Source organism: Sphaerodactylus townsendi, linkage group LG02, assembly GCF_021028975.2.
Source record: "Sphaerodactylus townsendi isolate TG3544 linkage group LG02, MPM_Stown_v2.3, whole genome shotgun sequence".
In the NCBI taxonomy this organism is placed as follows: domain Eukaryota; kingdom Metazoa; phylum Chordata; class Lepidosauria; order Squamata; family Sphaerodactylidae; genus Sphaerodactylus; species Sphaerodactylus townsendi.
In genome coordinates this window covers 177,820,604-177,963,505 of record NC_059426.1, presented here as the reverse complement: position 1 = coordinate 177,963,505, position 142,902 = coordinate 177,820,604, and the positions used below count along the sequence as shown (strand labels likewise).

The 142,902-nt window shown below is 49.3% G+C and overlaps 1 protein-coding gene across 6 annotated transcripts; it reads left to right on the top strand.

Moving 5' to 3' along the window:
* The first annotated feature begins 27,660 nt into the window (after positions 1-27,660).
* TRIM9 (tripartite motif containing 9) lies at positions 27,661-127,806 on the top strand. Of its 6 annotated transcripts, none has more exons than XM_048486117.1 (13): positions 27,661-28,577; positions 73,066-73,161; positions 73,408-73,530; positions 98,726-98,836; positions 102,612-102,765; positions 105,775-105,920; positions 108,235-108,373; positions 111,136-111,324; positions 114,452-114,487; positions 117,170-117,193; positions 121,106-121,409; positions 124,175-124,337; positions 127,230-127,806. In XM_048486117.1, exons 1-13 carry the CDS (start codon positions 27,747-27,749, stop codon positions 127,290-127,292), a joined length of 2,379 nt encoding a protein of 792 aa, XP_048342074.1. In that variant the 5' UTR covers positions 27,661-27,746; the 3' UTR covers positions 127,293-127,806. The 6 variants fall into 6 exon arrangements, with proteins under 6 accessions (XP_048342074.1, XP_048342073.1, XP_048342075.1 ...); XM_048486116.1 differs by having other exon boundaries at positions 105,763-105,920; XM_048486118.1 differs by lacking the exon at positions 114,452-114,487 and having other exon boundaries at positions 105,763-105,920.
* Positions 127,807-142,902: the final 15,096 nt, after the last annotated feature.

Below are 142,902 nucleotides of genomic sequence, written 5' to 3'. Positions count from 1 at the left end.
TGCCGTGAGCATGTCCCAGGGGTACCGTGTCAACACTACCGCCTCCCCCCTCATTTTGTGGTGTCTCCCACCGGCGCCAGCAAGGACATGGAGCTGGCCCATAGGGCAGGGCCTGCCACAAGGTCAGCAGCCACCCCCACCCCCAGTGCTTCCCTTCACCCTGGGAGGGGAAGGTGGGGTGTGTGGCAAGCAGGGGTAATGGGAGGGGAAGGTGGAGGGTGGCGGCAGGGGTACCGTGAGATATGAAGAGTGAGGTCAAGGGTACCCTGACCTCCAAAAGGTTGGGAACACTGCTTTGGAGGATGGACTCTCTGACATCGTACCCTAAGTCCCGCCCTTTCCCAAGCCATGTCCTCCTCAGACTCCACCCCTACATTTCCAGGTAGTTCCCTGCCTGCAGCTGATAGCCCTACCTGTGGCCCTTTCCGCACGGACCAATAAACATGGGTTAAGGACGGTAAAAAACCCATTTTGGTGGGAAACTTTGCAAAAATCCCACCCCTAAAGCGAGTCTGCCCCGTGTTATTTCTCCCAAACTGGGTTTTTCGAGGATTTATTTATTTATTTAATTTCTAAGTTTTATATACCGCCCTACCCCCGAAGGGCTCTGGGCGGTGAACAACATAATGTTAAAACATATACAATTAAAAACCATTAAAATAAACACAGCGGTGAATATAATGAAACAGCGTCAGCAATAAAACCCTTATTAAAACCCTCCCATAAGAACATAAGAACATAAGAACAAGCCAGCTGGATCAGACCAGAGTCCATCTAGTCCAGCTCTCTGCTACTCGCAGTGGCCCACCAGGTGCCTTTGGGAGCTCACATGCAGGATGTGAAAGCAAGGGCCTTCTGCTGCTGCTGCTGCTCCTGAGCACCTTGTCTGCTAAGGCATTTGCAATCTAAGGAGGATCAAGATTGGTAGCCATAGATCGACTTCTCCTCCATAAACCTGTCCAAGCCCTTTTTAAAGCTATCCAGGTTAGTGGCCATCACCACCTCCTGTGACAGCATGTTCCAAACACCAATCACACGTCGCGTGAAGAAGTGTTTCCTTTTGTTGGTCCTAATTCTTCCCCCCAGCATTTTCAATGCATGCCCCCGGTTCTAGTATTGTGAGAAAGAGAGAAAAATTTCTCTCTGTCAACATTTTCTACCCCATGCATAATTTTACAGACTTCAATCATATCCCCCCTCAGCCGTCTCCTCTCCAAACTAAAGAGTCCCAAACGCTGCAGCCTCTCCTCATAGGGAAGGTGCTCCAGTCCCTCAATCATCCTCATTGCTCTTCTGTGCACTTTTTCTATCTCCTCAATATCCTTTTTGAGATGTGGCGACCAGAACTGAACACAGGACTCCAAGTGTGGTCGCACCACTGCTTTATATAAGGGCATGACAATCCTTGCAGTTTTATTATCAATGCCTTTCCTAATTATCCCCAGCATAGAGTTTGCCTTTTTCACCATTAAAATAAACACAGCGGTGAATATAATAAAACGGCGTCAGCAATAAAACTCTTATTAAAACCCTCCCAAAGAGGGGAGAAGGAAAAATGGGTCCCATAGATAGTAAAGGCCAAGGGACCCCAAGCACAGGAGAATAAAGGGGCACTGTATCAGCGGCTGGACACTCCAAAACCGCGTGGAACAACTCCGTCTTACGGGCCCTGCGGGACTCACCAAGATCCCGCAGGGCCCGAACTATCCGTGAGTCTTTTTAAAAATCCCAGGTTGCAGCCGCTTGCGAGCAAACAACCGGGCAGTTATTGGATGTTCCTGAAGTTCCCACTTGGGTTGGCTTTTCAGTCTACCTCACCCCACATCCTTCATTGTGCTAGGGATGATGAGGAGATCCCTTGCTCTTGGCGGAGAAGTAACAGGCATCTCAGTTGTACCCAAAGACGTTGCTAAGGATGCTAATTACGTTGCAAGAGAAGCCGTGCTGGTTTCCTGATGCATTTCGAGGCACCCCGCAGTTCAGCTGAGCCGGTCCCGTTTGTTCGGCACAACATTTATTTGTCGAAAGCAGATTTTAAGTTTGAACGTGGGACTCTCTTCAGGCCGGCTGTGCAGGAACGCCAGCTCCTTCGAGGGGCAGCCACACTAGTGGCCATGTGTAATAGAAATTGCGCTGTTCGCCAGGGGCGTACCTGACAGGGGAACGTGGGGTGTCGCATGTCCCCAGGTGCCACCCAGAGGTGGGATCCAGCAGGTTCTCACAGGTTCCCGAGAGTAGGTTACTCATTATTTGTGTGTGCCGAGAGGGGGTGACTAATTGGTGATTTTGCCACATGATTTTTGCCTTAGTTATGCCCCTCCTCTCAGCAGTAGCGCGCAGAACTTGAAGCAGTCTAGCAGGAGGTGCACGGGCGTGCGTGGCAGCCTGCACTTGCATGCATTCCTTTCCCACCCAAGGACCGGCGCAGCGGCTGCGTCCTTGCCACAGCCCTGCCCAGGAATGCCCCGCCCCAGGAATGCCTGGCCACGCCCCTGTCGTGCCCCGCCCAGCCCCATTGGTGCTACGCCACAGTTTGAATCCCACCACCATGGGAACCAGTTCCTAAAATTTTTGGATCCCACCACTAGTGCCACCCATCTGATCATGTGGGGGCCCCCGCAAAATTGCCCCCCCACCAAAGCCGCAGCCCCCCTGAACGAGGCAGGGAGGTGCCAGCAGCCAGAGGGCAAGCTGTGGGCCAGGCCAGGAGCCTGCCGTGGGCCTGCCGGGCGTCCCTCGGCCTGGCCCCACCAGAGGAAGAAGATGAGGGAAGACGAGGTAGGGAAGAGGCCGTAAAAAGAGACCCCCGCAAAAATAAGGTCTTGCCCCAGGCGTCATTTTCTATCTGTATGCTTCTGTCTGTTCCTAAGCATCAAAATCACCAGGCAGTGGTCTTATTCCATCCAGTTCGTAGCTGGCACCTCCAATCATGGCCAAGTGCACCCATCATGCTATTGATATCGGAGTCAGAAGTGATTTTATTCTATTTCTGGTCTTGTTTTAAATAAAGATGGAACAATGTTTTATTTCTGTATTAGATAGGTAGGAACACACTGTATTATTTATTTATTTATTTATTTATTTATTTATTTATTTATTCATACATACATACATACATACATACATACATACATACATACATACATACATACATACATACATACATACATACATACATACATACATACATACTTTGGGCTTTTATACCGCCCCGTCCCCAAAGGGCTCTGAGCGGTGTACAGCATATAATAAAATACAATCATAACTAGATAGAAAGTAGGACTTATAGCTATCTTTTGTATTTACGTCTGCATGGAACCTCCTTGGCTCAAGGCAGGAATCCACCCCTGCTCCACCTGGGCATGTCCCTTTCATTTGCTAAAACCCTGAATGGACGTTGACAAAAGGGACCCCGGAAGAAGAGCCTCCATCTGCCTAATCCCACCAGCAGGCAGATAAGGGTGCCGTCGTCGTTAGGTTTCGTTTCCTGACTCCAAGCACCCAAAGGACTCTTTTGTGTTCTTCCCGCCAGTGCCTACGTCATCGCCTCGCCCTGCCTCTGCCGCAAAATTCAAGAAGGGACTGCCCACCGGACTCTAATTGGTTCCTATGTACTTGTAGATGTATGATTGGTTGTCATGTATTCTGCGAAAGAATGGTTGTAGGCTGTCCCGTATTCTTCCGGCCTCCCGGCGGGAGAAAACATATTTAAGATGTTGTAAAGCTGCTGTGGTGCGGAGGTGCCGACACGTAGGTTGGCATCTCAATAAAACCTTTTTATTATTTCATTATACTCGCTGTGTCGGGTCCTGTTTCTGTTCCCCTGCACTGCCGAGAGCTGGGTGGTCTGGAGTTATTAAAAGTTGCCAGGCAGCGCGGTAACGCTATGGGAGCAGGGCCATCCAGCCTGTAGATCAGGCAGAGAGTTTCCTAAGCCAAATGGGATGGCATGTGTGTGGAGTAGCATTCCAGATCTGGGTTGGGAATTTCCTGGGGATCCGGGTGCAGGGCCTAGGGAGGTTGGGTTTGAGAAGGGCGGAGAAGTCGATCGATGGCTACCAATCTTGATCCTCCTTGATCTCAGATTGCAAATGGCTTAGCAGACCAGGTGCTCGGGAGCAGCAGCAGCAGCAGCAGCAGCAGGCCATTGCTTTCACCATTTGCACGTGAGCTCCCAAAGGCACCTGGTGGGCCACTGCGAGTAGCAGAGTGCTGGACTAGATGGACTCTAGTCTGATCCAGCAGGCTCGTTCCTATGTTCTTATGTTCTTAAGGGGGGAGGGGAGGGGGGTGCAATGGTGCCATTGAGCCCGCCCTCCAAAGCATCCATTTGCTACGGGGTAACTGATCTCTGTTGTCCGGAGATTCGTTGCCATTGCTGGAAATTCCCAGGCCGCGCCTGGAGGCTGGCAACCCTAGCTTGCTGAATGAAAACCAGCAGTCCCTTCCTTGGGGCGAGGTGGCTGGGAAGACCCCTCCCCCTTCCATTCAGGGCCACCCTCTGCTTCGTTGTGCGGCGCTTTCGCTGGGTTTCCGTCAGGTTTTGCTCCGGGGAGAAGCTGACACGGTGGCCAGACTCGATAGAGGTTGCCATGGCAGCAGAGGGGCCGCCAGAGGCTTTGGAGAGCAATTGGGGGGGGGGGCTGGGGGGGGGGCAGCCTGTAAACTCAGCCAGTTGCCAAGGTGAAGTCTGTGGCCGATCCTCTCTCCACCAGGTTGGCTTTCCTCGCGTCTGCCGGGCGTGGATCTGCCTGCTGCAATGAAGACTATGGCTGTGCCCGGAAAGGGGGCGCATTTCCTGAGAACAGGCGAGGTTTCCTTGCTCAGCAGAGTTCCCGGGATCCCTGAGCAAGAAACTGCCTTTCAGCTAGAGTTGCCAACCTCCGAAGGAGCCTGGAATTGCTACTCTCCCGGAATTATAGCTCCTCACCAACCTACGGAGATCGCCTGGTGCCCCCTCACCACCGGATGAACCTGCTTAGCGTCCCAGATGCAGAGGTGGAGCGCTCATGGGGACACGTGGGGTCACATGTCCCCGGGCGCGTGCCAGCTGGACATGTGGGGGGGCCCACACACCCCTCCCCGGCCTGCCCTGCCAGGTTGTTCCTTCAGGTGTTGCCCTGGGCGTCATCCCCCCCACTACGCCCAGTGGTGGGATCCAAAAATTTTAGTAACAGGTTCCCATGGTGGTGGGATTCAAACTGTGGCGTAGCACCAACGGGGCTGAGCTGGGCACGATGGGGGCGTGGCCGGGCATTCCTGGGGCTGGGCATTCCTGGGCGGGGCTGCGCCGCTGCGCCGGTCCTTGGGCGGGAAACGAATGCACACAGGCGCAGGCTGCCACGGTGCACCTCCTGCTAGACTGCTTCAAGTTCTGCACGCTACTGCTGAGAGGAGGGGCGTAACTAAGGCAAAAATCACGTGGCAAAATCACCCATTAGTAACCCCCTCTCGGCACACGCAAATAATTAGTAACCTACTCTCGGGAACCTGTGAGAACCTGCTGGATCCCACCTCTGACTACGCCTCTGTATTCCAGGTGTTTCCAAAAGATTCCAGGTGTTTCCAAAGAGGTGTGCGTGCACATGAAAGCTCATGCCAGAAAGGTGGATTCCGCACAGTGTATTGATCACGAGTTGCCGTCGTTGTAAAGGAACCCATTTTCCTTTTTCCCGTTTGCATGTGTGCCGTTTACGCATTCAGGAAGCGATTCGAGCCCAGGGGAACCATCCAGGTTGCTTTTGGGCCTTTGCACAGAAACGTTTCTCTTTGTAAAACATTTTTTGTTCCACACACGCATAACTGCAAAGGCATACCGAAACGAACCCTCGCAGCCATGCCAATCGTCCCACAATCCGATTGGCTGCACCTCTGTAACTTTGCATGGTCAACACACAAAATTTATTAAAAAGGAGAGAAAGGGCCTGTCTTGCAGGAAGCAATGTGTCATGTAGATCTATGAGTGGGATGGCGGTTGTCAGGACTGCAACCAACAGCATGCCGACCGGCTCCCGCCTTTTCCCACAAAGAGCGGGAAATCAAACTGGGAAGCTTCATCCCCCCGGAGCTTCAGGACCAATGAGAGGCCAGGAGCTGGGGGAGGGGAAAAGCTGATTGGTTGCTGCCTGTTCTTGTAAATAGAATAAATGCTGGAACTGAGGACAAGAATCCTCAGTTCCAGCACCCTGTAGTTAGGGCGACATCATTCAATAAAGTTCCTTTTAAAAAGTTAGTATGTTCATACTTGCTGCCATGGGGAGAAGACATACTTGGGGGACTTGTAAAATGGTGGGCAGGCAGAATCTGTGAGACTGAAGTCCCAAAATAACGAAGCTGTAGTTTTCAAACTGTAGACTTCATTCGGTGACCAAAGCATAACGAAGCGTAGACGATTCTGCGGGACAAAGCGGGGGCTAGATCTTTAATCCCTGATGCCCTAGAGTCTAGACCCCCCGCCGGGCCCAAGGCGCCATGGCGTCGGCATAGCAACAAAGAGAAGAACACAAAAGACAGGAACTACTTCACACCTGGGAGGATGGTCGCCCGGCCAGACCATCATAGTTTTTACCTCCAAACGTTTTATTTACGACCTCAAAATGTTTTATTTGGATGCTGTTCCCAAGCGATCTTTTCTGAAAACAGCTATCAGGAACCAATTCTTTTGCAGAACCATTTTAAATTGCGGTGCAGAGGTATTTAAAATTGCTGTGCGGAGGTTTCCTACTGCTGTTCCTGGACTTCCTTCCATTTTCTTGCTGACGCTGATTGTCCCACACCTGTATTTCTGCCATGTTTTTAATTTGGGAGGGGGCTGTGTCTATGTAACTATGAAGACACGACCATCTTCAGAGGTGTATCACAGAGAGAAGTCTGTTACGCACTGTGTCCAGGTAACACACTTCTCTCTGGGATACACCTCTGAAGATGCCAAATGCAGGCGAAACATTATTTATTCATTCATTCATTCATTCATTCATTCATTCATTCATTCATTCATTCATTCATTCATTCATTCATTCATTCATTCATTCATTCATTCATTCATTATATTTATATACCGCCCTCCCCAAAGGCTCAGGGATCAAGATCTACCAGACCACAGCCACACAGCCCGGAAAACCCACCAGAACCAGTAACTCTTCACATGCCAGGGATAAGATCTGTTCAGCAGGGTTCCTGTTAAAATATTTTCTTGCCCACACCTTCAGTCGCACAGTGAAGTTCCTCGCATGGCGGTGCAGCTAGATTTGAGTCCAGAAGCACACTGGAGACCAACAAGGTTTTATCAACGTGGCTACCATCCCAAACTTGTGTGGTGGTAGCCTCGCTTTGAATCTGAATCGCCAACAAGATCTCCAGTGGCCAACAGGAAGCCACCTGTCTCCAGGGCCAGAGCAAGGGGGAACGGCACCCAGGGCACGTGTGTGCCTTGCGCCCCTGCACCAGGGCTCTCTCAGTGCGTTGCATACCCCCCTGTCCCCTTGGCACTACGCCACTGCCTGTCTCCATCCACTTCCTAAAAATCACTTGGCAGGTGTCACGAAAAGTGTAAGCAGGTACCACGGTGCCCACGGGCACCATGTTGAGGATCCCTGCAATAGAAGATTTAAGAGGACTGTGAATCAACTATACTATAGCACAGTGGTGGCGAACCTATGGCACTCCAGATGTTCATGGACTACAATTCCCATCAATCCCTGCCAGCATGGCCAATGGGATTGTAGTCCATGGGAATTGTAGTCCATGAACATCTGATGGGAATTGTAGTCCATGATGGGAATTGTAGTCCATGAACTGATGGGAATTGTAGTCCATGAACATCTGGAGTGCCATAGGTTCGCCACCCCGGCTATAGCAAATGCCAGATGATGTGTATGATTGAGAGCCTGGTCAAGAACTGCTTACCCAGAGATCACACTCTGTTAATGAACTACGGCCAAGGCTGTCGGAGGGCCACAGTTAGATATCAAGACGGGCCCCTCCAACGTCAAAGGAAGAACGCCGAGATTCACCATTTAAGGGCGCGCTTTTTATTTTTAGCTTAATTTCGTTGTCATGGCAGCGGCAAAATTTCAGCGCTAGGAGACGAGATAAAAGTAACTCTCTCTTATGGTTCGCCTCTTACTCATCGCATCCTAAAAACCTCCCTGCAAAACAGATTGTACACAAGAATTAGGCAGAACACAGCCAGTACTCCCCCACCTACAGATAAGCACTCTGACCCACTTTTCTGTTCTTCGTTGCATTTAGCCTTCTTTTGCCAGAATTTGAGGCCCGGGGGGGTTGCTCTGTCAGCAGCTGGGACGCCGGGTGGGAGTACTGAATTGGATTCATGGTTCTGGTTCTTACCTTCAGAGCCCTAAATCAGGGGTGTCCAACTCTGGCGCTTCAGATGTTCATGGACTACAATTCCCAATTGGCCATGCCAGCAGGGGCTGATGGGCGTTGTAGTCCATGAACATCTGAAGCACCAGAGTTGGAGGCCTCTGCCCTAAATGGTCTGGGGCCATCGTCTCTATGGGACCGCCTCTCCAAAGACAATCCGAAAGGCTGCTCCGTCGGCAAAGAACAACTTACTGGAGATCCGTGGCCCAAGAGAGATCTGGCGGGTCTCAATAGGGCCCCTGGTCGGAACCTGGCGGAACACTTTGGCAGATGAGACCTGGGCCCAGTGGGACTCAGTCCAGTTCTGCTGGGCCTTTAAGATGAAGCTGTTCCACCAGGCTTACGGTTGGGGCAGCAACAGTAAAAATCAACAACTTCCTCCAGTCTTTGAGCCTTTCCCCACTTACCTCTTTTTGGTTGCCAAAGGGCGTCTACCCTGCGTTTGTTGCACTCCGCAGCTTTTGAGCACGGAGAAATTGTTCCCCACTTCATTTTGCTATTCACGAAATAAAGCGGGGTCAGAATTGCAGCATTCCCCAAGAGCACGTGTCCCGCCACGGCAATCGCGGCCAGCAGAGGGTGGGTCTCTATTTTGCTTGGCTGGCACGTGTACACGTCATCGACACGCGGCAATCGCGGCCAGCGGAGGGCGGGTCTCTATTTTGATTGGCTGGCACATGTACACGTGTACACATGTACACATCATCGACACGTGTACTTGTGTACACGTCATCAAAACGTTTCATTTTCCACCAATCATGTTCCTGGCAACCCAGTTTTCGCTTTAAAAGCCAAGCCCGCGCACTCAGCGGCACTCTGCCGTGAATGGCTGGTGCAAAGCTGTGGAGCTCAAGCAGTAAAAGCAATGTTGGAATGTCGCCCTGTGCACACGTCTCAACTTCCTTAAAAAATGGAGAAGCCTGTTGCCTGATTGGTCGGAAGGCTGCACGTCACAGAGAATCAACTTCGCGCAAACATGCCGAAGTTTCCCACCACCCCGTGGCAAGCGCGGCGTTTTGAGAAAAGTTGCTGTTTTAAGAGGAGCTAATTTGGCGCGCGCTAAGGAGGTGGGAGAGCAGCAGATTCGGGGCGGCTGCGCTGTGGCCGCTGGTGCGGTGGGGAGCGCGGAGGATCCCTGGGTCTTTTCACGAGGTTAGCCCACAGCATATGGTGAGTGGGGAAAGGCCCTTTGACCCCTTCCACACATGCAGAATAATGCACTTTCAATCCACTTTCAATGCACTTTGAAGCTGGATTTTACTGTGCGGAATAGCAAAATCCACTTTCAAACAATTGTGAAAGTGGATTGACAGTGCATTATTCTGCATGTGCAGAAGAGGCTCTAGCCATCCTCGTACATATTCCCTCTCCCCTCACTGTCATAGGTGCAATCCACACAGCACAAATATAACGTCTTTGGGACGTTAAAAAAAAGCAGAAGAACTTTGCACAGCTATCTCCCCCCAAATGAGTTCAGCATGTTTTATTCCTCTCAACCTGGGTTTTTCAAAAATCCTAGCGATCTTTCCCCCGCAACCTGGGTTGAAGACGATTACTTCCTGCTGGGCCAGCACAAGCAGGCATGGAATACTTTGCTCCTCCTGTTCAAACCTCTTACTTTAGTTTCTGCTGCTTGGGCCTGCCATTTTGTGTGCTCCATGGAGATTCCGTAGAATCCTAGAGTTGGAAGAGACCCCCCAAAGGCCATCAAGTCCAACCCCCTGCCATGCAGGAACACACAATCAGAGCACTCCTGACAGGTGGCCATCCAGCCTCTGTTTCAAAACCTCCAAAGAAGGAGACTCCACCACATTCCAAGGTAGAGCATTCCACTGTCGAACAGCCCTGACAGAAAGTTCTTCCTAATGTTTAGGTGGAATGTCTTTTCCTTCACCTCGAACCCACTACTCCTGGTCCTAGGCTTCCTCTGCTTTAAATTCATTCATTTGCTATCTCACTGAAAAAAAGTAAATTAATACAGTTTTTTGAGCCCAGCGATCCTGTCCAAACATCAGTTTTTCTTCTTTGTTTTGTTTTGAGGGGGATGTCTGCAAAGCTACGGTAACACATATATGTGCATATTGAAACTTCTTTAACTGTATCACAGACATCCCCCTCAAAACAAAAAAAAGGATATACGACACATGCACGGGATTGCTGAGCTACACAAACTTTATTCATCTACTTTTGACAGCAAAATAGCAAACAGATGAAATGACAGAAGAGGAAACCTCTGTGGGGAATCTTCATGGATAATCTGCTGCAGCACACAACATTGCGAGTACCATTGTGAAACTGACAAGAGCACCGTGCAACAGACAGGAAAAAAGGTCCGTTTTGGCTGGCAATGCTGTGGGAACCAAAAAATGCCAAAATGGATCTTTTCATGATGTCCTAAAGACATAATGTCCTGAGCCCTTTGGGGGAGGGCGGTATAAAAGTGGAATGAATAAATAAATAAAAATAAATTATATTTATGCTGTGCGGAGTCCACCATAGTGACGTATGGAATTTTAATTTTGTCTGTTTAAGGGTGGTAAAGTTCTTATTTTAATTTGAATGGATTGTATTTATTTTTTTAAAAGATGTATTATTTTTTTTGAAAGCCTGTAAGGTTAAGGGCAGCATACACATATAATGAAAAGAAAGAAAGAAAGAAAGAGAGAGAGAGAGAGAGAGAGAGAGAGAGAGAGAGAGAGAGAGAGAGAGAGAGAGAAAGAAAGAAAGAAAGAAAGAAAGAAAGAAAGAAAGAAAGAAAGAAAGAAAGAAAGAAAGAAAGAAAGAAAGAAAGAAAGAAAGGTTCCCGAGAGTAGGTTACTAATTACTTGTGTGTGCTGAGAGGGGGTTACTAATTGGTGATTTTGCCAAGTGATTTTTGCCTTAGTTACGCCCCTCCTCTCAGCAGTAGCGCGCAGAACTTGAAGCAGTCTAGCAGGAGGTGCACTAGTGTGCGTGGCAGCCTGCGCCTGCGTGCGTTCATTTCCCGCCCAAGGACCGGCGCAGTGGCTGCGTCCTTGCTACAGCCCCACCCAGGAATGCCCCACCCCCAGAATGCCCGGCCAAGTCCCCGTCATGCCCCACCCAGCCCCATTGGCGCTACGCCACAGTTTGAATCCCACCACCATGGGAACCTGTTACTAAAATGTTTGGATCCCACCACTGGCTCCACTCCCAAAACCTAGTTTGGTCATCACTCAGGGGAGCATTTTGATTACTTTTCTTTTCTTTGAGTATCATCAGGGGTGACCACCAGGGGCGTACCTAGGCAAGCTGGCGCCCGGGGACAAAACCTGAGTTTGGTGCCCCCCCCTCCACCCGGAGTATGGGCGGCCACCCTCCCCCACCATGAACAAACAATGATTTTTTGTACCAGCTCACAAAACACCTCCCATTCCCAGCAAAACATATATGGCTCTCTCTCCACCAACTCTTCCTAATTTCCTAATCACAACAACCCTATGAGGTAGGTTGATAGCCTGAGAAACAACTCCAGGCCAGTGCAAGTCGGTATTAAGCATGTAAATCTCTCACAAATCACCCCCAGCAAAACATTTACCAAACAAATGTCAGCATCATCTCTCACAAAACACCTCCAGTGGAATCCACCCCCAAACAGCATCACTTTCAATGGTGTTTAAACTAGGGAGCTCAGATTCTTCCTTTAAATCTATCTTAAAGGGAGAATCTGGGGTCCCCGGTTAAAACAACATTGAAAGTGATGCTGTTTGGGGGTGGATTCTCCCCCACCCTGAAACAGCATCACTTTTGAGGGAGATTAAGATGAAACAAATACCATATTCAGCTGGAATCTGGGCAAATTTGGGCACATTCGGACAACAATTGTCCAATTCTGTCCTGCCCAAATATGACCACTCAATATGATGACTGACCACTCAAACACTCTTCTAGCCACGAGTTTTTCTCCTGCCCCTTTACTGATTTGACTCATCTTGATTCCTTTTCCCCCCTGAGAGGACCATTTTTCCACACAGGCATTCCAGCTCCGAAAGCAACTGATTGTGGTGCTTCCACCGTTCTCTGAGCAGCTTTTACAAAAGATTCTAAAAGCACACCCCGTGTGGGAGAGGTATTGAACTGGCTCCCGCTGCTAAAGAAGAACATTGGAATTGCAGGGAGGGGTGGCAATTAATTCTGGCATGGCGGATAGTGGTAGGGGGGTGGGACCTCAGTTCACCCCGTTCACATGACTCCTTCACGTGAGGAAAGCCAGTGTGGTGTAGTGGTTCAGAGCAGGTGCACTCTAATCTGGAGAACCGGGTTTGATTCCCTGCTGTCTTCTTCTCCTTCTTCTCCTTCTCCTTCTCCTTCTTCTTCTTCTTCTTCTTCTTCTTCTTCTTCTTCTTCTTCTTCTTCTTCTTCTTCTTCTTCTTCTTCTTCTGCTTCTTCTTCTTCTTCTGCTTCTGCTTCTGCTTCTGCTTCTGCTTCTGCTTCTGCTTCCTCTTCTTCCTCTTCCTCCTCTTCTTCCTTTTCTTCCTCCTCCTCCTCTTCTTCCTCTTCTTCTTCCTCTTCCTCTTCCTCATTCATTCATTCATTCATTCATTCATTCATTCATTCATTCATTCATTCATGCATATATATCTTATGGCTACCAATCTTGATCCTCTTTGATCTCAGATTGCAAATGCCTTAACAGACCAGGTGCTCGGGAGCAGCAGCAGCAGCAGAAGGCCATTGCTTTCACATCCTGCACGTGAGCTCTCAAAGGTACCTGGTGGGCCACTGCGAGTAGAAGAGAGCTGGACTAGATGGACTCTGGGTCTGATCCAGCAGACTCCTTCTTATGTTCTTATGAGCAGCAGCAGCAGCAGCAGCAGCAGAAGGCCATTGCTTTCACATCCTGCTTGTGAGCTCCCAAAGGCACCTGGTGGGCCACTGCGAGTAGCAGAGAGTTGGACTAGATGGACTCTGGTCTGATCCAGCAGGCTTGTTCTTATGTAGGAGAGGGTACCAGAAGACTGAACTTGGAAAGTCTAGTGCCAGAGAGCCAGGCTGACTTTTGCTTTTCCATGACTTGGCCTTCCTGGTCAGTTAAATTTACCAACATCAAGTTTCTGAATATTTGGCAGGCAAAACCTAGGGATTATGAGTTGTGGGGGGGAGGACCTCATTGTAGGGTTGACAACTTCCAGGCAGGGCCTGGAGATCTCCCAGGATTAGAACTGATCTCCAGGCAACAGAGATTGGTTCCCTTGGAGAAAATGGCTGCTATAGGAGGTGGGTTCTTTGACATTATATCTGTAAGGTTGCAGTTCAACCTTGGAAAGTTCCTGCTGGAGTTTCTGGCAGAACGCCCGGGAAGGGGAGTCTTTACTGTTGCGATTATCTTGCTTTCGCTCGCTTGTCTGTGTGAAACTGTCTGTGTGAAACTCTGTGTGAGAACCTGAATAGCTTATCTTCTTCTGGCGGGAGCTTGTCTGAAACCCGTATAAGCGGCTGTTTGAGATTTGGGGGTTAGTTCTCGCATTGCCTGTATCCGACTAAGAATGCCAGCTCAATAAAGAACTTAGCACGGTTGTTTTTGACTGGACTTTACTCGTTCGTTACAATATCCCACTGAAGTTCTTCCTCTTCCCCAACTATTTCCTCCTGAGGCTCCGCCCCCTCAAGCCCCCAGATTGTATATTGCAGGGGTCTGCAACCTGTGGCTCTCCAGATTTCATGGACTACAAATCCCATCAGGGAATTGTAGTCCATGAAATCTGCAAATGGGAATTGTAGTCCATGAAATCTGGAGAGCCACAGGTTGCAAACCCCTGGTACATTGTAACTGTACTGTGTTTATATTTGTGTTGTATTTTCTATATTTATTGTGAATCCAGGTTGGAAACCACTCTGAGACTGTGGTAGCAGAGAGACCCGTATAAAAATTGACTAATTAAATGAGTAGGTAAGTTATGAGATAGATTCAGGTATATAGATGTATTCGTCCCATAGGAGCAGCAGTGGCGTAGGAGGTTAAGAGCTCGTGTATCTAATCTGGAGGAACCGGGTTTGATTCCCAGCTCTGCCGCCTGAGCTGTGGAGGCTTATCTGGGGAAATCAGATTAGCCTGGGCACTCCCACACACACCAGCTGGGTGACCTTGGGCTAGTCACAGCTTTCTGGAGCTCTCTCAGCCCCACCCACCTTACAGGGTGTTTGTTGTGAGGGGGGGAAGGGCAAGGAGATTGTCAGCCCCTTTGAGTCTCCTGCAGGAGAGAAAGGGGGGGGATATAAATCCAAACTCTTATTCTCTTCGTTTAAAGCAGCAGAAAGAAAGTTTTGAGTCCAGCCGCACCTATAAGACCAACAAAGTTTTATTCTTGGCAGAAACTTTCGTGGGCGTGCGTACTTCTTCAGATACCAAGATATGACTCACAAACCCCTTCCATTTCTCTGCCCTCAACGGACATCTCGTGAGGCAGGTGGGGCTGAGAGAGTTCTGAGAGAACTGTGACTGGCCCAAGGTCACCAGGAGGCTTCACTTGGAAGTATAGCCTACAGTTCACACCCCTTTGCCAAATCATCTTTCCGAGCCATTTTCCTATAGTATGGCCTCATTTACCTGTGAAAAACCCCCCCACCAAAATAATTCAGTGTTGCTGGGGTATTGTGGTTTTTCAGGAATGATGAAGATGCCAGCCACAGATGCAGGCGAAACGTCAGGAGAAAATGCCACTGGAACACGGCCACACAACCAGAGGTGGGATCCAGCAGGTTCTCACAGGTTCCCGAGAGTAGGCCACTAATTATTTGTGTGTGCCGAGAGGGGGTGACTAATGGGTGATTTTGCCACGTGATTTTGGCCTTAGTTACGCCCCTCCTCTCAGCAGTAGCGCGCAGAACTTGAAGCAATCTAGCAGGTGTGCGTGGCAGCCTGCGCCTGCGTGCATTCGTTTCCCGCCCAAGGACTGGAGCAGTGGCTGCGTCCTTGCCACAGCCCCGCCCAGGAATGCCCCACCCCCCGGAATGCCCGGTCACGCCCCCCGTCGTGCCCCGCCCATCCACATTGGCGCTACGCCACAGTTTGAATCCCACTATCATGGGAACCTGTTACTAACATTTTTGGATCCCACCACTGCAAGAGAGGCAGTCCTGAAGTCATGGGGAACGAAAGCCGTGAATGGCTTTGTATGTACCTTGAGCTGAGTCCAGGAACCGGTGCCATGTTATTGCACGTATCCCCATTGCCTTCGCTGCATTGTCTTCTGCGGTGGCGATCCACTTTCCGACATGGGTAAATAAATAAATACAACCCACATCTCAAGCTCATTGGAAAAGGTGGAAGGTGAGAAGGAGCATAAAGGCAGAGCTCAGCAGTTTTGGAATAATCGGCCAGGCAGAAATAGCCAGGTCCCTGACAGCTGAGAGAGAGAGAGAGAGAGAGAGAGAGAGAGAGAGAGAGAGAGAGAGAGAGGCAATGAGTCCTTTGCGCAATCTAGCTGCTTGAATGCATTATCCAGGAGGCCCTGTTTTAATTACTGCTTGATTCAAATTAGGAGTCGTTTCAAGGAAAGGTGTTGGAGCATTTCCAAGAAAGTGGTCGGCGCTTCGAAAATTAATTAGCACTCCTGGAGCCTTTGACCTCTTTCATGTGTCTCAACACAATGTAAACTGGGAAGACCTGGGCATGACTCTCAGCTCTGTTCATGTTTTAGGAAAGAAAAAGATAACTGGGGGTGGGGGGGTGACAGATGTTTATTAAGCTGTGAATGGTGCAGACAGGGGGGAGGGACTTTTGCCAAACTGGTGCTGTTCGTTGGGGCCTAACTCAGGGGTGTCCAGCTCTGGCGCTTCGGATGTCCATGGACTACAATTCCCATCAGCCCCTGCTGCCATGCCCAATTGGCCATGCCAGCAGGGGCTGATTGGAATTGTAGGCCACGGACATCTGAAGCGCCAGAGTTGGACACCCTTGGCCTAACAAAACATCGCTTGCTGTTCACATTGTGTCTCTAAGGATACCAGGCACAAGCAGTGGTGGGATCCAAAAATCCCATGGTGGTGGGATTCAAACTGTGGCGTAGCGCCAATGGGGCTGGGCAGGGCACGACGGGGCATGGCTGGGCATTCCGGGGGCGGGGCATTGCTGGGCGGGGCTGTGGCAAGGACGCAGCCGCTGCGCTGGTCCTTGGGCGGGAAATGAATGCACGCAGGCGCAGGCTGCCACGCATGCCGGTGCACCTCCTGCTAGACTGCTTCCAGTTCTGCGCGCTACTGCTGAGAGGAGGGGCAAAAATCACGTGGCAAAATCACCAATTATTAACCCCCTCTTGGTACACACAAATAATTAGTAACCTGCTCTCAGGAACCTGTGAGAACCTGCTGGCTCCCACCTCTGAGTTTAGGTCAGGGTAATGGTGCAGGAAGAACCTTAAAATCCCTCCCACCCCATAGTCCTAATCCAAATTAATAATGGCGTAGGAGGCTAAGAGCTCGTGTATCTAATCTGAAGGAACCGGCTTTGATTCCCCGCTCTGCCGCCTGAGCTGTGGAGGCTTATCTGGGGGATTCAGATTAGCCTGTGCACTCCCACACACGCCAGCTGGGTGACCTTGGGCTAGTCACAGCTTCTCAGAGCTCTCTCAGCCCCACCTACCTCACAGGGTGCTTGTTGTGAGGAGGGAAGGGCAAGGAGATTGTCAGCCCCTTTGAGTCTCCTGCAGGAGAGAAAGGGGGGATATAAATCCAAACTCTTCTTCTTCTTCTACATGCTGGGGAACTGAACTCCTGACAGGAAGTTTGCATAAGACATATGATCAAAAGTTCCCATGGCAAACTTGGCCATTTGTACACTTGTGGACTCCTTTGCGTTGAGAGTACATGAGTTTGGAGTTGGATTCTTGGTCATGCACACATTTCCCTCCTCGCAAATGTAACCCCCATGCCCAGAATGGGTTGGCCCAGAATGGGTTGACCCAGTAAGGGGGTGGAGACTCGGAGCAGCAGAAAGGCTGAAAGAGCTCTTTGCAGAAGACAAGGGTACCAGACTCGGACCTTGATTTCTATAAGCCCTTAACACCTTGTTAAGGTAATTGCAATATTGTTGGGAACTACTGGGAAGGTAGTTGTTGTTTTTGCTATGTTGTAAATGTTGGAGTTTATTGTTTCAGGGTTTTCTTTTGTGGTTGTAATGGGTGAGAGTTCTCCTGGAGACCTTCATCATGTTGCAACCTGTTCATCAAGCCCTTGGAGTCTTCAGGAGCCAACCCACTTGCAAAGAAGAATTGGACTTGGCAATATCAGTAGACTGTAAATAGAAGGACTTGAAATGCAACCTGAACAGGACCTTGAATTGTAACGTTAAATGTTGATGTTTTAAAAGTGTTAATTGTAAAGAAAAGTAAACCATTTTGTTGTTTAAAAATTGTTGTTGCAACTCATTCCAAGTACTGCCCCACAGAACCCACAAGCTGAGGTTACACAAACTCACCGTGCCTCAGATCAGAGAATCTCTGTGGTTCCTGAAACCTCTGAAGGCATGACTTTTCCTCTGGCTTCACAAGGAAAGTGAAGGGTGACAACATGCGCTTGGTATTCTTGCCCGTCTCCACTTTCCCCTGCCCACTGAACAGCAGTTCCTCCCATTTTTCAGACCAGCAATGAAAAGAAACTGGAAAAGTTTCCCCCTGACTTCTTGGGGCAGGCCATTCCAAAAGGTAAAGGCCACAACGGGGAAGACGAGTGTTTGGGCAGATGTAGATTTTGCCCCTGCGCAGGCCCTGCTCAAATAAGGAAAGCTGTTGTAGCAGGACGTAGGGTGAGAGCCTTGGATGAGAGGAGCCGTCCCATAATAAATTAAGAGGACTCATGATTTGCCTTATCAGATTTCAAAGCAGCTGAGACAGATTCATTGTAGTTAATCACAGAATCATAGAGCTGGAAGAGACCAGAAGGGCCATTCAGTCCAACCCCCTGCCATGCAGGAATGTAACCCCCATGCTCAGAATGGGTTGACCCAGTAAGGGGTGGAGACTCAAAGCAGCAAGAGGCTGCAGAGCTCAAGTAGTTTGGAGGAGACGAGGCTACCAGACTCGGACCTTGGTTTGTATAAGCCCTTAACACCTTGTTAAGGTAATTGCAATGTTGTTGGGAACTACTGGGAAGGGAGTTGTTTATTTTTGCTATGTTGTAAATGTTGGAGTTTATTGTTTCAGGGTTTCTTTTTATGGTTGTAATGGGTGAGAGTTCTCCTGGAAACCTTCCTCATGTTGAATCCTGTTCACCATCCCTTGGAGTCTTCAGGAGCCAACCCACTTGCAAAGAAGAATTAAACTTGGCAATATCAGAAGACTCTAACTAGAAGGACTTGAAATGAAACCTGAACAGGACCTTGAAGTGTGATGGTAAATGTTGATGTTATATGTTATATGTTAAGAAAGTAAACCATTTTGTTTTTAAAATTTGTTGTTGCAAACTTATTCCAAGTTCTGCCCCACAGAACCCACAGGTAGAGGTTACAGGAACACACAATCAAAACACTCCCGACATATATTCATCCAGCCTCTGTTTAAAAACCTCCAAAGAAGGAGACTCCACCACGTTCTGAGGCAGAGAATTCCACTGTCCAACAGCCCTGTCATTCAGAAAGTTCTTCCTCAAGTTTAAGTGGAATCTCTTTTCCTGCACCTTCAATCCATTACTCCGTGTCTGAGACTCTGAGGCAGCAGAAAACAAGATTGCTCCCTCGTTGACATGACATCCCTTCAAATATTTAAACATAGCTATCATGTCCCCTTTTAATGTTCGCTTCTTCAGACTAAACATCCCCAGCTCCCTAAACCTCTTTTCGTAGGGCATGGATTCCAGACCTTTGACCATTGTGGTTGCCCTCCTCTGGACCCATTCCAGCTTGTCGATATCATAAGAACATAAGAACATAAGAAGGAGTCTGCTGGATCAGACCAGAGTCCATCTAGTCCAGCTCTCTGCTACTCGCAGTGGCCCACCAGGTGCCTTTGGGAGCTCACCTGCAGGAGGTGAAAGCAATGGCCTTCTGCTGCTGCTGCTGCTCCCGAGCACCTGGTCTGCTAAGGCATTTGCAACCTGAGATCAAGGAGGATCAAGATTGGTAGCCAGAGATCGACTTCTCCTCCATAAATCTGTCCAAGCCCCTTTTTAAAGCTCTCCAGGTTAGTGGCCATCACCACCTCCTGTGGCAGCATATTCCAAACACCAATCACAAGTTGTGTGAAGAAGTGTTTCCTTTGATTAGTCCTAATTCTTCCCCCCAGCATTTTCAATGGATGCCCCCTGGTTCCAGTATTGTGAGAAAGAGAGAAAAATTTCTCTCTGTCGACATTTTCTACCCCATGCATAATTTTATAGACTTCAATCCTATCCCCCCTCAGCCATCTCCTCTTCAAACTAAAGAGCCCCAAACGCTGCAGCCTCAACTCATAAGGAAGGTGCACCAGTCCTTCAATCATCCTCGTTGCCCTTCTCTGCATAATCAGGGGCAGTCTATCTTTCATTGGGGAACACCAGCCTATGGCCTGTTTATGAACTTCCTATCAGATGCCCTTTGGCTGGCCAGCACTGAAAGAACCTTGAATCTGAGCAAAGCTTAACGTGGTTCAGCCAGGTAATTTCTGTGAATTTATGGGGAAGATCTAGCCCTGGGGGGAGCGTTTAGCCAAAGAATGACTTGGCAGGAGGCTGCCATTCTGAGTCATGCTTCTTTCGAAAGCTTTCCAGCAGCTGAGTCACGCGTCCTGGCGAGGAAGCCCGGCAAGAACGGAAACCGGAGAGGGCACTTCGTTTGACACTCGCCGGGTTTTCTGCAGATGCTCTGCTCCATCCCGCAGCCAACACGGATTCCAGGGCCAGCCCACACGTGGAGGAAATGGACACGTGCTCTGGTTGCTAGGGATGTAGCCAGCAGACACGCTGCCAGCCGCTGGGGGGCTCTTGGGCCGCCGCATCACAGGCTCCGCCGGGCTGGGGGAGGAATCAAGATAGTTTGCTGTTGCTAAGCAGTTGCAATTTGCAAGAGTCAGGCAATCTGCTGCTCGCAACCACACAGTTCACATCCCGCTTTCTTTTCGGAGGCGGCCGTTCCTTCCACTGCTTGAGTATCCTTGCGAGAAGCCCGCATTGTGTCTGGTTTCTTTGATACTGTCACATGCTGGTCTCTTTGATACTGTCACACGCTAAAATAAGACATCCCCTGAAAATAAGACGTAGCGCATCTTTGGGAGCAAAAATGAATATAAGACACTGTCTTATTTTCAGGGAAACATGGGCATTATCACATGCCAGTAATTTTGCTCCAATTCTTTGCTTCTCTAGTAGGCATCCTTGCAATGACCTCCCATGTTGAGGGCTCTGGAACCATCGCTGCCTTTGCAAGACAAGCATATCTCAAAGGTGGTACTCCCGTGTTTGTTCTGCTAGAATGCCTGAGGTTTGCAGCACTTTCTGGTTGAAAAGGCTCTGCAGATGCTCCATGTGTGCTGTCCATGGTGCTGTTGTTTTCAGGCGCTTCAAGTGCAATGTGGATAGATCAGTGACGGCGAACCTTTTTGAGACCGAGTGCCCAAATTGCAACCCAAAACCCACGTATTTATCGCGAAGTGCCAACATGGCAACTTAACCTGAATACTGAGGCTTTAGTTTAGAAAAAACGGGTGGCTCCGAGGCATGTGTTACTCGGGAGTAAGCTTAGTGGTAGTTGGTGGCTTTGCTTTGAAGCAACCATGCAACTCTTCCAACTGGTGAATCACGACCCTTGGAGGGTTAACTCAGAAGCAAGCCCCATTGCCAGCAACCGAGCTTACTCCTAGGTAAATGATTGTGCTTTAGTTCTTCACATGAAAATCAGTGGGGTTTAACAGCGCTTAACAGGGTTACCTACACTGCTTCCCCAAAACTAGGTCTTAAGTTTAATGCTAATAATCGAGCTCAGTGGCCCAGGCCAGCCTAGATGTGTGTGTATGGGAGGGACTCTGTTTGCACGTGCCCACAGAAAGGGCTCTGAGTGCCACCCCTGGCACCCGTGCCTTTCGCCACCACTGGGATAGATAATGTGGATAGATAAACCCATCCAGTGGGGCTTTGTTAATTCAGGCACCTTCTGACTACCTCAGAAAACATAGGAAAAGGCAGGCATGCTCTCTTGCTGGGCCCGGTCTTTCCAGCATGGGGTAGTGGTTAAGAGCATGTGGGTTCTAATCTGGAGAACCGGGTTTGATTCCCCACTCCTCCACCTGAGTGGCAGAGGCTTATCTGGTGAACCAGATGTGTTTCCACACTCCTACATTCCTGCTGGGTGACCTTGGGCCAGTCACAGTTCTCTCAGAACTCTCTCAGCCCCACCGACCTCAAGCTGGAACAGGTCCAGAGGAGGGCAACCAAAATGGTAAAAGGTCTGGAATCCATGCCCTACATGGAAGAGAGATTTAGGGAGCTGGGGATGTTTAGTTTGGTGAAGAGAAGGTTAAGAGGTGACATGATAGCCATGTTTAGATCTTTGAAGGGTTGTCATGTTGGTGAGGGAGCAAGCTTGTTTTCTGTTGCTCCAGAGACTAGGACCAGTAGTCATGGGTTCAAGGTGAAGGAAAAGAGATTCCACCTAAACCTCAGGAAGAACTTCCTGACCATCAGGGCTATTCAACAGTGGAATGCACTACCTCGGAGGGTGGTGGAGTCTCCTCCTTCGGAGGGTTTTAAACAGAGGCAGGTTGGCCATTTGTCAAGGGTGCTATGATTGTGTTGCTGCATAGCTGGGGGTTGGACTGGATGGCCCTTGGGGTCTCTTCCAACTCTACGATTCTATGGAGGTCAATTTCAGGGGATCTCTAGGTCCCACCTGGATATATTTCATTCAAAATAGAGGGGCCTAAGAAGGCATTATGAGGTTAACCAATACCGGATGTTAACTAGCCCCCCCTTTTGTGTTTATTTTGAAGCAATGACTCATATATGAAGTATTATTCTGCACATGATTGCATTTACTTCAATGTTAATTGTAAGCGTACTTTGTACGTAATTGTACTTGTAGCCCCCATGCCCAGAATGGGTTGACCCAGTAAGGGGGTGGAGACTCAGAGCAGCAGAAAGGCTGAAAGAGCTCTTTGCAGAAGACAAGGGTACCAGACTCGGACCTTGATTTCTATAAGCCCTTAACACCTTGTTAAGGTAATTGCAATATTGTTGGGAACTACTGGGAAGGTAGTTGTTGTTTTTGCTATGTTGTAAATGTTGGAGTTTATTGTTTCAGGGTTTTCTTTTGTGGTTGTAATGGGTGAGAGTTCTCCTGGAGACCTTCATCATGTTGCAACCTGTTCATCAAGCCCTTGGAGTCTTCAGGAGCCAGCCAACTTGCAAAGAAGAATTTGGACTTGGCAACATCAGTAGACTGTAAATAGAAGGACTTGAAATGCAACCTGAACAGGACCTTGAATTGTAACGTTAAATGTTGATGTTATATGTAAAGAAAAGTAAACCATTTTGTTGTTTAAAAATTGTTGTTGCAACTCATTCCAAGTACTGCCCCACAGAACCCACAGTTAGAGGTTACATACTCACTTCAATACAAAGCGTAAATGTATAAAGTTGTGAAAAGTACATCATATAAACCATTGGTTATGAAATTGTTTATCGTACATTGTGGATAAAATTACCCACGTTGTTCGTGCACAGGTGTCAAACTCGTGGCCCTCCAGATGTTATGGACGACAGTTCCCATAACATCTGGAGGGCCACGAGTTTGACACCAATGGAAGCCATCGGATACAAATTGATATTGTTGCCATACTCACCTGGAGATTGGCAACTCGTAAGCCAGAGCCTGCTTTTGCAGCCTGGTGTTTACAAGGATCACAGAAACTTTAGATGTAGAAGAGAAGAAGAGAAGAGTTTGGATTTATATCCCCCCTTTCTCTCCTGCAGGAGACTCAAAGGGGCTGACAATCTCCTTGCCCTTCCCCCCTCACAACAAACACCCTGTGAGGTAGGTGGGGCTGAGAGAGCTCCGAGAAGCTGTGACTAGCCCAAGGTCACCCAGCTGGCGTGTGTGGGAGTGTACAGGCTAATCTGAATTCCCCAGATAAGCCTCCACAACTCAAGCGGCAGAGCTGGGAATCAAACCCGGTTCCTGCAGATCAGAGTGCACCTGCTCTTAGCCACTGCTCTTAGCCACTACTGCTCCTTATATGTAGCTCCATATCTTGGCTTCTTATTGTGGATCTGTCTGGCCTCCCAGTGCCCTTGCATTTAAACATGCACCAAAGTAGCGAGTGCAAAAATCTATCGATTCCTGAGATGTGTGCAAGTTCTGCAGGGCCGGGCCTGCACAAAACCGGAGCCGAGGAGCCAGGCGAGCTCTCGAGTCTCTTCGAGTGTTTCACCCCCACCGTGGCTCTGCGAAGAAGACTCCAGCAACCAGGAAAGCAATTATTGCAGCTATTTTGGCTCCCTGAGAACGACGGTAATGCTCCTCGGGGTGACGTCAAACTCGAGCAAGGAGGGAAAGTATCTCTTCTATAACCCGGTGCTTTCTCTGGCTGAGCTATAAAGGGCTGAGGGGCTGCATCAGATGGGGAGGAAATGGCAGGATGAATAGGAACACGGTGATTGTGCAAGCAGCAGCGTCACTCTCCCTGTTTCGAAATGCTCCACCTGTCTCTCCTTATTTGCATGCTAAACGGAGCACATGAGTCCCTCCATTTTTCACCCTGCCAGGGTGGTTCCTCGGAGATGGAGAAATGGGAGAGGGGCCACTTAGCCGAGGGGAGCCGGGCACGGTGGGGGAGACGCGGCACGGGCAAGACAAACAAGCCCCCGCAGGCAGCTGTCAGGGGACCTCGGAAATTTATCCGGGAGAAACCTGCAGCTAACTTGGGCAGAAAGGCTCGCTCCCCCGGTTGAATGGGATTCGTAAGCGTATGCGCAGTTAAAGGAAAGTTGGGGTGGGGTGGGGGAGCCAAAATCCTGAAACGGAGAGGGGCCCAGCAACATGTGGGGCAGACAGCCAGGAGAGGAGACAGAGATGCCAACCTCCAGGCGGGGCCTGGGGATGCCCTGGGATTGCAGCTGGTCTCCAAATTAGAGAAGTCAGTTTCTGTGCAGAAAATGACTGCTTTGGAGGGTGGGCTTTATGGCGCTGTGTCCAGCCGTAGTCCACGCCCTCCCCAAAGCTCCAACCCCAAATAGAAGAAGAAGAAGAGTTTGGATTTCTATCCCCGCTTTCTCTCCTGCATGAGACTCAAAGGGGCTGACAATCTCCTTGCCCTCCCCCCCTCACAACAAACACCCTGTGAGGTGGGTGGGGCTGAGAGAGCTCCGAGAAGCTGTGACTAGCCCAAGGTCACCCAGCTGGCGTGTGTGGGAGTGCCCAGGCTAATCTAGTTCACCAGATAAGCCTCCACAGCTCAAGTGGGGAATCAAAACCCACTTCTCCAGATTAGAGTGCACCTTGCTCTTAACCACTACATCACACTGGAGAAGAAGAGAAGAAGAAGAGTTTGTATTTATATCCCCCCTTTCTCTCCTGCAGGAGACTCAAAGGGGCTGGCAATCTCCTTGCCCTTCCCCCCTCACAACAAACACCCTGTGAGGTGGGTGGGGCTGAGAGAGCTCCGAAGAGCTGTGACTAGCCCAAGGTCACCCAGCTGGCGTGTGTGGGAGCGCACAGGCTGATCTGAGTTCCCCAGATCAGCCTCCACAGCTCAGGCGGCAGAGCTGGGAATCAAACCCGGTTCCTCCAGATTAGATACACGAGCTCTTCACCTCCTACGCCACTGCTGCTCCTGCAGCAGGCTTCTGTTGGCTAAGGTAAGTGGGGTGCGGGGTGTTGCCCTGGACACCATTTCCCCCCCTACATCTCTGACCATACCTTCCCATCTCCCTCCCAATGGCTGTGGGGGTAACCCCAAGAGGACAAAATGTCAGAGGCTTATAAGCAATGCTAAAACTGGATCACAGAAATCAGAAAAGAATGCAATAACAAGTTAACGTTTGCAATAAACAGCGACATAAACGGCCCGAATCTCGTTATAAACGCACCCGCCTGAATAATTCCATTTTACTACAGAGCTCCTTGTGGCTCCGCAGGGTCTACTGAGAAGGAATCAAACCCGGTTCTCCAGACTACAGCCCTCCGCTCGTGTGGAGGAGTGGGGAATCGAACCCGGTTCTCCAGATTAGAATCTGCCACTCGTGTGGAGAACTGAACCTGGTTCTTCAGATTAGAGCCTGCCGCCCTTGACCACTGCACCACACTGCCTCTCTCTTTTGAGCAAACACAGGTCTATGAATGCATAAGAGGAGGTGGTGATGGCCACTAACCTAGATAGCTTTAAAAAACCTGGATAGCTTTAAAAAGGATTGGACAGATTTATGGAGGAGAAGTCGATCTCTGGCTACCAATCTTGATCCTCCTTGAGCTGAGATTGCAAATGCCTTAGCAGACCAGGTACTCGGGAGCAGCAGCTGCAGAAGGCCCTTGCTTTCACATCCTGCACGTGAGCTCCCAAAGGCACCTGGTGGGCCACTGCGAGTAGCAGAGAGCTGGACTAGATGGACTCTGGTCTGATCCAGCAGACTCCTTCTTATGTCCTTATGAGCAGCAGCAGCAGGCCCTTGCTTTCACATTCTGCACGTGAGCTCCCAAAGGCACCTGGTGGGCCACTGCGAGTAGCAGAGAGCTGGACTAGATGGACTCTGGTCTGATCCAGCAGACTCCTTCTTATGTCCTTATGAGCAGCAGCAGCAGGCCCTTGCTTTCACATTCTGCACGTGAGCTCCCAAAGGCACCTGGTGGGCCACTGTGAGTAGCAGAGAGCTGGACTAGATGGACTCTAGTCTGATCCAGCTGGCTGGTTCTTATGTCCTTATGAGCAGCAGCAGCAGGCCCTTGCTTTCACCTCCTGCAGGTGAGCTCCCAAAGGCACCTGGTGGGCCACTGCGAGTAGCAGAGCGCTGGACTAGATGGACTCTGGTCTGATCCAGCAGACTCCTTCTTATGTCCTGCGAGGCAGCAGGCCCTTGCTTTCACATTCTGCACGTGAGCTCCCAAAGGCACCTGGTGGGCCACTGCGAGTAGCAGAGAGCTGGACTAGATGGACTCTGGTCTGATCCAGCAGACTCCTTCTTATGTCCTTATGAGCAGCAGCAGCAGGCCCTTGCTTTCACATTCTGCACGTGAGCTCCCAAAGGCACCTGGTGGGCCACTGTGAGTAGCAGAGCGCTGGACTAGATGGACTCTGGTCTGATCCAGCAGGCTAGCTCTTATGTTCTTATGTTCTTAAGAGAGTCCCGTGGTATACATCCACCGCACCCAGGGCAAAACGTCTGAATAAGACGAGGAGAGCGGCAAGATGAACACCTGTGGAAGGAAGCCAAGACACCGACGTCTCTTCCTTAACACCATAAATTTTAGGAGAGGGGGAGGAGGGAAATTTTCACAGTTTGATGGAACACATTCGCCTGTTAAATGAACAAAGTCAAAAACACCGAAAGCTGTGAACTAGAAAGCCAGCAGGATAGTAGGGGGTATCTACATATCTGCAAAGTGTCAGGGTGTGCTTATTTCCCTGAGATGCATAGGAAGGGACCTCAATGGTTACCTAGTCCACCCCCTGCAAAACATAGAGAATCCACAACTACCTCCCCTCCCCCACTCCCAAGTGACCCCTGTCTCCAGTGGCTCTACGTCCAGAGGTGGGCACATGCTCAGGGCCCTATGCTCCAACCTCTTTCCCTGGTTCTCTGAAGGCCGATATTTCATAGAATCAGAGTTGGAAGAGACTCCAAAGGCCATCCAGTCCAACCCCCTGCCATGCAGGAACACGCAAACCTGGGCAAATTAAGAGGGGCAGAGAGGTGTGCGGGGTGGAGGGCAGTTGGGATGAAAATTGTAAGCCCACTTTCCCATCCCAACCCCCTCCCCCGAACAGTCACGAGTTTCTCCCGCCCGCGGTTGGCATCCGCAGCCCCCAAGCAAAGTCGCCGTCGACTCCCCGCCTCAGCAACTCGCTCCTGGCGCCTTAGAGCAGGAGGCGTGGCCCGGAGCTGCCAGGCGGCCAATCCCGGGCCGGCGGACGCCCCTGGGTCCAATGGCCGCGCAGCCCGTGCGAGCCGAGCGGCCAATGAGAAGGGCCGGGGGCGGGGCGAGAGGGGCCCTGGCTCCTTTGAGCGGGAGGCGCGGCCCAGAGCCGCCAGACGGCCAATCCCGAGCCAGCGGACGCCCCCCGGCCCAATGGGACGCTCCGGGGGCGGGGCGAGGGGCGCGTCGGGAGCGCAGCGGCGGCGAGGCGCCCAGTGCGGGCCGGGAGCGCCTGGCAAGCGGTCGTCGCTGTCCGCGGTGCTGAAAACGCCTCCCCGAGTTCGAGCCCCGCCGCCGCCGCCGCCGCCGCCCGATGGACGAGATGGAGGAGGAGCTGAAGTGCCCCGTGTGCGGCTCATTCTTCCGGGAGCCGCTGATCCTGCCCTGCTCGCACAACCTGTGCCTGGCCTGCGCGCGCCACATCCTGGTGCAGACCCCCGACGGCGACTCCCCGCAGAGCCGGCGCGCCTCGGGCTCGGCCGACTACGACTACCTGGACCTGGACAAGCTGAGCCTGTACAGCGAGGCCGACAGCGGCTACGGCTCCTACGGCGGCTTCGCCAGCGCGCCCGCCACCCCCTGCCAGAAGTCCCCCAACGGCGTGCGCGTCTTCCCCCCCGCCGCGCCGCCGCCGCCCCCTCCCCCGCCGCCGGCGCCGTCCCCGGCCACGCTGGCCCCGGGCGCCCGCCACGCCTGCCTGACCTGCCCGCTGTGCCACCGCAGCCTGGTGCTGGACGAGCGCGGCCTGCGCGGCTTCCCGCGCAACCGGGTGCTGGAGGGGGTCATCGAGCGCTACCGGCAGGGCCCGGCGGCCGCGCTGCGCTGCCAGCTGTGCGAGAAGGCGCCCCGCGAGGCCACGGCCATGTGCGAGCAGTGCGACGTCTTCTACTGCGAGGCCTGCCGCCTGCGCTGCCACCCGCCCCGCGGCCCCCTGGCCAAGCACCGCCTGCTGCCCCCCGCCCAGGGCCGCCTCGGCCGCCGCCTCAGCCCCCGCAAGGTGGCCACCTGCACCGACCACGAGCTCGAGAACCACAGCATGTACTGCGTGCCCTGCAAGAGCCCCGTCTGCTACCAGTGCCTGGAGGAGGGCAAGCACGCCAGCCACGAGGTCAAGGCCCTCGGCGCCATGTGGAAGCTGCACAAGGTACGGGGCGCCGCAGGGGCGTATCTGCCACGGGGCAAGGGGTGGCACATGCCCTGGGCGCACGCCATCTAATCACCGGGGGGGGGGGCGCACAGCGGGAGAGGGTCCGCTTGGCAGGCAGGGATGGCACCCTAGTTCAGTGGTGGCGAACCTATGGCATGGGTGCCCTCTCTGTGGGCATGCGCAGAGTCCCCCCCAACACACATCTAGGCTGGCCTGGGCCGCTGGGCTTGATTATTAGCATTAAACCTAAGACCTCGTTTTGGAGAGGCAGGGTAGGGAACCCTGTTAAGCGCTGTTAAACCCCATTGATTTTCATGCGAAGAACTAAAGCGCGATCCTTTACCTGGGAGTAAGCTCGGTTGCTGGCAATGGGGCTTGCTTCTGAGTTAACCCTCCTAGGGTCGTGATTCACCCGTTGGAAGAGTTGCACGGTTGCTTCAAAGCAAAGCCACCGACTACCACCAAGCTTACTCCCGAGTGACGTGTGCCTCGGAGCCAACCGGTTTTTCTATACTAAAACCTCAGTATTCAGGTTAAATTGCCGTGTTGGCACTTTGCGATAAATAAGTGGGTTTTGGGTTGCAGTTTGGGCACTCGGCCTCGAAAAGGTTCACTGGGATATATTGTTGGGTGCCCTGACTAGGGAAATAGATATAAATATTTTAAGTGACATATTGTCGAAGGCTTTCATGGCTGCAATCACTAGGGGGTTGTGGGGTTTCCAGGTTGTATGGCCGTATTCCAGTAGCATTTTCTTCTGACGTTTTGCCTGCTTCTGTGGCTGGCATCTCAGCTGGCATCTTAGCTGACCGTTTTTTCTAAACTAAAACCTCAGTATTCAGGTTAAATTGCTGTGTTGGCGCTTTGCGATAAATAAGTGGGTTTGGGGTTGCAATTTGGGCACTCGGTCTCGAAAAGGTGCACCATCACTGCCCTAGTTGGTTGAGATGCATTCCTAACTCCATGTAATGGCTACGGAACATACGGACGGTGATTCCGTCTGGGTGGCTGAGATGCCTTCCTGGCCGTGTAACCACTTCTAGCTATATGTACTTCGCCTGCTATATGTGACCTCTGCTGTAATGGAAACGTTCTTGCCTTGATCTTTGTGCTATGGCTTCACAGGCTTGGAGGATAACTCGGCTCACCCCTAACACTGTCTACTCCCCTGGGAAACAGGATCCTGATCCTTGAATCCGTAAGGTTCAGTCCCCGGCGTCTCCAGTTAAAAGGGATAAAGTCGTGTGGGAGCCACGGAGCGGGGCTGTGGCTCAGTGGGGGAATGTCCGCTTGGCATGGTTCAGTCCCCGGCATTCCCAGTTAAGGAGATAGGATATGGTGTGAAGGACCTCAGCCCTGAGTCCCTGGAGAGCCACAGAGAGGGGCAGAGCGGAAGGTCTCAGGTTCTATCCCCAGCATCACCTGTTAAAAGGGCTACGGGAGGGGGAGGGGGCCCGGCATCTGGACATGGCCCACCCACCCTAGTGGAGAGAGGGAGGGGAGGGGGAGGGGTGGCATGCAAGGAGGGAGGGAGGGGGAGGGCTATGGCCCAGGTCACGGGGGAGTCATGGACGGGGGCTATGGCTTAGTGGGAGAGCATCCACGGCATCAACCCCCAGCATCACCGCTTAAAAGGGCTTAAAAGGAGCAGCAGTGGCGTAGGAGGTTAAGAGCTCGTGCATCTAATCTGGAGGAACCGGGTTTGATTCCCAGCTCTGCCGCCTGAGCCGAGGAGGCTTATCTGGTGAACCAGATTAGCTTGTGCACTCCAACACATGCCAGCTGGGTGACCTTGGGCTAGTCACAGTTCTTCGGAGCTCTCTCAGCCCCACCTACCTCACAAGGTGTCTTTTGTGGGGGGGAACGGAAAGGAGCTTGTAAGCCACCTTGAGTTTCCTTACAGGTGTTTGGAATATGCTGCCACAGGAGGTGGTGATGGCCACTAACCTGGATAGCTTTAAAAGGGGCTTGGACAGATTGATGGAGGAGAAGTCGATCTGTGGCTACCAATCTTGATCCTCCTTGATCTGAGGTTGCAAATGCCTTAGCAGACCAGGTGCTCAGGAGCAGCAGCAGCAGGCCATTGCTTTCACCTCCTGCATGTGAGCTCCCAAAGGCACCTGTTGGGCCACTGCGAGTAGCAGAGAGCTGGACTAGATGGACTCTGGTCTGATCCAGCTGGCTTGTTCTTATGTTCTTATGATTTAGTAGAAGGCGGATCCAGGTGTTTATGTGTTTGCTCCCCCCCTCCCTCTTAGTTGCCCTTTTTTAGGGAAGGCAGATTTTTCAGCCCAAGGACCTGCTTTTGACAGGTGCCGATGCTGGAAACATCGTCCAATAGGGAGCCTTCCAAAACAAGGGCTGAGAGCCCTCCCCTGTGGCCCTCTGCCAATTCTTCATGGCTGGGCCCTTCTAGTTTTTCTGCCTCCTTCCCCTAGGGTCTGTGAGTCTCCTTTCCCCAGTTTTATTCTCACAACAGCCCTGCAGGTAGGACTGCCAGGTCCCCGTTGGCTGCTGGTGGGCGGTAGGGCTGCCAGATGAAGAAGAAGAAGAAGAGTTTTGGATTTATACCCCCCTTTCTCTCCTGCAGGAGACTCAAAGGGGCTGACAATCTCCTTGCCCTTCCCCCCTCACAACAAACACCCTGTGAGGTGGGTGGGGCGGAGAGAGCTCCGAGAAGCTGTGACTAGCCCAAGGTCACCCAGCTGGCGTGTGTGGGAGTGCACAGGCTAATCTGAATTCCCCAGGTAAGCCTCCACAGCTCAGGCGGCAGAGTGGGGAATCAAACCCGGTTCCTCCAGATTAGATGCACGAGCTCTTAACCTCCTACGCCACTCCAGGTTGGGAATCCCTGGAGATTTGGGGGGCGGAGCTTGGAGAGGGAGGGGCCGCAGACCCCGCCCTCCAGCAGAGCTGATCTCTGTAGTCTGGGGATGGGCTATAATTGCAGGGGATCCCCAGGCCTCGCCTGGAGATTGGCATCCCTCCCAGCAAGGTCGGTTAGGCTGACAGAGGAGGACTGGCCTAGTAAGCTGAGCGGCAGCCTGTGGATTCAAACCCAGATCTCCCAGTTGCTACTGACCCTCTGACCACTACACAGCGCTGCCTCCTTTGTTTATCTGCCCCGCTTTTCTCCCCCGTGGAGACCCAAAGCTGCTGATGACATCGTTCCATTCTCGTTTATATCCCCACAATGACCCTGTGAGGTAGGTCAAACTGAGAGCGTATGACTGGGCCACGATCTCTCAATCAGCTCCTGGGGGGATTTGAACCGGGTCTCCCCAGTTCCCCCGATCCTGGCCTGACGCCCTGTCGTTTCTCGGGTGCTTCGACCTCTTCTCTGACACTGCAGGCTGTTGGGTGGAATCTGTGGGGAAATTAAGCGGCCGAAGGGCCAGAAAGAAAGCCCCGTTCCGTTTCCTTCAGGCACCCCTCCGTCTGTCGGCTGACTCTCGAGTTGCTCCCCAGTATCTTGCCCTGATCCGCCAAGCCACCCCTGCCTTCCTCTCCTTTTTACATTGCTCATCAATCTGTTCAATCAAAAGCCAGCGTGGTGTAAGGTTGAGAGCAGGTGCATTCTAATCTGGAGAACTGGGTTTGATTCCCCGCTCTGCCACTTGAGCTGTGGAAGCTTATTGGGGGAACCAGATTAACCCGTGCACTCCCACACATTCCAGTTGGGTGTCCTAGGGTAGTCACAGTTCTTCGGAGCTCTCTCAGCCCCACCTACCTCACAGGGTGTTTGTTGTGAGTGGCGGGGGGGGGGGGAGGGAAAGGAGATTTTCCGCCCTTTTGAGTCACCTCACAGGAAAGGTGGGATATAAATCCAACTCTACTTCTTCTTCCTCTTCTTCTTCTTCCTCTTCTTCTCCCTCTTCTTTTTCTTCCTCTTCTTCTTCCTCGTCTTTTTCTTCTTCTTCTTCCTCTTTTCCTTCTCCCTCTCCCTTTTCCTCCTCGTCTTCTTCCTCGTCTTCTTCCTCTTCTTCTTCCTCTTCCTCTTCTTCTTCTTCTTCCTCTTCTTCTTCCTCTTCTTCCTCTTCCTCTTCTTCTTCTCCTCCTCCTCCTCCGTTTCGTTCCTGCCTCTCTGTACAGAGCCGCCCTTCCTCAAAGCTCTCCCCGGGTCTCCTTTGGGACGGAGCCAGCCGCCTGACCTGTTCCCTGCTGCTTTTCTTACTGTAGTATCGAATCCCAGAGCGGCCTGCAAGGAGCATTTCCCTCCCTCCCCTGGCCTCCCCTCCCCTCTCCTTTCTTGGCAGAGGTTCAGGTGTTTGCACCAAGCTTCCCGCAGTAGCAAGCGGCGCGGCGCTGGCGTGAGCTCGATGCCGGGAAATGAATGGGCATAAACCGGGTTGCTGCATGTCCAGGCCAACCTTGCGTGACCCGAACGCTGGATGTCTGCCTGCACAGAATTGGGCTGTCTCGTGTGTGTGCGTCTTGCTTCCCAAGTGGGCAGTGCTGGAGGGGGGAAAGGAGTGAGGATGTGAAATTGGGGGGGGGGTGTACAGGGGATACAGGCTGGCTGGGCGTCCGGACTCATGTTCAGTTAGGAAGGTCAACACAGGCTTACGGAGTGAGAAAAACCCTTAGCCAGCCTGGTGTAGCGGTTAAGAGCAGGTGCACTCTAATCTGGAGAACCCGGTTTGATTCCCTGCTCTGCCACTTGAGCTGTGGAGGCTGATCCGGTGGACCAGGTTATCTTGTGAATTCCCACACAGGCCAGCTGGGTGACCTTGGGCTAGTCACAGTTCTGTGGAGCTCTCTCAGCCCCACCCACCTCACAGGGTGTTTGTTGTGGGTCCCCACCTACAAAGAAAGGGAGATTGTAAGCCCCTTTGCGTCTCCTTACAGGAGAGAAGGGGGGGGGATATCAATCCAGACTCTTCTACTTCAAATTCTCAACAGTGGCTGATGGGCATTCCCCTCTGGGGAAGAGGCGGCCTATAAATCTAAAATATAAATAAAAAATAAAAATAAATAAAAGTGCTGTAAAGTCCCAGCTGACTTATGGCAACCCCTTTGGGTTTTTGAGGGAAAAGAAATTTGCAGGTATCTGGTTGTTGTTGCTTGCCTCCGCCAGGTTCTCTCAACCTCCCTGCACCAACCAGACTCTTGTGTGCAGAAAGTGGTTTATTGCACAGCACTGCAGTATCCAGCCACCAGCAATCGTTTGCTGGAACTAAGTTTCAACAGAGCGTTTCTGGGTTAATACCCTTTCCCCTCTAACCCCGTCCCTTGGGATCCCAGCAGAATGAAGTTACTAGCGGTATTCTCAGGCAAAGCAGAGTCTTCAAGGATAAGGCAGGTGCAGCCCAGCTACAGGGTGAGAAAGTTATTTTGCACCTGGAATAAAAAGAAAAACAAGTCGGGGTTCCTTATGCCGCCTTCTTCTGGCCCACTCCCAAATTGGGCACCTCAATTCGAGAAGGATATTGACAAGCTGGAATGGGTCCAGAGGAGGGCAACCAAAGTGGTAAAATCAGAGGTGGGATCCAGCAGGTTCTCAGGTTTCCGAGAGTAGGTTACTAATTATTTGTGTGTGCCAAGAGGGGGTTACTAATGGGTGATTTTGCCACATGATTTTTGCCTTAGTGACGCCCCTCCTCTCAGCAGTAGCGCGCAGAACTTGAAGCAGTCTAGCAGGAGTTGTGTGGCAGCCTGCGCCTGCGTGCATTCGTTTCCCATCTCTGCTTTGGAGCCTTTGAGTAAAAACCAGACACTCTACAAACTGGGAAACCAACAGTAAGATATACAAGAGCCAGCGTGGCGTAGTGGTTAAGAGCAGGTGCACTCTGTTCTGGAGAACCGGGTTTGATTCCCCGCTCTGCCACTTGAGCCGTGGAGGCTTATCTGGTGAACCAGATTAGCTTGTGCACTCCAACACCTGCCAGCTGGGTGACCTTGGGCTAGTCCCAGTTCTTCGGAGCTCTTTCATCCCCACCCACCTCACAGGGTGTCTGTTGTGGGGAGAGGAAGGGAAAGGAGCTTGTCAGCCACCTTGAGTCTCCTTACAGGAGAGAAAGGGGGGATACAGATCCAAACTCTTCTTCTTCTTCTACAAGGAGGTACAGTACAACTGTACAAAACAAAGATAGGCCACGGTGCCTCGACCGCTTAAATAAATATCTCAGAATGACGTTCAAGCGGAGGGCTGGGTTTTGTCATCCTCTTGCCAAAGCCCACGCCACCGTCCCCCTCCCCTCCCGCCCCAGAGCCGGCTGTGCGGAGGCGACCCCTTCTCCAAGGTAACTGGGGCAGAGAAGAGACAGCGACGTGGGCGGATGGCTCCTTGTCCCCAGCCTTGACAGCAGGCAGAATCTGAGCATCGCCCAACGCAGAGGCGCGCACATGGAGAGAGTCGAGCGCGCCTCCCCCAGCACCCTCCCCGGGCAGTCTGAGAGGCGGGTGAGGGTTTCTGAGCCGCCCCGCGGCATTTTTGTCTCCGAAGAAGAGGCGAGGGTTCACAGAGATGTGACATATGGCGGATTTCCAAAGCTGGGAAATCTGGATTTAGGAGGTTTTGGTGTGCAAATGTGGATTTGGGCGTTTGGTCCTCTTCTTCCCCATAGTTGCCGCTGTGGCTAGAATTCTAGCCGGTCTGTCTGTCTGTCTTTTCACCTTTGGTTCAAAGAGCTCAGGGCAGCCTACCTGGCCAGCGTGGTGTAGTGGTTAAGAGCAGGTGGATTTTCATCTGGAGAACCAGGTTTGATTCACCACTCCTCCTCCACCTGAGCGACAGAGGCTTATCTGGTGAACCGGATTTGTTTCCCCGCTCCTCCATTTTTGCTGAGTGACCTTGGGCCAGTCACAGTTCTCTCAGAACTCTCACAGCCCTACCTGCCTCACAAGGTGTCTGTTGTGGGGAGAGGAAGGGAAAGGAGCTTGTAAGCCACCTTGAGTCTCCTTACAGGGGAGAAAGGTGGGTTATAAATCTAAACTTTTCCTCCTCTTCCTCTTCTTCTTCCTCTTCTTCTTCTTCTTCAACAGTAGAAGGGGGCTGGATGGGGTAGCTCTTGTCCTTCCCTTCTTCCTCAGACAATCCAAACTCCTCCTCCTCTTCTTCTTTTCCTGCTCCTCCTCCTCCTTCCCCTCTCTGCCTGTATTTTTGTCCTCACAACAACCCTGCGAGGTACTGTATTGTTGAAGGGTTTCACAGCCAGAATCGACTGGCTGTCGTGGTCTTACCGTGACACGCCTTTGAAGATGCCAAATGTGGATGTGGGCAAAAGGTGGGGAGCAGAAACGACCAGACCACGGCCCCGCAGCCCAGAAAACCCACAGCGGCCCCCTGCGAGGTAGGCTAGACTGAAATAGGGATCGGCTCACAGTCAGCCAGGTTGCTTCGCTGATGACGGACGGCTGTCACTGGTTCAATGTAGCGCTCGGCAAAGCCCTGCCTCATCTCATTGGCAAGGTGGGTCATAACAGGGGATAAGATAACTGTCCTACTTGACGGAGCAGCTATAAGGATTACCGAGATGGCAGGAATACAGCTCTACACATTATTAGTGGCTTCAGGGCTTTAGCTGAAATCGAACCGAATGTGCCTTGGGCGACCTGTTCTGTGCGGGGGACGGAGATGGGACTCATCTGGCCAATTGGACTTTCGTCCCCAGGGGCAAATGAAAGGGTCCTCCTTCCGTCTCACAAGCCGCGTCCAGTGGAACAAATCAATAACAGGTCAAAGATGATTTATTGCAGCACAAGCGCCCACCCCCTTAACCTTATACTTTTCCAGTCCTGCGCATGTTTACTTCCTAGTCATTCGGCGAGGTTTCTTTCCAGGGAATGAGGCAGTCCATGGTTTGGAGGCACGGCAGATTCTTCCTTTCTATCTTTTCTGAGCAGCAGTGGCCTAGTGGTTAAGAGCAGATGTATTCTAGTCTGGAGGAACCGGGTTTGATTCCCCGCTCTGCCACCTGAGCTGTGGAGGCTTATCTGGTGAACAAGATTAGCTTGTGTACTCCCACACACACCAGCTGGGCGACCTTGGGCTAGTCACAGTTCTTCGGAGCTCTCTCAGCCCCACCTACCTCACAGGGTGTTTGTTGGGGTAGGGGGGAAGGGAAAGGAGATTGTAAGCCCCTTTGAGTCTCCTTACAGGAGAGAAAGTGGGGATATAAATCCAAACTACTCTTCTTCTTCTTCTTCTTCTTCTTCTTCTTCTTCTTCTTCTTCTTCTTCTTCTTCTTCTTCTTCTTCTTCTTCTTCTTCTTCTTCTTCTTCTTCTTCTTCGTCTTCGTCTTCGTCTTCTTCTTCATCATCATCTTCTTCTTCTTCTTCTTCTTCTTCTTCTTCTTCTTCTTCTTCTTCTTCTTCTTCCTAGTAGAGATCTGGGGAAGAGTTTCCCCAGCTTAACGGCGTTAACATAAAAGCAATTATGCCGGCCTTTTGAAATACGTTTTAATACGCCTTTCAGATAAACGTTAATGACCTTCGGAGATGCTGTGATGCTCCTCACTCTCAGGAACATCAGTCATAGCTATGTAGAAATCGATGCTTCAATGGACAGGTAGTTGCTAGTGAGGAAAAAGCACGTTACAGAGGCAAGCGGTTAACCCCTCGCTCTTTTAGACAGCTGTTTGCGTGTGATCCATGGCTGGCGTTATGGGATGGGGGGCGGGGAGAGCTGGGCTTGTAACCAAGCAACACATGCCTGGGTGCTTTGATTTGTATACTACATCTCTGCTAATGGCTGTGTCTTCCTTTAGCTTCAGGAGGCGCCCCCCCCCCCCCAAGGGTATTTCACACACTGTACCCCTTCCCCTGGGCAGAGAAAGCCCTGTTCCTTGGCCGGATGACAGGCCACCACCCGATATTTTGGAACCTAGTGCGATGTTGGGGTTAGGGTGTTGGAATTGAAGCTGGGAGACCTGGGTTCGAATGCACGGTCTGCCCCGGGAGCTCACGGGGGGGGGGGGGGCTTGGGCCGTTCGCACGCTCTCAGCCTAACCTACCTCCTTGGGTTGTTTAGAGGACAAAATGAAGGAGAGGAGGAAATTGGATTTATACCCCCCCACTTTCTTTCCTGTAAGGAGACTCAAAGGGGCTTACAAGCAGCAGTGGCTAAGAGCAGGTACACTCTTATCTGGAGGAACCAGGTTTGATTCCCAGCTCTGCTGCCTGAGCTGTGGAGGCTTATCTGGGGAATTCAGATTAGCCTGCACGCTCCCACACACGCTAGCTGGGTGACCTTGGGCTAGTCACAGCTTCTCAGAGCTCTCTCAGCCCCACCCACCTCACAGGGTGTTTGTTGCGAGGGGGGAAGGGCAAGGAGATTGTAAGCCCCTTTGAGTCTCCTGCAGGAGAGAAAGGGGGGATATAAATCCAAAACTCTTCTTCTTCTTCTTTCCCTTCCTCTCCCCACAACAGACCCCTTGTGAGATGGGTGGGGCTGAGAGAGCTCTGAGAAGCTGTGACTAGCCCAAGGTCACCCCACTGGCATGTGTTGGAGTGCACAAGCTAATCTGGTTCCCCAGATAAGCCTCCACAGCTCAAGTGGCAGAGCGGGGAATCAAACCCAGTTTTCCAGATTAGAGTGCACCTGCTCTTAACCACTACACCACGCTGACATGACAGAGCTCCAATTCCACTTCATACCCCGTCTCCCAGGTTTTCGAATCCTTTGCTTCTGTTGCTCGTCCGGCTGCCCTCAGGTGTGCTGTTCTTTTGCAAGAAAGCTAGGCTGGAACAGCAACTCGTGCTGAGATGCGGCAGGCAGCCCCTCTGATTCTAGATCCTTCAACTGCCACTAGATGTGGCATTGGAACTCATGATGAGTCGGGGCAGAGTTATCCACCTGCAGTGCCGGGTGGTTGAGAAGAGGCAAGGCCAAAGCAGTCAATCATGCAGAGAAGCAACGAGCAGCCTCCACTGAGCCTGGCCGCTTTGGATCTACCAATTATTTATTGCGTTTAGTTCTAGAGGCCGTTCTCTGTCACACACAGGTCAGGAGTCACACACTCTCATCCCACAGCACAACTGGAAAGTGAACGGAGCGTATCTCGTGTGGGCATTGCTGAACCCCGGGCTTTTCTCTTGACCCCTGATGCCATTCCGATTTGCCCGCCAAGCAGGGAAGGCGGAAAAGGTTCCAGATAGACACCCGCCTCGGAGGCCTGCTATCCCCGCATCGAGGTTCCTCGGGGTTTTGTCGACCTCATTTGTCAGCTCCTTTAGCCTGCTTTCCCCCTGTGGGAAAAGTCAGCGGCCTGTTTGCTTTGGCTCCGGAGAATGTTTGCCGCAAAGTCGGGGCAGCTGGAATCAAAGCCCTGCGCATCTGCCAAGAAGAGAAAGTCCTTTCCCGGTGGGGGGGGGGGGGAGAGCTTTTGACTCGCCCCTCCCTGGTGCTTTGCTCGCATCTGGTGCAGGCCTGTGATTCCCACAACTTCCTGTGGCTCTTTTCTTGTTAAAACGACGGGCTGTCCTCTAGGAATTTACACTCAAGCAATAACGTTGTTTGGCGGCTACGCTGCATGTTTCAAAGGTCGCTGATTTGCAGCCGTTACAATTGCCCTATAAAGGAGACTGGTATTTGGATGTTGTGGGTTTTCCAGGTTGTATGGTCGTGTTCCAGTAGCATTTTCTCCTGACGTTTTGCCTGCATCTGTGGCTGGCATCGTCATAAGAACACAAGAACTAGCCTGCTGGATCAGACCAGAGTCCATCTAGTCCAGCACTCTGCTACTCGCAGTGGCCCACCAGGTGCCTTTGGGAGCTCACAGGCAGGATGTGAAAGCAATGGCCTTCTGCTGCTGCTGCTGCTCCCGAGCACCTGGTCTGCTAAGGCATTTGCAATCTGAGATCAAGGAGGATCAAGATTGGGAGCCATAGATGGACTTCTCCTCCATAAATCTGTCCAAGCCCCTTTTAAAGCTACCCAGGTGAGTGGCCATCACCACCTCCTGTGGCAGCATATTCCAAACACCAATCACACGTTGCGTGAAGAAGTGTTTCCTTTTATTAGTCCTCATTCTTCCCCCAAGCATTTTCAGTGTATGCCCCCTGGTTCTAGTATTGTGAGAAAGAGAGGAAAAATTTCTCTCTGTCAACATTTTCTACCCCAGGCATAATTTTGTAGACTTCAATCATATCCCCCCTCAGCCGCCTCCTCTCCAAACTAAAGAGTCCCAAACGCTGCAGCCTCTCCTCATAAGGAAGGTGCTCCAGTCCCTCAATCACCCTCGTTGCCCTTCTCTGCACTTTTCCTATCTCTTCGATATCCTTTGGGAGATGTGGCCGACCAGAGACCTGAGCACACAGGACCTCCAAGCACGATCTGCACGATTCGGCTACAACTATATAAGGGCATGACAATCCTTGCAGTTTTATTATCAACTCCTTTCCTAATTATCCCCAGCATAGAGTTTGCCTTTTTCACAGCAAATAAAGTCAGAGGATCATATTAATTCATCAGAGGATCATATTAATTTTGAGGCTGGCACTAATGTTGTCATATCTGGGACGGACAAAAGGATATAGTTCTCTAGGCAACGAGTGGTTAAAATAGGGAATTGGCTACCAGTGAGTTCACGGATGGTCACCGGCACAGAGGTTTCAAAAGTGGATTTGACTGGTTCATGGAGGAGAGGTCTTGGAGACTGCTAGCCATGGTGACTAAGGAGAACCTCCACAGTCAGAGGCAGTCAGTCTCTGAACCTTAGTGACAGGAGGCAACATCAGGGGAAGGCTGAGGCCTCTCTGCCCTGTTGTTGGACCTCCGGAGGAACTGGTTGGCCACTGTGTGAGACAGGATGCTGGACTAGATGGACCTTTACTGGTCGCATCCAGTAGGTCTCTTTTGATGTTCTAATGGGGGTCTTGACCTCTCTGCCCTGTTGTTGGTCCTCCGGAGGAACTGGTTGGCCACTGTGTGAGACAGGATGCTGGACTAGATTGACCTTTACTGGTCCCATCCAGTAGATCTCTTTTGATGTTCTAATGGAGGTCTTGGCCTCTCTGCCCTGTTGTTGGACCTCCAGAGGAACTGGGTTGGGTCCACCAAAGTGGCTGGAACCAGGATGCTGGACTAGATGGACCTTTACTGATCTCATCCAGTAGGTCTCTTTTGATGTTCTAATGGAGGTCTTGGCCTCTCTGCCCTGTTGTTGGACCTCCAGAGGAACTGGTTGGCCACTGTGTGAGACAGGATGCTGGACTAGATGGACCTTTACTGGTCTCATCCAGTAGGTCTCTTTTGATGTTCTAATGGAGGTCTTGACCTCTCTGCCCTGTTGTTGGACCTCCAGAGGAACTGGTTGGCCACTTTGTGAGACAGTATGCTGGACTGCATGGACCGCTGATGTTCTACTGGAGTTCTTGGCCTCTATTCCCTGTTGTGGGCCTTCCAGAGGAACTGGTTCCCCACTGTGTGACACAAGATGCTGGACCAGATGGACCTTCGCTGGTCTCTTTTAATGTTCTAATGGAGGTCTTGACCACTCTGCCCTGTTGTTGGACCTCCAGAGGAACTTGTTGGCCACTGTGTGAGACTAGAGTAGTAGTAGTAGTAGTAGTAGTAGTAGTAGTAGTAGTAGTAGTTTGAATTTGTATCCCCCTTTCTCTTCTGCAAGGACATTCAAAGGAGCTTACAATCTTCTTTCCCTTCCCCCTCCCACAGTAAACACCCTGTGAGGTGGGTGGGACTGAGAGAGTTCCAAAGAGTTGTGACTAGCCCAAGGTCCCTCAGCTGGCATGTGTTGGAGTGCACAAGCTAATCTGGTTCACCAGATAAGCCTCCATAGTTCAAGTGGCAGAGCAGGGAATCAAATCCGGTTCTCCAGATTAGAGTGCACCTAACCCTAACCCTAACCACTACACCACGCTGACCGATGATAGCAGGAAATTCCAGAGAACTAGGAAAGGTAATTAAAATGCTTTCATTGATTTGCACTGGCCTGCTAGTGCATACTGGAAAACACATGTTCAAAACCTCAGTAGCATCGTTTAAGGAAAGTTTAAAGAAAGCGACACTAATCGAAAAGAAAAGGCAATAGAGTCTGAACCAGCTGCTACACCAGTGATGGCGAACCTATGGAACGGGTGCCAGAGGTGGCACTCAGAGCCCTCTCTGTGGGCATGCGCAAACAGAGTTCGTCATGTGGGGGGTGGATGGTTTCACAACCCCCCCCCCACACACACATCTAGGTTGGCCTGGGCCACTGAGCATGATACGTGTGCACCGCGGTGAGCAGGGAGGACTCGGCTGGTGGGCCTGGTGCCTGTGCTCCAGGTGGCTGCTGCCCGGGGGGGGGGGACAGAGGAGGCAGAGATGCTAGAGGGGCACAGAGCGGTACATGTGGGACTTGCTGGACGCTAGAGCAGGCTGGCCCCTACTCGAGCGGGTGGGACAGAGGAAGAGGGAGCCAACTGTTTTTTTTTCTAAACTAAAACCTCAGCATTCAGGTTACATTGCCGGGTTGGCCCTTTGCGATAAATAAGTGGGGTTTGCGTTGCAATTTGGGCACTCGGTCTCAAAAAGGTTCGCCATCACTGAGCTACACCATCGTGGCCAGCCACGATCAATTCCCCACAAAGCCAGTATATCTTTTACAACCTGATCGTCTGACAGAAAACCGCATCGGAAGAAATCGATGCTGAAAGCTCTCTAGCAATCTCAGCCACAAATCTATTGACTGGTTCGTCATCCGTGATAAGCAGTCTTCAGGAGTGGACATCTGCCCGACGCTCACGCGCGGATGCTGCCTTTTGCTCTTCCATCCCTGCAGGTTGGTCTGTTATGAACAACAAGAGGGCGCTGAGAAGTGACGGGGCAGAAGAGATCAGGGGGAGAAAAATCCTTCCCTCTCCTGGAAGGTACCCAGGACAGAATGCCTGGAACGGTGCCCCCAACTCAAGGTCAGGCACTTTGCTTGAAGCAAAACATTGGGGGCCCCATTCCAGGCTAGGAGCAGCAGTGACGTAGTGGTTAAGAGCAGGTGCACTCTAATCTGGGGAACCGGGTTTGATTCCCCACTCTGCCACTTGAGCTGTGGAGGCTTACCTGGGGAACCAGATGTGTTTCCACACTCCTACATTCCTGCTGGGTGACCTTGGGCTAGTCACAGTTCTCTCAGGACTCTCTCAGCCCCACCCAGCTCACAGGGTGTTTGTTGTGGCGGGGGAAGGGAAAGAAGATTGTCAGTCCCTTTGAGTCTCCTACTGGAGAGAAAGGGGGATATAAATCCAAACTCTTCTTCAAGGAAAGGGAAGGGATGTTGCAGAGGCCACAAGGACTAAGCAGGCAACGGGGGCAGGTTGCAGCAATTGGCCTTTCCATATTTCTATCTGATCCAGTATGGGCCAGTGGCCGCCATATATAAACTTACGAAGCTCCCTTGTACTGAAACAGATTCTCGGTCCATCAAAATCAGTATTGTCCTTGTTCTTCCACATGAAGCCTGCTGGGTGACCAAGGGCTAATCACAGTTTTCTCCAAACTCTCTCAGCCCCCCCTCCTTACAAGGTGTGAGGAGAGGAAAGGAAAAGAACTTGTAGGCCACAAGTCTCCTCAAAGGTAGAGAAAAGTGGGGTATAAATCCAAACTCTTCTTCTTCTTCTTCTTCTTCTTCTTCTTCTTCTTCTTCTTCTTCTTCTTCTTCTTCTTCTTCTTCTTCTTCTTCTTCTTCTTCTTCTTCTTCTTCTTCTTCTTCTTCTTCTTCTTCTTGCCTTCGGTAGCTGCTGCTGGCATAACACGAGGATCTACCCTTCTATACTGTCTTCCCAAAGTGGGGAATCGAGCCCGGTTCTCCAGATTAGACTCCGCCGCTCTTAACCATTACACCACACTACCTCTATGAAGTTAAGTTAGCAGCTTCAAAATGGGGGCCTGGCATTCCCCCCAGAATTACAACTGTCCTCCAGACTATAGAGACCATGTTCCTTGGAAGAAGGGCCAGTTTCTGAGGGCAGACTCTACGGCATCCCCCGCTGAGCTCCCTTTCCACCCCGACCCCCCCCCCCGTCTTTTCCAGCATTGCCCCCAAATCTCAAGGAATTTCCCACCCTGTAGTTGGCAAACCCCCAACACCTCTTTTGGTGCCCAGGAGCAGCTGGGGACCCCTTTCCCTCCTGCATTCCAGAATTCCCCCTCGCTTCTTAGCGTTGCTTTCCGGCAGAACGTTCACAGTCTAGACTGTCTGCGCAAAACAAGTCAAGTTTCCGTCACCGTTATCAGTGGGACGTGATCATCGGACGGCCTCCCGACTCAGAGGCGGAAAGATGTTGAATTTCCATACGCTCCGCCAAGAAAAGAATCCATCCAGAATACAAAAGTCCCCCGGATGCGGCACCTGTGATGGATGGAGCAGAGAACTGGAAAGAGAAATTACAGCCTCTGGAGTTCTGTTATGCTCCCGCTTTTCAGCCGAATTTTCCCATTGTTTTCACAAACACTGGGGAGCGTTTTGGATTTGCACTGTGCAGATATCCAAGTGTTCTTGCTTTGGTGGCTGTTCAGCAGCGTCTGCAAGTTTCCACCTTCTCTTGGGCACGGCGGGGCCAGCCGGAACTCTTTCTGCTGTGCGGCCGTGTCGTGCTGCCGCTTCAAATGTACCTTTCCCCTCCCAAGAATCAGTGTATTTATTTATTATTTTGATGTAATTCGTTAGTTTTATATCCTGCCCCGTCCCCGAAGGGCTCCGGGCGGGTGACAACGTTTTATAAAAACAACCTACAACTTTAAAATATAAATCCCAATTTAAAACGTTTAAAACCAATTAATAAATTATTGCAATAACGAGGTGAATAGATGATACAAATTATTTTTATTTATTTATTTATTTATTTATTTATTTATTTATTTATTTATTTATTTATTTATTTATTTATTGGTTTTGTATACCGCCCTACCCCCGAAGGGCTCTGGGCGGTGCACAACATAATTTCCTCATACAGCATATACAAACAAAACCCCATTAAAATTAAATTAAAATTAATCCATCCCACCGTTTCCCCACCTCCTTCCCCCTCTGTTCCCAGGCGCCACTGATCTGGTCACGTGGGGGGCGCAAAATCCGCCCCCCACATGACCAAGAAGACGGGAAGGCAGCAGGAAGTTCCGCTGCCTTGTTGTCTTCTGGCGCCCTCAGCCCCACCCATGTCGACATCGACATGGGCGGGGCCAAGGAAGTCAGAAGACTCCCCCCCCAAGCCTTGCTCCTGGCTGCTGGCTTCCCCCAAGCCCCGCCCCCTCCCAGCTACTGGCTCTGAGCAGGCAGCCGGCAGTCCCTTCTGCCCTCCCCTCTGGCCCCACCCCCAAGCTTATAAAAGCAAAGGCCCCAGCATTGAGCCTTCCAGTTGCTTCTGTTCTTCCCAGAGGGGAGGGCAGAAGGGACTGATGGCTGCTGGCTCGGAGGCGGCAGCTGGGAGGGGGCCCCTGGCATAGCGGGGTGGTGGTGGTCGGTGCCCGGACTGTATGTCTCCAGGCACCATTTTCCCCCGGTACGTCTCTGGTACATCCAAATGGTGAAGTCGCAGCTTGGACAATGAAACCACGCACTGTATCAGACCACTGGCTGAGCATTGTGGGCTCTGGCTGGTAACAGGTTTCCCAGCCAATTCCAGCTTGGGAAATTGTTGGAGGTATTGAGGTGGCGCCTCTGGAGGGCAGGATTTGCGGAGCGGACGGGCCTCAGGGCTAGTGTCCTCCCTCCAAAAAAGCCATTTCCTCCCGAGGAACTGGTATTTGTCATCTGGAGATCAGTTGTGATTCCCGGAGAGCTCCAGGTCCCATCTGGAGGCTGGCAACTCTGTACTGGTACCTGGTACTTGAGTACGGGACCCCATTCATGTCAAGGACTTGCCCTTAGAATCATAGAGTTGGAGGAGACCCCAAGGGGCCATCCAGTCCAGCCCCCTGCCATGCAGGAACACACAATCAAAGCACGCCCAACATATGTCCATCCAGCCTCTATGCCCTGTTGTTGGTCCTCCAGAGGAGACAGGATGCTGGGCTAGAGGGATACTCACTGGTCTGATCCAGCAGCAGGGCTCTTCTGACGTTCCCATGCTCTTGAGCTGAGCTGGCAGCTGAAACGGGAACTTCCAGATGTTGACCTATTAGACGCTCATGCAGAGAGGATTGTGTGAGTGTGAGTGTTAATTACTGCAAATTACCTCTCCGAGTCATCCCCTCCCCGGCTCCAACTCTCCAGAGATGTTGAAGATTTTTTTTAAAAAAGACAGCTTGATTAAATCATCTCACAACCCAGTCTGGAAACAAGAAAATGAAGGCAACATTCTAGCTTATGATGAGAGAGAGAGAGAGGGAGAGAGAGAGAGGAAGAGACAGGGAGAGAGAAAGGAAAAGAGGGAGAGAGAGGGAGAGAGAGGGAGAGAGGGAGGGAGAGGGAGAGAGGGGGGAGAGAGAAGGAGAGAAAGAGAGAGGGAGAGAGAGAAAGGGAGAGAGGGAGGGGGAGAGGGGGAGAGAGTGAGGGAGAGAGGGGGGAGAGAGAGAGGGAGAGAGAGAGAAAGGGAGGGAGGGAGGGAGAGAGAGAGGGGGAGAGAGAGTGAGGGAGAGAGAGAGGGGAGTGAGGGAGAGAGAGGGGAGTGAGGGAAAGAGGGGGAGAGAGAGAGAGGGGGAGAGGGAGGGAGGGGAGGGAGAGGGGGAGAGAGGGAGAGGGGGGAGAGGGAGAGAGAGAGAGGAGAGAGAGAGACTTTGTTATCTGAGAGAGAATTCCAGCATTTTGGGAGACGTTCCGTAACAAGCCAAATCACACTCCTGTTCCGAGGAGACGGTGCCAGGGTAAAGTACAACCTGTTAATGCGCAGACGGCCTCCTAGGAGAGCATCCTGAGCCAGACAGAAAGCGATGCTCCGCTGCAGAAGGGCCATGCACTTGCCACAGGGGCTGGCAATACAGCAGTAAGATACTCCTGCAGGCAAAAGACTTCGAATCCGGTTGATTCCCAGGTAGTGTCCTGTCCTGGGTAAATATTTTGACAGCTCAGCTGATGAGACTGCCCAGAGAGGGAATTCCTGTGTGGTGTCAAATCTCGCAGCTGGGACTCTTTTTGTGGTGCTGCAACTATTCTCCATGCTGTTTGCTGAAGGTTTCCTGGCACATGAGTAGTCCCTCCACACCCTCATCCAGGTCAGTTATAAAAAAATATGGAGAAGTACTGGGCCCAGAACCAAGCTCTGTGGCACCCCAATGGATACCTCCCTCCATTAAGAACATAAGAACATAAGAACATAAGAACAAGCCAGCTGGATCAGACCAGAGTCCATCTAGTCCAGCTCTCTGCTACTCGCAGTGGCCCACCAGGTGCCTTTGGGAGCTCACCTGCAGGAGATGAAAGCAATGGCCTTCTGCTGCTGCTGCTGCTCCTGAGCACCTGGTCTGCCAAGGCATTTGCAATCTCAGATCAAAGGGGATCAAGATTGGTAGCCAGAGATCGACTTCTCCTCCATAAATCTGTCCAAGCCCTTTTTGAAGCTATCCAGGTGAGTGGCCATCACCACCTGCAACATTGCAACCAAATGCCGCTGACTACTACTTTTTGAGTGCCGTTCTCCAACCAGTTCTCTAACCATCTAACTAAGAGTCCAGTCCACAAACCTGTAGTTTACTAGCATCACGGGGAACCCTGTCAAAGGCTTTACTGAAATCCAGGTAAACATCGACATCGTTCCCTTGATCCAGGAAGGTCATCAGTCGATTAAAGAAGAAGAAGAAGAGTTTGGATTTATATCCCCCCTTTCTCTCCTGCAGGAGACTCAAAGGGGCTGACAATCTCCTTGCCCTTCCCCCCTCACAACAAACACCCTGCGAAGTGGGTGGGGCTGAGAGAGCTCCGAGAAGCTGTGACTAGCCCAAGGTCGCCCAGCTGGCGTGTGTGGGAGTGCCCAGGCTAATCTGAATTCCCCAGAGAAGCCTCCACAGCTCAGGCGGCAGAGCTGGGAATCAAACCTGGTTCCTCCAGATTAGATACATGAGCTCTTAACCTCCTGTCAGGATCCGTTGGGCACAAATCTGTGCTGACTTCTCTGGATCACCAAGTTGTTCTTCAGATGTTTATAAGTGGATCCCTTTAAGATCTGCTCCAGTATCTTCCCTGAGGCGGAGGTCAAGCCGGCCAGCCTTTCGTGTCCTGGGTTGTCCCTTCTCCATTTTCCATTGAGTCTATTCCAGTAGTTAAAATGCAAACCTTTACCTTCTAGCAGCAGAATTACCAGATACAGCTTTTTTTGGGCTACACCAGGGGTCTGCAACCTGTGGCTCTCCAGATGTGCATGGACCACAATTCCCATCAGCCCCTGCCAGCATGGCCAATTGGGGGTCAGCCCCTGCTCATGGAAATTGTAGTCCATGCACATCTGGAGAGCCACTGGGCTACACTTTATCCGGCTGCGAAGGACCATGAGGTGTGTTTGGCATTTCTCATGCCCAAATTATGCATGCTGTATTTTTAGAAATGTCCGGCAAAAGGGCAGCCTGACATTTTTTCACCGTGGGTAGGGTTTTAATGTGTGCAAAAGGGTCCAGGGAATATCCAAACATTATAGACACGTAAAATGATGTAAAAGTATACTTACTAATGAACGGTTGATAGAGGTCAGCATAATTTATTCTGTCGTTTTTAAAAAGTTGTTGATTGTGTACAGATCTCTAAAGAAAAAAAAATGTTTATATTATATGGGGGGCTGTATTTAAGTAAATACTGTAATTACTGTAATTACTGTATTTAAGTAAATACTTTAATACTGTAAAAAGTATTTAATACTTTTTGTGCCCCCTTCATCAGTAGATCTGGCCCTGTTTCTAGGATTCTGTGTTGGGTTATTAAAGATTTATTCGCTCACGATTTCTGAAGTGTGAACTAACAGGGTGGAATCGGAGCCAGGTTGCTTTGTTTATGCTGTCTGACTCCATTGGCTGTGAACCAGGGAGCGAAGACGAGAGGGAAACAGACATCCCGATAGCCTGCAGCCAACCCTCACAAATGCCCTCCTCAAAACATCTGGTGAACAAGAAAGCCAGGATAAAAGCATAAAAGGGAGAGGGGGGATTCTCTTGTTCATAGCAGCTAACTACCAGACTAAGGAAAATGGTTTGAACCAGCCAGCAAACCTTGACACAAAGTGGCAGTTGTGGCAAGTATTGACTAATGATGAGCATGTGTGTGTGAATTTGTGCGTTTGTTTCTAGGCTGCCCTTCCCCATGTGTGCTCAGGGTGGCTTCCAGCACTGCAATCGATACAATAAGTCGATACAGTCCAATAAATTAACCCTTTAGACAATCAACAAAATCATATTTAGAAGAAGAAGAAGAAGAAGAGTTTGGATTTATATCCCCCCTTTCTCTCCTGCAGGAGACTCAAAGGGGCTGACAATCTCCTTGTAAGGAATTTCATAGAAGCAGAAATAAAAGGCTTTTGGAGTAAAAGTCCATTTATTAAGACATCTTAGAAAGCTCAGAGTACCTGCGCCAGTGCTTGGGGTCTTCCCGCCAGAAGCACAGGTTATAACACCATTCACCCCATCCCATAGCTTCCCATGGGAACCCATTATTCTTCATCTCCTTGAGATAAAGTCTCCTTGATGCATCTGCTTCATGGACTGTGGAGATACACTCAAAGGGTTACTTCACCATCAACACCATTAGATCCCTTACACTCTACCTCCCTAAAGAAGACCCACTTCCCAGGGTTTATGTCACGGAAAAGTGGCGGTGGAAAGCTTAAATAGGGTGGGGCTTCAATATTACTAGGAATAAACCATTGATTATACAGGAGGAATATCCCACCCAAGAGACCAAATATTGCAAAAGCGTTTGCGATTAAAGCGAAAGAGTCCAGGATAAGCGTCCAATTTGAGTGCTTGTGGCCATCAATAATAGTGGTGAGGGAGCCTCTCCAGTGCGTGCCGAAACATGGAGGCCAGGGAGCCTCCTTGAGCAAGCTGGAATGGAAGACAGGATGGATATTTACTACTAAGAGTTAGAGCCAGAAATCTAGGGCAAGTGACATCGTGTTAATCACTTTAGTAATCTGAAAGATTCCACAAATCTCTTGCCAAGCTTGGAATATTTATTACACGTCTGAGATTTTTTGTAGATAAATACCCAGAACCCTGCATAGGAAAATCCAGTGTTTTATCCATACAGTTTTGGAGTCCTTTGCTTGTTGTAAAAAATGAGTCTGGACTGGCTTCTACATCCCTGACCAGGGATGAAATCCATTGTTAGCAGAAATTCTGGGGGGTCCAAAGGCTGCTACTTGGTGGTTGTAATAGCGGCGGAAGGGCTGACCAGACACAATTTCAAAGGGGTTTTCTTTGTACTACTATGAACTGCATTGTTGTAGAAGTACTCCATAAGCAGGAGATAAGCTACTTCCATTGTCTTGGTGGTAGTTGGTGCTTAACAACGTAAATACTACTCTAGAGTTTCTATTACGTCGCCGTCACTTTGAGCGTGGTAAGAGTGACGGCAATGACCCCAACAACCCAAAAGCTTTCCAGAACTTTGAGATGAGTTGGGGGCAGCGGTGGAAAAGCCACTTATGAGGCCGGAGATAGAGCGATAAACATATTGAATAAACAACCGTTACCAACTTAGAATGGAGGATGGAAGCACATGGGATAAAATGGGCTTGCCCAGAGAATGGGTCCACCACCACCCATAAAAGAGCAGTGTTTACCATGACTTCCGGGCAGTCTGCCAATAAAGTCCATAGAATGACTTCCCAAGGAAGCGGAGGGCTACGAGGAGAGGTTTCAACAGTCCCATGGGGAGCTTACCGGAATGGTCTTGGCTTCTGCATAAACCGAGCAGCCTTTAATGTATGCCTCCCAATATGCTGCGCATTGCAGCGCCACCAGAACTACCGGAGGAGCTAAAATGCAGAGTTTTCAAAACCAAAATGTCTCCAGCCGAGAGGCGGGCATGGTATCAAAACCTCAGAACCTGCTTGCGGAGCCTTGCAACATTCCCCATCCATAAACTCCATTCTCAAAAAAAAGCGCAATTGGGAGTCTCTCCTTGACGCTGGAGGCTCATGCAGCCCGCCTCCCTCAATTCCACTTGGGAAGGAGAGCGAGACTAGGAGCAGGGGTGGAGGAGGCCGGGCGTTGAGGTCGGGTGACAACCAACCCCAGCTGGGAGGGTAAGAACAGTCGTGGAATGTCAGGCAGCCCACCCCTCTCCCGGGCAGGCCAGCGTCAGCCAGTTTGTTGGTTTTCCCAGGAAAAAATGAACTGTAAAGAAAGCGAGAAAAGAAATGTTAGCAAAGTTGTTTTGCAGGAACGCATCTTGAGGGGGGGGTGGAAAGAGGCTGCCAGGTTTTACCAATCCATACATTAAAACTTGAGAAGAGGTGCCCAGCCCTCCAGCTAATGGCAGCCAAAGTGGAGAGTGCTGCTGATGGCCTTGATCTCACTTGTCTCCCCCCTGTCCAGTTAGGTTGTACCAGAAATTTTTAGACAAATAAGCCTGCGGGACAGTCCACCATCTTTATTTTTTTTTTCTGCAACAGGGCTGCCCCATGCTTTGTCCGAAGCGTCCCACGTGAACCTGGCAGGAGATCGGGTCAGGGTGCTTTGGGATAGGTTGATTGAGTAGCATGAATTTTAATAGTTGAAAGGCTGTTTGACATTTCTCAGACCAACCAGAAAGGGGAGGACCCCAGACTTGGTTAGTGGATCTCTTTACCTTTAGTCGCGATAAGGAGTCTGTGAGAGGAGAGTCAGTTCAACAAATTAGGTGCCGTCGCGATAGAAATTAGCAAAACCAAAGAAGCGACTGGAGTTCTTCTGCGGTTGGTGGGAGCGAGCCATTGGAGGGACTGCATCAATTTTAGCAGGATCCATTTTAAGCCCTGGTGAGATCCAGTAGCAAATAGTCCAATGGAGGTCTGACAACATTTGGAGAGTTTGGCAAAGAGGACGTAAACAAAGCGTTTCCAATACCTCTGAATAACATTTCGCTCTTCTATGAGTTTGTAGGTAAAATTAAAGCGTCATCTAAGTATACAACAACTCCTTTGTACAGTAAATCATGGAGAAACCGTTATTAAGAATATAAAAGCTCCGGGGCCCCGCCAACCCGAAGGCATTATTAAATAAACTGTCCAAACTTTGTGTTAAGCGTCCAGGTGTTTGCATGCTTCAACAATTTGACTCTGTAGTAAGCTTCTCTCAAGTCCAATTTAGTAAAATCGTCCTTTGCGGAGTGCATCTAAAGGTCCTTGATCAAAGGCAAAGGATATTTTATTGGACAGGGGCCGCGTGAGAGACCTCGATAATCTGTACAAAGCCGTAGAAGACCCATCTTTCTTTTTTGACAAACAAAGCGGGAGCAGCGTGTCATGTGTGTGTTTGGTAGCCCGCCCGTATGAACCCTTGAGCAAGGTTCTTGTCCTAAGAGAGCCGCGGAGTTCACTTCTCCTCATTGAGACTCATCGTTAGATTCTACCCCTTGGGTAGTTGTGCCCCTAGTTTGTATGACAATTTACAGTCCGAGTGATGTCTGTGGGGTGGCAACTGATACTTCCTGCTCCCTGAAAAAAACTCTGGCTAGATCACTTGATAGCAGGTGGGATACCAATAGAATGGGGTAATCACTGGGGAAAGCCAGGGATGGGGATGTGTCAGAAGGAGGCGTTGGGTTTCTTCCCAATTCAGCTGTGTTCACCTTGGGGAGGTCAGTGAATTCTAGGATGCTGCTCCAAATGAATTTTTGGTTCGTAACAATAACCAAGGCATACCCAAGACTATGGAGTGTTTGGCCACTGGCGTAAAATAAAACTAATTTTCTCCCAATGGTGGTATAGCGGAGGGAGCGGCTGTGTTTTTTGTACCAGAGCCGGTCCCTTATACGTTCCGAGGGCTACCATTTGGAGTGGTATGGGCTTAGCCAGGGGCTGATTCCAGACCTGTAAGCCCTCTGCCATACAGGGTGCCATTAAGCAGTGGGAACAGCGGAATCCTGGGAGCCGAGGCTATAATGCGAGGTGTGTTTAGCCCGGGTTGGCCAGAAATGCCAGACAGTAATGGGAATGCCTTCCTCCACAGCGATCGGAGTCGGGCCCATGTCCATGGGGGGGCTGAAGAGGCTGAAACAGCTGCTTCCCCCTCCTCTGGAGTGCATGGGTAACTGCTTTAGGCAGACCAGTGGGAGGCATTGACCTCACGTGGTGGTTTGGGGCCGGTCGTGAACTGGAAGCGGTTGGTTTTGTTTCTTGGGACGGTTAGGCTGACTGGATGACCCTGGCCCCTCCATGAAATGAACCTGAAATCCCAATTGACTGGCGTTCAAGAATTAGTTTGGTGAAGGCTGACTGGAAGCGATATTGGACCTGATGGTACAGGCAGGCTGACCTCCTTAATGACATATTCAAGCGAAGAGGCATACACTTGGGACTAACTGTGGATCCAATCGGCAATGAGTACGAGGAACCGAATTAAAACTACCGTTTCAGTAGCTTACCGTCCACAGCATCTGAAATTATTAGCATTTCATGCGTTCAGGCCACTCAGGAGAGTCCGACAGCTTCGCCCTTGCGGAAATTCCACGAACAAAATCTGCAAGCAGGCGGTTGCTGCTGGATGGTTTGATAGTGCGGGATAGCTTCATTCAGTAGCCTGGATCTTGGCCGCTCTTAAGGCTTGGAGAATCACGGGCGCAATGCGAGGATCCTCATCCTGCAAATCCAAATAATAGTCGCGAACCAATTCGATACTGCCCATCAGGACTGAGCCGATGTCCCGATATTTTAACAGACCGGTATAAATCATCATAGTCCCTCAAGTGGGCATTGAGTTACCAAGAGATAAAGAGTAGGAAGTTTAGGCGGTCCCATCAAAGCGAACAGGTATGGAGGCGATAGTAGCCCGTTCGTGATACTTGGCCTGCTGGGGAGGTGGTTGCCTTGGGTTGAAGCAGGTTGGGCAGGCAGCTGTTATGCAGAGCGAATGGTGGCCCGGTGCAGCTGGCGTTTTGATGCTTAGGACCAGATGCGACCCCCCTAGCACCGGCATGATCCAGTAGCCAACAGCATAGACAACAGGGCTTCCCGGTCTGCTACTCACTGGATTTCCCTCCAACACAAGCCAGATCCCTGCCTTGCGAGCCAATGCCATCCCACCAGTGCGCATACAAGAAACAGCTTTTCGTTCCAATTTGTAGTTACCGTCCAGGACATGGGCTTCAGGTAAAACTCACTTTAGATGGCGAACCTGAAGTAACTTTCGCGTTACCGTTGTAGAAATCCAGTCTGGAATGTTGGGACTTATCATGGACTGACGATTCTGGGCATATTTAGCCGTTGGAAGTGGCGTCTTTGTGCGGTCCAACTGAGCCTGAACTGCTAGCGTTGCCGGTCCCTCTACAGGTTTTGGCGCTCTGCCTGCAACTGTGCCCGTTCCTCACTCCCATAGCTGGCGTTCCGCGGTTCCATGCCGCTTGGAAGTCTCGCGAGTGAGCCCACCTCCTGATCCCAGTCCTCTCTTGATGGGAGAGAAACCGGTCAGCTGGGAAGACTGAGCTTTGCCAGGACTCGTCGTCTAGGCCAGGGCATGAGTACAGCGTAACCGCCCGTATGCGGTGGCTCCCGAGGCACCTCAGGAGTGTGATCGCTAGCCCGGGATTAGGGGGGGTGATCCGATTGAAGTGTGGATACCCCTCCCAATTCCAGGTGTCCGGTGTCCTTTGGGCCGGGCCCCAGTGCTGTGCTGCGGTGGTTCTCTGGGAACATCACCAAAATACGAGTCCAGAGTCGTTCAATGGATTCCCTGGGTTGCCAGCGTGAAAGGTGGTCAAACCCGCGTCTCCTCCAGCGACGGAAGGAGTTTGCATCTGGGGTTTGTAATCCCACCTTGAGAGCGGGTAGAAATCAGATCCACAGGCTCGATCCATGGGCTGCTGGCTTGACCTCACAGCAGGTGGCAGAATTGCGTCGTCCGTCCCTAAGTTATGGAGTAAAGGAACTGATGCTGTCCCGAGGAGGCGGGAAAGAGAAACCTGGCGGGCCCGTTCCTGCTGGTTCCACTCCAGATCAGAAGGAAGGTGGAACCCTCTTTGAAATTTCACCGCACCTTCCGCAGAGTAAAATTCAACCCTCTCCATACAAAGACAAGGGGTCCTCCCACAGAATAGATGAATTAGGATTCCACCACAATGTCTTAAGAATTCCATAGAAGCAGAAATAAAGGCTTTGGGTAAAAGTCCATTTTATTAGAACATCTTAGAAAGCTCAAATTACGCAGTGGAGATAAGCACTTCCGCCAGAAGCACAGGTTATAACACCATTCACCCCATCCCCCCTTCCTGCTTCCCATGGGAACCGTGTCTTCATCTCCCGCGCAGAGATAAAGTCTCCGCCGATGCATCTGGCCCATCGCCCGGGCTGTGGAATGCACTCAAGGTTACTTCACCATCAACACCATTGAATCCCTTACACTCCTTGCCCTTCCCCCCCTCACAACAAACACCCTGTGAGGTAGGTGGGGCTGAGAGAGCTCCGAGAAGCTGTGACTAGCCCAAGGTCACCCAGCTGGCATGTGTGGGAGTGCCCAGGCTAATCTGAATTCCCCAGATAAGCCTCCACAGCTCAGGCGGCAGAGCTGGGAATCATACCCGGTTCCTCCAGATTAGATACACGGGCTCTTAACCTCTTACGCCACTTAACGTTTTACTTTATTTTGGGCTTAAATCCCACTCTATTGCAGCTGAATAACAATTAAAACCCAACATAGAATATGAAATTTAATCTTTTTTGGCACAAGTAAAATTCCATGTTAAGTTTTCAACAGAGTTGGGGGTGGGGTGGGAAGATCCTGTTACCGCGCTGCTCAGGATAACACTTTCCGTCCCAGAGGTATCCCGCTCTCGGCAGCGCCCAGGAACCCAAGCAAGACCCGACAAGGCTCGGATAAATAAAAGTGATTTATTGAGATGCTGACCTAAGTGTCAGCACCTCCCTTCCGCACAACAACTGCGCTGCCTAGCAGCCTTACAACATCTTAAGTACCCTTTCTCCCGTCGGGAGCTCGGGAGACTCAAAGACAGCCCACCACCATTCATTAACAGAATTCAAAACAACCAATCATTCATTTGCAACACTGCAGGAACCAATCAGAGTCCGATAAGCATTCCCCTTCTTGAGTTTGGCCAGAGTAGGGCGAAGGCGATGGCGATCCACTGGGCGGGGAAAACCTACAAAAGGTTTTCCCAGATGTCCAGGGGTCAGGGAAGCAGAGGGGTGACAGCGAGAGCTTCCCTATATCTGCCTAGCTGGCGGGATTAGGCAGAGGCGAGGCGCTTCGACTGAGGTCTTCACTTTGTCAGCGTGCATCCAGGAACCGCTGTACGTGAATAGGGGATCTGTGCTGGAGGTGGAAGCGGGGATGGCTCTCTGCCTTCGCGGGCTAAGGAGGTTCCAGTACAGTCACCAAATACAAGGAATACTTACAAACCTTATTTTACTATCTAATACAGGTAATTTCTATCTAGCTAGCACAGAGGGAACAGGACAGCTTTTAAACTCCCTAATTGAGGAACCCACAGTCCAGAAGTGGAGAGGAATTTCACTTCTAGCTCCGCTATCATTTCCCCCCTTTCTGGGCTTTCATGCCATGGCAATCATGGCATGGATGCCCAGACAATTGCATAACCTGGGAATACGGGGGAGGGGGCCCTGGATGTGCTGAGTGATCAGTGAATTGCAAGGAGCACGATAGGAACTCCCTACATGAACAGCAGCCCGGGGAATATTGGGACCTTTAAGAACATTTCATACATATACAAAACAGATCATCAAAAACACACCCGTAAATCAGGGAAACCATACACCTGGACCCAACTTGCAAAGAAACAAAGGGGTAGTCCAGGCACTTTTCGAAATGTCAACAATGGGGGCAGGTTTCAATTTAGTAGGCGGAGGCATTAAGATTCTTCCCAGCAACTGGAGGGACCCGGAGAGCTGAGTTATGGCAGGCAACGGAGTCCAGGCCGATTGGGGATTTGGTGGAACGGGAGGCAGAAATGCCGGGCACCAGGAGAGGGTCTTGACACGAGGATCAGCAATGGAAAGCAGGTGTCCATTTAGAAACTGCAACCAGGATCCTAACACGAAGGCTGACAGATTGGTGGTATCACAGTTCGGCATTGGAAATAGCCCCTTAAGCGCATGCACACACTGCGCTTCAGTCCAGGGAATCTGGCAGAGCGGAATCTATAGAATCTCGGCATTCCCGCGCAAAAAAGCCGACTTCGGGGAGCTCTGGGGCTGACTGGCCACCACGAAAATGATGAATGAAGGTTTAGAGCGTCAATGGAGGCAGCTCCCCTTTGTTGCACTTCTGGGCCGGGGTGGCTGTCAGCTTAGGAGTAATGGAGTGGGACCGTGGGACCATGGCACCACTCTTCACATCTCGGCAATGAAGTAGGTCAATGGCATCTTTCACCAGGCTCTTCATCACCAAAAGCAAACAGCACTGATCCTCAGCCGCAACCCTTTGAAGCGTCTCTCAATGCAAAACGGGAGACCACAGTAGCGGGGTTTCACACATACCAGAGAGTTAGCACAGGTCTCAATTTTCCCCATATCTTCACGGCAGTCTTCCGGGTCAAATACTGTCAGAACTCTAGATCAGATTCCAGTGAACTGGGCCGCCAAAGATTTACAATTTGCAAGGAATGTAAAGCGCCTGGGTACCTCCTATGTAACTTGTTGAACGACCTCTGCGTGGGGAAACACTAGACATTCGATACATCAACTTTAAGCAGAAACATACAATTTACACTCTGGCAAGGGGAGAAGGCGTAAAGGCATCTTATAATGATAGAGAGAGAGAAATGTTTAGGGTACATTGCAGTTGTGCTTGCCATATTGTGAAGGGGTCTCGGAGCAGATGGAGCCACATGTGAGGGAATGCCCTCGCTTACACAAAAGCGAGTTACTTTCATATTAGGAGAGTTTAGGTTTAAAACCACGGGGCACTGAAAAAATAGGGCACACAAAACAGGACCAAAATATGCTGGCCAAAAATGTGAAGAGGACACCTGATCACCTGGATGGCAGAATGGGTCTAGCACTGGCGTGCGCCTTCCAAATGTCACGAACAAAAACATGCACCCAAGCAAAAGAAGTAACATATGAATGGGCTCTGTCCCCCCTTTGTTCCTAATGGCACCCTGAAACAGACCTCTCGTTCCCAACAGGCGGCTTTCAGTGGCAGCAGTGCCAATACTCCTAGTGCATTGTGGATTTGTAGAACTCCGTTCAGATTTGTTCAGCCTAAATGCGCCTGAAAAAGGAGGCTCTACTCCTGGAGCTGGAGGCTGGGGTACCGGGCTTGGAAAAATCCAAACATGTTTTAGCCCTGGGGTCTGTTTCTACTCCCGGAGGAACAGCTGCCACTTGGTCCCTTGTTTAAAGGATTAACTGAGGTTCAGAAACTAAAACTCTGCACATGCTCTATGCGGCCGTAATTACTATTAACAGCTAGCACTTCTGAAACTCAACATACCCACGCATAACCAAAAGTACCTCACTTGAGACCCCAGGTTGTGCATGCTAACAACAGGGAAAAAATTGACTGGTTGACTGACTGGTTGGATCTGAGATATTGCATCCACATTTAAATGTGGTGGGGACTCTCTCACCCCTCTGGGAAGCTGATATCTCAAGAGAGACAACCCTACAAAAAGGCCCAAGAACAAGAAGCCTGAACCACGTACTGCAAAACATCCAAAAACCCGAAAGAACATAAAGGGAGCAATGCTGAAGTGAAAGGGCAGAGGAGACAGAAAGGAGGCAGGCAGCAAGACCACTCACTGCTTTTGCACACAGTCCACTTGAGGAGCTGGAAGCCGGCCCAAACCGTGAAGGAGAAAAAGAAGGGCTGCCGCCCGGGCCTGGCAGAACATTAGGGCTCGAAGTTTGCCTCACATAAGGGGAACAGTAGTGAGGCCCGAATAGCAGGCAACATCCCACCACGATAGAATCCACCTGCCTGGAGGCCCGATGCAGGAGATCGTGACTGCAGGCGGGGAGGGGCTGATAACGCAAAAAGCACCTTCCATTTCCAGAGTCTAGCAGTAGGGAATGACTCATACAGAGAACGGAAGAGAAATTATTCAGAGTCAGAAAGGGGAGTACAACCCAAAAAAAAGGGAGACTGGAGCAATACTTCATAGCAAGAGGGAGAACTCAAAAGAGGGAGGCCACATGAGCTGGCTGGCCTTTGAGACAGGGGAGTGAGGGGGACAAAACGTGGAACCAATGGAATACTTCCACCAGTGGCCATCACTCCTGCCGTGCACTCCGTAGCCAAAAATGGGACTCGGGAACAAAGGACAGAGGAGGGAGCCCCTGTGGTCCTAAGCATGGAGATGGAGATCCCTGCATACAACAGTTATCAGGGGAGACAGGGCCATCAAGAGGCAGCCGGGGAGGGATGGGACCCGAGAGAGTCAAAAACGGGCACAGAAAAATTCCACACATGCTCAGAGGCCACAACCCGACCTGCATCGATCATGCAAGGAGCAACAGTCGCCCCTCGCACTCCAAAGAAGCCGGGGTCTGCGAAAAGGGGAGGAACACTCCATTAAAATTCCCAAACGCAAAAGGTGATCGGGGGTAGGCCACAAGCCACAGCACACCTTTCGAGCCAGGGAACATTGCTTTTGCCGCACTGGGTAGGCATCTGGTTTCAAAACAGAAGCATATGGACAGGGGGGGGCAGCCGCGGGAGAGCATGAATAATATTTTGATTGTCCGATACTGGCGGATCCACAGCCTGCAGGCTGGCCCGAGGACTCCCAGAACAGGGGCAGCCCTAGCAGCACATTTCTGCGCCAATGAGGTGGCGCTGGTGGCAATAGCTACATTGGTCCCCTATCTAAAGGGAAGGGCATTCTGCCAGGGGCTGAGAGTGAGGTGGACTGCGGGAGAGTCCCCTGGTAACTGAGGCTCCTGCCAAAATCCCGATTCCCACCACAGTGGCTCTCAGTGCTCCACCAGCCTCCTGCAGAGATTTCTGAATCTGATCTAGGGCTGAATTGCCATCGGGCAGTATGGGAGGCGGTCTTGGAGTACATTCCCATAATGTGGCCAAACCCGACCCCCAGGGTCCCGATTAGTGCTCACAGCTGCCTGCAAGGCTCCCACCTGCTACTAGTGGCGGTGGCGATTCTCTTTTGCCTTCTCCCCTTGCATCCTGCGCAACCTCCCTCCCTCTCAGAAGTACACATTATGGCCAGCAGTCTTAAGGAGATCTGCTGGAGTCCCGCTAAGGGTATTGTCCAAGGGATCCTGTTCAACTTCTTCCTGATATCTGGGAGTGCTTCCTCCAATAAACACACTATTAAGTAGGGGGGCGTTGGGCAGGATCTGTGGAGGTCTTCTACCACGTGTCCATTTCGCGGCATTAGGAACCCGGGGATGCGTTCCATAAAAAGCTGGCCCGGGTGACTCATCCCTTGTTCCTGAACTAGCTGGTGGAGCTTGAAAGATCATGGCGTGGGGCGCCATTACCGAACCCGAACTTAGCGAAATTATGAAAGCGCCGATAATTCCCCAAGCTTATCTCGGTCTGCCTCCAAGTTAACATTCCACCCTGGTTCTGCATCGGGAAACACCTAGGACCAAGCGTGGCGAGGGTTTGCCCCTTCCTGGTGATCATCTACATACTGGGTGGCTTCTATCTTTGCTGCTTGCATAACTAGGACCCTTTCCTCCCCAGTCAGAAGAAGTCCTCAGCTTAATTGCTGGATATTAGCATAAGTGGGCAGAGTGAGTAGCGAATGATAGACTCTCCACCAGCTGGGTGCATAGCCAAAGGATCGGAAGTTGTATCTGGAAGGGACCTCTCTTTCCAATTATATACAAAATCTAGAGGCAGTAAAAGGGGCCATTGAACGTTACAGAGGGAAGCGAGGTTCGCCGTTTAAGGGGGTATCTCCCATTTGAGTCACCTGGGATGGGATACATGCCCGCCCGAGCACTATATCTGGGCATTGGGCTCGAATTCTGACCTGAAGAGAAGGCGGTTGGGAGGGGCGTGCATCCCTAGACGAGAGCAGTGGCATGCATTCTCCGAGCCTGGTAGACTAGGGTGGAGGCCCGAAGGAGAGACGGCAGGAGTCTCCTACTGGAGTTCCATCGAGGGAAGCACTCCAACTGTAGGGACAATGCTTTTAGCGTTGGGGAACTCCTAAGGGCAGACTGCATGTTCTGCTTTACCCAGTGAGGCCACATCATCCTAGCATCTGAGTTAAGTGTGTGTGTGCTGTCTCTCTGGGAGTCAAAGGAGGAGAGCTTTTGAGGGTTCCTTCCCTAGCTGGGGAGGAGGTGTAGTCCCCCCCCTCTAGGGGAAGGTGAGGAAGTACTAGAATTGCACATCGGCTATGGGACCCGGGGAAGGGGGTCCATCTCCAGCTGGAGGAGGGCAGGCGGACTGACCAGAAACTAATGAATCCCGTTACTATGGCTGGCCCGAGAGGGCTGAGGCCATGCTTGCGGAGACAGGAGAAAATCCAGCAAATTGTCTGGGGAGGGGGCAGAATATCCAAAGGGGTGGCTCCTGAGAAGCTATAGACTCTCCGTGGACTCCTGGCTTCCACCACTAGCATAATCTTAGTTCCCTGAATGCAGGAATAATTTTTAGGATTTCTATATATTTCCATAAAAGTTCCTATCTAATGTTTTGGCCTGCTTCTTCAATCCGGTACTCCTTTCCAAAGCCTGATAAAGATTCTGGAGGATGGGCCAACTAAAGGAACCTGTTGCCACCCAAGAACCAGCCCGACAAATTATAATTGACCCATTCTCCCCTGCACCCAAGACTCAAACTTCTTCCTTGACCACAGGGGGGGCTTTGCGTCGAGCCTGTCCCAGTTATACAAGACACAGAAGCCAGTGGGGTAGATTCAGGCCAGAGACTAGGGAACCTCCCATTTCTTAGATCCACAGACTCCCATTTACTGCCCACAAAGCTGAGGCACAACTCTACTCATTCAGAGCACTGCGCTCTCTGACTTGGAGGCTTCCACGTTCCAGTCCTTCCTGGGACAAAAACCCATTCCCTGATTCCTGGAGCCCTAAGGACACGTTGGGTTTTAAACCTGGCCTGGGTTCTTTCTTGTCCCTTTTGGACCAACCCCTTAGCAATGCAGAGGGCCCTCCGTTCCTTCTTTATGGCTATACCTAAATTCTTTCCCTCCCTCTCTCTCTCTCTCTCTGGGATCTTCCGTCCCTTCCCCTTCCGAAGATCCGTCTCACCCTGTCCCTGCAGAGGGACTACAACCTCGAGCAAAGCGAGGTTCTCGATCTCAAACAGCTGCCCGTTCTTGAGAAACTGCGCTCCGCCCTGTCGGGTCGAGTTCCCGCCGAGAGCAATACCGGTTCCCCAGTAGGTTCAGACAATCGGCACGAGCCCCCAACTGTTACAGCTGCTCAGGATAACACTTTCCGTCCCAGAGGTATCCCGCTCACCGGCGAAGCGCCTTCAGGAACCCAAGCAAGACCCGACAAGGCTCGGATAAATAAAAGTGATTTATTGAGATGCTGACCTAAGTGTCAGCACCTCCCTTCCGCACAACAACTGCGCTGCCTAGCAGCCTTACAACATCTTAAGTACCCTTTCTCCCGTCGGGAGCTCGGGAGACTCAAAGACAGCCCACCACCATTCATTAACAGAATTCAAAACAACCAATCATTCATTTGCAACATGCAGGAACCAATCAGAGTCCGATAAGCATTCCCTTCTTGAGTTTCGCGCCAGAGTAGGGCGAGGCGATGACGTGTCCACTGGCGGGAAAACACAAAAGGTTTCCCCAGGTGTCCGGGGTCAGGAAGCAGAGGGTGATGACGAGAGCTTCCTTATCTGCCTGCTGACGGGATTAGGCAGGGCGAGGCGCTTCGACTGAGGTCTTCCTTTGTCCGCGTGCATCAGGAACGTGAATAGGATGTGCCCAGGTGGAGCGGGGATGGCTCTCTGCCTTGGGCTAAGGAGGTTCCATACAGTCACAAATACAAAGACACTTACAAACCTTATTTTACTATCTAATACAGGTAATTTCTATCTAGCTAGCACAGAGAACAGGACAGCTTTTAAACCCTAATTCGAACACAGTCCAGAAGTGGAGGAATTTCACTTCTGGCTCCGCTATCAATCCCTCCCCTTAGAACCTATCTATTCAATAAAAAAAGGGGGGAGGGCAGAAAAGGGAAGGCGAAGGGGGGCAGGATGGTAAAAGAAGAAGAGTTTGAATTTATACCCCACCTTTCTCTCCTGTAAGGAGTCTCAAAGGGGCTGACAAGCTCCTTTCCCTTCCTCTCCCCACAACAGACATCCTGTGAGGTAGGTGGGGCTGAGAGAGTTCCGAAAAACTGTGATTAGCACAAGGTCACCCAGCAGGAATGTGTAGGAGTGGGGAAACAAATCTGGTTGACCAAATAAGCCTCTGCCACTCAGGTAGTGGAGTGGGGAATCAAACCCGGGGAATCTGGAGAGCCAGCGTGGTGTAGTGGTTAAGAGCAGGTGCACTCTAATCTAATACCATGCAGCAGTGGCGTAGGAGGTTACGCGCTCATGTATCTAATCTGGAGGAACCGGATTTGATTCCCCGCTCTGCCGTCTGAGCTGTGGAGGCTTATCTGGGGAATTCAGATTAGCCTGGGCACTCCCACACACACCGGCTGGGTGACCTTGGGCTAGTCACAGCTTCTCGGAGCTCTCTCAGCCCCACCCACCTCACAGGGTGTTTGTTGTGAGGGGGGAAGGGCAAGGAGATTGTCAGCCCCTTTGAGTCTCCTGCAGGAGAGAAAGGGGGGATATAAATCCAAACTCTTCGTCGCCTTCTTCTTGCGCTGGTTTGCAAGGCATGATCCTCCTCCTCCTCCTCCTCCTCCTCCTCCTCCTCCTCCTCCTCCTTCTTCTTCTCTGCCACTTGAGCTGTGGAGGCTTATCTGGTGAACTAGAGTAGCTTGTACACTCCAACTAGAGTAGCTTGTACACAGATGCCAGCTGGGTGTCCTTGGGCAAGTCACAGTTCTTTGAAGCTCTCTCAGCCTTACTCACCTCATAGGATGTTTGTTGTGGGAGGGAGGGAAGGGAAAGGAGTTTGTAGGCCCCATTGAGTCTCCTTACAGGAGAGGAAGGGGGGATTTAAATCCAAACTCCTCCTCCTCCTCCTCCTCTTCTTCTTGGTCATCTGGAGCTCCAGGTGCCGCCGGGAGGTTGGCAACTCTACCTATGGGGTTGCCACGGCAAGCCAAGGGTTCAGAGTCAGGCTTGCCCACAACAGAAACCTCCGCCTTGGCATGCGCCCTCTCTCAAGGGACACACGTGCAGGGCAAACCGTTCCGTTCCTCTCCGGGGCAAAACGGGGCGCCCAGATTTCTACCCTCTCTTTCCTTGAGCCGCTGAAGCCGTTGCTGTCCTCCCTTCTGGCTAGACTAATCCCTCCGTAGCTTGCCCACTGCGTCCCTTCCTGCCTCCCCACCCCCTTCACTCTCTCCCTGCCCGGTGGTGGTTTTTCTCTGCTCCACTAATCTCATTTCTCCCCGAAGCAGGGCTGGGCACCCAGGCACAAAAGCGGGCCGGCTAATTGCAAATGGGGGCAGCCGGCCTCCTCCCCGAGTCCTCCCTCCCTTGCGCAAGGTCATCCCAGAGCAGGGCTGCTTTCGAAGAGGCCCCAAGAGCTGGAATCCCTTAATGGCTTGGCAGAAGCCCAGAAGGGGGGGGGGGGCTTAGGAAGATGCCTTCACATTTAGAAAAAAAGGAATAGCGCTACAACAAGCCGTTTTTGTCTGCCTCCAAAGCCGGGGCCGGAGCCCACCCACCCTGCTTGGCAGCTGTCTGAAAACACCTCTAATCCCCTTATGGCCCTCAGCATTTGAACTAAAACTGCTTGGTGGCGGTGGTGGTGGTGGTGGTGGTAGTAGTAGGAGAAGGAGAAGGAGAAGGAGGAGGAGAAGAAGGAGAAGAAGAAGAAGAAGAAGAAGAAGAGGAGGAGGAGGAGGAGGAGGAGTTTGGATTTATACCCCACCCCTTTCTCTCCTGTAAGGAGACTCAAGGTGGCTTCCAAGCTCCTTTCCCTTCCCCTCCCCACAACAGACACCTGGTGAGGCGGGTGGGGCTGAGAGAGTTCTGAGAGGACTGTGACTAGCCCAAGGTCACCTAGCAGGAATGTAGGAGTGCAGAAACACATCTGGTTCGCCAGATAAGCCTCTGCCGCTCAGGTGGAGGAGTGAGGAATCAAACCCGGTTCTCCAGATTAGAATCCGCCTGCTCTTAACCACTTCTCCATGCTGCCTCTCTGAAGGTGTTCGAGATGCCTTTCCTGCAAACTATTTGTATGTCCAGGAAGGGAAAGGAGCTTATAGGCCACCTTGAGTCTCCTTACAGGAGAGAAAGGGGGGATATAAATCCAAGCAACTCCTCCCCCTCCTCCTCCTCCTCCTCCTCTTCTTCTTGTTCTTGTTCTTCTTGTTCTTCTTCTTCTTGTTGTTGTTCTTCTTTTTCTTCTTGTTCTTCTTGTTCTTCTTGTTCTTCTTGTTGTTCTTGTTCTTGTTCTTGTTCTTGTTCTTGTTCTTGTTCTTGTTCTTCTTCTTCTTCTTCTTCTTCTTCTTCTTCTTCTTCTTCTTCTTCTTCTTCTTCTTCTTCTTCTTCTAGTTACCATGAGCATGTTTGCACCAAACGTCGTTCAGTTCCACCTTCAGTATCAATAAGGATTGGTCTTTAAATGTCTCTGGGACTCATTCGCCTGCCCTACTGGGAGGTGAGTCGGGTGCTGCTATCTCCAAATCATTGAAGCCAGCCTGTTCAGGCCTCGTTGCTTTTGGTAGATCTTAGCCCCGTAGCTTCCTGATCCCCCCCTTTGTTTTCCATGTTGCTTGTGGGGAGGGGGCTGTGGGGGGGGGGGACAGCCCATCCGAGTGATGTCATTGCCAGCAGCGAGCCATACCTTGATTAGCAATGGGCTCTAATAATGGGGTTGCAGTAAATTAGCCAAGAAAGAAATGGCAAAGGATGGCATTAAATCTTCAGCTGAGGCAACAGGGAGGTTATTTTCCAGCCCATTAAGCTGTGTTTCCCCCCCTCCGGACAATAGCTCCAAGTGGAGACAAAGAGGGGGGAAGAAAAGGGAATCACATGAATTTCCAGTCACCCAACTGACCGTCTCCATTCCACCTCCAAATACTGTCTGATTCCGTTTCTTACAAGCCAAGAAGTAGAAGACGAAGAAGAAGAGTTTGGATTTATATCCCCCCCTTTCTCTCCTGCAGGAGACTCAAAGGGGCTGACAATCTCCTTGCCCTTCCCCCCTCACAACAAACACCCTGTGAGGTAGGTGGGGCTGAGAGAGCTCCGAGAAGCTGTGACTCGCCCAAGGTCACCCAGCTGGCGTGTGTGGGAGTGCCCAGGCTAATCTGAATTCCCCAGATAAGCCTCCACAACTCAAGCGGCCGAGCGGGGAATCAAACCCAGTTCCTCCAGATCAGAGCACACCTGCTCTTAGCCGCTGCTCTTAACCACTGCGCCACTGCTGCTCCAGGAGACGGGTGGGTAAAATTGTATTGATGGAAGATTTCCAGGAGACCGGTGGGTAAAATTGTATTGATGGAACCGACAAAGGCTAGGAGAACATTTGCAAATTGGTAGAGTTACACTGGAGTCGATTTTGCGGGGGGGAAGCTACGGAATCTTCATCATTAAGCAAAGCTTGGAATCAGAATTGCGGGGCTCATGCCAAGATCTGCCCAGCTGAGCATCTTGTTTTTAGTGGTGGTCAGCCAGAGATGTCCCAGCCAACTCACAAGCATCAGTGGTCTTCCCCCGCTGCTCGGTCCTAGTTCTTTGTATTCAAAGGTAGAGTGCCTCTGTTCATGGAGATTCCATTTAGTTATCTCTTTTGTGAATGAGAGCCAGCGGGGTGCAGTGGTTAAGAGCAGGTGCACTCTAACCTGGAGAACTGGGTTTGATTCCCCGCTCTGCCACTTGAACTGCGGAGGCTTGTCTGGTGAACCAGATTAGCTTGTGCACTCCAACACATGCCAACTGGGTGACCGTGGGCATGAAGGAGATTGCAAGCCCCTTTGAGTCTCCTTGCAGGAGAGAAAGGGGGATATAAATCCAAACTCTTCTTCTCCTCGTCTCCTTTAAACCCATCAAAGCCGGTGGTGATCGCTGCTTCCTGAGGCTGAGCGTTCTGCAAGATTGTCGATGGACTGGGCAGAGAAGTACTTTATTTTTATTTTATTTTTTCTTCTTCTCTTCCCTGCCTAAAGATGATCTATAAAATTAATGTGCTACGTCCAAAACAATATAAGATTCACAAACACGCGTGGCACATCGGCGCTGGCTCAAGCAATTTATATTACCTGTTAGTTTCTTGTAAAGTGTGCCAAATTGTTGGCTATTAGACTTATCAAACTATTATATCTCCACAACACATATATATCTCCACTTTAAATCCAATTCATGCAACAATTTATTACAACCTTCTCTCAAGTCCATAATCATGTATTTGTTAAACCAACAATGTCCATAATCTTGTAAATATTATAGCGTCAATGTCACCCGTTGTGACTGTAATGCAAGTTCATGACAATTAATGAAAATCCTGAATTGGTGGCTTGAATTACTTATAAACACTGTCCCAATTCAAGGGCAGTCAAATTTCTCATCCTTTTCAGTTGTGTATATTTCAATCCACTCCGTTGTACTTCCCAAACGCTTTGCGCTGATTATCGCATTTTCTTCTGTCTTTAATAACTTTTATTACTTCTCACATTTATGCGTATGTGCCAGCACATTGCCTCTGACTTAGGCCGATTATACAATGCTTCGGGGCAGAGATTTCTGCACTGATGTGCTCTGTGTTATCGGAGATCCCGAAAGCCCCGTGGTTAGTGAGAGTGGTGAAACCCTAATGTTTTCCCTTGCTTTGGAGCAGGGGTCTTCAAACTGTGGCCCTCCAGAGGTTCAAACTGTGGCCCTCCAGAGGTTCATGAACTACAATTCCCATCAGCCCTGCCACTTAGCCATGCTGGCAGGGGCTGATGGGAATTGTAGTCCATGAACATCTGGAGGGCCATAGTTTGAAGACCCCTGCTTTGGAGTTTCCTCTTCTTCTGGTCATCCCCACCCCCACCCCCCGCCCAGGCATTTCCGTAGGATCTACAGCTGACTTTTGCGAAAAACCCAGACATTTCAATACACCCGAAAATTGTCGATGTAAAACAGAAATATCGATGCAGCATAGAAATATCAATATAAAAATTCCAAGGGCTTTAAAAACAAAACCTTGTCATGAGCGGGAGCGACGTGGAAGTGGGGGCAGGCAAGCTGTGTGGCTGGCAGTGGGGAGAAACCGCTATGATCCATTGTGCGATGGAGCACCTGAGAAGAAGAAGAAGAAGAAGAAGAAGAAGAAGAAGAAGAAGAAGAAGAAGAAGAAGAAGAAGAAGAAGAAGAAGAGGAGGAGTTTGGATTTATATCCCCCCTTTCTCTCCTGCAGGAGACTCAAAGGGGGTTGCAATCTCCTTGCCCTTCCCCCCTCACAACAAACACCCTGGGAGGTGGGTGGGGCTGAGAGAGCTCCGAGAAGCTGTGACTAGCCCAAGGTCACCCAGCTGGCGTGTGTGGGAGTGTACAGGCTAACCTGAATTCCCCAGATAAGCCTCCACAGCTCAGGCGGCAGAGCTGGGAATCAAACCCGGTTCCTCCAGATTAGATACATGAGCTCTTAACCTCCTACGCCACTGGTGCTCCATGGGAAAACGCCCCATGTTTAAATGGCCTTATGGTGGGCCTGTGTTAGGTCTTGGGCTGTGAATCAATAAACAAACTCTGTATTATTGATCAGCAGCATTTATTGGCAAAACGCACCCAGCTTGTTAAAGACAGTTCTGGCGAACTTGGCTTTTGCTACCCCCTTTATTCAGAAGTTTGTCCCCCCTCCCGTTTTCCAAAAGAATATGAGAAAGAATTATTTCAGAGCCAAGGTGTCCCAAGGTCAGCAACAGATAAAGCCACCTGGCCTCCGGCCCCCACAGGGGAAATATCCCATTTCCCGTGAGAGCAGAAGTATCAGGGGTAACCTAGTTATCTATTCAGCGTGAGAAGCCATAAAGTGAAGATCAAGGAAACAGTGTCCCAGTACAGCAGTGGTAACATATAGCAGGCTGGTTACCTATATTTTGTAGCGATTACATCGAGTTGGGAATGCATCTCAATCAACTAGGTGCAATTCTTGGCAGCCTGTGAGTTAAAATTTAGCTGCCTTTCCGCTGTGCTTTCCCCTCACACGAAGGAGCTCCAAATGTCTTCTCACGCTGTCATAAGTGCTCCTTTCTGTGCTGTCTCTGGTTCTGCAAAATCAGAGGGCCAGAAAGGTTCTGAGCCCTCAATACATGACATTATGACCCCGGGTGCCCTAATCTTCTGCCAAAGAGCTTAGGGCAACCTCATTATGTCAGACCCCTTAACCAGAGGTGGGATCCAGCAGGTTCTCACCAGTTCCCGAGAGGGGGTTACTAATTATTTGTGTGTGCCGAGAGGGGGTTACTAATTGGGTCTGCTTTTCCGTTAGAAATTCCACTAGGTCCAAAAATCATAAAGTCCTGTTGTTTCCTATATGGCTGGTTTGCGAAGGTAGAAAACGGGATAATTCTTCCTGCTGGGCTGTTTTAAAAACATGTTTTAGAAATATGGTCAAGTTCCTTGTTTAAGGAAAGTATTTTCTCCTGATTGGGGCTGCCAGCCACTGATGCAGGCGAAACGTCAGGAGAAAATGCTACTGGAACACGGCCATACAACCCGGAAAAACCCACGACACCCTAATACGCAGTGGCGTAGGAGGTTAAGAGCTCATGTATCTAATCTGGAGGAACCGGGTTTGATTCCCCGCTCTGCTGCCTGAGCTGTGGAGGCTTATCTGGGGAATTCAGATTAGCCTGTGCACTCCCACACACGCCAGCTGGGTGACCTTGGGCTAGTCACAGCTTCTCGGAGCTCTCTCAGCCCCACCTACCTCACAGGGTGTTTGTTGTGAGGGGGGAAGGGCAAGGAGATTGTCAGCCCCTTTGAGTCTCCTGCAGGAGAGAAAGGGGGGATATAAATCCAAACTCTTCTTCTTCTTCTTCTTGATGGACTGAAGGCAGTTTAGGGAGGGGCTGTGGCTCAGCCTCAGAGCCTTTGTTTGCAGTGCAGAATGTCCCCAACCCCGGTTCGATACCTGGTACCTCCCGTCGAAAGGACCAGGTAGCAAGAGATGTGAAAGAGACACCAGAAGTAAACAAGACTGACTCTAGTGGGCCAAAAGGTCTGATTTGGTATCAGGCGTCTTTGGGCACGATCCTGTATTCAGCTGGGCACGATCGTGTGCTTTGAGGGAGGAGAAACATTCATCTGCGCTGCCCCTTTGCTCCGACGAGATCGAAGATATAGAAAAAGTGCAGAGAAGGGCAACGAGGATGATTGAGGGACTGGAGCACCTTCCTTATGAGGAGAGGCTGCAGCGTTTGGGACTCTTTAGTTTGGAGAGGAGACGTCTGAGGGGGGATAGGATTGAAGTCTATCAAATTATGCAGGGGGTAGAAAATGTTGACAGAGAGACATTTCTCTCTCTTTCTCACAATACTAGAACCAGGGGGCATACATTGAAAATGCTGGGGGGAAGAATTAGGACTAATAAAAGGAAACACTTCTTCACGCAACGTGTGATTTGTGTTTGGAATATGCTGCCGCAGGAGGTGGTGATGGCCACTAACCTGGATAGCTTTAAAAGGGGCTTGGACAGATTTATAAGAACATAAGAACATAAGAACTAGCCTGCTGGATCAGACCAGAGTCCATCTAGTCCAGCTCTCTGCTACTCGCAGCGGCCCACCAGGTGCCTTTGGGAGCTCACATGCAGGATGTGAAAGCAATGGCCTTCTGCGGCTGTTGCTCCCGAGCACCTGGACTGCTGAGGCATTTGCAATCTCAGATCAAAGAGGATCAAGATTGGTAGCCATGAATCAACTTCTCCTCCATAAATCTCCATAAATTTATGGAGGAGAAGTCGATTTATGGCTACCAATCTTGATCCTCCTTGATCTGAGATTGCAAATGCCTAACAGGCTTCAGATGCTCGGGAGCAACTTTGCTTCTTTAGCTGCTTTGTTTTAACAGAAGGCCATTGCTTTCAACTGCACTCTGACTGCGACAGATGGGCCACTGCCAGTCAGCAGAGAGATGCTGAACTAGGTGGACTAGTCTGATCTATGAGCTCGATTCTTATGTTCTTATGATGTGACATTTCATTCGGTTGATTTAGTTCAGACTGGAAGCGGTTGTCTGTGACCAAAGAATTCCTTTGGAGGGACTCTGTCTCCATGGAGGCGGGACGGGATGAAGGATATGGAGTGGAAGAGCAGGCCGGGGCTTTCCCGGCCAGGACAGCCCAAGACAGCCCAATTGATTGACTCGAGCTAATAGCTTCTGCTTGTCTGTTTACCTCCCGTTCTCCAGCATCAATCTTGCATCCTGTCACCCCAAGCCGCTCCATCGGCATCGAGGCACCTTGGGAATTAGATGGATGGAGCGAACCGTCTCATTTGTGCACGCTTTGCGTAACTGTAAGAATAATGGCAAAAACGTGCGTTGGGGCCAAATATCCATTGAATTGCAAAGGACAATAGCGCGCAGGTCTTTATATTTGCATTGGTATGGATGATATCACACATGAATACAATTATTAATGCTGACAAAAAGCATAAATAATACAAGACCAATCTATATGGTGCTTTTGTGAGCCATAGTCAAAAATATGCCTTTAAAAAAGTATAGACAACACAACAATCAGTCTGTGTGGTGGTTATATTAGCAAGAATAAGGTGTCAGGGTGGTTTTTCCCTGATAAAAACCTGCCCAGATGACATATAAGCACCACATAGACCAGTGATGGCGAACCTTTTTGAGACCGAGTGACCAAATTGCAACCTAAAACCCGCTTATTTTTCGCAAAGGGCCAACACAGCAATGTAACCCAAATGCTGAGGTTTTAGTTTAGAAAAAACGGTTGGCTCCGAGCCATGCGTTACTTGGGAGTAATCTTGGTGGTAGTCGGTGGCTTTGTTTTGAAGCAATCGTGCAACTCTTCCAATGGGTGAATCACAACCCTAGGAAGGTTTACTCAGAAGCAAGCCTCATTGCCAGCAACCGAGCTTACTCCCAGGTAAAGGATTGCACTTTAGTTCTTCGCATGAAAATCAGTGGGGTTGAACAGCGCTTAACAGGGCTACCTACACTGCTTCCCCAAAACGAGGTCTTAGGTTTAATGCTAATAATTGAGCCCAGCAACCCAGGCAAGCCTACGTGTGTGTGCGGGGGGGATGACTCTGTTTGCGCGTGCCCACAGAGAGGGCTCTGAGTGCCACCTCTGGCACCTGAGCCATAGGTTCGCCACCACTGACATAGACTGATTATTGGGTTCTCTATCCTTTTTGAAAGCATATTTTGCTGATAGAAACAATTTTGGTTGTATGGTCAAAGGCTTTCATGGCCGGAATCACTCGGGTGTTGTGGGTTTTCTGGGTTGTTTAGCAATTGTGTAGTTCACATAAGCATCATATAGATGGTCTTGTATTTATACTTTTGTAAGCGTTAATTGCTGATGAAGCTAATTTTATTAATGGATAACGACATATTCATTCTGTTGCAAATATTTTTTAAAAACCACTTACGTACATTGTCCCTTGCAATTCAATGGATATTTAGCCTCAACACAGATGTTATTCTTACATATATACCTTCTTGCCTTTTTTAATTTTCATCATTACTCTGCATAACTCTGCATAAAGTGAGAAGATCATCATGCTTGAGCTCTTCAAGAACTCTTGGGTGAATGCAATCTGGGCCAGGGGATTTGGTAGCATTTAGTTTATCAATGGCTGCCAGAACTTCTTCCTTGTCTACCACTACCCTGTTTCCCCGAATATAAGACATCCCCAAAAAATAAGACATAGTAGAGGTTTTGCTGAGGTGCAAAATATAAGGCATCCCCCGAAAGTAAGACATAGCAAAGTTTTTGTTTGGAAGCATGCCTGACGAACAGAACACAGAAAAATAGGACATCCCCTGAAAATAAGATATAGCACATCTTTGGGAGCAAAATTTAATATAAGACACTGTCTTATATTCGGGGAAACACGGTATCTTTGCTAGTTCCTCGGATTCGCCTCCTAAGAAGCTTGGTGCAGATGCAGGAATTTTCCTCACCTCCTCTTGGGTAAAAACAGATGCAAAGAATTCATTCAGCTTCTCTTCAATCTCCCTGTCATCCTTTAGCACACCTTTTGTTCCTTCGACATCTAATGGGCCTACCTCTTCCCTAGCTGGCTTCCTACTTTTGATGTACTTGAAGAACTGTTCTTACGTTCTTGGTGGTCTCCCCATCCAGGGCTGACTCTGACAAGAGTTCACTGAGACTGTGCAGAGCGCGTTGGCCTCCAGGTGAGGACACTAACCCTCTTCTTTCCTTCCTCCCCACAGAGCCAGCTGTCGCAGGCACTGAATGGATTGTCAGACAGAGCAAAGGAAGCCAAGGAGTTCCTCGTTCAGCTCCGAAACATGGTGCAGCAAATTCAGGTAGTGTATGTCACCACTAGTATCTATACAACTTTGCTCTCTATAGTATCCTCTAAATCGAGGGATGTAATTGTACCTCTCTCTTCTGCATGGGTTAGACCTCCCCTCTAATATCGTGTTCATTGCAGGGGGTTGGACTTGACGGCCCTTGAGGTCTCTTCCAACTATATGAGTCTATGATTCCCAACTGAGACTGTGTGTCAGGAGAGTCCCGCCGCTTGACTGACAGGTGGTTTTGCCCAACAGGAGAACAGCGTGGAGTTTGAGGCCTGCCTGGTTGCCCAGTGCGACGCGCTGATCGATGCTCTCAACCGGAGGAAAGCCCAGCTGTTGACACGGGTCAACAAGGAACACGAACACAAGCTCAAGGTGAGTCTGGGATGGCTCTGATTGGCCGTGGGGGAATCGAGACAGGGGAAGGGACTATGGGGCTTCTTTTGAAAAGAGGGAGCAGCTTCTCTGCTTACAGTTGCACAAGGTACTAGGTGGGGGGTCTCCAGCCAGGGATGCTGGTGGAAGGACCCCAGTGCCTCACCCTTCAAGCCCCTTGCGAGTAGCAGGAACTGGTGGCTTTTTCTCTGCAGCGCCGCCATTACAAGTGGTCAGATGGTGGTATTGCAGGAAGCAGCGTAGCCGGGATCAGGTGACCCAGGGAGCTAACGAAGCAGCCATCTTGGTTCCTCATTATTAGAGACTTCATTTTGTCCATGCTCTTTATTTACATTGTGGTATTTAAGGGGCGGAGCCTGGGATGGGTGAGATTTGGGAAGGCGGGGACCTCAGCAAGGCAGAGTGCCGTAGACCCCGCCCTCCAAAGCAGCGTTTTCTCCAGGGGAGCTGATCTCGGCCATGTGGAGATCAGTCGTAAAAGCGAGAGATCTCCAAGTGCCACCAGAAGTCCACCATACTCAAAACAATTGCGGGGCGGGTGCACTGAGTAAATACAACCAATCCACTTTTATACCCTAAGGGCTAACACGCTTGTCCTAAGACAGCGGTGCATTTTACACCTTTATGATGACAATTCTTGTGTTTGCATGCGTGCAAAAGCGCTCCTTGAATCTCCAATCTAAATAATCCTTCCTGCTTATGTAACCTCAACTTGTGGGTTCTGTGGGGCAGAACTTGGAATGAGTTTGCAACAACAAATTTAGAAAAAACAAAATGGTTTACTTTCTTAACATATAACATCAAACATCAACATTTAACGTCACACTTCAAGGTCCTGTTCAGGTTTGCATTTTCAAGTCCTTATATTTACCGTCTACTGATATTGCCAAGTCCAATTCTTCTTTGCAAGTGGGTTGGCTCCTGAAGACTCCAAGGGCTGGGTGAACAGGATTCAACATGAGGAAGGTTTCCAGGAGAACTCTCACCCATTACAACCACAAAAAGAACCCTTAAACAAGGTGTTAAGGGCTTATTCAAACCAAGGTCCGAGTCTGGTAGCCTTGTCTCCTCCAAACTACATGAGCTCTGCAGCCTCTTGCTGCTTTGAGTCTCCACCCCTTACTGGGTCAACCCATTCTGAGCATGGGGGTTACACTTACAAAATGCACTCGCGTTTAACAACAATATGTGCAATACAAGTATAAACTAAATGCAAATAGTCAATCGTTAAACCTCAATCATAGGGTGTTTCCCCGCTCATCCCGATCCCCCCTGAGAGCAGCGCGCGGCATCCCTGGTGCACGCCAGGGCGTCCCCACAACCCCGCACTCTGCGCAGGATCATCAAAAGGTGCCGTTTTCTCCAGCGCCAGGGATGCAGTGCGCTGAGGGGGCGCGACAGCGGCAGCGTCGGGGCGGCTGTGCTGTTGCCGCCCCTGTCGTGGGGAGTGCCCCGGGACCCCGCACTACTTGAGGAGAGTAGCGCGGGGCTTAAGGTAAGTGGGGAAAGGCCCATATTTGGGTTTGGGCACCTCAATCGTAACTTGTAACGACGAGAGATCTCCTGGTGCCTCCTGGCCGTTGGCAACCCAGGGGTAGCTTGACCATTTGGTCGGTCTGCCAAGCCTGTCTGTTGGCTCCAGTCTCTGCACACACCTGAGCATCCCGTTGCCCAATGCCATATCACAAGCGTTGCTCAACACTGATTCTGCAGAAACTGGGAACGGTTCCCTTGTTTTGAAAGACAACGTCCAGCTTTCCACTTGACCGGTTCCAGCTGCTTTGTTTTGATGGGTTGTAGAATTTTTTCCCCTTAATTGTCACGGCACAATGCCCTCTTTGCTTTTCAGTTTTTGCCGGACAGGATCTCTTGTGGGGTAAATCAATACCTTATTCCCCCTGGGGGAAAGAATCTGTAGCAGTTTTTGGGGGGCGGGGGCGGGGTGCTTACAAGCCACGCCCTTTGAGGTTTATTATTTCTTTATTGTTTTGTCGAAGGCTTTCATGGCCGGAATCACTGGGGTGTTGTGGGTTTTCCGGGTTGTATGACCGTGTTCCAGTAGCATTTTCTCCTGACGTTTCAGAAGATCCTCTGAAGATGCCAGTCACAGATGCAGGCGCAACGTCAGGAGAAGACACTACCGGAACACGGCCATACAGCCCGAAAAACCCACAACACCCGATTTATTGTTTGTTTGTTCACAACACAAGCCTTTATTGGCATACAAAACAGGACAAAGTTTTAAAACAAAACAAGGTTAAGAAGTGCAGTTAAAACTACTAATTTCCAGTACAAAATTTGCAACCGTTTCACAAAAGAGCATATCAGAGCTGTTCAGGAGATTGGGGATCTTATCACACTCATGCCACTGAGAACATTGCAAGAAAATGGAATTCATGTATTTCATGCGTATCTTATTGTATTTAGGGCATAGAAACAGAGAAATTGTTTGTTTATTTTATTCAGTTTACTATCCCTCCCTTTCCCGGCTCAGGCCGGGCTAACAGCCTTCACGTGAGAATCTCCGATATAATTCCATAAAACATTGAAACGCAGCCCTTAAAAACATAATTAGCAACTTTCTTCAATGCCATTTAAACATCCTAAATCCTGCGGCGCCAGTAATATATTTTAAAAATAGATGTTTATCACCCAAGGAGCTTCGCTCTCCCCTCTCAATAATAATCTAAACTGTAATAATAAGAAGGCTAGAAGAGAAGTGTCCCTAGCGGGCAAACTCGAGGGGAATTCACGGCATTCCTGGGCTACCTTTCTGGACCAAACCCCCAGTTCTTCCCTCCGGTCTGGACCAGATGGTCCAGAGAATACCTTGCTGGAGGGTCCCCCTGCTCCCCCTAACCTCACCAGTGGGGGAGGGGAAAGGGACACCCCCCACCACAGAATGCAGGAATGATATGAGCACCGAGGTGGATTAGGCTTTAGCAGGCCCCACAAAGGATGCAGGCGGGGAAGGCTGACTATCGCTATGGTGACTGTTGCCATAGAAACACCCGTGGATGGATGGATGGAGAAGGGGCGGCCTCGTGCGCACGGGACCACTAACCAGTCGGCCGAAGGGAGAGGATTTGAGGGGGGGAGGGTAGACTGCCAGCAGGGTTCCCAACGTCCAGGAAGGGCCTAGAGATCCCGCTGAATTATAGCTGGTTTCCAGATGAGAGAGACGGGTTTCCCTAGAGAGAACGGCTGCTTTATTTATTTATTAAATTTATATCCTGCCCTCTCCGACCAAGGCTGGTTCAAGAGCCCTCTGGGGGAGGGCGCTTTATAAATATAGTAAATAAATAAAATAAAAAGAGGAGGGGTTTTGCGCACTGTATCTCAAGTAGGTCTCTCCTGAAAACTTTTCCCCCTTCAGGTCCTCACCCCAAGTCAGAGCTGGGAACCATGGCACTGCCTTCTGAATAGTGTTGCCAACTTCCAGGGGCCGCCTGGAGGCCCCTGCTATTACGATTGATCTCCGGGTGACAGAGATCAGCCCCCCCCCCTGAAGAAAATGGCTGCTTTGGAAGGTGGACTCGATGGCATCAGATCTTCTGAGGTCCCCCCGCCCTGCCCCCCAACCCCCTCCTCAGGCTGCAACTCCCAAACCTCAAGGAATTTTCCAAGCCAGAAGTGGCGACCTTAGGAGAGGAAGAGAAGAAAAGTTTGGATTTATATCCCCCCTTCCTCTCCTGTAACGAGGCTTATGATCTCCTTCCCCTCTTCCCCACAACGAACACCCTGTGAGGTAGGTGGGGCTGAGAGAGCTCCGAAGAACTGTGACTAGCCCAAGGTCACCCAGCTGGTGTGTGTTGGATGCACAAGCTAATGCGGTTCCCCAGATAAGCCTCTGCAGCTCAAGTGGCAGAGCGGGGAATCAAACCCGGTTCTCCAGATTAGAGTGCACCTACTCTTAACCACTACACCTTGCTGGCTCTCTTAGCTGCCAGAGATAGAGCGGATTCTGATTAGAGTTGACAGGTCCGTACCACACACACCCCGGCCACTAGCAAGGGATGGGGGGGGGGTGTAGGGTTGCCAAATCCAGACTGGAGAAATCCAGGAGATTTGGGGATGGAGCCTGGGGCGGACAGAGCCCTCCAAATCATCTGTTTTCTCCCAGATAACAAATATCTGTAGCCTGGAGATGAGTTTGAATCCCAGGGGATCCTCAGGTCCCAGCTAATCCCTAATCAGGGGTCTGCAACCTGCGGCTCTCCAGATGTTCATGGACTACAAATCCCATCAGCCCCTGCCAGCATGGCCAATTGGGTGGCCAGTTGGCCATGCTGGCAGGGGCTGATGGGAATTGTAGTCCATGAACACCTGGAGAGCCGCAGGTTGCAGACCCCTGCGCCTAGTTCATGATCCCTTTTCGTGGGCGGTTGTGGCTGTGGAGGAGAACTCACTGAAGGGAAACTTTTGGTCCACAAGGAGGGAGGATTGAAGAAGAAGAAGAAGAAGAAGAAGAAGAAGAAGAAGAAGAAGAAGAAGAAGAAGAAGAAGAAGAGGAGGAGGAGTAGTAGTTTGGATTTATATCCCCCCTTTCTCTCCTGCAGGAGACTCAAAGGGGCTGACAATCTCCTTGCCCTTCCCCCCTCACAACAAACACCCTGTGAGGTAGGTGGGGCTGAGAGAGCTCCGAGAAACTGTGACTAGCCCAAGGACACCCAGCTGGCATGTGTGGGAGTGCACAGGCTAATTTGAATTCCCCAGATAAGCCTCCACAGCTCAGGCGGCAGAGCTGGGAATCAAACCCGGTTCCTCCAGATTAGATACACGAGCTCTTCACCTCCCACGCCACTGCTGCACCTCCGCAAACCCAGCAGAGAGGAGGCTTGGAGCCAGAGGCCTTCCCCTCGGATGGCAAAAGGCGGTGAGCCAGGAAATGTTTTCTGGTCCAGTTAAGCTGAATGCGTTTGTGCCTCCTCAGCAGAAATTTAACTCCACCCCCGTCCCCTCTGTGAGGTTTCCCTGCTGGCCTCCTTTCTCTGCAGGCATGGAAGCGTCTGCTTTCCAAAAACTTCCTTGTCCTTCAGTCGGAACCAGTGAGGTCTAGCGGTTAAGAGCGGGGGACTTTGGGACTCCTCACAGTTGAGAAAAGTGGGATATAAGTCCAAATTCTTCCTTTTCTTCTTCAGCCACCACCGGTGTTTGGTTTATTCTGCCTCTCGCCCCTCTTTCCCAGCGCATTTTTAAAATTATCTGTCCTCTCACCTGTACCTGGACTTCCTCTGGGTGTGTGAAGTCCAGGTACAGGTGAGAAGAGGCATCCATTTTTGTAGCTGCACCCACAGTCGCTCCTAGCTTCGGGTTGGGAAATCGACATTTCCAGTGGTGGGATCCAAACATTTTAGTAACAGGTTCCCATGGCGGTGGGATTCAAACTGTGGCGTAGCGCCAATGGGGCTGGGCGGGGCATTCCGGGGGGCGTGGCCGGGCATTCTGGGGGCGGGGCATTCCTGGGCGGGGCTGTGGCAAGGACGCAGCCGCTGCACCGGTCCTTGGGCAGGAAACGAATGCACGCAGGCGCAGGCTGCCACGCACGCCGGTGCCCCTCCTGCTAGACTGCTTCAAGTTCTGCACACTACTGCTGAGAGGAGGGGCGTAACTAAGGCAAAAATCACGTGGCAAAATCACCAATGAGTAACCCCCTCTCGGCACACACAAATAATTAGTAACCTACTCTCGGGAACCTGTGAGAACCTGCTGGATCCCACCTCTGGATATTTCCCTGGACATTTGGGGGGTCGGCCCTGAGGATGCTAGAATGGTGAGCTCTGTGAATTCTACCCTGTCCACACAACCAGCTTGGCACCAGCATGGGGTACTAGTTAAGAGCAGGTGCACTCTAATCTGGAGAACCGGGCTTGATTCTCCTCTCAGCCACTTGAGCTGTGGAGTCTTATCTGGTGAACCAGATTAGCTTGTGCACTCCAACACATGCCAGCTGGGTGATCTTGGGCTAGTCGCAGTTCTTCAGAGCTCTCTCAGCCCCACCCACCTCACAGGGTGTTTGTTGAGTGGGGGGTGGGGGAAGACAAAAGAGATTGGAAGCCCCTTTGAGTCTTCTTACAGGAAAGAAAGGGGGGAATATAAAGCCAAACTCCTCTTCTCTTCTTCTTTCTTACATACCCAGCAAGCTTAAGCAATGCATAAAACGTTTCTTGTAAACAAAGATACAGTACAAACGTCCATACTGGAAATCCAGTCTACATCCTGGCCCCAAAAAGCAGTTGAAAATCAATGATCTAAACTACAGTTTAAAACTACGTGCCAATAAAACGGAGAACGAAAGGCACTGTGACTGTGGCGCTGCTCGAAAATACAAATCAGGTGGAATTGCAGAGGAGTGAGAGCAAATCGATACAGTTGGAGCGCTACAATTAAACCGTTGTTAATAATTCACAACGCCGAACAAGAAAATCAACAAGTGGCAAATTTTAAAAAGCCCCGTTAAATCAACCCTGTGGGGGTAAGGGACAATCAAAGCATCCATTTTTAACAGGATTTCGTGTTTTCTTTTATTATTTTGATTCAGTTTTTTAACTTGTCCTTTCAAATCAAAGTCCAAAACATACAGGCCCGTGGTGGCAAACCTTTGGCACTCCAGATGTTATGGACTACAATTCCCATCAGCCCCTGCCGGCATGCCAATTGGCCATTCTGGCAGGGGCTGATGGGAATTGTAGTCCATAACATCTGGAGTGCCAAAGGTTCGCCACCACTGATATACGCTGATTCTGCACAGGCAACACTAAAGGGTTAAATGACCCCATGTTGCTTGTTCCTCCATTTGCATGGCCGGGGCAAGGACCAGCTGGAATCGCTGGTATTCTAGCGGCAGGAAGAGACATGGTTTGCACGGGGAATGCTGTGTTTCCCTGCGAACCACGTACCCAAGAATCACCCACTTACTGCTGCAGCGTGGTGGCTCCCCAGAGAATCCATTCCCATGGTGGTCGCCTGGGGAATCCACCATAACCGCGGACGGAAGCAGGTTGGGAATAGAACACTTCCTGCTTGCCGTAGTTTGCAAAGGCAAGCAGGAAGTGACTGAAACCCAGGTTGAAGGGAAAAAAGGAAGAAATTGGCATCAGTGGGATTTGTTAGGTCTTGAACCTTGAAGCAATAAACAGATTCTGTGTTGGGGTGCTGTGTGGTTTCCGGGCTGTATGGCTGTGTTCTAGCAGCGTTCTCTCCTGATGTTTCGCCTGCATCTGTGGCTGGCATCTTCAGAGGATCTGATAGTTGGAAAGGAAAGCAAGTGGAGTATATATACCTGTGAGTAAAGGTCAATAGGTGAGGGCATCTGAATAGGAGTGGCCTGGCAAGTGAGTAACAATGAAGAGTAGCATGTGAGTAACAATGGAGATAGTAAGGTCAATAGGTGAGGCATCTGAATAGAACTAGTCTGGCCTTTATTCCCTGTGATTGTCTATAGTCATCCTGTGCCTGTGTGGAGCTGATTAGTCACTGTCTTGACTCTAGAGTTTTTCAAAACTGGCAGCCAAATTCTGTTCATTTTCATGGTTTCTTCCTTCCTGTTGAAATCGTCCATGTGCTTGTGGATTTCAATGGCTTCTCTATGTAGTCTGACATAGTGGTTGTCAGAGTGGTCCAGAATTTCTGTGTTTTCAAATAATATTCTGTGTCCAGAATATTGGTAGACCTGGGATTTGTGTGTGTGCGTGTGCAATTTCAGTGTTTGCCCTGGGGGCCATTTTCTGTAGATATGCCCAGTGGTGGGATCCAAAAATTTTAATAACAGGTTCCAACGGTGGTGGGATTCAAACAGTGGTGCCGCCGCACACACGCACCTCCAGTCCCTATTGGGCAGGGAGGTTGCTTTAGTAACCCCTTCTCGGCACTCTGGAAAAATTAGTAACCACTTCTCTAGAACTGGTTGGATCCCACCTCTGGATATGCCCCTGCCTGTAAGGTAGGCCAGGCCAGGCTGAGAGTTTGTGAGAGACCCAAGTTCACCTCGTGACCTTCCATGGTAGAACTGGGGATTCAAAACCAGGTCACCTGGGGTCCTCGCCTGCCAGTCTATCCCCTATACCCCCCTGGCCCTCTGTAACATCTAGTAGAGCGTGTCTCGGTAATCTAACGGGGATCAGATCAGGGGCCGGATGAGGCTTTTGGAGGAACATCTGGGGCTGGTTTATCGGCCGAAGCTGATAAATCCCTCAAGCTGTTTTCCTGCCCTTGGGAGCAATAATCTGCCCCCCATCCCTGTTCTTAGCGTATCCAGTCCCTGAGACATTTCAGCAGAAGGCAATAGCCTCCGGGGACATCTTAGGTCTGCCGGAGAGAGGCCTTCCCTTGCGTGGAAGGTTTGGGTCATCCTATTCCGTCAAGCTCTAAAAGTAAGAAGAAGCAACGGGCTTGCGCTCGGCCAGGCTCACAGCTGTGCTTGGGATTTCGGTCGTACGTGGATTGCCTGCCTCTCTTTCGGGCTTGGGAGGAGCCGCAGCTGATGAGCCAAACACTTTGTGACGGCTGCTAATTAGAGCCAATTTGGGAAGTCCTTGTGGCGCTCGAAGGCGGGAAAGGAGTTGGGGAATCCACAGGACGGGGATATTTTGCAGGCTTCCCGCCAGCTCTGTATAATCTCCCGATCGGAATTCCTGCCGCCAGCCCTGTCCCGGGCACTTCTAGGGTTGCCAGCCTCCAGGTGATTCCAGGAGATCTCCCAGAATTCCTTCTCCTCTGCAGGCTACAGAGATCAGGCCCCCTGGAGAAAATGGCGGCTTTGGAAAGGGAATTCCAAAGTGGGTGATTTGGGGAGTGGACTCGGTGGCTCTGTTCCTCCCCAGGTTTCACCTCCCCAAATGTCCAGGAGTTTCCCAACCTGGGTCTGGCAACCTACCCAGAGGTGGGATCCAGCAGGTTCTCACAGGTTCCCGAGAGTAGGTGCCTAATTATTGGTGTGTGCCGAGAGGGGGTTACTCATTGGTGATTTTGCCCCGTGATTTTTGCCTTAGCTACGCCCCTCCTCTCAGCAGTAGCGCGCAGAACTGGAAGCAGTCTAGCAGGAGGTGCACCGGTGTGCGTGGCAGCCTGCGCCTGCGTGCATTCGTTTCCCACCCAAGGACTGGCACAGGAATGCCCGCCCAGGAATGCCTTGCCCCCAGAATGCCCAGCCATGCCCCCGTCGTGCCCCGCCCAGCCCCATTGGCGCTATGCCACAGTTTGAATCCCACCACCATGGGAACCTGTTACGAAAATTTTTGGATCCCAGCACTGAACATACCCCCTCATCCCCTACCAGTGGCTATTGTCCTGACATACTGCATCTGGGCAAGGTTTGCCAGTTGCACAGTGGCAGATAGGAAGATACTCCATAGCGTGATTACTACTGCCCAGAGAATAATTGGATGCCTTCTCCCCTCTTTGGAAGAACTCTATATTTCCCGCTGCCTAAAGAAAGTTCAGAATATTCCGAAAGACCCGTCTCACCCTGCATACTCTTTTTTTTTTTGAGATATTACCATCTGGCAGATGATATAGGATCATAAAAACAAGGACAACTAGGCGCAGAGACAGCTTCTACTCTAGAGCTGTGGCTACGCTAAACTCCGTGGTGTCGCGTTGACGGGGCTGTGGCTGTGTAGAGATGGTTGGAAGGGGGATTGTGGGTTTGATTCCCCAGTGAGGACTGCAGAAATGTGCATCCGAGGATGTTTGTATTTTCATTGTGTGTGAACAATGACATTAAAGTTTATCTTATCTTATCTTAAAGTTTATCTTATCATTGGGGACCTGGGACCCTATGAAGAAGGAGGGGGAGGAGGAGGACGACAACTTTGGATTTATACCCCACTTTTCCCTCCTGTAAGGAGACTCGAGGTGGCTTACAAACTCCTTTCCCTTCCCCTCCCCACAACAGACACCTTGTGAGGCAGGTGGGGCTGAGGGAGTTCCGAGAGAACTGTGACTAGCTTAAGGTCACCCAGCAGGAGTGTAGGAGTGGGGAAACAAATCCAGTTCACCAGATAAGAGTCCGCCGCTCATTAAGAGGAGTGGGGAATCACACCCGGTTCTCTTAACTGCTTCAACACACTGGTCTGCCCCTCTCTGGGGGGCAGTCTACACAGGATTTTTGTTTAGTGGTGTTGCACAAGTGTTAGAACATAAGAACATAAGAACTAGCCTGCTGGATCAGCATCTAGTCCAGCTCTCTGCTACTCGCAGTGGCCCACCAGGTGCCTTTGGGAGCTCACCTGCAGGAGGTGAAAGCAATGGCCTTCTGCTGCTGCTGCTGCTCCCGAGCACCTGGTCTGCTAAGACATTTGCAATCTCAGATCAAAGAGGATCAAGATTGGGAGCCATAGATTGACTTCTCCTCCATAAATCTGTCCAAGCCCCTTTTAAAGCTCTCCAGGTTAGTGGCCATCACCACCTCCTGTGGCAGCATATTCCAAACACCAATCACACTTTGGGTGAAGAAGTGTTTCCTTTTATTAGTCCTAATTCTTCCCCCCAGCATTTTCAATGAATGCCCCCTGGTTCTAGTATTGTGAGAAAGAGAGAAAAAGTTCTCTCTGTCAACATTTTCTACCCCATGCATAATTTTATAGACTTCAATCCTATCCCCCCTCAGACGTCTCCTCTCCAAACTAAAGAGTCCCAAACGCTGCAGCCTCTCCTCATAAGGAAGGTGCTCCAATCCTTCAATCATCCTCGTTGCCCTTCTCTGCACTTCTCTGTACCCTGTGGATCCCCACCCCATCAAGAGACCGTGGGTGAGTTCAAGAGTAGAGGTGTAAAACAGCGTCATTGCTTAAGCAAGGGAATTTGTACAAAGGACTGGCGTTCCAACCACGCAAGAGGTTAAACCTTTTATAGGAACAGCTTTCCAGACACTAAATACTGTGTCTCCTTCTAATTGGTTACACACGGAATCGTCGTTTTCGTGACTGGTTCCTACAGATTATGCAGCCGAGGCCCTTTCCTTTGAGACGACATTAATAATTCAGTTGGTTTGCGGCAATTTCTCCGTAGTTATCTATGAGTTTGTTACTATGAGACATTCGTCTACCCAATTATCCCTTTATAATTTATCTTTTAGCCATTGGCCTTACATGCTCACTCGTCTACCTAGATTTACAGGGTACTTTGGATACTTTTGACACGGTTCTAAAAGAAAACACAAGGCGTTCCAGGACCACGTCGGGTCATATTCTGGAAGCTCTACCTTACCTCTCGCCTCTTAAATCTGTTATTGGGCCAGGACTTTAGAGTTTAACAACTGATGTAAACCCTAGACGCGTCAACTGTTGAAATCAGCCTCCTTGATCTTACAATAGCAGGCATAGAGAGCAAGGGGCCATCCTAGTTAAGAAGACACAAAGTTGTCCGTGACTGCTAAACAATCTCTTTTAACCTGCAATGCCAGGTGCAAAAGCTATTCCTCCCTTTGGAATTGTCCTTTATTATCTTTAAAACAAGCAAATTCCTATGAAGTTTAAGAACATAAGAACTAGCCTGCTGGATCAGACCAGAGTCCATCTAGTCCAGCACTCTGCTACTCGCAGTGGCCCACCAGGTGCCTTTGGGAGCTCACATGTAGGATGTGAAAGCAATGGCCTTCTGCTGCTGCTGCTCCCGAGCACCTGGTCTGCTAAGGCATTTGCAATCTGAGATCAAGGAGGATCAAGATTGGGAGCCATAGATCGACTTCTCCTCCATAAATCTGTCCAAGCCCCTTTTAAAGCTATCCAGGTGAGTGGCCATCACCACCTCCTGCGGCAGCATATTCCAAACACCAATCACACGTTGCGTGAAGAAGTGTTTCCTTTGATTAGTCCTAATTCTTCCCCCCAGCATTTTCAATGTATGCCCTGGTTCTAGTATTGTGAGAAAGAGAGAAAAATGTCTCTCTGTCAACATTTTCTACCCCATGCATAATTTTATAGACTTCAATCATATCCCCCCTCAGACGTCTCCTCTCCAAACTAAAGAGTCCCAAACGCTGCAGCCTCTCCTCATAAGGAAGGCGCTCCAGTCCCTCAATCATCCTCGTTGCCCTTCTCTGCACTTTTTCTATCTCTTTGATATCCTTTTTGAGATGTGGCGACCAGAACTGAACACAGTACTCCAAGTTCGGTCGCACCACTGCTTTATATAAGGGCATGACAATCATTGCAGTTTTATTATCAATTCCTTTCCTAATGATCCCCAGCATAGAGTTTGCCTTTTTCACAGCTGCCATGCATTGAGTTGACATTCCCATGGAACTATCAACTAAGACGCCCAAATCCCTTTCCTGGTCTGTGACTGATAGCACTGACCCCTGTAGCATGTATGTGAAGTTTTGATTTTTTGCCCCTATGTGCATCACTTTACATTTTGCTACATTGAACTGCATTTGCCATTTCCTAGCCCACTCACCTAATTTATCAAGGTCCACTTGGAGCTCTTCGCAATCCTTTGCGGTTCTCACCACCCTACATAATTTGGTATCATCTGCAAACTTGGTCACCACGCTACCCACCCCTACTTCCAGGTCATTTATGAATAGGTTAAAGAGCACTGGTCCCAAAACGGATCCTTGGGGGACACCACTCCATACATCTCTCCATTGTGAGAATTTCCCATTTACACCCACTCTTTGCTTCCTGTTTCTCAACCAGTTTTTAATCCATAGGAGGACTTCCCCTTCCTTGATTGCTGAGTTTTCTCAATAGTCTCTGGTGAGGAACTTTGTCAAAAGCCTTTTGGAAATCCAAGTAGACAATGTCCACTGGTTCCCCCTTATCCACATGCCTGTTTACACCCTCAAATAACTCTAGTAAGTTTGTAAGGCAGGATTTGCCTTGGCAAAAGCCATGCTGACTCTTTCTCAGCAGGTCTTGCTTTTCTATATGTTTTATAATTTTATCTTTAATGATAGATTCTACTAATTTACCAGGAACAGATGTCAAACTGACTGGCCTGTAATTTCCCGGGTCCCCCCTAGATCCTTTCTTAAAGATTGGTGTGACATTGGCCATCTTCCAGTCTTCAGGGATGGAGCCTGATTTCAGGGATAAGTTGCATATTAAAGTGAGAAGATCAGCAATTTCATGCTTGAGTTCTTTAAGAACTCTTGGGTGAATGCAATCTGGGCCAGGGGATTTGGTAGCATTTAGTTTATCAATGGCTGCCAGAACTTCTTCCTTGTCTACCACTATCTTCGCTAGTTCCTCGGATTCACCTCCTAAGAAGCTTGGTTCAGGTGCAGGAATTTTCCTCACCTCCTCTTGGGTGAAGACAGATGCAAAGAATTCATTCAGCTTCTCTGCAATCTCCCTGTCATCTTTTAGCACACCCTTTGTTCCTTTGTCATCTAACGGGCCTACCGCTTCCCTTGCTGGCTTCCTTTATCTTTTTCTTTTCTTTTTAAATTAACAGTTTATTGAAAGGTTAAAATTGATTCAATAGAATCGCTTCTTACAACATCTTAGCATTTCCCAAAAAAGATAGCAAGAAGTGAAGAGTAAAAGCAATGAAAGAAAGTGAAGACAGAGAAGAAATGAAAACAGCTACGAATGCATCCTACAGATTGTTATCGCAGATCATATATAGCACCTTATACCCCTTCTCTTATTATTAGTTTAAAAGAAAAAGAAAAGAAAAAAAAGAGACAACAATAATACATAAATACAAATGTAGACCTAACTACATCCTTCTAACATCTTTTCTTTGCTTTTTAAAAGTGTTTTAATGAAATTTGAACGCTGGGTATGTGTTGTATAGGACTAGAGACCCACATCTCTCAAGCACCTTTAGGGTTAGATCATTAACTATTGAATAATATTAAAATCATTGGAGGATTTCATATTGATTTGACCACGAAGAACACGTCAGCCTGGTTACGTTTGGATTTTTTTGTAGTGGATAGATCAGTGATGGCGAACCTTTTCGAGACCGAGTGCCCAAATTGAAACCCAAAACCCACTTATTTATCGCAAAGTGCCAACATGGCAATTTAACCTGAATACTGAGGTTTTAGTTCAGAAAAAACAGTTGGCTCCAAGGCGTGTGTTACTCAGGAGTAAGGTTGGTGGTAGTCGGTGGCTTTGCTTTGAAGCAACTGTGCAGCTCTTCCAACGGGGGAATCACGACCCTAGGAGAGTTTACTCAGAAGCAAGCCCCATTGCCAGCAACCGAGCTTACTCCCAGGTAAAGGATTACGCTTTAGTTCTTCACATGAAAATCAGTGGGGTTTAACAGCACTTAACATGGTTACCTACACTACTTCCCCAAAACTAGGTCTTAGGTTTAATGCTAATAATCAAGCCCAGCTGTCCAGCTGTCCAGGCCAGCCTAGATGTGGGGGGGACACTCTGTGCATGCCCACAGAGAGGGCTCTGTGTGCCACCTCTGGCATTTGTGCCATAGCTTCGCCACCACTGGGATAGATACTTTGCAAGCACTTTTGCTGAGCCACAATTCCGCTGTCCGTGAACGTATTAGGAAAGCTTTCTGCACCCCCCCCCTTGCCGCAACGCCTTAGCCAGGAGCCCCGGAGTGGGAGATCAAAGATAAGGGGGGGACCGTCCTTTATCTTCTTATCGTCTTTCCAGCTTAAGCTGAGATTCCTGTTCTCCCCAGATAATGAAATTGCTGGCCGCTCTGCCCAGAGTTGACACTCTCTGGATATTAGCGAAGGATCCACCATCTGCCGCGCTAGGCCCCTTCTCTATAAATCACAGCCGGCGACTGCTCTGACTCCGGCACATGAAGGAAACAGCCCCGTCCAGGACACAGGAAGGTCGTGATCCTGGCCTAGACAGGCGGGACTCTAACCGAGATCAACTCCAGATTTTTGCTGAGCCTGATGCCGCCGCCCCTCGTTCTTAGAGGTATAACAGACAAGAATAAAACTGCAAGGATTGTCATGCCCTTATATAAAGCCGTGGTGCGACCGCACTTGGAGTCCAGTGTTCAGTTCTGGTCGCCGCATCTCAAAAAGGATATCGAAGAGATAGAAAAAGTGCAGAGAAGGGCAACGAGGATGATTGAAAAACTGCACGTGAACCGAGATACCTCCTAGGAGAGATGGTCTTTATTTCCCTCCTTGCTTCCTGATCAGGCAAACCCTTTCTGTCCGCTTCCAACCCTCTCTTTCAGCTCCCGCTCACTGCTATCTCTGCAGTCCCATCGCTGATAGTTCCTCTGCCCAGACCTCTTCACCCACCCCCCCACCCCTCATGGAGGTTTCAATTCCGATCAGCGCTTGGACAGATTTATGGAGGAGAAGTCGATTCATGGCTACCAATCTTGATCCTCTTTGATCTGAGATTGCAAATGCCTTGGCAGACCAGGTGATCGGGAGCAACAGCCGCAGAAGGCCCTTGCTTTCACCTCCTGCCTGTGAGCTCCCAAAGGCACCTGGTGGGCCACTGCGAGTAGCAGAGAGCTGGACTAGATGGACTCTGGTCTGATCCAGCAGGCTCGTTCTTATGTTCTTAAGGCCATTGCTTTCACCTCCTGCCTGTGAGCTCCCAAAGGCACCTGGTGGGCCACTGCGAGTAGCAGAGAGCTGGACTAGATGGACTCTGGTCTGATCCAGCTGGCTTGTTCTTATGTTCTTAAGGCCATTGCTTTCACCTCCTGCCTGTGAGCTCCCTAAGGCACCTGGTGGGCCACTGCGAGTAGCAGAGAGCTGGATTAGATGGACTCTGGTCTGATCCAGCTGGCTTGTTCTTATGTTCTTAAGGCCATTGCTTTCACCTCCTGCCTGTGAGCTCCCAAAGGCACCTGGTGGGCCACTGCGAGTAGCAGAGAGCTGGACTAGATGGACTCTGGTCTGATCCAGCTGGCTTGTTCTTATGTTCTTAAGGCCATTGCTTTCACCTCCTGCCTGTGAGCTCCCAAAGGCACCTGGTGGGCCACTGCGAGTAGCAGAGAGCTGGACTAGATGGACTCTGGTCTGATCCAGCTGGCTTGTTCTTATGTTCTTATAAAAAACTAAAAACTGCACTTGACCTTAAAACTCCCAATTTCGTCTCCATCGAGTGCGAACAGTAAAAAATTTCACTTGGTCTTCAACCACAAACTTAAAATTTGAAACTTAATAACCATTACTGATAATTAAAATATTTTTCTCTGTTCTTATAATAAAAACCCACTAATCTTCAGAACTACTAAGCATTGTTTTAGCTTTTTCCGTTTTATGCAAGTAATCCATCAATGGTTCCCAAGTGTCCGAAAAACTGACTAAACTCTTTTCTTTGAGTAATGAAGTGAGTTAGTTTAGTTTATTCAATTTATATCCCGCCCTCCCCTGAAGGGCTCAGGGTGGCGCACAACAATAGTAGAAGTAACAATATCAATATCAGCAATATCAATACTAGCAAACATCAACAAGCATCACAATATATAAGAAAAATTCATAGACATGGGGAATCAAGTCTGCAAAATAACAAATCACAATATTGTTCATTACAAAGTATACCATCACACAAAAATTATCAATAACGTGTCACATTAGCATATAACGTAACAGTATCAGTTACAATACAGTTACAATATAAAGAGTTACAATACAGTATCAGTTACAATACAAACAGTTACAATACATACAGTATCCCTTAGAGAGGCAGCCTATGTTAATTTTTTCATCATTCAAATATCAAACAGTTCACACGTTGCATTCAGGCTGTAAACATCGACAGAAATTTGTATTTTTCAATGAACTCATATCAATTGTAAGTATCACAATACATAAACCCCATAAGGTTGTCATCAATATATACTATCCTAACAATTAAATTGGACTATCTCATTTAGCATATCCATACCAAAGTTTTCTCTTCAAACTGTCAATTCCGTCAAATTTCATGATATTACAAATCATCAACTCATTCAAAAATTCTTGTAGTAGAAAAGCCACTTCATTTTTTCAGTGAAATCAACGAAGAAATGCTTCGCGCGTACCCAGCGTTTTCGGAGCATCCAGTGTTATAGTTCATTGTTCATTGTAATATACAATTTTTTCACCATTGACGCATGTATGCCATTGTGATATGGTACAATCTAAATTTTTAAAATCAGCCTCCAAGTTCCAAAATGTGTCTCTAGTGGCGTAGGAGGTGAAGAGCTCGTGTATCTAATCTGGAGGAACCGGGTTTGATTCCCAGCTCTGCCGCCTGAGCTGTGGAGGCTTATCTGGGGAATTCAGATTAGCCTATGCACTCCAGCGCACACTAGCTGGGTGACCTTGGGATAGTCACAGCTTCTCGGAGCTCTCTCAGCCCCACCCACCTGACAGGGTGTTTGTTGTGTGTGGGGGGGGAAAGGCAAGGAGATTGTAAGCCCCTTTGAGTCTCCTGCAGGAGAGAAAGGGGGGATATACATCCAAACTCTTCTTCTTCTCTTCTACTTTGTGACTGGAGACAGGCTTCAGGGGAGCAGAGGCTAGAGTCTGGGTGGCCATCCTTAATTACAGGCTCAGATTATTATTTTTTCTCCCAATTGGCCTTGCCCCGCTGTGGATGAATGATGATTTCAATCCACGTGGAAAATTTCACCCTTGGGATTTGATCCACAACTGTTATTCAGCATGGGTTATGAACAGGCCAAATAGGCCATTAAACAGCGAGTGCCTGACTGAGCACCAATTGGGCCTAGCCAGATCTTTAGCTTTTATCACCAGTGATTCTAAAACGTACATTACCTTTCCTATGACATACCTAACTAAACTTGGGCCATTTCCACATAGCACAAATATGCCGGGTTGCAACCGGTATCTTGCAAACTGGGTCTATTTTATCCCAGTTTCTCCCTCTGCACGCCCACCTGTTTCTTTCCAGGAGCCGAGTTAGGACCAGGAGGTAATACTCCAGTTTGTTCCACACGAGCCTGGATCTTTCGTGTTTATGTAACCTCTATCTGTGGGTTCTGTGGGGCAGAACTTGGAATGAGTTTGCAACAACAAATTAAAAAACAAAACAAAATGGTTTACTTTCTTAACATATAACATCAACATTTAACATCACACTTCAAGGTCCTGTCCAGGTTGCATTTTCAAGTCCTTATATTTACAGTCTACTGATACTGCCAAGTCCAATTCTTCTTTGCAAGTGAGTTGGCTCCTGAAGACTCCAAGGGCTTGGTGAACAGGATTCAACACGATGAAGGTTTCCAGGAGAACTCTCACCCATTACAAACATAAAAAACCCTGAAACAATAAACTCCAACATTTACAACATAGCAAAAATAAACAACTACCTTCCCAGTAGTTCCCAACAACATTGCAGGTACCTTAACAAGGTGTTAAGGGCTTATACCAGGGGTATGGAACCTGCGGCTCTCCAGATGTTCAGGAACTACAATTCCCATCAGCCCCTACCAGCATGGCCAATTGGCCATGCTGACAGAGGCTGATGGGAATTGTAGTTCCTGAACATCTGGAGAGCCGCAAGTTCCCTACTCCTGGCTTATACAAACCAAGGTCCGAGTCTGGTAGCCTTGTCTCCTCCAAACTACATGAGCTCTGCAGCCTTCTGCTGCTTTGAGTCTCCGCCCCTTTCTGGGTTAACCCATTCTGAGCATGGGGGTTACATTTACACCACAAGTGTACCCCTGCATGCGCAAACCCAGAGCGGCGAGGCGGGAAAAATAAAACGTTTCTGGTCCCGGGGTGTTCGCACAGCAGCGCGGTCACCCCGAGATGTTTGAAAAGAATTGCCAATTTGACAGTTTTTGAAAATCCTGGGATAAGGGAAATATCGCAGTGCAACACTGGGGCAGGCCCGCTTTAGCACCGGAAACCGTGTGGAAAACTTGCACGAACCGGGATATTTCACTTGGCTATCCTGGGATATTTGAACTGTGCGGAAACGTCCTTGAAATACCTAAACGTCGGAGATCTTTTTACTCCGGCCCAATGCAAAGCCTACTCTTCATCTGTTCATGAAGGCAGAAACAAAAATATTCCTGTATTGCCGAAAGCTTTCACAGCCGGAATCACTGGGGTGCTGTGTGGTTTCCGGGCTGTATGGCCGTGTTCTAGCAGCATTCTCTCCTGACGTTTCGCCTGCATCTGTGGCTGGCATCTTCAGAGGATCTGATAGTAGGAATGGAAAGCAAGTGGAGTATATATACCTGTTGGAGTGTCCAGGGTGGGTGAAGAAACATTGTCTGTGAGTAACAAAGAAGACAGCCAAGTCAATAGTTGAGGACAACTGAATAGAAGTATGAGTAACAATGAAGTCTATAGCATGGGAGTAACAATGAAGATAGCAAGGTCACTGGTGGGAGCATCTGAATAGAAGTATCCTGGCCTTTGTTTCCTTTGTCTATAGTCATCCTATGTTTGTGTGGAGCTGATTGGTCACTGTCTTGACTCTAGTATTTTTCAACACTGGCAGCCAAGTTCTGTTCATTTTCATGGTTTCTTCCTTTCTGTTGAAATTGTCCATGTGCTTGTGGATTTCAGTGGTTTCTCTGTGTAGTCTAACGTAGTGGTTGTCAGAGTGGTCCAGAATTTCTGTGTTTTCAAATAATATTCTATGTCCAGGTTAGTTTATCATGTGTTCTGCTATTGCTGATTTTTCTGGCTGAAATAGCATATTCTGGCTGTCTTCTTTGTTACTCACAGACAATGTTTCTTCACCCACCCTGGACACCCCAATAGGTATATATACTCCACTTGCTTTCTCAACATCAGATCCTCTGAAGATGCCAGCCACAGATGCAGGCGAAACGTCAGGAGAGAATGCTGCTAGAACACGGCCATACAGCCCGGAAACCACACAGCACCCCAAAAAGATTCCTGTCAGGAGAGACAATGTAAATCGGGACATATAGAAATGATAGAACAAGTGCTTCTCCTGTGTCAGTACTATAAAAATCTATACACTGGCCGTATTTTGCTGCTGCTATGTAAAGTACCAGATCCAACAGGACAACTTTATACTTCTGTGCTGGTATCTGGAAAATATTTTATATCAGAAGTTCATTCAACAGGAGGCAGAGGAGAATTTCGGAGGAGAGAATTCTCTTTTTTTAAAACATTTTTTTATTTCTTTAATCACAGTGTACAATAAACAAAGAAGAAATACAAAAAAAGATACAATTTCAGGTTATGTTTACATAATTGAAGGCATATAAAACATTAAAGAAAATTATATAAAAACATAAAGAAAGAAAAAAAATAAAAATAAAGAAGAATAGTGTATTAAAGTGGACTTCCAGCTAGTAAAACATATGATACACAATCTAATATCAAAGATACATTAGTACATCTCAAGTTTCTGATTATATTTCATTTTAAGTTATAATTACATTAATGCTACCCTATTAGCTATCTATAGTAGCTCTTTGGAGGAGAGAATTCATGACCTTTCCTCATGACCAGGGTACAGAGAGGATTCGGACGGGAAGAGGGCGTTCTCGAGAGCGTGTGTGTCGAGCGATTCTGCGCACCAACAGATATCCAGTGGCATGAAACCTAGTCGTCCTTGTGAGGGCAGAGAGGCGCGATGCACGTTTTGCAAACAAAAATAACATTAACATTATATTTGGCAAGCAAGTGTTTGAACCTACTGCCCTTTGGCTGTTGTGGGTTTTCTGGGCTCGGTGGCCACGGTCGGATAGCTTTTGCTCCGAAACCGTTTCGCTCGCATCTGCGGCCCGCAACTTCAGAGGCATGTCACGGTGAGATGTGTTTCCCTCTAGAATTCCCGCCTTGAAAGCTTGGGGGGGGCGAGGGGGGAGGCTAGGAAGGAGCAGTCTGCTGGCGAAAGCATTGACGGCTGGCGGCTCTGCCTGTGAGTGTTTCCCACTTACGCTGCTGCCTCCAGACACGAGGCCTCCCGCCACTTCAAACAGAAATAGCAGCACACTGCTAGAGAGCAGCCACAGCTGCTCGCCGTTCCCACTAAAACCCACAGTCAAGATTCCTGAGTGAATTCATCATAATGAAAGAGCCCCCAGCAGCACCTCTGCAAAGTGGTTGTCTAATGTCTGGCTCCGCTCCCTCCATGTCCACGGGGCCTCAAACATCACTGCTGGTTTCCAGGATAAGAAGGATAAGAGCAGGTGGATTCTAACCAGGTTTGATTCCCCACTCCTCCACCTGAGTGGCGGAGGCTTATCTGGTGAACCAGATGTGTTTCTGCACTCCTACATTCCTGCTGGGCCGGTCATGGTTCTCTCAGAACTCTCTCAGCCCCACCTGCCTCACCAGGTGTCTGTTGTGGGGAGAGGGAGGGAAAGGAGCTTGTAAGCCACCTTGAGACTCCTTCCAGGAGAGAAAGGTGGGGTATAAATCTAAACTTCTCCTCCTTTTCCTCTTCCTCTTCCTCCTCCTCCTCTTCTTCTTCCTCTTCTTCCTCCTCCTCTTCTTCCTCTTCTTCCTCTTCCTTCTCCTCTTCCTCTTCTTCTTCCTTCTCCTCTTCCTCTTCCTCTTCCTCCTCCTCTTCCTCCTCCTCCTGCTCTTCCTCTTCTTCCTCCTCCTCCTCTTCCTCCTCCTCCTCTTTTCCTTTTCCTTTTCCTCTTCGTCTTCTTCTTCTTCTTCTTCTTCTTCTTCTTCTTCTTCTTCTTCTTCTTCTTCTTCTTCTTCTTCTTCTTCTTCTTCTTCTTCTTCTTCTTCTTCTTCTTCTTCTTCAACAGTAGGAGGGGGCTGGATGGGGTAGCTCTTGTCCTTCCCTTCTTCCTCAGACTTTTGACTACGATCACCCACCTCCACAGGGCGGCTGGAGATCTTGGGTTACAACTGGCCTCCAGGCGACAGAGGCTGCTTATACACTGGTGCTGTGCCCCGCAGTGAGGGCACGTCTCCTTCGGGGCAGGGTTTTGATGTAGGTTATGTTTATGGCACCGCAAATCCCGGAAGCCCCGTGATTCCTGAGAGCTGGCAAACCCCAATGTTTTCACTGGCTTCAGGGTTTCTGCTTCTTCCAGTTCCCCCCCCCCTTTTCTGGGGGATTGACAGGTGACTGTTTTTTAAAAACTGATAATTAACGAGTCGTCGCAGTAGTGATACGAAGAACAACGATATACAAAATCTAAGGGATTCAGGGGAAAAAAATCAAGCAATCGTGTGACTAACCGGGAGCAGCCTGAAAGCGGGGGCCGGCAATTCCCACAGCGAGCAGTGGAGCGCTTCTTCATGTGTAAACAAAGAAATGCGACGAGACCCCACTTTGACCCCACTGCGAAGAGCCTCGAGGAACGAGCTCTGTGCATAATGGGCCAGAGATCAGTTCGCCTGGAAAAAAATAGCTGCTTTGGAAGACGGACGGTATAACAGCATATCCATGAATGTCGCGAGGGGGAGCACACGGGCCTAGAGGCTGGGGTGCCGCTTCCCACAGACACATGGAGGGGACATTGCAGGGCCCTGTCCCCGAACTCCCCATGGAGTTTAGGGTGGGGGCACAGATGAACGCTGGCCAGTAGGGCTTGCCCTGCCCCCCAAACACCACATGGAGTCCAAGAGTGGCGCGGGCCCATTTTGATGCTGCCCTCTGCTCTCCAGGGTGGTTGTTAAATTATTAGAATCTTACCACTGCTTGAAGCCCGCAGTTTAAAGTTCGCCCTCCCCCGCCACGCGCGCCCCCCAAAGTAAACCATTTCGTTTTTCAAAAAATTGTTGTTGCAAACTCATTCCAAGTTCTGCCCCACAGAACCCACAGAGAGAGGTTACTCATGCTTGAAGCCTTGTGTGAGCACACAACTTTCCCCTCCGTTCAGTGACTGATGCGCTCTGTCCCCGGTGGAAAATGGCTTTTCTAATCTCTGCCCCAGATCTCCCGTCCCTGGAATTACGCATTCTGCTCACGGGAGCTGAGCTGACATCGGTCATGCATGCGGAAAGAGAGAGAGAGAGAGAGAGAGAGAGAGAGAGAGAGAGAGAGAGAGAGAGAGAAAGGACCCAGACAGTCAGGAGGGAAGGACCTTGGCTTACAAACTGGGAGGATGAGACTAGAAATTCAGAGAAGGCGACGACTGGGCCCTCCTCTTCCTTGAGTTGCCGACTTCCAGGTTAGAGCTGGAGACCTTCCAGAATTACAACTGAGCTCCAGAGATCCGTTTCCTGGGACAAAATGGATGCTTTGGGAGGGGTGGGGGTGTCCAGTGGTGGGATCCAAAAATTTTAGTAACAGGTTGCCATGGTGGTGGGATTCAAACTGTGGCGTAGCGCCAATGGGGCTGGGCGGAGCACGGTGGGGGCGTGGCCGGGCATTCCGGGGGCGGGGCATTCCTGGGCGGGGCTGTGGCAAGGACGCAGCCGCTGCGCCGGTCCTTGGGCGGGAAACGAATGCACACAGGTGCAGGCTGCCACGCACGCCGGGGCACCTCCTGCTAGACTGCTTCAAGTTCTGCACGCTACTGCTGAGAGGAGGGGCGTAACTAAGGCAAAAATCACGTGGCAAAATCGCCAATTAGTCACCCCCTCTCGGCACACACAAATAATTAGTCACCTACTCTCGGGAACCTGCGAGAACCTGCTGGATCCCACCTCTGGGGGTGTCTTATGGTGTTCCGAAACCACACCCTTCCCAAACCACACCCAGCCATGGTTCCACCCCTGCCCAATCTCCAGGTATTCTACAGTCCCAGTAAACATACTCACTTTGTCCAGAACCAAATAATAACTCCCCGTATTGCCCCATGAGCTCCCTCCGCTCGTTGGAGGAAAATGTGCTTGTGGTCCCTGGCCCAAAAACTATCAGGCTGGCCTCAACGAGGGGCAGGGCCTTTTCAGCCCTGGCCCCTACCTGGTGGAACAGGCTCCCCAGTGAGGTCAGGGTCCTGCGGGACTTAAATTGTCTCCTCGGGGCCTGCGAGACGGACCTGTTCCGCCAGGCTTTTACATCTGGTCTGCCAGGTTTGAACTGAATTGACCTCACCACTAGTGGCCTCCCGTGGACGCAGAAGGGGACATGGGATGTCCCCATCTATTGTTGTTTTTGGTTTTATGATGTATGGTGTTTGATGATTTGTGATTGCTGATGTTTTATGCTGTTTCATATTGTTGTTGTTCGCTGCCCAGAGCCCTTCAGGGATGGGGCGGTATAAAAGCCTAATAAATAAATAAATAAATAAATACGGGGGAGGGTGGGATATAAATTGAAAAAGTAAAATAAAAAATGAAACAATAGAGTTGCCAACTTTCAGGTGTTGGTGTAACCTCTCTCTGTGGGTTCTGTGGGGCAGAACTTGGAATGAGTTTGCAACAACAATTTTTAAAAACAAAATGGTTTACTTTCTTAACATAGAACATCAACATTGAACATCACACTTCAAGGTCCTGTCCAGGTTGCATTTTCAAGTCTATTTACAGTCTACTGATACTGCCCAGTCCAATTCTTCTTTGCAAATGGGTTGGCTCCTGAAGACTCCAAGGGCTTGATGAACAGGATTCAACACGATGAAGGTTTCCAGGAGAACTCTCACCCATTACAAACATAAAAAGAAACCCTGAAACAATAAACTCCAACATTTACAACATAGCAAAAATAAACAACTCCCTTCCCACTAGTTCCCAACAACATTGCAGGTACCTTAACAAGGTGTTAAGGGCTTATGCAAACCAAGGTCCGAGTCTGGTAGCCTGGTCTCCTCCAAACTACATGAGCTCTGCAGCCTTCTGCTGCTTTGAGTCTCCGCCCCTTTCTGGGTCAACCCATTCTGAGCATGGGGGTTACATTGGCTGAACACACGTTCCTGGAGGTTAGCAATAACAACCTTATTCTTGAGTTTGAGACCAACAAATGTACTCATTGGCCTCGGAGGAGGTTGGGTGATCTCTCAGTGTTGCAACCATCTTCAGATGATGGAGATCAGTTCCCTGGGAGAAGACAGCTACTTTGGAGAGTGGACTCTAGGGTGCTATACCCTGTTGAGGTCCTGGTCCCCTTGACACCCCACCCTCCCCAGGTACCACCCCCAAATCTCCTGGAAGTTCTCAACCAGGAGTTGTGACTTTTATGAGTTGGATAGTTGTTTTTATGGTTGGATAATTGTTTTTATTGTGTTTCTCACAACGTTTTCTTTGTTTTGTAAACCACCCTGAGTTCTGCAAGGGAGAAAGAGATATGACAAATGTTTTAAAGACGTAAATATCCTCAGACATCTGGTCCATTTGGATCCTGATTCTCCAGACTCTGTGGTTTCCTCTGTTGTCTGCACCCCTCGGGAACGTTGCTGTCTTTGACTCTTTTCGCAGGTGGTGCGAGATCAGATCTCCCACTGCACAGTAAAGCTACGCCAGACGACGGGGCTTATGGAGTACTGTCTGGAGGTCATCAAGGAGAACGACCCTAGCGGATTCCTGCAGGTACAGGCCAATTCTGTTCCGTTATTCATGTTCCTTTATGGGGTAAGATAAGACTCATTGGAAAAGACAATAACGCTAGGAAAAGTTGAAGGCAGTAGGGAAAGACCCAACATGAGATGGATTGACTCAATCGCGGAAGCCATGGCGTTCGACTCGCAAGACCTGAGCAAGGCTTTGAACAATAATCTATTTGGGAGGTCATTAATGTTGGGGAGAACCACACCTGGTCCGCGTGTTTCCCTTGCAAAAGCAGCAGAGCGGCACAGAGGCACAGAGCGGCACACAGGGAAGCTTACCTGGGCACACATGCGTGGCTGAGCTTGCTAGAGAGAACTTCAGACACAAAATTAAGTCAGGCCCCTTCTGCACGGGCGGAATACGGCGGCCTGGGGACGGCAAAAACGCCGTCCCCAGGGAGCCGTTTGCACGGGGGAGGCGCAGCTGCTTCGCAGCCGCGGTTTTCCAACCTCGCTTGCCCAGCGAGGTTTTTGGAAAACGGCGGCTTGGAGCCGCTGCCGTGTGAACGGCAGCGGCTCCACTGCGCCTTCCCTCCCCCCATGTCCGGGCGACCTACCTGTCCTGCTGCCCTCCAGCGCGTCGCCGAGGCCTGTGGACACGCCCCCTCTGCCCTGCGACTCCGGAGCGGTCGCGCAGGGCAGGGGGCATGTCCCCTGGCCTCGGCGACGTGCCGGAGGGCCGCAGGACAGGTAGGTCGGCCTGACGAAGGCCCAACTCTGCGCCGTCGTCCCGGGAGGTTCTGGGACCGTTCATGCGAACGGTCCCTGAGGGGTCAGGTCGGCATCATCTACACCGATCCGACCCCTTCCGCCGCCGTGCGGAAACAGCTTCAGAGTCGTTTGTAGTTTCTAATCTAATGAAAAGAGTATTTATTAGTGAACTCAATTCTGGATAGAAAGGTGGAGAGACAGGTTCACTATCTATTCTAATCTAGCTGGATGGAGGCGGATGCTCGAGGCATGCATCCTCTCCCTAGGCATGGTGAAGGTAAGATGGAGAGGTTTGAGAAGAAGGCGGAAGCAAGGGAGGAAGTCCCTAAGAGTATCAGTCTACATCAAAGGGATAGAGTCAGCATGATAGAGTAAAGGTGACAAATTCCTAAGTCCCCATCTAGCCAAGTGTGTTACGTAGCAGCACATCCTTTCTTTTTCAGTCCCCGCCTCTCTGCTGCATAGCTACGCAGGCGCACAGGGACATAAGAACATAAGAACATAAGAACTAGCCTGCTGGATCAGACCAGAGTCCATCTAGTCCAGCTGTCTGCTACTCGCAGTGGCCCACCAGGTGCCTTTGGGATCTCACATGCAGGAGGTGAAAGCAATGGCCTTCTGCTGCTGCTGCTGCTGCTGCTGCTCCTGAGCACCTGGTCTGCTAAGGCATTTGCAACCTCAGATTAAAGAGGATCAAGATTGGTAGCCATAGATCGACTTCTCCTCCATAAATCTGTCCAAGCCCTTTTTAAAGCTATCCAGGTGAGTATGCATCACCACCTCCTGTGGCAGCATATTCCAAACACCAATCACACGTTGCGTGAAGAAGTGTTTCCTTTGATTAGTCCTAATTCTTCCCCCCAGCATTTTCAGTGAATGCCCCCTGATTCTAGTATTGTGAGAAAGAGAGAAAAATTTCTCTCTGTCCACATTTTCTACCCCATGCATAATTTTATAGACTTCAATCCTATCCCCCCTCAGACGTCTCCTCTCCAAACTAAAGAGTCCCAAACGCTGCAGCCTCTCCTCATAAGGAAGGTGCTCCAGTCCCTCAATCATCCTCGTTGCCCTTCTCTGCACTTTTTCTATCTCTTCGATATCCTTTTTGAGATGCGGCGACCAGAACTGGACACAGTACTCCAAGTGCGGTCGCACCACGGCTTTATATAAGGGCATGACAATCTTTGCAGTTTTATTCTCAATTCCTTTCCTAATGATCCCCAGCGTAGAGTTTGCCTTTTTCACAGCTGCCATGCATTGAGTTGACATTCCCATGGAACTATCAACTAAGACACCTAAATCCCTTTCCTGGTCTGTGACTGATAGCTCTGACCCCTGTAGCGTGTATGTGAAGTTTGGATTTTTTGCCCCTATGTGCATCACTTTGCATTTTGCTACATTGAACTGCATTTGCCATTTCTTAGCCCACTCACCTAATTTATCAAGGTCTGCTTGGAGCTCTTCGCAAAACTTCTCATGGATCCTGTTCCTAACACAAGTGCGCTCCGTGTTTTCCCCCCCAACCTGGATTTTTTCAAGAATCGCACTATCTGCGATTCTTTGGTTTTAATGTGGATTGCAGTGGCTGCCGAGCGTGTTACTTGGCAGCGCATCCTTTCTTTTTCAGTCCCCGCCTCTCTGCTGCGTAGCTACGCAGGGGCACAGGGACAGCAGTATGGATGTGGAGGTCCATGCCTGCCAGGCTTTGTAGCTACACAGCGGAGGGAGATGAGTGGGGGGGGGGAGTACCTCCGTGCGAAGGTCTGCGCCCCAGCCAATGCGCTTGCTGACCACGGGATGCCCAGCCCTGCAAACGGCCCAGGGCTACGACAGGTTCATTTACTCCACCTGCAACCCACCTTATGTTTGCTGTGCAGGAAGGGCCTGAGTCAGAGGTGGGATCCAGCAGGTTCTCACCAGTTCCCAAGAGTGGGTTACTAATTATTTGTGTGTGCCGAGAGGGGGTTACTAATTGGGTCTGCTTTTCCCTTAGAAATCCCATTAGGTCCAAAAATCATAAAGTCCTGTTGTTTCCTATGTGGCTGGTGAGCGAAGGTAGAAAACGGGATAATTCTCCCTGTTGGGCTGCTTTAAAAACATGTTTTAGAAATATGGTAAAGTTCCTTGTTTAAGGAAAGTCTCCTTCTTTTGATTTCTAGAAACAAAATTCAGTATTTGAAAGTATTAAGTATTTGACAGGCAGTCAATTGGAGGAGAAGTAGTTGTTTCTGTTGGCAGTAGATGATAGGACTTGCTGTAAAGAGTTTAAATTATGGACAGAAAGATACGAGCTGGAAATTAGGAACTTTTTTTTTACAGGAAGAGTTTTTTACAGTCACAGAGAAATTATTAATGCCCCGCCCCCGGAATGCCCGGCCACGCCCCCGTTGTTCCCCGCCCAGCCCCATTGGCGCTACGCCACTGTTTGACTCCCACCACCATGGGAACCTGTTACTAAAATTTTTGGATCCCACCACTGGCCTGAGTGCTTAGAAAGCTGGAAATGTCGAAATTGACAGCTCGCTCTCTCCCAGCAACCTCTGCTCTATGCCCAGGGGAGACCAATCCAAATAGCTTACCTTCAGGCCCACAGTGACTTTGTTTAGTTTTCTTAACGGTGCACAGATTTTAAAAGACATCCTAACCAGCAGGGTGTCAGCGGTGGTGTATGCAAGGCCCCTTCCGCACACGCAAAATAATGCGTTTTCAAACCACTTTCACAACTGTTTGCAAGTGGATTGTGCCATTCCGCGCAGCTTCAGAGAGCACTGAAAGCAGTTTGAAAGTGCATTATTCTGCATGTGCGGAATGAGTCTTAAGACTTCAATCCCAAAATAAAGCCACTGTAGTTTTCAAACTGTAGACTCCGTTGGATAACCAAAGCATAATGATGCGTAGATGGTTTCTGCAGAACACAGCTCGGGCTGGATCTTTCCCCCCCCCCCCCCGATGCCCACGACCCCTGGGAACCTGTTACTAAAATCTTTGGATCCCACCACTGGTATTACATGCTTACTTTTTAACGCATAATACTCCTTCGTCCTCAGATCTCTGATGCACTCATCCGGAGAGTTCACCTGACTGAGGACCAGTGGGGGAAGGGGACGCTCTCCCCGAGGATGACGACGGACTTTGACCTGAACTTGGACAACGCGCCTCTGCTGCAGTCCATCCACCAGCTGGACTTTGTGCAGATGAAAGGTACAGGGGCCACGGAGGACCTCTCTGCTTCTAAGCCCGTGGTGGTGAACCTTTGGCACTCCAGATGTTATGGACTACAATTCCCATCAGCCCCTGCCAGCATGGCCAACCCTAACCCTAACCCAATTGGCCATGCTGGAAGGGGCTGATGGGAATTGTAGTCCATAACATCTGGAGTGCCAAAGGTTCGCCACCACTGTTCTAAGCCAACCAGCAGCTCAGCTCACGAGAGGGCCAGGAAAAGAAATCAAAACTGAAACAGTTTACAGGCATGATATCACAGTGAGATCAACAAATATTATGGGCAAAGCCCTTTTTTTTTCCGTTTTGTTTGTGACTTAGTGCCAGGTTCAATTCCCGGTTAAAAGGATCGGGCAGGTGAGTCCCTGCAGAGCAGCTGCCAGTCAGAGTACAGACCAAAGTAGTTACACCGATGAGTACTTGTACTCACAAAGTGAGTCATGTTTTAACCAATGATGCATCCAGATATGATTCTGTCTTAGTTTCCCGGTAACAACGCAAGAATCATAAGAACATAAAAACATAAGAACAAGCCAGCTGGATCAGACCAGAGTCCATCTAGTCCAGCTCTCTGCTACTCGCAGTGGCCCACCAGGTGCCTTTGGGAGCTCACATGCAGGATGTGAAAGCAATGGCCTTCTGCGGCTGTTGCCCCCGAGCACCTGGTCTGCTAAGGCATTTGCAATCTCAGATCAAGGAGGATCGAGATTGGTAGCCATAGATCGACTTCTCCTCCATAAATCTGTCCAAGCCCCTTTTAAAGCTATCCAGGTTAGTGGCCATCACCACCTCCTGTGGCAGCATATTCCAAACACCAATCACACGTTGTGTGAAGAAGTGTTTCCTTTTATTAGTCCTAATTCTTCCCCCCAGCATTTTCAATGAATGCCCCTGGTTCTACTATTGGCCATGCTGGCAGGGGCTGATGGGAATTGTAGTCCATGAACATCTGGAGAGCCACAGGTTGCAGACCCCTGTCATAGACAGACCATCGAAGCTACATTCCCACAGACCAGCCTGAATGGAGCCATTTCTGCAGTCTGTTTGCAAAGGTTTTACCCCTGTGTTGAGGCGGAGGAACACCTTCCCACTTGCTCACCATCACTATAGCCCAGGGGCGTATCTGCCAGAGGGACATGGGGTAGCACATGTCCCCGGGGACACGCCATCTAATCACGTGTGGGGGGGCGCTGGGCCCAGGCCATGCTTGCTGGCTCTGAGCAGTAGACCTGGGCACTGGGGGGCGGGGGGGGGATCCAACTTTTGGCTCCGGGCTCCATTTTCCTAGAAACAGAGCACTGGCAATCGTGGGATAACCAATCTGAGGGAAATCAGACAAGAAGGCTGTTTACACACATACTGCTTGCGGCATGGCTGTGTGCTTCACAAAGGGACCGCATTACCCCATATGTCCCTACTCGGCCTCTGCGTTCAGCAGAGGCCAATTTGCTGGTGGTTCCCGGCCCCTCAATGATGCGGCTGGCCTCCACACGGGCCAGGGCCTTTACAGCACTGGCCCCCGCCTGGTGGAACGCTCTCCCTCCAGCTGTCTGGGCCCTGCGGAACCTTGGTGAATTCCTCAGGGCCTGTAAGACTGAGTTGTTCCGCCGGGCCTTTGGAGTGTCCAGTCGCTGACTGAGTGCCCCTTTTTATTCCTCCGGTTTGGAGGTCCCTTTTGCCATCTGTGGGACCCACTTCTTTGTTCTGCTTCCCCCCTCTTTGGGAGGGTTTTCATTGGGTTTTATTGCGTGACGCCATCTTTGCTCATTTTATCGCTGTGTTTTAATTCTAATTTAATGGGGTTTGTTTGTAGGGGTTGTAAGATGTAATTATGTTGTGCACCGCCCAGAGCCCTTCGGGGGTTGGGCAGTATATAAAACAAACAAACAAACAAACAAATAAATAAATAAAGGGGTTTCCCCACAGTTTTCTGTTCAAAAGGGAAGCCTCCTGCTTCAAAGCGCTCCCAGCCGTGCCGGTCTGACTCGCCATTTTGCCTGCCGGGTGCTGCTTCCTTTCCTGCCATTTTTGGGAGGAGTTGGGGTGCCACTCTCGGTCTGTCGGTGAAATCGACCTGGTCAGTGGAATTATTGGTAGACCAGCAGCATGAAAATAAAAAAGAATAGCATCGCCTGAAGAGCTGTTGGATGGGGGAAGGCAAGGAGGAATGAGAAAACCTGAAGGGAGAGTAACCTACGAGCATCTCCCGTGAAGGCAGGGGGAAAGTTGCACTTCACTCGCTGTCGGAAACAGTGGGGATTCTCTGATCTGTGATGTGGTGGGTTCAGGAGTGGGGAAATGTGTGCCCAACTGAGAATCTAACCCAAATGGAATGTATGCTCTCTGTGGAGCAGACCCCGGGCGCTTAAATGGCCAGAGACGAAGAGACAGAATGGTAGAGTGGCTACCCCAATCCACTTTGTGCTCCCAATCACCTAGCAGCAGACTTCTTCTTCTTCTTCTTCTTCTTCTTCTTCTTCTTCTTCTTCTTCTTCTTCTTCTTCTTCTTCTTCTTCTTCTTCTTCTTCTTCTTCTTCTTCTTCTTCTTCTTCTTCTTCTTCTTCTTCTTCTTCTTCTTCTTCTTCTCCTTCTCCTTCTCCTTCTCCTTCTCCTTCTCCTTCTCTTCCTCCTCCTCCTTCTCCTTCTCCTCCTCCTTCTCCTCCTCCTCCTCCTCCTCCTCCTCCTCCTCCTCCTCCTCCTCCTCCTCCTCCTCCTCATCATCATCATCATCTTCCCACCCTTCAGCTAACCAGCCTGCCACTGCATTGCCCTGAGCTGCTTCAGCGCTTGGAAAAAACCTCTTGTTTTTGACCTTCGCTTCTGAACCGAGATCGTTTTCGAACCTTCCTGTCTGTTAAAACCATGTTCTTAAACCACCTGCGGGTTCCGACCGATCCGATCCGTGTGGAGCCCCGAGGCCAAAGAGTTCCGTTGTTGCTGGCGGGAGAAGTCGGGGTTACACTAATTTCTGTTTAGCTTCCTCCCCAGTGCCGGCCCCTCCGATCCTGCAACTGGAAGAATGCTGCACCCACAACAACAGCGCCACGTTGTCGTGGAAACAGCCGCCGCTCTCCACCGTGCAAGTGGAGGGGTACATTCTGGAACTGGACGACGGGAATGGCGGCCAGTTCAGGGTGGGTATTGCAGAGATGCGATGCAGGGGTCCGTATGGCTGGGGCAGAGGCCCCCAACCTTTCTGAGCCTTTGGGGGGAATTCTGACACAGGGCAGTGAGCCCAGCCACAAAATGGCCGCTGCAGGAGGCGGAGCCACTAACAAAATGGCAGCAGCTGCCGAAGCAACGTTTTTAAAAATCCGCAGAATAAATCAAATCTTCAGTGGCTGGCAGCCCCGCCTGCTTTTTAAAAATACTTGCTATATGTCAGGTGTAAGGTTGTGGTGTGTGTGTGTAGTCCGACCTTGGAAAGGTTCTCGCCGGAGGCTTTTGGCTTAACGCCCGGGAAGGGGAATTTCGCTGTTTTGGTTATCTTTCACTTGCTTGCGTGCCTGGTGTGAAACTCTGTGTGAAATCCTGCCTTGTTTATACTCTTTTGGCGGGAGCCTGTCTGTTGCTCTCTATAAGCATTTGATTGAAATCTGGGTTTCAGTTCTCGCATTGCCTGTCTCTGACTAAGAATGTCAGCTCAATAAAGAACTTAACACGGTTGCTTTTGACTGGACTTTACGGGTTCGTTACATCAGGAAACATGTCAGCGGGCACTATGAGAACCAGGTTTGATTCCCAACTCCTTCACAAGAGTGGCAGGCTCTAATCTGGAGAACTGGATTTGTTTCCTCCCTCCTCCACGTGAAGCCTGGTGGGTGACTTTGGCCAGTCACAGTTCTCTCAGACCTCTCTCAATCTCACCTACCTCACAAGGCGCCTGTTGTGGGGAGAGGAAAGGCGCTTGTAAACCGCTTGGAGACTTCTCCCAGTTGAGAAAAGCGGGAGATAAATCCAAACTCTTCTTCAGTAGCCCTGAGTGCGTGGAGGGGAAAGCTTTAGTTATTAACGCAGGCCTTCGTTCATCTTGCAGAACCATCATTCAGACATGCTGTGGTTGAGCAACCAACTTTAAACGGTGGTTTCAAATCCTGATTGGATGGACTCTAGCCAATCATAGCTGATGGACTGGACTGTGTTTGTACATCACGCCAACCACAATTAATGACAGTGGGGTGCCACGCTGGGAGGGAGTTTTTGACAATCGAGGGCTTAAATTCTGGAAATCTTATTAGTCTTTAAGGTGTCGCTGGGCTCAAATCATGCTCTAACCACAGTTTGGCTTTTTTATCCTGCCTGAGCTGAGTCAATGCTGGTTTATTTTAGTTTGAGATGTTTGCAGAGGCGGAGCACTCATGGGGCCACGTGGGGTCGCATGTCCCCGGGTGCATGCCAGCTGGTCACGTGGGGGCGGAGAATCGCCCCTTACACTCCTCCCAGAGGTGGGATCCAGCAGGTTCTCACAGGTTCCCGAGAGTAGGTTACTCATTATTTGTGTGTGCCGAGAGGGGGTGACTAATGGGTGATTTTGCCACGTGATTGTTGCCTGAGTTACGCCCCTCCTCTCAGCAGTAGCGTGCAGAACTTGAAGCAGTCTAGCAGGAGGTGCACCAGCGTGTGTGGCAGCCTGTGCCTGCATGCATTCGTTTCCCGCCCAAGGACCGGCGCAGCGGCTGTGTCCTTGCCACAGCCCCGCCCAGGAATGCCCCGCCCCCAGAATGCCCAGCCACGCCCCTTGTGCCCCGCCCATCCCCATTGGCGCTGCGCCACTGTTTGAATCCCACCACCATGGGAACCTGTTACTAAAATTTTTGGATCCCACCACTGACTCCTCCCCTCGGCCCCACCCTGCCAGGCTGCTCCTTCAACCGGCGGAGGCTCCATCGGCTGAAGGAGCAGTCTGGCAGGACCAGGCCGAGGGGAGCCCAGTGGCCGCCCAGCTAGGTAAGTGGGGCATGGAGGGGGGCACCGGGGGGCACCCAAAGCAGGTTTTGCATCAGGCACCATTCCCCCACCACGCCTCTGTATGTTTGTTGCAGGAAGGTTTCTAGAGGGCTGTTTTGTTTTGAAGAAGAAGAAGAGGAGGAGGAGGAGGAGGAGGAGGAGGAGGAGGAGTTTGGATTTATATCCCCCCTTTCTCTCCTGTAGGAGACTCAAAGGGGCTGATAATCTCCTTGCCCTTCCCCCCCCCAACAAACACCCTGTGAGGTAGGTGGGGCTGAGAGAGCTCCGGGAAGCTGTGACTAGCCCAAGGTCACCCAGCTGGCGTGTGTGGGAGTGCATAGGCTAATCTGAATTCCCCAGATAAGCCTCCACAGCTCAGGCGGCAGAGCTGGGAATCAAACCCGGTTCCTCCAGATTAGATACACGAGCTCTTAACCTCCTACAGCACTGCTGCTCCTTTGCTGGGTTGATTGAAAGCCGTTTCCTCTGTTTGGCGCCTAGGAGGTGTACGTTGGCAAGGAAACCATGTGCACCGTGGATGGGCTTCACTTCAACAGCACCTACAGCGCTCGGGTCAAGGCCTTCAACAAGACGGGGGTCAGCCCCTACAGCAAGACGCTCGTCCTCCAGACCTCTGAGGGTAAGCCGTGGCTGCCGGGGCCTTCTCCCGTAGACGACAACGCATCCTCTTGCGCACACACGCCGGGGGCTCGCTCCCTTGGGGACGTGTGCATCATTTGGGGCCGGCACGTTTCTGCATTCCACTTTCGGAGCTCTGGCCAAATGAAAGAGGGGAAGCTGGATTCGGAGAATGGTCCACGTCCCCTTTGTTTTAAAAATACGTTGCACAAGAGGCCTCTTTTTCTTCAGAAATCAGCTGCTGCTCCAGATAAGTCCCCCACCCCTGATAGAAAGCAGTTTGCCCCCTCTTTGTTGTGTGCCTCTTGCTATGGTTGCCCCTGGCAACCGGTGGAGGAGAAGGCAGTGGGGGGAGTGTCCTACCAGTCTCAAATTGAGGCCAAGGCCTCCACCCTATTGGTGCATTCACATCACTTCCGGGAGCAATGTCCTCATGATGCTGACCATGTGGGAGACGCTCTGGCGTTTGGGCAAAAACTCCACGGTCGAAGCTGTTTTTACCATAGAGTTTTGCCCAGATACCAGAGCGCCTTCCATGTTGTCATTGATGTGGTGACATCACTTCGGGAGCACCAATGAATTTGCTCCTGGTAAGATCCTCGCCAGCTGGCGGTCGGGAGCAAAGAAGGATTCCCCATCTCCAGTGGGGGTCTGACAACTCAACCTCTTTCCTTTCCCACACCTCACCCCCCACTTTTCCCTCCCTCCCAGCATCTAGATTTTTATGTTCCGAGCCTCCACCGGATATCGGAAGAATCCCCATTTCAGTATTCTCTATGGGAGCTTTTGACTGACTGTTGCAAGGTTGAGGTAGCTAGGGGCCCTTCTGCAAATGCGGAGGAACACACTTTGAATCCACTTCCACAATTGTTTGCAAGTGGATTTTGCTCTTCCGCACAGTAAAATCCAGCTGCAAAGTGCACTGAAAGTGGATTGAAAGTGCTTTATTCTGCAGGTGCAGAAGGGTCCTAAGTTTCTCTCAATAGCTGTGAGGAAATGTGAGATTAAATGCAATACCCCGTAAGTTTTCAATGCCAATAACGGTGATGATGATGATAATGACTGTATGTTGCTATGCAGCTCAGAAAGGCACAAGTTGGCTTGTATTTTTTTGCTGAGGGTACGTATATGTATTTCCGCCTTGATATAGCATTTGTTTTTTAAATGTCTACACACAAAACACAACGGCTCATTCCGCACATGCAGAATAATGCACTTTCAAACTGCTTTCAGTGCTCTTTGAAGCTGTGCGGAATGGCAAAATCCACGTTCAAACAGTTGTGAAAGTGGTTTGAAAATGCATTATTTTGCATGTGCGGAAGGGGCCAACCATTTTTACAGAGCAGGAAGAATGCAATTTTCTCAGAGTTGACTTTTGACCTGGATATGAGGGCACAGGATGTGAGGCAACAGGACATGATACCACGCCCGCCCCCCCGCTGAATTCCTTCCCCTCCCCAAATTCCCCCCCCCTAAGCATTAACCCCACATTTCCAGGAATTTCTCAAGCCAGCGGTGGCCACTCAACTGAGAGCAACAGATTGTTTCCTAGACTAAGCCGAAGCCTCCTGTAGCGACCAGGACGCTCAAGATCTTGCTTGCTTTGGCATGTTGGACTCTGGAAATTGTTGGCTTCATGGGGACATCATTAAAGATACTGAGTTAGTGGGGTGTGTCTTGTTTTAGATTGGGAATTAGTAGGGACAGATCTTGCAGTGCGAGAGGCCAGGCTTTGGGATCTGCCCCTGTTCATACAGGGTTTTTTTCTCTTCAGAAATTTGCAAGAAACCAGAATTTAACTGACATTTAACAAATTTATTAAAGAACAAAAATAATAAAGCGTACACATGCAATCTGGCAAAGCACACACGTGCAGAGTTTCAAGGAACCTAGGATATAGATAGAGGTGAAGGATAGGTGGGAATAGTACAGGTTGTTGGAGGGAGGGTGATATTTACCTGTTCGAAAGGAGGCAGGATTCAACACCCACATATAATGCAGAGAGAGGGGGGCAATATCGGGCACAGTGGAACCAAACTAAAGGCAGTTCAGGGACCAAAGGACGAGGGACCCTCATTTGTGAGACCTAGAAATAGGAAAACGTGGCCCTATGGTGATGCTAAGAGAGGCTATCTTTCTGGACAAAATAGACTTCCGTTCTCAGGAGAGAACAATACAGTGGGAAATGGCCTGAGTAAGTCAAAGCCGAGGAGAGTCCAGTTTTTTTTTATTTTATCTTTCCACATAAAATTACAAAAAAGAAAAAAGATTTTGAAAAGAAGATATAAACAACAATAATATTATGTGGATCTGCACATTGTTTTAATTGATTGATTTTAACATTATGAATGGTGTTGGACACCACCTTGAGCCCTTCAGGGGAGGGCAGTATATAAATTCGATAAAATAAATAAGTCGTTTTAACTGGTTAATATAGTGAAGGAAAATAGGCCTAATCGTTTTAACAATCCGGCTGACTTTAACTACATTCACAATAATTACAATTGTAAAAAATTGATGGGCAAATGCACATAATTTTATATGTAGAGAAAAATATTTCACTACTGGAAAAGTCCACAATTTGAAGAATCCAGCTTTCGATTAAGTTTTAGGCAGAGTTGATAAATTTACAACTCAGCACATTCCAATTCAAAGTAAGATTTGATGGTTCTCTGGAACAGGTAAGGGTTGCTGGAACTGTGTCTCAGGTAATGGCCGAGAAACAGAGTTCTGACCTTGAGTTTGCCTTGCTCTTGCGTTTAGACTCCGAGCCCGAGGAGCAGGCCCTGACCTTCCCCGTGCCTTTGGAAAGATTGCAGCTGCGTAAATCCATCCCCTTCTCTTCCACCCTAAACCTGCAAAACAGCTTTCCGGGGAGATCCTACTTTGAGTTCCGGTCCTCGCCCCACCAAATGAGTTTGCACTCTTCTTTGCAGTCTCTCAATTCTGCTGGTGGGTGAACCGAGCACGCCGGGCGTTGCCTGTGACGCTGCGCTTCCGGCCGTCCCCCGCTTGTCCGAGGGTTCGGTTCTTGTTTTGTGGCTGTTTTGCTTCTTTTCTTTTTGGGTTTTTTGGTCTCCCCCGCCCACTTCCCCGTCCGTGTGAGACAGGGTCAGTTGTCCTATGTTGTCAGTGGCCTGCTTTCCTGTGTGGAAGGAACTCTGAAAATGTGGCCTCGTGCTGTGTTTGTTTCTACGTCACAACTGTGCTGGCTAGACAGGCAAGTCAAAAGCTGCTTCCCACAGGGTTCTGGAGTATCTAGCCTACAGGAAAGAGAGCCGAATTCTCACAAATGTACAAAGCACGTTTCTATGACAGCTTTTTTAAAAATATAAATGCTAGACTGATCTCCTATGGGGAAAAAAGCTTTTGACTGGATATGAGGGGAAAATAATTACAGTAGGAGTTGTGCAACAGGGAAATCTGCTGCCTAGGGAGGTGTTGAGCTCCCCCTTACTGGCAGTCTTTAAGCAGCGGCTGGACAAACACTCGCCTGAAATTCTGCATTGAGCAAGGGGTTGGCTAGATGGCCTCTATGGACCCTTCCAACTCTATTTTAATTTATTATCGAAAGCTTTCATGGCCAGAATCACCCGGGTGTTATGGGTTTTCCGGGTTGTATGGCCACGTTCCAGTAGCATTTTCTCCTGACGTTTTGCCCGCATCTGTAGCTGGAACCAGGTTTGATTCCCGCTCTGCCACTTGAACTGTGGGGGCTCATCTGGTGAACCAGATTAGCTTGTGCACTCCAACACATGCCAGCTGAGGAACCTTGGGCTAGTCACAGTTCTTCGGAGCTCTCTCACCCACCTCACAGGGTGTTTGTTGGGGGAAGGGAAGGGCAAGGAGATTGTCAGCCCCTTTGAGTCTCTTTACAGAAGAGAAAGGGGGAAATATAAATCCAAACTCTTCTTCTTCTTCTTCTGGGGCTGGCAGTATCAATGGGCCGCCATACTCTCCATCTAGGGCTGCCAACTTCCAGGACTCACCTGGAGTCCTGCTGGAATTACAGCTCCTCTCCAGGTGACAGGTGTCATTTCCTTGGGAGAGAACGGCTACTTTGGAAGGCGGACTCTGTGACATTTTACTATTCTGAGCTCCCGCCCCTCCACGAGCCCCGAGTTCCCAGGAGCAGCAGTGGCGTAGGAGGTTAAGAGCTCGTGTATCTAATCTGGAGGAACCGGGTTTGATTCCCAGCTCTGCCACCTGAGCTGTGGAGGCTTATCTGGGAATTCAGATTAGCCTGTGCACTCCCACACACGTTAGTTGGGTGACCTTGGGCTAGTCACAGCTTCTCGGAGCTCTCTCAGCCCCACCCACCTCACAGGGTGTTTGTTGTGAGGGGGGAAGGGCAAGGAGATTGTCAGCCCCTTTGAGTCTCCTGCGGGAGAGAAAGGGGGGATATAAATCCAAACTCTACTACTACTACTACTACTACTACTACTACTACTACTACTACTACTACTTCTTCTTCTTCTTCTTCTTCTTCTTCTTCTTCTTCTTCTTCTTCTTCTTCTTCTTCTTCTTCTTCTTCTTCTTCTTCTTCTTCTTCTTCTTCTTCTTCTTCTTCTTCTTCCTCCTCCTCCCAACCCTGGGAATTTCCCAGCCCTGAGTTGGCAACTCCGTTCTTCTTCCCAGCACAGGAATTCAAGCAATACTGAGGTTTCTTCTTACATGTTGTCAAAAGGGCCCGGATCCCCCGGTCCCACCTTCAGAAGGCTCAACATTTTCACATTTTCTTTTCCGGGGATTCTCCAATCTCTACAAGCTTACCCCCGCGTAGTCGCATTGCCCCCGCCCAAACCCGACACCAGCTAAAAGAGAATAGCCCCAGCATTTTGGTTTCTTTTCGCCCTATGATTTGGAATGAAGAATGATGCAGATTTTTAGTTGTTCGGCTAGGTGGGGGGGGGAGGGCCACGGCTCGGCCTTCGCTTTCTGGTCCCGACCCCCCTCCCCATTTGTGCTTCTCTATGGGTTTTGCATTCCCCTTTGCTTTTGCGCAACTGGCTGTCGGCGTTCCCCGTTTCTGAACGTTTTCTACTTCGTGTCCAGTGTGCGAGGAGTTGATGGTTTTGCCTGTTTGCCCTGTGTGGAGTTTGTGCCTCTGGAGCAACCTGTACTTAAGGTGGGCATGGGGGGTGGGCGCGGAGGGCCAGAGGAGGGCCAGAGCCCTTGGATAATGCGGTTTGATGTTTCTCAACATTATGTAAACAGAACCTGTGCACCCAAGCTTTACAAGGGTGGTTTCCCAAGGTGGCTCAAGACCAGATTAGTTTAAAGGGAACTCACATCAATACAGCTGGACGCATTTTGCACAGACAAAATTCTGCTCTGTTTGTGGGGCATAAGGTTGCCAGCCTCCAGGTAGGCCCCGGAAAGCCCCTGGAATTGCAGTGAGATCAGAGAAAATGGCCCCAAACCCTGACCTCCCCCAAATCTTCCCTCCCCTGGCTACGGCCAGCCTCCACTCCTAAATCTCCAGGGATTTCCTAACACAGAGCTGGCAGCCTTAGAGACAATCAGCATGGTGTAGTGGTTAAGAGCAGGTGGACTCTAATCTGGAGAACTGGGCTTAATTCACCCACGCTTCCACCTGAGTTGCGGACTCTAATCCAGTGAACTGGATTTGTTTCTCTGCTCCTACACATGAAGCCTGCTGGCTGACCCTGGCCCAGTCCCAGCTTCTCTCAGAACTCTCTCAGCCCCACCAACTTCATAAGGTGTCCTTGGAGTTTGTAAACTCCTTTGAGTCTCCTTACCGGAGAGAAAGGGGGATATAAATCCAAACTCCTCTTCTTTGACTTGATTTCTTAGAACCTCAATCCTCTGGTTCATGGTTTGTGCCTGAGAACAGAGTTTTAAACATTTCGGAGCATTCTGACTCCTCAATATCCCTCCGGTATAGCCCAAATCCACCCGGAAGTCCTACCTGGATCCCCGGGACTTCCGCTTTCTGACATGAATCTGCCTTTTCTTCCGGCCACGGAGTTTTGCAAATACTTCAGAGGGATTTCTGTTGCGGGGTCAGGGTGCTGTTCCCAAGTGTCGACGTGTGAAATGTAGTATCTCTTTGTAGGTTTTGATGCTCAGTCAGCACCTTTCTCTCAATTAGGCAAGTATATTTATTCCCCAACCCACCCTTCAGCGCCTCCGCTCCAATTTCAGTTGAAGTGCCTTTTCCCGATTTTATTTTTTCACATCTGAACGTGTAATCTGGGGGAAAGTCTGTCTATTACCTGTTTGAAGTGGTTTGAAAAACTAACATGGGCCTTTTTCACACACACGGTTTGTTCTAGAATTAAAGCAATCTGCATTGACATCCTGACCTTTTTGTTGCTGTTTTGTCACTCGAGAGTATTCACACATCACCAGGTTGTTACGGATCTTCTGGTTGCTTCACAACTCATCTGTATTTGCATCGCCCTGGAATGCGGTGCAAACGACGATTCTGATTGGCTGTTGTGCTGTCCAGGGGCGGGTTCCATGTGAAATGTGCGCACACAACTGGCAAGCTCAACCGCATCCTGATTGGTTGGAGGAAATCGCATCACACAGTGGGCGTGATCCCTCGCAGTCGCTTGCTCCAGTTGTGTTTTGCACCTAGGCACCAGATTGTGGGGGGAATCCGTTTTATCCAAGAAAGTTGCACAATTATCGAGCGACAGGAAAAATGTGGGACAAAGGCTGAAATGAGGTACAGATTAGGGGTCGGGCCACATTACGGCTCAAGTGTGTGCGAAAAAAAGGCAGAAACCGTGACGACCTCACATATTAAATCAAGAACAAACCGTGTGTGCGAAAAAGGCCATGGGCCATTTTTTATTTCAAGCTTAGTGGAGAGAAAACCTCAAGGGGGCAAAGCAGATATTTAGAAATGCAGAAACATACGACTGGAAGGGACCCCTAGAGTCATCTAGCCCAGCCCCCTAGACAATTCAGGAAATTCACAACTACCCCCTCCCTCAGTGATCTCTGCTCTGTGCCTATAGGAAGGCAAACAAACCTCTGTGCCTATAGGAAGCCAATCTGGCCTGGAGGAACATTCCTTCCTGACCCCCACGGGGTCTGGGAGCTACACGTAGGGAAGGAGAAAGGGAAGCCGGGGCCTTCACCCTACTGGGAAAAGTCCAGGAAGCCCTCCAATGGCCAGGAACTAACCAAGCCCCAAATGCCAGCAACATGGCATGAGCCACCAACTCCAGCATGCCCCAAACGTCCCAGTGTGCCTCTGTTCATACAGTTATTGGGCCTGCTAAGGTCAATAGCAGCGATCCCCAAGCTGTTTGAGCCTGCAGGCTCTGACACAACATGGCGGGCAAAGCCACAAAATGGCTGCCAAAGGAGGCGGAGCCAGCCACAAAATGGCAGCTGCGGCTGACCTTCAGTCACACAGTAACAACGGCAGCGACTGCCCAAACAACGTCTTTTGTCTGCCCAGCCAATCAAATCACTACAGGCCAAGGAGAAGCCTTGCTGGGAAAGCCAAACTTGGCCCCTCCCACTTTCTAAAACACTTGATGGGTGCCAGGAGAGGCATCGGTGGGTGCCATGGGGCCTATGAGCACCACATTGGGGGCACCTGGTCCATAATGTTTGGTAGAAGCAAGGAGCTTCGAACAAATATGTCTTCCCTTCACCAGAGGCATACTGGCAATAAATGGTGCCCTTTGCGCCTCCCCCGCACCCCCATATCTGTGTGTGGGGGGGCTGTCAGGCAGCAGCAGCTGGCACCAGGCTGGGAGCCTGCCACGGGCCCATCGAGGGGCATCCCTCGGCAGGCTCCCAGCCCAATGCTAGCTGCTCCAACTCCATTGGAGTCTGCCCCTGCCTCGCTCGAGGAGCTTGCCTAGTGTGACCAGACGTCCCGCTTTTGGCGGGACAGTCCCGCTTTTAAGCAATTTGTCCCGCGTCCTGCGGGGTTTTTAAAATGTCCCGATTTTTGGAAGGCTGCCGCACTGCCTTCTGGGGCGCTCCCGGTTTCCGCCCAGTCACAGGGCGGGAAAAGGGGAGCGCCCCAGAAGGCAGTGCACTCCTGCGGGTGCGCGCGCACACGTGCACGTCCCGCTATAAAAAGATGAAAATCTGGTCACCTTAAGCTTGCCGCAACCTGGCGCCAGCTGCTGCCAGCAGGGACATCTGTCCCTGCCAGAGGGACATGCAGGCTCCCGACCCTTGACCACAGCTTGATCACATGGGGGGCGCAATTTTGCATCCCCACATGATCAAATGGGTGGCGCCCAGGGACGTGACCCCACATGTCCCCGTGGCAGATACACCCCTGCCCTTCACACAAGGTGGCCTTTGCTGGCCCCAAGTCACACACAGCCGAGCAGGGATTCGAACCGAGCGTTCCCCGGATCGAGGCTAGCATTCTCGCTGCTCCAGTCTCTGAGGTCTGATGAAGCTGCAGCGCTCGAAAAAGGAATGCTGGATCGGGGCCGGGCATTTAAAGAAGGGCCCCTTTGAAGGCAGCTTGGATTCAGCCCCGAAATCTAGACCTGGTTTTATTTTTTTGCAAAACTAGAGGCCCGTTTTTGGGAGCTGGCCGGGTCGGCTCTGATCACCCTCTTATTTCCATCTCTGCATGTTACGTGGTCTCAACTGTGTTTTATGTATACCTGCGCAGGGTTTCTGTGAGCATTGAAATGATGTATTGATGTTTGGGGGGGTGGGGGTGGGCAGTGGCCAAACTTATGCACAACCCACCACAGGAGTTCTCAGTCTCTGTATTTAATTGCCGACTTTGCTTCCTGTTTGTTTTCTCTTCATGCATCGCTCTCGGAAATGACTACAGTTGATATTAAAAAACTGGTAGCAGGTAGGAAATTCTTAATGCATGGCGTGGGGGTGGGGTGGGGGGTGCCAGTAAATCACAGTGTTGGATATGTTTTTTTGTTTTTTTTAAAATAATAATATATGTGGCATGGCCAAAGAGGTGTGTTTTTCTTGTGTGTGTGGTCAGAAAGTGGTGTCTCGTCTGTGAGAATTGTTGTTGCCCAATGCGGATGTTGGAGTTGGAATTTGTGCTTGTGCAGTTTGCTTTCCGGAAGCCCTGCGGCGTATGAAGCTTCACATACGCAAAGATTCCTTTGTGCTCTTCTCCATTAGGAGAGGATTCCTAATGGGAATCTGCATGCTGTTATTTTCTAAAGAAGATGTTATTTTTAAGACTTAAAAGGGTTGCAAATGCCAAAACAACAATAACAACCCCAAACCCACAAACTCAGAAAATACATTTCACCAAAGGGGTCCCAATTTTTGCCTTCACTGAGTAGTAACACAAAAAGATATGACGACTTGCTCTTTAAGAACTTATGCAAAATTCATTCTTAATTGTTATTACTGATAAACACCGCACTTTTCTCTATTAAATTCTAGAAGAGAAGACTGTATCTCTTCAATACATATATCAACACAGAAACATACTATAAGTTCACAAATACCTAAGGTGTAATACATAGCTAAACTGTTGAAGGCTTTACACGCCCGGACTCAACTGGTTGGAACAAGATTTACCAGACCACGGCCACGCAGCCCGGAAAAGCCCACAAGCACCACACAACTAAATTGTTTACAAAATGAAGGCTCATACATCCTTGTTTTTGGCATAAACAATTTACAGCTCCATTCAAGAATTGGGGGCCTGGCCATGCTGCTGCAATTGTACCCAGACGCCACCCCCAAAGAGGCGGCGTGGGGAGGCTCGAAAGGTCAAAAAGTCTCCCCAAGAAACCCAGAAACTCATAAGAACATAAGAACATAAGAAAGAGCCTGCTGGATCAGACCAGAGTCCATCTAGTCCAGCACTCTGCTACTCGCAGTGGCCCACCAGGTGCCTTTGGGAGCTCACCTGCAGGATGTGAAAGCAATGGCCTTCTGCGGCTGCTGCTCCCGAGCACCTGGTCTGCTAAGGCATTTGCAATCTGAGATCAAGGAGGATCAAGATTGGTAGCCATAGATCGACTTCTCCTCCATAAATCTGTCCAAGCCCCTTTTAAAGCTATCCAGGTTAGTGGCCATCACCACCACCTGTGGCAGCATATTCCAAACCCCAATCACACGTTGTGTGAAGAAGTGTTTCCTTTTATTAGTCCTAATTCTTCCTAATTAGTCCTAATTTGTCCTAATTCTTCCCCCCAGCATTTTCAATGGATGCCCCCTGGTTCTAGTATTGTGAGAAAGAGAGAACAATTTCTCTCTGTCCACATTTTCTACCCCCTGCATAATTGTATAGACTTCAATCATATCCCCCCTCAGACGCCTCCTCTCCAAACTAAAGAGTCCCAAACGCTGCAGCCTCTTTGGGTTTCAATGAACTTTTGCTGTCCAAAAGGGTAGCTTAAATCTACAGTATGGACCACCAGCATAATGCTGGCAAAAGCTGGGAGGGAGTTGACTCCTCCCCTGGCCACGCCCCCAGCATGTTCCCGCTATGCCAGTGGCGGGGCGCTGGGACACTGGGGCAGCATCCCATGTGGCATTCCAGTGCCGTGGGTGGCCGGACATCGGACATCATGCCAGCGGAATTGCCCCTCCACCGGGGTGAGTGCCCCAGGGAGGGTGAATCTGCTGACACGGCGGTGTGCCGCTCCCACAAGCAATTCTCTCCCCCAATTGGATGGGACTCTTACTCTCGATACCTGATCAAACGTTCACCCTCTTTCCACCTGGTTGCTTATTTCTTTTGAGGTATTTGTCACTGGTATGGCTGTTTTATGTTTTGGGTTTAGCTGGGAGCGCAGATGAGCAGGTAGAGAAGGGGCGGGCAGTACGCAAGATGTGTGGACGGGGGGAGGTTGGGCCCCACCAAAGTCCCCGGCGGCCCCCGGCATCTGTCCCACCTCATCCTGGCTCATTACTCTTTTCCCGAATGTTCTGTTCAGAGGTGGGATGCAACCTATTTGCACCTATTCGGTAGAACCGGTTACTAAAATTTTCTCAGTTCGGAGAACCGGTTATTAATGATTAACTCCACTAGGGACAAGGGGGTAATCTCTGTCCCTGGGTACAACAAATCTCGTCAAGTGGGGGATGCAAAAAGCGCCCCCCAGGGCCCCCTGCGGCCCCCCTGCCCCACATGGCACCCCCCCATTTGTGTATGAACTGTATGAAATAATACAATATATAGTAATTCTTTTTTGTTGTTGTTCATTGGTATAAAGGTTGGGAAAGTATAATCGGTAAAGATTTTTCATTTTCTTTTTCCCCCTTGAAATTTATATTGGAAAGAGAGGAGTTTAAACTACTCTTTTAGATTAAGGATTTTGGATCTCTCCTTCTGTTAGTTTTCTTTCAAGTGGAATAGATAAAGTAGTTATAGGAATCTGAAGGGGAAGTAGAAAATAGGGAGGGAGGGAAATATGGGAAGGAGGGGGGCAATATAGGATGTTTTAGTTGGGGGGGTTGAGAGAGAGAGACAATTAGATATGTTTGTAATATGTTAACAATTGTAAACAGTTTTTGGTTTCTCTCCTTATGTTATTATTTAAAATCAATCAATATAATTATACGGAAAAGAAATAATACCCTACCATACGGTATATTGCTTTTAAAAATACTTTAAACAGTCATTATTTGAATCTAGAGGCGAGGCAAAGGGGAACTGCACCTGGGGCACGTGTGCCCTGCGTCCTTGCCACTGCCCCGCCCAGGAATGCCCCGCCCCCAGAATGCCTGGTCACGCCCCCTTCGTGCCCCGCCCAGCCCCATTGGCGCTACGCCACTGTTTGAATCCCACCACCATGGTAACCTGTTACTAAAATTTTTGAATCCCATCACTGATTCTGTTCCCCAAGCAAACTAAAAGTCAGGTGCTTTGCACTTGGCCAGAACAGCGTGTAAGACCCACAGACAAATAAGCAACAGTTCAAAAACAGTTTAATAATACTGAAAGTTTAGGACTCTGACTCCTCCCATGAAGTCTGTCTGATAAAGAATACTTGTGATGCTGGAAACAATTGGAGATTGAAGAACTTGCAGACACCAACACTTTCCTTACCTGCTTCTAAGGAAATCTGTGTTGCTTGTGCTGCTTCTGAGATCTCCCCGTGTCCTCTGCTTGGACCCTGTTTCCTTGCAATTCCGTTGAAACTGGATTACTTAAATATCACGGATCTTTAACACCTTAACCGTCTGAGATATTGCTGTCTCCAGCGTTTTCCAGACACCTGAACTAAAACAGACTGTAAAACAGGAACTGCTAACTACCATGTTTCCCCGAAAATAAGACAGTGTCTTATATTAATTTTTGCTCCCAAAGATGCGCTATGTCTTATTTTCAGGGGATGTCTTATTTTTCTGTGTTCTGTTTGTCAGGCATGCTTCCCAACAAAAACATTGCTACGTCTGACTTTCGGGGGATGCCTTATATTTCGCACTTCAGCAAAACCTCTACTACATCTTATTTTCAGGGGATGTCTTATATTCGGGGAAACAGGGTAATAAGAATGCTATAGTGCTCTTGCCTCTAGAGGGCTTCTTAAAGGGACAGGGTCTAACGAAGGGTCCCTCTCACAGAACGCTGTATAAAAGGCATCTAAACCCATTCTAAGGGTAAAACTGAGGCTTAAATAAGGAAAATAGCAGGGATGTCTCTAGGGGCATGACACCAGAAGCACACAGAAAGAGCCAACTGCCCACCTTGGCGACGTGGCCCTTTCCCTCCCACGCTTCCGAGCTCCCCGATCTCCTTCCCGAGACTAACTCGCCTGCGTTTTGTGCCCGTTTCCAGTCGCCTGGTTCTCCTTCGACCCCAGCACCGCCCACTCGGACATCATCTTCTCCAACGACAACCTGACCGTCACTTGCAACAGCTACGACGACCGGGTCGTGCTGGGAAAGACCGGCTTCTCCAAAGGGCTCCACTATTGGGAGCTGTCGATTGACCGCTACGACAACCACCCGGACCCGGCCTTCGGGGTGGCCCACGTCGACGTGGCCAAGGACGTCATGCTGGGGAAGGACGACAAAGCGTGGGCCATGTACGTGGACAACAACCGGAGCTGGTTCATGCACAACAACTCACACACCAACAGGTATGTGGTCCCGGCCCCTTCTGTTTGTCTGAGGCCCCCGGGAGCTAGATTGCGTCTGGAATCTTCAACATGCAAAATGGGTTGTCTGCAGTGGTGGGATCCAAAAATTTTAGTAACAGGTTCCCATGGTGGTGGGATTCAAACAGTGGCGTAGCGCCAATGGGGCTGGGCGGGGCACGACGGGGGCGTGACCAGGCATTCTGGGGGCGGGGCATTAATAATTTCTCTGTTACTGTAAAAAACTCTTACTGTAAAAAAAAAGTTCCTAATTTCCAGCTGGTATCTTTCTGTCCATAATTTAAACTCATTAAAGCAAGTCCTATCGTCTACTGCCAACAGAAACAACTACTTCTCCTCTAATTGACTGCCTGTCAAATACTTAATACTTTCAAATACTGAATTTTGTTTCTAGAAATCAAAAGAAGGATACTTTCCTTAGACAAGGAACTTTACCATATTTCTAAAACATGTTTTTAAAACAGCCCAACAGGGAGAATTATCCCGTTTTCTACCTTCGCTAACCAGCCACATAGGAAACAACAGGACTTTATGATTTTTGGACCTAATGGAATTTCTAATGGAAAAGCGGACCCGATTAGTAACCCCCTCTCGGCACACACAAATAATTAGTAACCCACTCTCGGGAACTGGTGAGAACCTGCTGGATCCCACCTCTGGTTGTCTGTTGCTGAGTAGGTGGGTTGGAATGGGCCATCCAAGAACCACCTAGTCCAGGGGTTTCTAACGTGGCACCCGCGGGTGCCTCCAACACTTTTGGTGCCCATCTTGGGAAGTGGATGAGGCCAGGTAGGACTTTTGTCCAGCCAGGTATTTCATTGGCTCTACTGATTTTTTTAAATGTTGCTTCGGCTGCAGCTGCCAGCACAGCACAAAGATCTGTACTGTGTCACTGGAGCTAAGCTGTGGCAGCCATTTTGTGGCTGGCTCCACCTCCTGCGGCAGCCATTCTGTGGTTGGCTCCACCCCCTGCGCCCGCCATTTTTATGGCAGCCATTTTCTTCCTGTGCCCACCTTGCCAGTTTAGAATTTCAAATACGTCAGCTTGGGGACCCCTGAGTTAGTCTGTGTTTGATCGATAGGCTGTTCAAGAGACAGGCCATGCTTGGTAATTTTCTAGAAGCCGGGGGGGGGGGGGAGAGGGAAGGAAATCTTAAGGGCTCCCGAGGGGCGTGGAGGGGCGTGGAGATCTTCAGGAATTACAGTGGCTCTCCAGACCACAGAAATCAATTCCCCTGGAGAAAACTGCCGCTTCAGAAGGTGGAGCCTATAGCATTATTCCTCATTGAGATCCTTTTCCCCAAACCCTTCCTTCCCCAAGTTTCACCCTCCCCCCCCCAAACACTGGGAATTTACCAGTCTGGAGTTGGCAACAGTATGGCTCCCCGCTGTCTCCAGATCTTTGCCGTTTGGTAGTGGTGTTGTTACCTTCTGACCAGATGGTGGCGCTGTTGGGCAACAGAAGGATCGGCTTCTCCTCTCTCCAGAGTTTATTTTATAGCTGGGTGTGTTTATTTTATTCGTTTTATTAGCTTTTTATTAGTTTATAGGTGGTCTAAGGAGGAATGTTCTAATGGTCACTAGGGTCTGTTGCTGGCCCTCCCGAGGAACTGATTGGCCACTGGATGAGGCAGGATGCTGGACTAGATGGACCACGGGTCTGATCCAGCAGAGCTCTTCAGACAGTTTTATGAAAGCCTCGGCCTCTATGCTGTGTAGATGGACCTCCAGAGGAACCGGCTGGCCACTGTGAGAGACAGGATGCTAGACTAGATGGACTGTCATTGGCAGAAGCGTACCAGGGGTAAATGGCGCCCGGAGACAAATTGTCTCCAGGTTGCCCCCCAGGCTCTCCCTCCACCACCCTAGCTCCGCCCTCTGATGCCCCAGGCTCCACCCCCACTGCCCTCAACCCCGCCCATGTCACCATGGACATGGGCAAGGTCTAGGGTGCCTACCTCCCCCCCTCCACAGACTCCCCCTGCCTGCTGGGCTCCCAGCCAGCAGCCTGCAGTCTCTTCTGGCCTTCGGGCAGGCCAGAAGAGACTGCAGTCCCAGCCTCAGAGATCTTATTTTATAAGCACTGAGGCCAGGGGGTGGGGCTTGGGGAGCAGGAAGGGGTGGGACTTCCTGCTCCCCATGCCCCACCCCTGGCCTCAGTGCTTATAAAATAAAGTCTCCGAGGCCGGGACTGCAGTCTCTTCTGACCTTCCCAGAGGGGAGGTCAGAAGAGACTGGAGGCTGCCGGATGGGGGGAAGGAAGGGAGGGGGGAGTCTAGGGTGAGGTTGAGGGCCTTGTCGTTTGCATGCCTCCCGAGGGGCCAGGGGTTGAGGAGGCACCACAGCGACCAGACGAAGCGAGACTTCCTGGTCATGCATTGGGGGGCCAATTCTAAAGCCCCTGCAGTGACCAGAAGAGTGGCGCCTGGGGACAAGGGGTACCCCTTGTCCCTAGGCAGATACGCCACTGGTCACTGGTCTGATCCAGCAGGGCTCTTCTGATGTTCTTCTTCTAATAACTTGCTTGCTGAGGCTCCAGTGTGATCCCTGACACACAGCTGAAAAAGCACCCTGTCCTTCTGAGCATTAGCGCATACGACATGCCTCACTGCATCGTGGGTTTCCATGAACACTGACATGTTTCTTTGTGGCCAAAAAACACCAAGGTGCTCCGCAACAGAAAATGCCCCCTAATGGATTTGCTTGGGTGTGTTGCTCACGAGCTGCCGTGCTTCCCTCCTCGACAGGACCGAAGGGGGCATCACCAAAGGGGCCACCGTGGGCGTCTTGCTTGATCTGACCAGGAGGACTCTGACCTTCTCCATCAATGAGGACCAGCAGGGGCCGGTGGCCTTCGAGAACCTGGAGGGCATCTTCTTTCCAGCTGTCAGCCTGAACAGGAACGTGCAGGTAACCCCTGAGAAGGGATTGGGGGGCAGCTGGGGGGAGAGAATGTGGGGGGGCTGTTGTAATGGCATTTGTGGAAGAAGGAGGAGGAGGAGGAGAAAAGAAAAAGAAGAAGAAAGGGAGGAAGAAGAAGGAGGAGGAGGAGAAGAGGAGGAGAAGGAGAAGAAGGAGAAGGAGGAGAAGAAGAAGAAGAAGAACAGGAGGAAGAAGAAGGAGAAGAAGAAGGAGAAGAGGAAGAAGAAGAGGAAGAAGAAGAAAAAGAGGAGTAGTAGTAGTAGTTTGGATTTATACTCCATCTTTCTCTCCTGTAAGGAGACTCAAGGTGGGTGTCAAGATCCTTTCCCTTCCCCTCCCCACAACAGACACCTTGACAGGTAGGTGGGCTGAGAGAGTCCTGAGAGAACTGTGACTAGCCCAAGGGCACCCAGCAGGAAGGTAGGAGTGCGGAAACACACCTGTTTCACCAGATTAGCCTCTGCCGCTCAGGTAGAGGAGTGGGTAATCAAACCCGGTTCTCCATTTTAGAATCCACCTGCTCTTAACCACTACACCACACTGGCTCTTGGTTTGAGAGGAGCTGGTGCCATCTGGTGTTGGAGGGAGGAAATCCAGTTCAGAGTAGAAGGCCTAGAACAGAGAGCTGCAGGGATCAATGGAGGACCTTGACGGTCTGGAGGGGGCAGAGACGGGCTGGGCCCTCCAACATGAAGCAAAAACACACTCTTAATTGCGCTGTGCAGGTATCACTCCTGAGCAGCCTGGTGGCACCTGTGGGTACTTCCAACAGGTGGGTACTCCCAACAGAAACCAACCTGCTGCTGTGGTGCCCGTCCAAGTTGCCCCGAGTCCCTCCCCCGAGCGCCCGGGGGAGGTGTTGTCTCCAGGCACCATCCCCTCCCCCCCCCCCCACATACGCCTCTGCTGGCAAATATTTGGATTGGAGACTTCCAAGGAATTCAAGGAGTGTGATTTGGAGGCAGACTAATGCCAAGTTACCCCTTGCCTTGAAAACTCCCCGGGGTCACCAAAAGTCAGCTGTGATTTAAAGTAAAAAAAACCCCACAAAATGTTGCTCGTTGTCCTCCACTGAGGACTTTCCCCTGAAAATAAAGGGCCTATCCGTCATTGTCAGAGCAGGCGTTATAATTGCAAACGGGCTTTAAAATGCTCTCCGGACTGACGGGCTTTTTACGCAAGACTACGGTGACCAGACGTCCCGCTTTTGGCGGGACAGTCCTGCCTTAAGACAATTTGTCCCGCGTCCCGCTGGTTTTTCAAAGTGTCCCGATTCTTGGAAGGCTGCCGCACTGCCTTCTGGGGCGCAAGGCAGTGCGGCAGCTTCCTGCGCACGCGGCCGCAGGAGCACTGCCTTCTGGGGCGCTCCCATTTCCTGCCCTATCACAGGGCAGGAAACGGGAGCACCCCAGAAGGCAGTGTGCTCTGCCCGCCTACCCGCCCATCCCAGTTTACAAAGGTGACCATCTGGTCACCTTACGCAAGACAGAAATATATGAATTGATGATTTGTGGTTTTGAGGCATGAAAGATTAGGAATTCAGCTATATTAGAAAAAGGGGTGAATCTTTCAAGGGATAACATTTAAGATTTAATGCTTTTTAATGGCTATAACTAAAAAGCAAACGTTTAACCGTAAAGATAACTATATTCAGTGTAGAAGAAATGGCAAGTCCTTTTTTTCTTTCTGTTTTATCTGTTTTGTTTGTTTGGGTTTTTCGTGTTGTGATTTTGTGTTGTTTCAGATGTTGGTTTTATGTTCCCGGCCCGAGAGACATCCGGATGGCTTTGACACGAGCCAGGGTTTTTTCGGCCCTGTCTCCGGCCTGGTGGAACAAACTACCAGCCGAGGTTAGAGCCCTGCAGGAACTATCTTTGTTCTGTAGGGCTTGCAAAACCTGGTTGTTCCACCAGGCCGGGAGTGGCCAACATATGGTGCTCCAGGGGTGGCCAACGTATAGTGCTCTGGGGGTGGCCAACGTATGGTGCTCCAGATGTTCATGGACTACAATTCCCATCAGCAGAGGCTGATGGGAATTGTAGTCCATGAACATCTGGAGCATCATAGGTTGGCCACCCCTGCACCAGGCCTTTCCCAACTAGCCAGCCGGTATCAACAGCTCCTCTTGGCCTCTGAAACCAAGGGGGGGGGGGGGAACGTAGGGATGAGACGGTCTGTTTCTTAAAATGCCATCTATTTTTATACATTATTTATTAATCTATACATTATTTATTAATTAAGGAGCAGCAGTGGCGTAGGAGGTTAAGAGCTCGTGTATCTAATCTGGAGGAACCGGGTTTGATTCCCAGCTCTGCCGCCTGAGCTGTGGAGGCTTATCTGGGGGATTCAGATTAGCCTGTGCACTCCCACCCATGCCAGCTGGGTGACCTTGGGCTAGTCACAGCTTCTCGGAGCTCTCTCAGCCCCACCTACCTCCCAGGGTGTTTGTTGTGCGGGGGGAAGGGCAAGGAGATTGTAAGCCCCTTTGAGTCTCCTGCAGGAGAGAAAGGGGGGATATAAATCCAAACTCTTCTTCTTCTTCTTCTTCTTCTTCTTCTTCTTCTTCTTCTTCTTCTTCTTCTTCTTCTTCTTCTTCTTCTTCTTCTTCTTCTTCTAATCTAATGTTTCAATATGTTATAGGTGTTTTGCAATTTTAATGGTAACGTTGTTTTAAAAATATTTTATGGTGTTTAATTGTTGTAACCCACCCTGAGCCTTTTCCGGATAGGGCGGGATAAAAATGTGAAATAATAACAACAACAACAGCAATAATGTGTCTTTCAAAAAGCTGTCGTAAAAATAAAATCCGGGGGCCCCCCTCGCCGGGTCCCCTCAAATAAAACGCTCCCGAGGCTGAACTGCGTGTTCTTGGATTTGCAGGTGACGCTCCACACCGGTTTGCCGGTCCCGGACTTTTACCACACACGGGGCGCCATGCAGTAAAGATGGAGCCAGCATTATGCCCCGCCTGGCCTTTTCTCAGGACACATCGAGAGAGCTGTGTGGCTTTTCATCAGGAACCGCCCTCGAAGGAGGCAGCGGGGGAATATCTGGTCGGCTGGAGCCTCCGGGCCAGCGAAAAACCAAATGCGGTAAAGCAGAAAAACACTTAGAGAACAGAAAGGACAAACCAGACGGCGTAGCCCACAGCTCTGCAGCAAACCCGCTCCCTCTCACCGGCCCTGTGTGCTCTTTGTGCGTTGGCTTCTCTCTTTTGTGCTCTTTCGGTCCAAAAAAAGCCGTCTCGGAGAGCCCGAGATTGGATACATCTCCCACTTTTGGACTCGGTTTTCGTTCCAGCATGGATTTTCCTTTTCTCCCAAAGGCGACTTGTCCGCTGCTCGTGCAGCCGAAGAAGAAGAAGAAGAAGAAGAGTTTGGATTTATATCCCCCCTTTCTCTCCTGCAGGAGACTCAAAGGGGCTGACAATCTCCTTGCCCTTCCCCCCTCACAACAAACACCCTGGGAGGTAGGGTGGGGCTGAGAGAGCTCAGCTGTGACTAGCCCAAAGGTCACCCAGCTGGCATCGCATTGAAGTGCACAGGCTAATCTGAATTCCCCAGATAAGCCTCCACAGCTCAGGCGGCAGAGCTGGGAATCAAACTCGGTTCCTCCAGATCAGATACACAAGCTCTTAACCTCTTACGCCACTTTTTGTGCCGCCCACTGCTTCAAGGGAAACCGTCCTCATTTCCTTGGATTGCATTAAACATAATTACACAAATGCTTGGTGGGGAGGGGGAGGGGGAGGGGGAGGGGGAGGGGGGACACCCGCATCCATTAATGCTGCCGACATTTCCAGAGTCTGCTCCGCGGCTCCACCGGAACGGCCTTTCTCCTCAAAGACGTTGGCCTTGGACTGCAAGGTAGTTTGGACACAAAGCCGAGGGGAATCCGTCGCCGAATTTCGGGAAACGCTTCTGTTTCTCTTCTTAGTCAAAACTGAGCAATGGGTGAAAAGGTCGTCGAAATGGGGAACAGCCCTCGCGGCGGCGCAGTGGAGGCCGACAAACATACCTCGCGACCGTTCTTAGTTCTTTATTTTTAAAAATGTAGACGCAAGGATTTGGGCCGAAAGGATGTCTGAGGTAGTTCACAGGAAACCACAGGACATGAAGAAGAAGAGAAGAAGAAGTACAACTTGGGTTTATGCTCCCCTTTCTCTCCTGTAAGGAGGCTCAAAGTGGCTTACAAACGCCGTTCCCTTCCTCTCCCCACAGTAGACACCTTGCGAGGTAGGTGGGGCTGAGAGAGTTCTGAGAGAACTCTGCCTGGCCCAGGGTCAACCAGCAGGCTTCATGTGTAGGAGTGGGGGGGGGGAAAACAAATCCAGTTCACCAAACAAGCCCGAGAAAGTGGCCAACCTAGAGGAAAAAATGCCGGAAGTTACAGAGAGGAAGAGGGCCTCTCTATTTGTAAATTGTTAAAAAAGCAGACCCTTTCCCTCCATTTTTGACCTAAATTTTTTGTTCAGACTCACTAAGGGGATAAGCATCTTACTTAAGACCTCACTCAGGTGCACATAGTCTCTAGTGCTACAGACTTCAGGTTGTGATTGGCCGGCGGGTGCTGATCTGGGATTTTAAGCCAGGGTTTTTCCCTGTTGTGTTATCGCTGTTTGGAGTGATGGTGGCTCGTTGTGAATGCAAAAATCCCAGTTTGTTCAGCAGGACCTCCCCTGTTACCCTCCTGCGTCCCGAGAGGGAAGCAGGGTGCTTTCGAAAGGCGGTCCTTCTCTGGAAAAGCGGGAATGGCCTTCACAGAGCAGGAATGCGCTTCAGGGACTTTAAGCCCTGGAAGGGGTGGGGGGGATTTTAAAAGGCACCAATAAGAGAGTATGTGTCTGGATTAAGGGACATAATAGTACCTCTCTATTCTGCGTTGCTCAGACCTCATCTGGAATGTTGTAGCGTCCAGTTGTGGGCACCACAGTTCAAGAAGAAGAAGAAGAGGAGTTTGGATTTTTATCCCCCCTTTCTCTCCTGCAGGAGACTCAAAGGGGCTGACAATCTCCTTGCCCTTCCCACCTTACAACAAACACCCTGTGAGAGGTGGGTGGGGCTGAGAGAGCTCCAAGAAGCTGTGACTAGCCCAAGGTCACCCAGCTGGCGTGTGTGGGAGTGCACAGGCTAATCTGAATCCCCCAGATAAGCCTCCACAGCTCAGGCGGCAGAGCTGGGAATCAAACCCGGTTCCTCCAGATTAGATAAACAAGCTCTTCACCTCCTACGCCACTGCTCCTGGAGGTCTGGAATCCCGGCCCACGAGGAGAGACTTAGGGAGCTGGGGACGTTTAGTCTGGAGAAGCGAAGGTTAAGGGGGGACATGATAACCTTGTTTAAACATTTGAAGGGATGTCATGTCGAAGAGGGAGCAAGCTTGTTTTCTGCAACCTCAGAGACCAGGACCAGGAGTAATGGATTTAAAGTGCAGGAAAAGAGATTCCATCTAAACATCAGGAAGAACTTCCTGACAGTCAGGGCCGTTTGACAGTGAAATTCACTGCTTAGGAGTGTGGTGGAGTCTCCTTCTTTGGAGGTTTTTTAAGCGAGGCTGGATGGCCATCTGTCGGGAGTGCTCTGATTGTGCGTTCCTGCATGGCAGGGGGTTGGACTGGATGGCCCCTTGGAGTCTCTTCCAACTCTATGATTCTATAAGAAAATCACACCGGACTATTCCCTTACTAGATGACCGCACTTTGGTGCCACTGCTGGAATGCTTACATGGATGCAGAGAGTGCTGGGGATTTACTCCAGATGTTATGGACTACAATTCCCATCAACCCCTGCCAGCATGACCAATTGGCCATGCTGGCAGGGGCTGATGGGAATTCTAGTCCATAACATCTGGAGTGCCAAAGGTTCGCCACCACTGTCATAGACCGAATGTGCATTCGGCACAGTGAAAAGGCAATGCAGCAATGGCTCTAGCAGTGGGCAGTTGTAGCTGCGTGATTTTGTCAGTGGGGTTCATTTATTGCCATGTTAAGGAAGGACACGTTGGGCTTACCGAGGCAGCCATTGAGCAAGATGGATATCAAACAGCAGGTAACGTAACAAGGCGGTAGATAGCAGGAAAGCAGATGGCTAACGGAATCAGCACCCGGGACAGCTCCAACATTGCAAAGATGTTGCTCCACAGTAGGCAGGGCTACAACTCCCTTGTGTTCCAGGCAGGTCTGAAGACTGCTGAAGAAGCTGAGAAGGAGCAGGCAGTTAAAGGAGAGTGTTATGATGCATGGTAACTTCTGGGTTTGCCTTTTGGGGTTACAGAAGAGCAACAATCCATAGATGGTCAATTTGCTATCTTGCAAAGAGGCCACAGAGTTCCAGCATGGTTGAAGGTCTCAGCGCCAGAGTCCAATGTCTTCCTCTTTACCGTTGCCTGCTGGCTTTTCCCCCTAAATGGTGCTTGGGTCAAATTTGACACATGAATTCCTAGAGACCTACTTCTGGGTGCTGGCTTATGGCCAAGGTGAGGACATGCATTCCAGAAGAAAACTACTATTCCTCCTCCTCCTCCTCCTCTTCCTCCTCCTCCTTCTTTCTCCATCTCCTCCTCTTTTTCTTCTTTTTCCTCTTTCTCCTTTTCCTCCTCCTCCTCCTTCTCTTCTTCATCATCATCTTCTTCACAAGGCAGGAAGTATCCGCTTTCAGAATCTTTCTGCCGGCCCTACCAACAACCCCCCCCCCCTTAGGCTCATTCCGCACATGCAGAATAATGCACTTTCAAACTGCTTTCAGTGCTCTTTGAAGCTGTGCGGAATGGCAAAATCCACTTGCAAACAGTTGCGAAAGGGGTTTGAAAACGCATTATTTTGCGTGTGCGGAAGAGGCCTTAGATTCTGCAAGGTTAAGTGAGGCTGCTGCCATGTACAAGCGACCCCTCCCCCCATGTCCATCTTGTGATGTCGGCGCCATTTGATATGCTCTGCGACGTGAACGTCACACTGCATGCTCATCCGGTATCTGATTTTGGTTTGGGAAACGCCCCCCCCCCCCGCCCCTGAGGTGACGGTGGTAAGCAGTCAAGAGGCCGTTTTGCCACTTTGCCATTCGATCATTAAAACGTGAAGAGCGGGTGACTCTTGTTCATTGAAGCTGGAGCGGAGGCAAAGTGGATGAAGGGAACGATTCCTTGTAATGACCTGAACTGCACACGAACACACGCAAACGCGCCCCGGAAACAAAACACATTTCTGTAAATAAGAACTCCTTCCCATTTAGTACCCCCCCTCCCTCTTAGAATCAGTTTCTATCTGCCATGATGTGCGTTACGTTGACCTAATTTATTGAATGGGTGCTAACCTCGCAGTCACAGTCCTTGCTCCTCTTGGCTGCGTAGGGGCCGGGTTGCGGGGAGACGCGGTTTCTGATCTCCGGGGAGGCTCGCATTATGGCTGGAGCCCGCGGCAGCCCCGATCCCATCATCAACGTTGTTCCGGCTTCCGTGACCATGTAAACTGATGCCCGTGAATAGATTCCTAGTAGCGCTCGTAGCGTGGCGTATGAAAACATGTATCAGCGACCGGGGCTGCGGACAACCACCTCCAGCGCGGAAGTGGTCCCCTGTGTTGTTCTAATAAAAGACTTTTAGTTCAGAGAACCATCCAGTGTGCCTGGCTGCTTTCTTGGTTTCTTCCGGGTTGGGAGGGGAAGGGAGGTGCTCTCCGAGAACGTCCACCGGGCATCTTCCGGCAAGTCTGGGAAACATGAGCACTGACTGAGTTGGGATGCTGGACTCGATGGACCACTGGTCTGATCCAGGAGGGCTCTTCTGATGCCTCTATGCCCGTGGTGGCGAACCTTTGGCACTCCAGATGTTATGGACTACAATTCCCATCAGCCCCTTCCAACATGGCCAACAGGGCCCTAGTTTGAAGACCCCTGCTCTAGAGCAGTGATGGCGAACCTTTTCGAGACCGAGTGCCCAAATTGCAACCCAAGACCTGCTTATTTATCGCAAAGTGCCAACATGGCAATTTAACCTGAATACTGAGGTTTTCGTTTAGAAAAAACGGTTGGCTCTGTGGCGCACGTTACTCGGGAGCAAGCTTGGTGGTCGTCGGTGGCTTTGCTTTGAAGCAACCGTGCATCTCTTCCAACGGGTGACTCACGACCCTAGGAGGGTTTACTCAGAAGCAAGCCCCATTGCCAGCAACCGAGCTTACTCCCAGGTAAAGGATCGTGCTTTAGTTCTTCGCGCATGAAAACCTGGGGTTTCACAGCACTTAACAGGGTTACCTACACTGCTCCCCCAAAACTAGGTTTTAGGTTTAATGCTAATAATCGAGCCCAGTGGCCCAGGCCAGCCTAGATGTGGGGGGGCGACCCTGCGCGTGCCCACAGAGAGGGCTCGGAGTGCCACCTCTGGCACCCGTGCCATTGGTTCGCCACCACTGCTCTAGAGGAACTGGTTAGCTACTGTGTGAGATGGGATGCTGGAATGGATGGACCAATAGTCTGAGCCAGCAGGTTTCTTCTGATGCTCTTATGAAGACCTCAGCCTCCGTGCCTTATGGTTGGCCTTCCAAAGGAGCTCATCATCCACTGTGTGAGACAGGATGCTGGACTAGATGGACCACTGGAATAGAGCCCTTCGGGAGTGGGCGGTTTATTAAATCTAATAAATAATAATGCTGGGCTGATCCAGCAGGGCTCTTTTGATTTTGTCTTAAGGCAAAACTCTATGCCCCGTTGTTGGTCCTCCACTGGTTGGCAAATTATGAATAAGTAGCGTGCGCCCTTTAAGAGCTAGCAAAAATCGGACCGAAAAAACACAGAGACGCACGTATGCTGCTAAGTGGCTTCCGTGTATTGTATACTCTAATTATTACAAATATACATAAAACACAATTTTTAAAACACAAATATACATAAAACACATAAAACAAAACACAACAGCATTATTTAAAATTGTGTTTTATGTATGTTTGTAATAATTAGAGTATATAATACACGGAAGCCACTTAGCTGCATATGTAGCTTATGTTTATTTTTTCGACCCGATTATACAATTCTCCTCGCTTGGTTGGCCCCTGGGTAAACAGTCAACCCAAAATATTGGTGTAACAGAAATATATAACCATCAACCCCAAGGAACCTGTTATACCTTGGTTATAGACCAAAACAACAGTCGCACAAAGGTGTAAAAAGCGTAAATAATTCTAATGCTTTAAATAAACCTACAAACCGTCTCACTGTCATACACACATATACAAAGCCCGGAAAATACACAAACAGAACATAAATGAGGACAAAAATGAATGCTGCAATGAAAGTCTCTGGACGTGCCACAAATGTTTGAATCCAGGCCACGAGGCATGGAAAGGACCCTTTTGTGATAAGGAGTCCTTGGAAATGACGGGGTCTGCAGTAAGAAGAAGAAGAAGAGTTTGGATTTATATCCCCCCTTTCTCTCCTGCCGGAGACTCAAAGGGGCTGACAATCTCCTTGCCCTTCCCCCCTCACAACAAACGCCGCCCATAGGTGGGTGGGGCCAGAGAAACTCCGAAGCGGTGGCTAGCCCAAGGTCACCTGTAGCTGGGAGCGGTGGTGTGGAATTAATGCGGGCTAATCTGAATTCCCCAGATAAGCCTCCACAGCTCAGGCGGCAGAGCTGGGAATCAAACCCGGTTCCTCCAGATTAGACACACGAGCTCTTAACCTCCTACCGGTTCCTCCAGATTGGACACACAAGCTCTTAACCATTTCACAAGCATTGCTTCGTCAGAAGAATTATTCCGTGGTGGGAATCCCATATCTATTATTTCACAAAAGACAGTATAGCTGTATATGCTTTAACCACCTCTTAAATATTCGATATGAGTTAATAGTAAGATACTAAATAATTGGCTGTAAAACTGTTTAGATACGCTACACCAGTGGTTCTCAGCCTGGGAGTCGGGACCCCTTTGGGGGTCGAACGACCCTTTCACAGGGGTCGCCTAAGACTCTCTGCATCAGTGTTCTCCATCTGTAAAATGGATAAATGTTAGGGTTGGGGGTCACCACAACATTAGGAACTGTATTAAAGGGTCGCTGCATTAGGAAGGTTGAGAACCACTGTGCTACACTTGTAATAAATAGTTGTTTTCCGAGGTTTAGTAGAAAATCAAAGTGCTGATTGCCTGAAATAGAGAATAAAATCATCCTGTTAACGTACATGACTTGTGGAAAACAGGAAGCCCTGGGATTTGGCAGCCTTTATGTTATTTGGGAGAAAAACCCGTGTGCAGATATTTCCAATAAAACACAACGGGATTCATCACAGACGGTGGAGGTCCAAAACATTTACACCTTCGGTGATGGCTCAGCATCTGAAGAAGTGAACTAATCTGAAGCGAACATCTGAAGTGAAGAAGTGAACATCTGAAGAAGTGAATTTAAAAAGCTCATTCTGGAATAAACGTTAGTTTTCGCAGTGTTGCTGGACTGTTTTATTTCGCTACATGATTAGCCTACAATGCAGCTTGCTTGTTCCCTAACCAACCGAGAGCCTCCTGAATTCCCCCCTCCGCCACCCATGTGATCTGGGTGCGAGGGATGTAAAGAAGATGACTTCCTGCCCAGGTGTCCCCAATGTGGCACCTACAAAGTGGGTGGGGTCTTTGCCCAGCAAAGCTTCTGATTGGCCGTTGGAGGTGTGATTGACTATGCAGATTGGTTTTTTTAAAAAAAACACCCTTTGCTTTGGCTACTTCTGCCACCACAGCGCGACGATCTCCACTGTGTGACTGAAGAAAAACTGCAGCAGCCATTTTGTGCTTGGCTCCGCCTCCTGCAGCAGCCATTTTGTAGCTGCGCTCACCTCAGAACTGTGTCAGAACTCCAAAGAGGCGTGCAGACTCAGAACGGCTGAGAACCCGTGGTCTATCTTCATAAAGTATCAATCAACCAACAGATGCAACGTTAAAGCTAATACACAATAAGAAACGCGTTGCATCCGCCGCTGTTATGGGCTCAAAAATGTGTATCAAACAATAAAGCGCATGTATACACTGAACCAGTGCAACAATAATGCAATACAACAAACAACAACAAACAACAGGGGAGTAGTCAGACGTTTTAAAATCCACATTTTAAAACGGGTTCTGTTTTTATATAATTGATATTAAATTATGTTTTAATGTTTGTTTTAACCTGTTCTGAACTGCCCTGAGCCCTCAGGGGGAGGGCGGTATATAAAACTAATAATAAATAATAAACAATAAACAACACTCTATGAACTCAGTATCTTCAAGGACAAAGATATTTGCTTTAACAACTGCTGATACTCTTACAACTGAGACTTGTTACAGTTAAAGCAAATATTTTTGTCCTTGAAGATATTGAGTTCATAAAGTGTTGTTGTTTGTTGAATTGTATTATTGTTGCACTGGTTCAGTGTATACATGCGCTTTATTGTTTGATACACATTTTTGAGCACATAACAGCGGTGGATTCAACGCGATTCTTATTGTGTACTATCTTCATAAAGCCCAGCCTGCAATTGCTCCCTTCAAAGCACTCAGATACTCAGTTAGGAAGGGGTTTCCTTTTCTGTCACATGCAGGGGTGTATCTACAGAAAATGGCGGCCAGGGCAAGCACTCAAATTGCCCCCCCCCCTGCCCAATCTGACAGGTCTTCCCCATCTTGGAAGACCAGCTCTCCAATGGTCAGGTCTACCCATTTCTTTCAACTGTGGGTAACCAGATCTCTGGAGGGCTGATATACCTGCCGTTAAGAAGAATGGATAGATCTGACCCGGCTTAGCTCCTCAAATCTGAGGAGATAAGGCTAGCCCATGCTATCCAAGTCAGGGCATAATTGTGTGGTTTGGACTTATACCCCACCCCTTTCTCTCCTGTAAGGAGACTCAAGGTGGCTTACGAGCTCCTTTCCCTTCCTCTCCCCACAACAGACACCTTGTGAGGTAGGTGGGGCTCACAGAGTTCCAAAAAACTGTGACTAGCTTAAGGTCACCCTGCAGGGATGTAAGAGTGTGGAAACACATCTGGTTCACCAGATAAGCCTCTGCCACGTAGGTGGAGGAGTGGGGAATCAAACCCAGTTCTCCAGATTAGAATCCAACTTCAGCGAACAGCCCAGCCCCATTGTGCCCCCCGTTACACTACTGCACATCAGGGCAGTATAATCTTTCAACAGCTTAATGCAGCTTAATTTTTAAATAAACTGAAGATCAGGGGAAAAAATTCTTCTTGGTTTCCAGAAGATGGCACCCTAACTACATTTTATCCATTAACAACCAAACGATAACTTACCCTGAATCCTGGCCCCCAGTCAATCCAACTCAATGAATACAGGAACGTACACCCGCTATGGGAACAGAGGAGGAACACAGTTTTGATATACCGTTGAAGGCTTTCACGGCCAGAATCAAGGGGGGGGTTGTGGGGTTTCCGGGCTGTACGACCATGTTCTAGTAGCATTTTCTCCTGAGGTTTCACCTGCATTTGCGGCTGGCATCTTCAGAGGAAGATGCCATCCACAGATGCAGGTGAAACATCAGGAGAAAATGCTACCAGAACACAGCCACAGAAACCCCACAACACCTCAGAACACAGGTTTATTTAACCCGTTTGTATTGCCTATGCGGAAGGGGCCACTCCGCGGGTGACCACAAATAAAGGGAGTACATCTTCTGGGTGAAGAAGAATTCCTCAGCCAGTTAGAACAGCAATTATATACACCCAGTCTGGTGTGTTCTGCTAAAGTTACCTCAGGAGGGAGATTTATGTGAAGCGGGTAACTAACAATGCCAATGCTGTGTCTGTACTGAGCGAAAGGGTACCAGCCTGTTAGGACCCAAAGACATTGTGAATCCAATAGCCAGTAACATCTACCTGAAACATCTTAAAGTATTAACTGAACTATCTTAAAGTAAAGAACATCTCATAACATCTGTGTTACTGTGTTCAGTTCTGGGCACTGCAATTTAAGAAGGATATTGACAAGATGGAAAATGGTAAAAGGTCTGCCATCCATACCCTAAGACAGTGATGGCGAACCTTTTCGAGACCGAGTGCCCAAATTGCAACCCAAAACCCACTTATTTATCGCAAAGTGCCAACACGGCAATTTAACCTGAATACTGAGGTTTTCGTTTAGAAAAAACAGTTGGCTCCGAGGCGTGCGTTACTTGGGAGTAAGCTTGGTGGCAGTTGGTGGCTTTGCTTGGAAGCAACCGTGCATCTCTTCCCTAGGAGGGTTTACTCAGAAGCAAGCCCCATTGCCAGCAACCGAGCTTACTCCCAGGTAAAGGGTTGTGCTTTAGTTCTTCGCAGAAAAATCAGTGGGGTTTAACAGCGCTTAACAGGGTTGCCTACACTGCTTCCCCAAAACTAGGTCTTAGGTTTAATGCTAATAATTGAGCCCAGAGGCCCAGGCCAGCCTAGATGTATGTGTGGGGGCATGGGGGCAACTCTGCGTGTGCCCACAGTGAGGGCTCTGAGTGCCACCTCTGGCACCCGTGCCATAGGTTCGCCACCACTGCCCTAAGAAGAGAGGCTTAGGGTGCTGGAGATGTTTAGTTTGGTGAAGAGAAGGTTAACAGGTGACATGATAGCCATGTTTAGATCTTTGAAGGGATGTCATGTCGAAGAGGGAGCAAGCTTGTCTTCTTTTCCAGAGACCAGGAGTAATGGATTCAAGATGCAAAAGGAGATTCCACCTCAACATCAGGAAGAACTTCCTGACAGTCAGGGCTGTTGGACAGTGGGATTCACTTCCTCTGAGAGTGGTGGAGTCTCCTTCTTTGGAGGTTTTTAAACAGAGGCTGGATGAACATATGTCGGGAATGCTCTGATTGTGTGTTCCTGCATGGCAGGGGGTTGGACTTGATGGCCCTTGGGGTCTCTTCCAACTCTATGATTCTATGATTCTATCTAAGCAACTGAAGAAACTTATAAAGCTGAATTAAGAACGGTGTCTGGGCCAAATACTGATATTTGCAGATGGTTATCTCGTGCCTGACTTTCATCCATTTGAAATCTCTCCTGATCCCATCTCGTTTAATAAATTTTACTTCTGTTTGATGAACTTGCCTCAGTTTTATGGTGCCTTGAAAAGCGCCCTCCCCCTCCCCTTTCTGGAGTTCTTGGTGGGAAAACCTGCCCAATATATTTAGCAGACTACCTGAGCAGAGGTGGGATCCAACAGGTTCTCACCAGTTCCCGAGAGTGGGTTACTAATTATTTGCGTGTGCCGAGAGGGGGTTACCAATTGGGTCCGCTTTTCCTTTTTTTTAAAAAAATATTTTTATTGATATTTCGGAATTATTACAAATTTATAATGTATACTTTATATACATCCTCCATATCTTTTTTCCCCCTTTTTCCCCTCCCCCTCCTTCTTCTTCTCTTCTTTAGATGCGCAGCAACAGGTCCATTCTTTTCAATCTTCTTGTCCATTTTTCTTCTGTAATTCCAATTTCGTTTAGCCAGTCTTTGAATTCCATCCAAATCTCCCTCATGTCCTTTTGTTTTTCTTGCCATATTTGATTTCTTGACATTGTGTCGAAAATTTCTAATTGTATTTGCTCCCATATATATTCCAACCATTTCTGCATTGTCCAGATTTTTTTGTCCTTCCACCCCAATGCTATTACTGCATGGGCCGCTCTGATCATGAATCTGAAAAGTTTTCTTTTTCTTTGTTCTATTATAATATAATCCACTATACCTATAAATAGTAAATCTATATTTATCTTTATTCTTAACATTACATGTTTTTCTTTGTAATTTATCAAATTTTCCCACATATTTTTTACTTCTATACGATTTCTGGCCACATATGGGTACATATTGCATTTTTGTCTGCATTGCCAACATTTGGGACTGAATAGCTTATCGTACATGCCAACTGTTCAGGTGTTCTATACCATTTTAATATTAATTTCTTCTCTAGTTCTGCATATTTATCATTTTTTATTTTATTTATATTGTCTATAGTCCTTTTAATAAGCTCTATGTCTTTTCCTCCATCTTGTTGCCATTTTTCCATTATGATTCTTATCATAAAATCCTTGATCTTCTATCATGTTTTTGTATAAAACACCTAAGATTTGTCCTTTCTTTTCCTCATATATTTTTTATACAACTTTTCGTTATACACTCTTCCTCCCTCCTGGAGGCTTTTAATAGATTTCCCATATTCCTCTTAATAGTAACCAGTTTTCTTTACCTCCTTTCTCTAAAAAATTTGGAAAGCGGTATTAATTCTCCTCTTTCATTGTACAGTTGTGCTACCTTGTATATTCCTTGTCTAATGTAGAGATCTTATTGCTTGTGTGTTCCTTCCTGTCCAACCATGCTTTCATGAGTGGTGCCGCATCCAGTAACCCTGGCATCCATTTCCCCTTCCATTTCTCCCCAGATTTCCATTAACACTTTTCTAGGGCCTTTTAATTTTTGTCTTTCTGTTTTTGAACCACTTGAATATATTCCAAAGCTACCAATCTTCAAATTTATTTCGTTTTCAAAATTCATCCATCTGTCTCTTTTGTCTGTTTGAATTCCCATCGAACTTTTTATTTGAAATGCCTTGTAGTATTCCTGTAGTTTTGGGAGTCCCCAACCCATTAATTTTTTTTTGACATATAGACTATTTTATTCATCACTCTTGGTTTCTTTTGATGAAATGCCCATAATTTAATTTTCTTGTCCCATTCTTCAAATTGTTTCTTCTTAATCACTAGCGGCCAAAGTACGAAATAGATAGAAGAGTTTTGGCATTATACACATTTTTAATGCTACTATTCTCTTAGAAATAGATAGATTCTTCTCTCGCCACTTCTTTAATTGCTTCGTTATTTTTTTCCATATTACTTTGTAATTATATTTAAACATCTTTTTCTTCTTGTTTGTTAATGTTATACCTAAATATTTAATCTTCTTCTTCACCATTTCCTTCCCTAGTAGTTTTTTTTTCTATATTTATTCCCAGGATTTCAGTCTTCTCCATATTAACCACCAAACCAGAATGCTTTTGAAAGTCTTCTAATATTATTTTTAATTCTTTTTAAAATTTCCTGCAGGATTAGTTGTTATTAGTCATAAATCATCTGCAAATAAATTTAATCTTATTTCTTCTTTATTGATTTTATAGCCTTTGATCCTACCGTTATTTCTAATTCTATCCGCTAGATATTCCATTGCTACTACGAATAATGATGGAGAAAGCGGACATCCTTGTTTCACACCTCTTTCTATCCTAATTTCTTCAGACCATCCATTGTTTATCATAATCTTTTCTTTATTGTTTTTTATATAATTCTTTTAATATCGTTATTAATCCCTTTCCAAATCCCGTCCTGTTCCATTATTTGGAATAAATATGCATGGCTAACTGTGTCCAAATGCTTTATAAGACATCTAATTTTTATCATGGCATATTTTTTATCCTTTCCATGTTCCATCACATTCAATACATTTCTTATGGGATAACTAATATTTCTATCTTTCCTTGAATCCATTATTGAGTCATGACCAATTATTTTTGGTAATATTGCCTTTATTCTATTCGACAATATTTTGAGTGAATATTTTATAATCCTGGTTTAATAAACTTATAGGTCTATATGATTCAACCTGTTCATAGATTGCGTCCTGGTTTTAATATAGTGATTGCTTTCTGTTTCTCTCCATGTTTCTGAAAATTTATTTTTCTGTCCCTTTAATATCTTATTATATAGCAACTGTAGTCCAGGTATTAAAATTTCTGCCATTTCTTTGTAATACTCTGCTGTAAATCCGTCTAACCCAGGAGACTTGTTGTTCTTTAATTCTTTTTATTACTAAGCCTATTTCTTCTTGTGTTTATATCTTCCTCCATACTTTGTTTCTCCTCCTGTGTTAGATCTTTTTTATGTATTTCTTCTATCCTTTCTGTATCTATCCTTTTAAAGTAATTTTTGATAGAACTGTACCAAACCTTTGTCTAATTCTTATGTTTCCTGTTATTCTTTCATTGTTTTCACTTATTATTGATTTTTTTTTACTCTTTGTTTTTTTCTTTCCTTTTTTTCTTTAAAATAATTGGCTAGTTGTTTCATTGACTTTTATATTGGTTCTTTGAAATTGATTTTTTATTGACCCATGTGTCTTTTTTTCCATAACTCCTGACTGATCCAATTCTTCTAGTTGTTTAATTTAGTAGTTTTAATTCTTTATAGTCTGTTAAATTATTTCTATTCTGTAGATTTATCTCTGCCAGTCTTTTGATTTTTCCACTAATTGATGTCTTTCCTTATTCAGTGCCTTTTTTTCTGTCTTTTTTTGTATTTCTATACAATACCCTCTCATTAACTGCCTTGAGGGCATCCCACAACATCCGTCTGGGAGGCGGTGTTTCTATTTTCTAGAAAATAATTGTTTATTCCTTCCTGTAAAATCTTCTTATTTCTTTTCATTCTTCATTATAATATTATCATATCTCCATCTATACTGTTTGTCCTCTTTTGCCAGTCTGAATGTAGCTACCACGGAGCATGGTCTGAAATCCACTCTTTATGTGTCTGGATCTCTACACATTGTATAGACCTCCATGTTCTTTGTCAGCATATAGTCTATGTATGTAAATTTTTTATGTCTGTTAGAATAGAAAAGTTGGTTGTTGTGTTTTTTCCCATCTCCTCATACATATTAGTTATATTCCATTTGTTTAAAGCCCTTATAAGTTCTCAAATCCATATTACAGTCTCCCACTATTAATGTTTCTCCTTTATATTCCCTTTGTACTCCTGTTAAAATTGTTTTTTTTGTAGGAAACTCTTTTGTTTTTTGTTAGAGTGCATATAAGTTCATTAGTGTTATTTGTATCTCATTAAGGAAACCTTGTAACAAAATCCATCTCCATTTTGATCCTTCAATATTTTTTTTGCACTTGTATGTTTATATTATTTTTTTTAAGCCAAAATAGCAACACCATTCTTCTTTTCCTCTGCTCTTGATTCACATAAGGTTCCTCCAGCCCGGGTATCTTTATTAAAGGAGCAATATCTCTCTTTCTTTTATGCGTTTCTTGGATGCAAATCAAATCCCAGTTTTTCTTTCTTAACTAAGTTTGGCTAGTTTTAAAATCTTTTGAAATTGGAATTTAATCCGTTAATATTTACAGATACAGAGTTTTAAATCTCCTGCCATAGAAAGTAATAATTTTTTTGTCTACTATTTTGAGACCTGCTGCTGTTTCATATTCATTTTTTCCCTCATTTCCCCCCCTTCTCCCCCTTTCCATATGTTCTGGGGAGAGATTCCTCCCTCCCACATCTTGGATTTTCGGCTTCTGCAGATCTTCCCTCCTCCCCAGCTTATATTCTTGGACAATTCTCTCTGTTAATGGCGAAATCAATCAGTTTAAAAAAAATTCTTATAACATTCAAAATAAAAAGATACTTCTTAATACATACATATCCACTAGATTGCATTTTACAACCTACATTTTTTCCATCAGAAGAGAGTTTTTCTGTCACAGGGCATTCCGCCCATTTTTTGATGTTTACTGAAACAGTGTTGAAGCTTGATAATGCTATTCAAAACAAATTTCTGGGAA

Coding starts and splice junctions, on each gene's coding strand:
- TRIM9 (XM_048486116.1), top strand. CDS start 27,747: ATGGACGAGATGGAGGAGGAGCTGAAGTGCCCCGTGTGCGGCTCATTC. Junction 108,374..111,135: donor CGTCCTCCAGACCTCTGAGG/GTAAGCCGTGGC, acceptor TCTTGCGTTTAG/ACTCCGAGCCCGAGGAGCAG. Junction 124,338..127,229: donor GCCTGAACAGGAACGTGCAG/GTAACCCCTGAG, acceptor TTGGATTTGCAG/GTGACGCTCCACACCGGTTT.